Source organism: Ornithorhynchus anatinus, chromosome 2, assembly GCF_004115215.2.
Source record: "Ornithorhynchus anatinus isolate Pmale09 chromosome 2, mOrnAna1.pri.v4, whole genome shotgun sequence".
NCBI classification, from domain to species: domain Eukaryota; kingdom Metazoa; phylum Chordata; class Mammalia; order Monotremata; family Ornithorhynchidae; genus Ornithorhynchus; species Ornithorhynchus anatinus.
Window position 1 is genome coordinate 60,748,302 of NC_041729.1, and position 142,507 is coordinate 60,890,808.

The 142,507-nt window shown below is 48.5% G+C and overlaps 4 protein-coding genes across 7 annotated transcripts; 3 read left to right on the forward strand and 1 right to left on the reverse strand.

Annotated features, from left to right (window-relative positions):
• The first annotated feature begins 832 nt into the window (after positions 1 to 832).
• EEF2KMT (eukaryotic elongation factor 2 lysine methyltransferase) lies at positions 833 to 42,268 on the forward strand. Of its 2 annotated transcripts, XM_029058659.2 has the most exons (8): positions 842 to 1,007; positions 15,260 to 15,322; positions 27,400 to 27,480; positions 27,661 to 27,762; positions 30,073 to 30,206; positions 30,292 to 30,587; positions 33,600 to 33,749; positions 42,013 to 42,268. In XM_029058659.2, the coding sequence occupies exons 1-8, from the start codon at positions 876 to 878 to the stop codon at positions 42,111 to 42,113; spliced, it is 1,059 nt and encodes a 352-aa protein (XP_028914492.1). In that variant the 5' UTR covers positions 842 to 875; the 3' UTR covers positions 42,114 to 42,268. The 2 variants fall into 2 exon arrangements, with proteins under 2 accessions (XP_028914494.1, XP_028914492.1); XM_029058661.2 differs by lacking the exon at positions 33,600 to 33,749 and having other exon boundaries at positions 833 to 1,007.
• Positions 42,269 to 52,530: 10,262 nt separating this feature from the next.
• Positions 52,531 to 79,265, reverse strand: ALG1 (ALG1 chitobiosyldiphosphodolichol beta-mannosyltransferase). The gene is made up of 13 exons (XM_029057790.2): positions 79,031 to 79,265; positions 77,658 to 77,735; positions 77,461 to 77,564; positions 73,676 to 73,824; positions 72,945 to 73,034; positions 63,051 to 63,161; positions 62,216 to 62,337; positions 61,907 to 61,945; positions 59,766 to 59,825; positions 57,688 to 57,798; positions 56,893 to 57,007; positions 53,485 to 53,560; positions 52,531 to 53,216 (listed from the first exon to the last, which is right to left on the reverse strand). The coding sequence occupies exons 1-13, from the start codon at positions 79,236 to 79,238 to the stop codon at positions 53,085 to 53,087; spliced, it is 1,395 nt and encodes a 464-aa protein (XP_028913623.1). The 5' UTR covers positions 79,239 to 79,265; the 3' UTR covers positions 52,531 to 53,084.
• A 17,543-nt stretch (positions 79,266 to 96,808) lies between these two features.
• C2H16orf89 (chromosome 2 C16orf89 homolog) lies at positions 96,809 to 113,284 on the forward strand. Its single transcript, XM_001510466.5, has 8 exons — positions 96,809 to 97,030; positions 101,000 to 101,149; positions 102,145 to 102,295; positions 102,534 to 102,651; positions 108,615 to 108,750; positions 109,213 to 109,314; positions 110,913 to 110,999; positions 113,041 to 113,284. The coding sequence occupies exons 1-8, from the start codon at positions 96,853 to 96,855 to the stop codon at positions 113,187 to 113,189; spliced, it is 1,071 nt and encodes a 356-aa protein (XP_001510516.1). The 5' UTR covers positions 96,809 to 96,852; the 3' UTR covers positions 113,190 to 113,284.
• Positions 113,285 to 123,556: 10,272 nt separating this feature from the next.
• Positions 123,557 to 132,090, forward strand: NAGPA (N-acetylglucosamine-1-phosphodiester alpha-N-acetylglucosaminidase). 3 transcript variants are annotated; one of them, XM_029058464.1, is made up of 11 exons: positions 123,557 to 123,638; positions 124,864 to 125,337; positions 125,785 to 125,924; positions 126,078 to 126,186; positions 126,396 to 126,524; positions 127,028 to 127,236; positions 128,284 to 128,331; positions 128,937 to 129,065; positions 129,389 to 129,520; positions 129,641 to 129,692; positions 130,701 to 132,090. In XM_029058464.1, the coding sequence occupies exons 1-11, from the start codon at positions 123,559 to 123,561 to the stop codon at positions 130,933 to 130,935; spliced, it is 1,737 nt and encodes a 578-aa protein (XP_028914297.1). In that variant the 5' UTR covers positions 123,557 to 123,558; the 3' UTR covers positions 130,936 to 132,090. The 3 variants fall into 3 exon arrangements, with proteins under 3 accessions (XP_028914297.1, XP_028914299.1, XP_028914298.1); XM_029058466.1 differs by lacking the exon at positions 129,389 to 129,520; XM_029058465.1 differs by lacking the exon at positions 128,284 to 128,331.
• Positions 132,091 to 142,507: the final 10,417 nt, after the last annotated feature.

The window sequence follows — 142,507 nt, forward strand, 5'->3', positions numbered from 1 at the left end:
CTATGTGCAGAGCACTGTTCTAAACGCTGGGGGAGATACAGGGTCATCAGGTTGTCCCCGTGAGGCAATGAATGAATGAATGAATGAATGAATGAATGAATGAATGAATGAATGAAGCGACTTGCCCACAGTCAGCCAGCTGACAAGTGTCGGAAGCGGGATTCGAACCCGTGACCTGTGACTCCCCAGCCCCCGCTGCCGCTTAATAATCATGTTGGTATCTGTTAAGCGCTTACTATGTGCAGAGCACTGTTCTAAGCGCTGGGGGGACATCCAGGGTCATCAGGTTGTCCCCCGTTTGGCAATGAATGAATGAAGCGATTTGCTCAGTCAGCCAGCTGACAAGGGGCGGAGGCGGGATTCGAACCCGTGACCTGTGACTCCCCAGCCCCCGCTGCCCCTTAATAATCATGTTGGAATCTGTTAAGCGCTTACTATGTGCAGAGCACTGTTCTAAGCGCTGGGGGGACATCCAGGGTCATCAGGTTGTCCCCCGTTTGGCAACGAATGAATGAAGCGATTTGCCCAGTCAGCCAGCCGACAAGGGGCGGAGGCGGGATTTGAACACGTGACCTGTGACTCCCCAGCCCCCGCTGCCCCTTAATAATCATGTTGGTATCTGTTAAGCGCTTACTATGTGCAGAGCACTGTTCTAAGCGCTGGGGGGACATCCAGGGTCATCAGGTTGTCCCCCGTTTGGCAACGAATGAATGAAGAGATTTGCCCAGTCAGCCAGCCAGCCGACAAGGGGCGGAGGCGGGATTCGAACCCGTGACCTGTGACTCCCCAGCCCAGCCCCTCCTCGTGGCGCTGAGCTCCGCCCTGCTTCCCCTTCCCGTCCGTCCGCCCCAACCTAGCCCCGGCTCCCCGGCCCCATGGCGGCGGCGGAGGAGGAGAAGGAGGAGGAGAAGGAGACGGGGAGCGGGCGGAGCGGGAGCCCGGGGCTGGGCCGGAGTTTCGAGCGGCGCTTCCTGGCGGGCCGCAGGCTTCCTTCGTTCCCGTGGCCGGTCAGTCAGCCCGGGGGGCTCCTCCTACGCCCCCACAGATGAGGGCGGCGGGGAGGGAGGATGGGGGAGCAGGTCGGGGAGGGAGGATGGGGGAGCAGGTCGGAGAGCAGGCCTCCGTCCGTCCCTCAGCGCGGCTAGAGAAGCAGCGTGGCTCAGTGGCCAGAGCCCGAGTCACAAGGTCGTGGTTTCTCTTCTCGTCCCCTCTCCGCCAGCGCACAGGAGGGGCTTAAATGCCAGAGTGATAATCGCCGCGGAGGACACACTGAACGACTAACTGAACAACCACGCCACGGTCATCCCTCTAGATCGTCCCTTTAGACTCAAAACGCGTCCTCCAGACTGTAAGGTCTTTGGGTAAAAAGAAGAAGAAGAATGGTGGTGTCTGTTAAGGTCGTGTGCCAAAGCTCTGTTCTGAGCGCTGGGGCAGATACAGGGTCGGGAGGTTGTCCTTCATGGGGCTCAGTCTTCAACCCCATTTTCCAGCTGAGGTCACTGAGGCCCAGAGAAGTGAAGTGACTGGCCCAAACACTGACAGGATTTAGTCAAACGGGGACTATGGGGGCAGGGAGAGATGATAGTGGGCACTTTTTCATTCATTCGGTCACATTTATTGAGCAGAGCACTGTCCTAAGCGCTTGGGAGAGTAGCGTGGCTCAGTGGAAAGAGCTCGGGCTTAGGAGTCAGAAGGCATGGGTTCGAATCCCAGCTCTGCCACTTGTCAGCTGGGTGACTGTGGGCAAGTCACTTCACTTCTCTGGGCCTCGGTTACCTCATCTGTAAAATGGGGATTATCTGGGAGCCTCATGTAGGATAACCTGATTACCTTCTATCTACCCCACCGCTTAGAACAGTGCTCTGCACATAGTAAGCGCTTAATAATAATAATAATAATGTTGGTATTTGTTAAGCACTTACTATGTGCCGAGCACAGTTCTAAGCACTGGGGTAGATACAGGGGAATCAGGATGTCCCACATGAGGCTCACAGTCTTAATCCCCATTTTACAGATGAGGTAACTGAGGCACAAAGAATCTTCTCTCCCTTCCTTTCTTCCAGCCCCCATATTCACTGTTTCACTAAATCCTGTCAGTTTCTCCTCCACAGTTATTATTATGGCATTTGTTACACACCTACTGTGTGCGGGTGCTGAACACTTCCCACTGCCATCCCCCCTCCTTACCTCTCCATCCAAATACTGGGCCAGGCACTTATCATAGCCCGGCTTGACTACTGCCATCAGCCGTCTGATCTTCCTGCTTCCTGTAACTCCCTTTTCCAGCTGGTAGTTCACTACACTGAACTATTACTATCCTTACCTATATTTATAAACTATAAATATATATTATTATTTTTCTTTAAAAATGGTTTTGCCCACTCCTCCAAAACCTCCAAAGTTTGCCCAGCCATTTCAGCATCAAATGGAAATTCTGAACAATTGGCTTTAAGGTACTCATCACTCCTACTCAGCATGGCCTAGTGAGAAGAGCATGGGGCCTGGGAGTTAGGTCAATTATTACCATTATTATGGTATCTGTTAAACACGGTACTAAGCGCTGTGGTAGTTACAAGCGTGGCTTAGTGGAAAGAGCGTGGGCTTGGGAGTCAGAGGTCGTGGGTTCTGATCCCAGCTCTGCCACTTGGGCAAGCCACTTAACTTCTCTGTTGCCTCAGTTTCCTCATCTGTAAAATGGGGATTAAAAGTGTGAGCCCCAAGTGGGACAATCTGATTACTCTGCATCTACTCCAGTGCTTAGAACAGTGCTTGGCACATAGTAAGCGCTTAACAAATACTATAATTATTATTATTATTACTACAAGATATTGGTCTCGGTCTTGACAGAGGAATCAATCAGGCAGTTGTATTTGAGTGCTAACTGTTCAAAGCACTGTCCAGAGCTCTTGGGAGAGTACAGGACAACATAGGAAGAGATGAAAATGGAACATAGGGGTTGAAGAGAGAGTGGATAACAACCGTGGTCCCAGTTAAATGACTATGTGCTGCGTGCGCACTGTACTAAGCGAGGAAATACAAGATCATCAGGCCGGACATAGACCCTGACCTATAACAGGGCTCTCAGAAGGACAGAGGAAGGGAGACCAGGTATTGAAATCCACATTTTTCAGAGAAGGTAAGTGACTTGGAACCTGGCTACGCTATTCCCAGCTCTGCCGCTTGCCTGCTGCGTGACCTTGACCAAGTCACTTAACTTCTCTGTACCTCACTTTCCTCATTTGTAAAATGGAAATTAAATGCCTGTTCTACCTCTCTCTTAAACGCTGATCCCCATGTTGAGACAGGAACTATGTTCTGATTATCTTGCATTTCCCCCAGTACTTACTTACTGTGTGCCAAATAAATAAGTGTCAAGTACAGTGCTTGGGACATAGTAAGTGCTAAACAAATATTATTATTATTATTATTATTATTATTATTATTTCCTCAAAGCCTCTTTCTCTTCTCTCACTCTTCCAACATCATTCTCACACTCTTTCCCCTACCTGGAATTCCCAGCCCCTTCAGACTTCAGGTCTGCCCTTCAGCACTCTCTTGAAATTACACTTCTTCCAAGAAGTTTTCTCTAATTAATTTGTACTCTCCCCAGGTTTTATCCCCCCAGCTGCTACATCAGCATTTTTATGCTACCTGAGCACTTATGAACTCAGCCAGTGAATGTGGTATTTATTGAACATGCCTAGACTGTAAGCTTCCTCTAAACTGTATGTAAGCTCACTGTGGGCAGGGAATGTGTCTGTTTGTTGTTGTATTCTCCCAAGCTCTTAGTACAGTGCTGTTCATACAGTAAGCTCTAAATAAATATGATTGAATGAGCACTGTACTAAAAACTTGGGACAGTACAATAGACTTGGTAGAGACGATCCTTGCCTTCGAGAATCTTACAAGCAAGTATGAGGATAAGTACATAAATGCTTAGTGGGAAAGACTAAAGGCATGATGAGGCACTAGGCAGGGTAAACGGTGGAGCATTTATAGAAGCAGCATGGCTTAGTGGCAAGAGCACGGGCTTGGGAGTCAGAGGACATGGGCTCTAATCCCAGCTCTGCCACTTGTCTGCTGTGTGACCTTGGGCAAATCTTCTCTGGACCTCATTTACCTCATCTGTAAAATGGGGATTAAGACTGTGAGCCCCACGTGGGACAACATAATTACTCCAGCTCTTAGAACAGTGCTTGGCACAAAGTAAGTGCTTAACAAATACTATAATTATTATTAATTATTATTGTACCCTACTATTTAAGCATTAAATCAATCAAATCCATCAGAGGTATGTATAGAGCACTTACTATGTAATAATAATAATGATGATGATGGTATTTGTTAAGCACTTACTATGTGCAAAGTACTGTTCTAAGTGCTGGAGGGGGGATATAAGGGGATGAGGTTGTCCCGCGTGGGGCTCACAGTCTTAATCCCCATTTTACAGATGAGTAACTGAGGCACAGAGAAGTCAAGTGACTTACCCCAAGTCACACATCTGACAAGTGGAAGAGCTGGGATTAGAACCCATGACTTCTGACTCCCAAGCCTGTGTTCTTTCCACAGCCATGCTGCTTCTGAGCATGCTGCTGAGCCATGCATGTTGCTGTACAGGGCACCATACTGAGTAAGCATTTGGGAGAGTTGGCAGACATGTTCCATTGTATTAACATTATTAATATAAAGACTAATGTAAATACATTAATATAAATAAATATTTTGTTACATATAATTTATATTATATATATATAATGGTCATGGAGAATAGCCCCTGTTTCTTCTCTTAACAATACATTATTTTGGTGTCTGTCTCTTCCATTGAAATGTAAACTTCTTAAAGGCAGAGACCATGTCTACAACTCTTGTTGTGTTCTTCTCAGCCCTTACTTAGTACAGTACTCTACTGTGTGTAGAGGCTCAATTTTTGAGCTCAGTATTGATTGATCACTTTACCAATCCTTCACTGACGCACTAAAGGTTCACATAGAAGCAGAAGGGAGATGAGGAAAGTGGAGCACAGATAAATTAAGCGACTTGCCCAAAGCCATAAGGCAAGCAGGTGATGGAGGCAGGATTAGAACCCAGGTCCCTTGATTCCCAGGCCATTCTCCTTCCATCAGTCCTCACTGCTCTGCACTATGTCTTTTTCCATCTTATAAGTCACTGAAACAATCAGTAGCAGAATACAGTAGATTTGGTAGACACAGTCTCTGCCCTCAAGGAACTACATTTTAGAAGTGGAGACAGATACTAAATTAGTTTACTGATAGGAGAAAAGAGAAAAAGGGAATATATACATGAGTTAAAGCTGAACTAATAGGGTGTGTGTGATTTGTGTGTAAGTGCTAAGGGAGGCTTTGAGTTCATAAATTCTCAAGTGACAGTTGGGGGGGATATAACTGGGGAGAGTAGAAATTAATTAATTAGTGAAGGTGTCTTGGAGGAAAGGTATTTTCAGGAGAGCTTTGTTGTTGTTGTTTGAGTGATGTTGGGGAGAGCTGTGATCTGTCACACACAAAAGGGGAAGAAGTGCCAGACAGGAGGAATGGTGTAAACAGGAATTTTAGTTCTGGGAGAGATGAGACAGACTGAGGAGAATAACTCGGGAGAACCGAAGAGTGTTAGCTGGGGTAGAGTGGGAGAAGAGTGAATAGATAGAAAGGCAAGAGTTGAATGCATGGCACACACTAAGTGCTGAAGAAGCAGCATGACCTAGTAGATAGAGCACAGGCCTGGGAGTCAGAAGGACCTAAGTTCTAATACCGGTTCCACATCTGTCTGCTATGTGACCTTGGGCAAGTCACTTCACTTCCCTGGGCCTCAGTTTTCTCATCTGTAAAATGGGGATTAAGACTGTGAGCCCCATGGGGGACATGGACTGTGTCCAACCTGATTAACTTGTATCTACCCCAGCGAGTAGTAGTGTCTGGCAAATAGTAAGCACTTAACCAATACCACAGATGCTATTAGTATTCTGGAAATGATGTGGAGGTAAAGCCAACAAAATTTGGTGACAGACTCAGTATGGGGGTTGGAAGACAGTTAGTGGACACCTCATATGGGGGTGACGTGGGCACCAGTACTGAATTATGTTTTGGTGAGGCAAATTGATATCAGAATTAAGGAGCCTGGCCCCAGCTTTTAGCCCAGGGGCCGGTTCTCAGATCCGACTGGGTCTCGCTAGATCATAGGAAAAATGATTCTTGGTCTGTCTGTTAGATGTGAACAAAAGTAATAATGATGGTATTTGTTAAGCACTTAATATGTGCCAAACACTGTTCTAAGCGTTGGGGTAGTTTCAAGGAAAGCAGGTTGTCCCAAGTGAGGGTCACAGTCTTAATCCCCATTTTCCAGATGAGGTAACTGAGGCACAGAGAAGCTAAGTGACTTGCCCAGAGTCGCACAACTGACAAGGGGAGGATCCGGGATTAGAACCCATGACCTCTGACTCCCAAGCCCATGCTCTTTATACTAAGCCACGCTGCTTCTCAAAAACCCTGGGCCCCAGAGTCAATGTGGCATCCACTTCATAGACTAGATACTTTACTAGTTGGACATAATAAGCATTTCTTGTATGTGGATAGGAAACAACTCTACCAGCTGTTGCATTGTACTCTTCCAAGCACTTAGTACTGTGTGGCCTGTGAAACCCCCGCTCCATCATGGAGAAGCTTCCCTTCATCCTTGACCTGTTCCTGACTCAGTCACTCCTCTTTGCCATCACTGAAACCTGGTTTTCCCCAGACGACATGGTCTCCCCTGCTGTTCTCTCCAGAGGGGGCCTCATCTTCTCCCACTCCCCCAGACTCACTGGAAAAGGAGGAGGTGTTGGCTTCCTTCCTGGACCCCGATGACACTTTTGCCCTATTCTGCATCCTCCATCCCTTCCTTTCCCTTCCTTTGAAGCCCATATCATCCACCTCTACCACCCACTTCAGATTCTAGTAACTGGCATCTACCGTCCACCCAGGTCTCGCCTCCAACTTCTTTAACCATTTTGATTCCTTTCTCACATTCCTTTTCTCTTTCTCCATGCTCACATTGATCCTTGGGCACTTCAGTATCCACATAGAGGTTCCTGATGACCCTTCTGCTGCCCGCCTTCTATCACTCCTCAACTCCACTGACCTCCTCCTTCACCCAGCCTTGCCCACTCACCAACTTAGACACACACTTGATCTCATCAGCTATAACCACTGCACAATCTCTACCCTCACCAACTCTGAAATCCCTCTATCTGACCACAACCTCCTCACTTGCCTCCTCTCCCACATACCTGTTCCCTGTAAATCTGTGCTCTTCCCCCAGAGAGAGCTCCAATCTTTTAGCCCATCCAATTTTCTCAACTCATCATGCCCCATTTAGCCTCCATACCCAGACTACCCTCCATTGATGACCAAACAGATGCTCTCAACACCACTCTCTCTACTGAACTCAGCTCACTCATTCCCCTTTCCCTTCATTGATCTCGTACCACCAACCCACTGCCCTGGATCACCACCATAGTCCACCTCCTTCGCTTCTGTGCTCGAGCTGCAGAACACTGCTGGCGGAAATCTAAATATCAGCCAACTTGGACCACTTCAAGTTTATCCTTGCATGCTTTATCTCTGGCCTCTTCTGCCTGGCAAAATTATTTCTCCACCCTTATTGTCATCCGTGCCCACCGCCCTCACCAGTAGTTCCAGACATTTAACTCCCGCTTCAGACCCCTGTCCCCCAGCAGCTATTAATACAGTTAATACAGTCACTCATCCTATCCCGCCTGGATTACTGCTTCAGCCTCCTTGCTGACCTCCTAGCCTCCTGCCTCTCCCCATTCCAATCCATACTTCACTCTGCTGCCCAGATCATTTTTCTACAAAAACGTTCAGGACATGTCACCCTGCTACTCAAAAAAACTCTAGTGGTTGCCCATCCACCTCTGAATCCTCACCACAAACTCCTCACCATTGGCTTTAAAGTACTCCATCATCTTGCCTCCTCCTACCTCACCTTGCCTTGATACTCTCCTACTACCACCCAATCTGCATACTTCACTCCTTTAATGCTGACCTTCTCACTGAGCCTCAATCTCACTTGTCTCACCGCTAACCCCTTGCCCACCTCCTGTCTCTGGCCTGAAACGCCCTCCCTCCTTCAAAGCCTTATTGGAGGCACATCTACTCCAAGAGCCCTTCCCTGACCAAACCCCCTCTTTCCTCATCTCCCACTCCCTTCTGCATCACCCTGACATGCTCCCTTTGTTCTTCCCCTCCTCCCAGCCCCACAACACTTAGGTACATATCTGTAATTTATTTTAATGTTTGTCTCCCCGCTATTGACTGTAAACTCATTGTGGGCAGGGAATGTGTCTGTTTATTATTGTATTGTACTCTCCCAAACGCTTAGTAAAGTGCTCTGTACACAGTAAGCACTCAATAAATAATTTAATGAATGAGTGAAAGAATGCTCTGCATACAGCATGTGTGCTTTAAATGTTATTCATGGATTGACTGAAGAACATTTGAGAGGAATTTTGTATACTCGTAGTGGTGTTCCATTGTAATTGAAATAATTACATGTATAATTTTCAAAATATATCATAACCCTGTAAGACCATTTTCTTTATATTTTATTCATTTATTGAATGCACTGTACTGCTAATAATAATAATAATGGTATTTGTTAAGTGCTTACTCTGTGCCTGGCACTGTACTAAGTGCTGGAGTGGATATAAGCACAGTGGGTTGGACACAGTCCCTGTCCCATGTAGAGCTCACAGTCTCAATCCCCATTTTACAGATGAGTTAACTGAGGCACAGAGAAGTGAAGTGACTTGCCCAAAATCACACAGCAGACATGTGGCAATTCTGGGATTAGAACCCATGACCTTCTGACTCCCAGGCCCGTGCTCTAGCCACTACACCGTGCTGCTTCTCACTAGACATTTGGGAGTATCAAAAAGATTTATTAAAGATGGTTCTTGTTTCCAAGGAACTCATAGACAAGAGAGGAAAAAACAACTGTATTATCCATCAGCAGTAGCTCCAAAATTTGAAACAGGCATCTGAAGAGTATTCTTCAGATCAGACTGTATCTGCTCTTTTGTATATTGTATTTCCCTTAGTGCTTAATACACTGGTTGGTACATAGTAAGCACTTAACAAGGATCCCAGATATTCTGTTATTAACAGCATCTTGATGTCTCTGTCTTTTCTCCTTACCCTATTCCTCCCCAACTACAAGTCCAGTAAACAGGAAAATTCCAAGGTTCTCCATTCTGATAAAGGTTCTGCTTCCCCAACATTGCACTCCTGTGTTGGAACAGAGTGAGCTCTACTATGTTCTTGGGAGGGCACAATGGAAGAAGTGGACAGGGTTCCTGCCCTCAAAGAGCTTTTGGTTTATCAGGGGAGACAGACATCAGTTACAGCTAGGAGGAGAATAAAGAGTGAGTGTTTTGGTGCTGCAGAGATTTTGAAATGCACAAGAAGGGATAGTAAATGGGGAGTTGAAAAATTAATTAAGGAATGCCTCTTGGAAGAGATGTGATTTCAGAAGGAAATCACTGTTGCCGGGGAGAGCAGTGGTCTGTCAGATGTGGAAAAGGAGGGTTTTTTTCTTTTGGATTTTTTAAAATGGTATTTATTAAGTGCTTATTAAGTGCCAGGCACTGTTTTAAGTGCTGGGATAGATACAAGCTAATCAGGTTGGCCACAGGCCAAGTCCCACATGGGGCTCATAGTTTTAATCCCCATTTTACAGATGAGGTAATGAAGCCCAGAGAAATGAAGTGGTTTGCCTAAGGTCACGAAGCAGACAAGAGGCAGAGCCAGCATAGAACCCAGGTCCTTCTGACTCCTGGACCCTGGAAACAGCGTGGCTCAGTGGAAAGAGCCTGGGCTTGGGAGTCAGAGGCCAAGGGTTCGAATCCCAGCTCTGCCACTTGTCAGCTGTGTGACTGTGGGCAAGTCACTTCACTTCTCTGTGCCTCAGTTACCTCATCTGTAAAATGGAGATTAACTGTGAGCCTCACGTGGGACAACCTGATGACCCTGTATCTACCCCAGCGCTTAGAACAGTGCTCTGCACGTGGTAAGCGCTTAACAAATACCAACATCATTATTATTATTATCCAACCATTAAGTCACACTGTTTCTCAAGAGGCTGGCTGGAAGAGATGAAACCAGGCAATTGTGATTACCTTCGTTAGAGAGGAACTGGGTTGTACTGGGAGAAGAGAGGGCATAGGGTAATAATAATAATGTTGGTATTTGTTAAGCGCTTACTATGTTGTGCCGAGCAGTGTTCTAAGCGCTGGGGTAGATGTAATCAGGTTGTCCCACATGAGGCTTACAGTCTTAATCCCCATTTTACTGATTAGGTAACTGAGGCTCAGAGAAGTGAAGTGACACTGAGGCTCAGAGAAGGTCACACAGCAGACAAGTGGCAGAGGTGGGATTAGAACCCACGACCTCTGACTCTCAAGCCCAGGTTCTTTCCACCAAGCCATCTAGATCCTTGTGGGTGGGGATTGTGTCTGCCAGCTATAATGTACTCTCCCTAGCATTTAGGACAGTGTTCTGCACACAGTAAGTGCTCAATAAATACCATTGATTGATTGATTGATTACAGAAGCAGTGTGATTGGCTGGATAGAGCCCACTCCTGGGTTCTGATCCCAGCTCTGCCGGGCAAGTCAATTCACTTATCTGTGCCTCAGTAACCTCATCTGTAAAATGGGGATTAAGACTGTGAGTCCCATGTGGGATATGGACTGTGTCCAACCTGATTAGCTTGTATCTACCCCAGTACTTAGTTGAGTACCTGACACAGAGTATACACTTAACAAATACCATAAAAAAGTGGTGTTAAGCACTTACTGAGTACTAAGCACTTGTGTAGCTGAAAGATAAATGGGCCAGTACAGTTCCTGTCCTCATATAGAGCTCACAATCTCAGTAGGAGAGAGAAGTTATTGTGTGCCCATTTTTTAGATGAGAAAATTGAGGTACACAGAAGTTAAGTGATTTATCCAAAGTAGGATTTACTGAAGATGCAGAATCAGGATTAGAATTTAGGTCCTCTGACTCTCAGACTTGTGCTCTTTCCACTAAGTCTTGCTACTTTTCCTTGAGGGCAGGGGCCTGTCTGCTAACCCTATGGTTCTCTCCAAAGTGATTATTATTATTAATAATAATAATAATAATGGTATTTGTTAAGTGCTTACTATGTGCCAAGCACTGTTCTAAACACTGGGGTAGACAGAAGGTATTCAGGTTTTCCCACGTGGGGCTCACAGACTTAATCCTCATTTTATAGATGAGGTAACTGAGGCACAGAGAAGTTAAGTGACTTGCCCAAAGTCACACAGCTGATAAGTGGTGGAGCAGGGATTAGAACTCAGGATTAGATGACTCCCAAGTCCATGATCTTTCCACTAAACCAAGCTGCTTCTCACTTAGTATACTTAGCACTTACTAAGAATTTACTAACTTACTGATTACTTACTAAGTACTTAGTGGGGCTCTGCCCAGGAAACAGGCTCTCAGTAAATACTACAGATTGAGCGAGAGGCAGAGCTGTTGAATGGATGAGGGGGTATGAGGCACAAATGGGATCTCCATGGTTGCTCAGTGGGTGGTGACCCCTAGGGGATGGGCACCAAGGAGGAGACGTCATTAGTTTTATCCCCACACCTTAATGCCACAGAAACCGTCCTCTCAAAGGTCACCAATGATCTCCTTCTTGCCAAATCCAATGACCTCTACTCCATCCTAATCCTTCTCGACCGCTCAGCTGCCTTCAACACTGTTGCCTACCCTTCCTCCTGGAATCATTATCCATCCTCGGCTTCGCTGACATTGTCCTTTCCTGGTTCTCCTCTCTACCTGGTCATTCTCTGTCTCTTTTGCAGGCTTCTCCTCAGCCTCCCACCCCCTAACTGTGGGGGTCCCTCAGGGTTCAGTTATGGCTCCCCTTCTATTTTCTATCTACACCCATTCCCTTGGAGAGCTCATTAACTCCCATGGCTTCAGCTACCACCTCGATGCAGATGACACCCAAATCTACATTTCCAGCCCTGATCTCTCTCCCTCTCTGCAGTCTCACATTTCCTCCTGCCTTCAAGACATCTCTACTTGCTTGTTCTCCTGTTATCTCAAACTTAACAAGTCAAAAATAGAATTTCTTATCTTCCCACCCAAACCCTGTCCTCCTCCTCCTCCTCACTTTCCCATCTCTGTAGTTGACAACACCATCCTTCCTGTCTCACCAGCCCGTAACCTTGGCGTTATCCTTGACTCTTCTCTCTCATTCAACCCACATATTCAATCCATCACTAAATCCTGTCAGTCCCACCTTCACAATATCGCTAAAATCCTTTCCTCTCCATCATTTATTCAGTCATATTTATTAAGTCTTTACCTTGTGCAAAGAACTGTACTAAGTGCTTGAGAAAGAACAGTACAACAATAAACAGTGACAATCCCTGCTCACAACCAGCTCACAGTCTAGAGGGTATCCAAAGTGCTACCACGTTAATCCAAGTTCTTTATCCTCTCTCACCTTGATTATTGTAGCAGCCTCCTTGCTGACTGCCCTGCCTCGCAACGTGGCTCAGTGGAAAGAGCCCGGGCTTGGGAGTCAGAGATCATGGGTTCGAATTCCGGCTCTGCCACTTGTCAGCTGTGTGACTTGGGGCAAGTCACTTAACTTCTCTGTGCCTCACTTTCCTCATCTGTAAAATGGGGATGAAGACTGTGAGCCCCTCGTGGGACAACCTGATCACCTTATATCCCCCAGCGCTTAGAACAGTGCTTTGCACATAGTAAACACTTAACAAATACCAGTATTATTATTATCTTTCCCCACTCCAGTTCACTCTACTGCTTCGATCATTCTTCTACAAAAATGTTCCAGACAGTGTGTCATCTTGCTCCTCAAAAAACTCCAGTGGTTGCCCATCAGCCTCCGCCTCAAACAGACTTCTCACCATTGGCTTTAAAGCACTCAATCACCTTGCCCCCTCCTATCTCACCTCACTACTCTTACTAACCACCCATCCCGCACAATTCACTCCTCTAATGCTAACCTTCTACTCACTAGCTTGATTTCATTTATCTTGCTGCCGACCTCTCACCTACTTCCTCCCTCCTCATATCTGAAAGGCAATTACTTTCCCCCTTTCCAAGCTTTATTGAAAGCACATCTCCTCCAAGAGGCCTTCCCTGACTAAGCGCTCTTTTCCTCTTCTCCCACTCCCCTCTGCTTCACCTTGACTTGCTCCCTTTATTCATCCCCTCTCCCACCCCTACTAGTGTACATAGCTATAATTTATTTATTTATTTATGTATTCATTTATTTATTCATATTGTCCGCCTCCCCCTCTAGACTGAGCTCGCTGTGGGCAGGGGATGTGTCTGTTTACTGTTGTACTCTCCCAAGTGCTTAGTACAGTGCTCTGCACACAGTAAGTGCTCAATAAAAATAACTGAAGTGAATTGAATCTTGTGTGCAGAGAAGGCAGCCATAGCTGGCCTGCCGTTCTTCTCTGAGCTGCAAAGGAATCAGAGGGGAAGCTGAAATACTGCCTCTACATCTTCCCAACTGCTGGCAGGAGACATAGGAGGTGGGTGGGGAGGAGGAAAAGGATTCATTCATTCGGTCAGTCATATTAATAATAATAATGATGTTGGTATTTGTTAAGCGCTTACTGTGTGCAGAGCACTGTTCTAAGCACTGGGGTAGATACAGGGTGTTCAGGTTGTCCCACGTGGGGCTCACAGTTTTAATCCTCATTTTACAGATGAGGTAACTAAGGCACAGAGAAGTTAAGTGACTTGCCCACAGTCACACAGCTGACAAGTGGCAGAGCCGGGATTCGAACCCATGACCTCTGACTCCCAAGCCTGGGCTCTTTCCACTGAGCCACACTTGAGTGCTTGCTCTCTGCAGAGTACAGGTACTAAGCTCTTGGGGGAGTACAGTGCAACAGTAAACGAACACATTCCCTGCCCACAACAGGTTTACAGTTTTGGTGGGGGGAGGGCACGGGAAGACAGACATTAATCTAAATAAATAAATTACAGATATGTACATAAGTGCTGTGGGGCTGGGAGGGAGAATGAAAAAAGGAGCAAGTCAGGGCAACGTAGAGGGAGTGGGAGAAGAGAAGCAGCAGCAGTGAGAAGCAGCGTGGCTCAGTGGAAAGAGTTTGAATCCCAGCTCTGCCCCTTGTCAACTGTGTGACTGTGGGCAAGTCACTTAACTTCTCTGTGCCTCAGTGACATCATCTGTAAAATGGGGATTAAGACTGTGAGCCCCATGTGGGACAACCTGATTCCCCTGTGTCTACCCCAGCGCTTAGAACAGTGCTCTGCACATAGTAAGCTCTTAACAAATACCAACATTATTAGAAGAGGAAAGAGAGGGCTTTAGTCAGGGAAGTCCTCCTGGAGGAGATGTGCCTTCAGTAAGGATTTGAAGGAGGGGAGAGTTGGATTGTTGGATTGGAGGTGGGAGGGCGTCCCAGGCCTGAGGCAGGAGGGCGGCGAGGGGTCAGCAGCAACGTAGATGAGATTGAGGCACAGTGAGAAGGTTACCATTAGAGGAGCGAAGTGTGCGGGTTGGGTTATAGTAGGAGATTAGCAAGGTGAGGTAGGAGGAGGCTAGGTGATTGAGTGCTTTATAGCCAATGGTGAGGAATTTTTGTTTGATGCGGAGGTGGATGGGCAGTCACTTGCTTGTCCTCAGAGGGCTTTGGACCCAGGCCCGAAACCTTGTGAGAGTGAACCTCCTTTGCCCCGACTGGTCCCCCCAGGTGGTTGAAGAATTCTCTGGGGGTGGAGGGGGTGGCCAGGTGAAGCTCCTAGCTGCCCAGAGTAGAGGGAGACTGAGACAGGCAGAAAGCTCATCCTCTCAGGGCCTAGAGGCCTCAGAAAGGGCAGAAAACTCCACGACAGCAACAGTGAGGGGACCTCGACCTTCTTCCCCCTTTCCCTTTTCTGCTCTCTCCCTCTGCCCCGCTTCCCCGACCCCCACCCTTCTAACATACCTCCCAGATTTGCCTCCCCACACAGAGTTGTCAACGGGGAGGGATTTCTGTGGATTTGTTCCTCTTTTAAGCTATCCAAGTGGAGCCTCTGTAATTCCAGGAGCCAGTTTTCATAATATTTTTGATTTCCATTTCCTTTTGGCCCCAAATACTGTGAACCCTTGTTTTCCAAAGTACTGCTTCCTTTGACTTTCTCATCTTTTTTCTTTCTTTTAAATAGCACCTCGAAGAGAAATTAAAGAATTCATCCAATTCCATGCTGCTGCTGGATATTTTGCAGAAGGTAAATATTTAATTTGATGGCCAATCACTCTGAATCAAGACACAGAGTAGGTCCATTACCTGCAGTACAGTGCCTTACACTGTAGATGTTTAATAATAAAATTTAAGTGCTTACTATGTGCCAGAAGTTTTACTGACATTTACTGCCTACTAGTACCATGTATTCTGCATCGTTTAAAAGTGGAAATTGTAAGGGGTTTGTTTTCCTAGACAAGGTTATCAGAATATACCAAAATAGGCTATCAGTCAGTCAACAGTATTTATTGAACACTTCCTCCGTGCAGAGCACTGTACTAAACACTTGGATGGGAAAGCACAATACAATAGAGTTGGTTGCCATGTTCCTTGTCCACATGAAGTTTACAATCTAGAGGGGTGGGGACAGACATCAAAATAAATTATGAGTACATATATAAGTGCTGTGGAGCTGATGGTGGGGTAAATATCAACTGCTTAAGGGGTGCAGAATCAAGTGCATAAGCGTCGCAGAAGAGAGAGGGAATAGAGGAAATGAGGACTTTAGGGAATGCCCCTTGGAGGAGTTGTGATTTCAGTAAAGTTCTGAAAGTGGAGAGAGTGGTAGTCTGGCGTATATGAAAGAGGGAGGTCCAGGCCAGAGGGAGGATATGGGCAAGGGGTCAGTGGCGAGATAGACTAGGTCGAGGAATGATAGGTATGTTGGCATTAGAGGAGCAAAGTGTGCAAGTTGGATTTTAAGTAGGAAATCAGCAATGTAAGGTAGGAGGAGTAGAGCTGATTGAGTATTTTAAAGCCTATGGTAAGGAGTTTCTGTTTGATGTGGTGGTGTAAGCTCCCTCTAGACTGTAAACTCATTGTAATCAGGGAATGTGTTAACCCAAGTGCTTAGTATAGTGCTCTGCACATAAATGTGATTGGCTGGATGGGCAACCACTGGAAGTTCTTGAGACGTGGGGAGATGTGGACTAAATGTTTATTTAGAGAAATGACCCAGGCAGCAGAGTGAAATATGGACTAGACTGGAGAGATAAAGAAGGCAGGGAGGTCAGCAAGGAGGATGATGCAGAATATCTGGGGGTATAATAACTGCATGGATCAGTAAGGTAGCAGTTTGGATGGAAAGAAAGGGAGAATTTTTATGATGTTGTGAAGCTGGAACCATAGGATCTGGCGACAGATTGAATATGGGGGCTGAATGAGAGACATGAGTCGATAATGCCAGGCTTGTGAAACAGGGAGGATGCTGGTGCTGTCACAGTGATGGGAAAGTTGAGGGGAGTGCAGGGTTTGTGTGTGAGGTGAGGAGTCCTGCTCTGGACATGTTAAATTTGAAGCATCAGCGGGACATCCAAGTAGAGATGTCCTGAAGGCAGAAGGAAATGTGAGACTGCAAAGAAGGAGAAATATCAGGGTTGGAGTGGTAGATTTAGGAATCATCTGCATAAAGATGTTGAAGCCATGGAGCAAATTAATTGTCCAAGGGAGTCAGTGTAGGTGGAGAAGAGGAGGGGCCTAACTAAACCTTGATGGACCCTCACTCTCAGAGGGTGGGAGGCAGAGGAGAAGCCCCTAAAAGTGGCTGAGAATGAGTGGCCAGAGGGATAGGAAAAGAACGAGGAGAAGACAGTGTCACTGAAGCCAAGGTTGGATGTTTCCTTATCTTCTCTCCCAAACCCTTTCCTCTCCCTGATTTTCCCATCACTGTGGATGGCACTACTATCCTTCCTGTCTCACTTGCCCACAACCTCGGTGTCATCCTTGACTCTGCTCTCTCATTCACCCCAGACATCCAATCCGTCACCAAAAACTGCCAGTCTCACCTTCACAACATCGCCAAGATTCACTCTTTCTTCTCCATCCAAACCGCTACCTTGCTGGTACAATCTCTCATCTTATCCCGCCTGGATTACTGCATCAGCATCCTTTCTGATCTCCCATCCTCCCATCTCGCCCCACTTCAGTCTATATCTCACTCTGCTGCCCGGATTATCTTTCTACAGCAATGCTCTGGGCATGTCACTCCCCTCCTCAAAAATCTCCAGTGGTTGCTTATCAACCTTAGCATGAAGCAAAAACTCCTCACTAATGGCTTCAAACTCTCCATCACCTTGCCCCCTCCTACCTCACCTCCCTTCTCTCTTTCTACAGCCCAGACCACACACTCCATTCCTCTGCCACCGCTAACCTCCTCACTGTGCCTCGTTCTCGACCCCTGGCCCACCTCCTACCTCTGGCCTGGAATGCTCTCCCTTGTCACATCTGCCAAATTAGCTCTCTTCCCCCCCTTCAAAGCCCTACTGAGAGCTCACCTCCTTCAGGAGGCCTTCCTAGACTGAGCCCCCCGTTTCCTCTGCTCCTCCCCATCGCCCCCATTTCCTCCCTCTGGTCTACCCCCTTCCCAGTCCCACAGCACTTGTGTATATTTTTACTTATTTATTATTCTATTTATTTTATTAATGATGTGTATATATCTATAATTCTATTTATCTATTTTGATGCTATTGATGCCTGTCTATTTGTTTTGTTGTCTGTCTCCCCCTTCTAGACTGTGAGCCCATTGTTGGGTAGGGATTGTCTCTATCTGTTGCTGAATTGTACTTTCCAAGCGCTTAGTACAGTGCTCTGCACACAGTAAGTGCTCAAAAATATGATTGAATGAATGTTTCCAAGAGAAGGGGGTGGTCTTCACTGTCAAAGGCAGCTGAGAGGTCGAGGATGCAGTAGAGGCCATTGGATTTGGCAAGAAGGAGATAACTGGTGACCTTTGAGAGGGCAGTTTTGATGACCCTTTCCTCTCCATTCAAACTGCTCCCCCGTTAATACAGTCACTCAACCTATCCCGTCTGGATTACTGCATTAGCCTCTTTGCTGACCTACCAGCCTCCTGTCTCTCCCCACTCCAGTCCATACTTCACTCTGCTGCCTGGGTCATTTTTCTACAAAAACATTCAGGACATGTCTCCCCACTCCTTAGAAAACTCCAGTGGTTGCCCATCCATCTCCACATCAAACAAAAACTTCTCACCACTGGCTTTAAAACACTCCACCACCTTGCCCCCTTCTGTCTCACCTCGTTACTCTCCTATTACAACCCAGCCCACACACTTTGCTTCTCTAGTGCTAGCCTTCTCACAGTGTCTCGGTCTCGTCTATCTCACCCACCGACCACCCCCCAAGTCTCTGATTTGGAACGCCCTCCTTCCTCAAATCCAACAGACAATTACTCTCCCCTGCTTCAAAACCTTACTGAAGGCACATCTCCTCCAAGAGGGGTTCGCTGGCTAAGCACCCCCTTTCCTCTTCCTCCACTCCCTTCTGCCTTACCCTAACTTCTCCCTTTGTTCTCTCCCTCTCCTAACCGCAGAACTTATGTATATAGCTGTAATTTATTTATTTATATTAGTGTTTGTCTCCCCCACCTCTGTTTATTGTTGTATTGTACTCTCCCAAGCACTTAGTACAGCAGGTACTCAATAAATGCATTTGAATGAATGAATGGAGTGAAGGGGATAGAGCATGGGCCTGGAATTCAGAAGGACCTGGGTTCTAATCAGCGTGGCTCAGTGGAAAGACCATGGGCTTTGGAGTCAGGGCTCATGAGTTCGAATCCCAGATCTTCCACTTGTCGGCTGTGTGACTGTGGGCAAGTCACTTAACTTCTCTGTGCCTCAGTTCCCTCATCTGTAAAATGGGGATTAAGACTGTGAGCCCCACGTGGGACAACCTGATTCCCCTATGTCTACCCCAGCGCTTAGAACAGTGCTCGGCACATAGTAAGCGCTTAACAAATAGCAACATTATTAATCCCAGTTTTGCCATTTGTTGTGTGATGTTGGGCAAGTCGCTTCACGTTCCTGTGCCTCAGTTACCTCATCTGTAAAATGGGGATTAAGACTTTGAGCCCCATGTGGGACATGGACTGAGAGGAGTGGTAGGAGGGAGATGAGGTGATAACTGGAGGGAGCCCTGGGACAAGAGAGGTGGGTTTTAAAGTAGGGGAGGCATGAGGAGGTTTGGAAGGAGTCACTGGAGAGTGAACAGTTGAAGATGGTGGTCAAAGAGGGAAGAAAGGAGGGGGCAAGTGTTTTGATAAGTAAGGTTTGAAGGGATGAGGTGGTGTTGCCTTCAGGTCAAAGGTGCTGCTGCCCACTGTGAGGTTGCTGGTCAGAAGATTGTCTTGGCTGAGATCGACTTGGAAACAGCACCGGTGTTATCCAGGACCTGGGGAAAGTACACAAAGGCTCTGACACAACTTCAGCAAGGAGGATGATGCGGTAATCCAGGCGGGATAGGATGAGTGACTGTTATTAACATGGGAGCAGTTTGGATGGAGAGGAAAGAGCCATCAAAACTGCCCTGTCAAAGGTCATCAATGATCTCCTTCTTGCCATTCAGAGAAATGTTCTAGAGTCAAACAGACTTCTCTGGTGTCATGGTGCTTTCCTGCAAACATTGCCCTCTTCATTTCTGAGGGCAGGGGCAAGCTGGGAGTAAAGTATCAAGAGTGTGGGACTTTGATAGGGATAAGTGGGAGAGAATGAAAACTTGGTGGCGAGAAACAAAGCTGGAGGAGGAATCAAGGGAGGACAGATGGAAGAGGTAAGATAGAGAGGGCCTTATTGAGACTGTGGCTCTTTTGTTGGACTCAATTCCTACTCCCTTTGTTCACCCCTTACTCATCCCCACAGCACTTATGTACATATCCATCATTTATTTATATTAATGTCTGTCTCCCTGGCTAAACTGTAAGGTTATTGTGAGCAGGGATTGTTTCTACTGACTCTCTTATAATGTAGTCTCCCAAGCATGTAGTACAGTGCTCTGCACACAGTAAGCGCTCAGTAAATACAGTTAATTGATCAACTTCTTGAAGCCTTCTCCAAGGGCCTAGACAGTGCTGCTTTTCCTGGAAACATTATCCAACCTTGTCTTCACTGATTCTGTCCTCTCCTGGTTCTCTTTTTATCTTTCTTGCCATTCAATCTCAGTCTTCTTTGCGGGCTCCTCCTCTGCCTCCCACTCCCTAACCCTGGGAATCCCTCAAGGTTCAGTTCTGGATCCCCTTCTATTCTCCATCTATACCGACTCCCTTGGAGAACTCATTCACTGCCATGGCTTCAGCTATCACCGGTATGTGTACGACACCCAAATCTACATTTCCAGCTCTGATCCCTCTCTGTGTCTCCAGTCTCGCATCTCCTCCTGCCTTCAAGACATCTCTACTTGGATATCCTCCCATCACCTCAAACTTAACATTTCCAAACAGAGCTCCTTATCTTCCCACCTAATCCCTGTCGTCCCCCTGCCTTTCCCGTCACTGTAGACAGCACCACCATCCTTCCTGTCTCATAAGCCCATAACCTTACTGTTAATCTTGACTCCTGTCTCTCATTCAACCCACATATTCAATCCATCACTGAATCCTGTCAGTTCCACCTTCACAAGACAGCTAAAATCCACCCTTTCCTCTCCATCCAAACTGCGACTATGTTAATACAGTCACTCATCCTTTCCCGCTAGGATTAACGCACAGCCTCCTTGCTTACCTCCCAGCTCCCTGTCTCTCCCCACTCCAGTCCGTACTTCACTCTGCTGCCCAGATCATTTTTGTACAAAAACATTCAGGACATGTCACCCTGCTACTCAGAAAACTCCAGTCATTGCCCATCCACCTCTGCATCAAACAAAAACTCCTCACCATTGGATTTAAAGCACTCCACCACCTTCACCCCTCCTACCTCACGTCACTTCTCTCCTTCTACAACCCAGTCTGCACACTTTGCTTCTCTAGTGCTAATCTTCTCACTGTGCCTCCATCTTACCTCTCTCACCACCGACCCCTAGTCCACGTCCTGCCTCTGACCTGGAACGCCCTCCCTCCTCAAATCCAACAGTCACTCTCCCCACCTTCAAAGCCTTATTGAAGGCACATCTCCTCCAAGAGGCCTTCCCTGACTAAACCCCACCTTTCCTCATCTCCCACTCCCTTCTGTGTCTCAGTGACTTTCTCCCTTTGCTCTTCCCCCCCTCCCAGCCCCACAGCACTTATGTCCATACCTGTAATTTATTTATTTGTATTGATGTCTATCTCCCTGCCTCTAGATTTTAAGCTAGTTATGGGCAGGGAATGTGCCTGTTCATTGTTTATTGTACTCTCCCAAGCACTTAGTACAGTGCTCTGCACAAAGTAAGTGCTTGATAAATATGATTGAATGAATGCATAAATGCTGTATTCAGCATAGTCCCCCAGTGAATGAAGATACCTGACCCTCTGCCTTGCATGGCTCAGCGGAAAGAGCACGGATATAGGAGTCAGAAGTCATGGGTTCTAATCCGGGCTCTGCCACCTGTCAGCTGTGTGACTTTGAGCAAGTCACTTAACTTCTCGGTGCCTCAATTACCTCATCTGTAAAATGGGGATTAAGACTGTGAGCCTCATGTAGGACAACTTGATTACCCCTTATCTACCCCAGCACTTAGAATAATGCGTGGCACATAGCGCTTAACAAATACCAACATTATTATTTATTATTATCATCTCATCATCAACTTCCTCTTACTCCTCCTGGGCCATCGCTACCACTTAGCTTATCCCCACTGGATTTCCAGGCCAGAAGCTGCCTTTGCTCCTGGACCAAACACATTTAGGGGTGAAGTGATCCCTTTCATGCTTACTGCCCCTTTGCCCCCAGTGCCCAAGGTGCCCGGTTTAGAGATGGCTCTCACCTCCTGCCCTGATTGGCACCCAGCCCACCACATGCAGTAATCAGTATGTGGGTGCCCTGCCAAAGGGCTGTAATCGCTCCCTGCCCTGGCGTCCTTAAGAGTGAGCGCTTCCCTGCCAGGGGGCTACTAGTACTTGCTAGGGGCAGCAGTCGGTGGGTCATATTCAGGGAGTTGAAGTAACAGCTCACCCCCTGGATGCCAGGGAAGAGGACGGCTCACCCCCACGGGTGCCCTGCAATGGGGTGAGAGCAGCTCCAACTCACCCTTCTGCAGTCTGGAAACTGTTTCCTGCCAGCAGAGGCCAAGGAATGGCGCTGCCATCTTGGCTCCACCCCCAGCCTCCTTCCGGCTCCAAGGGGCGGCCCCAGTGACAGCTCCCTTTCCTGTCCATAGAGAGGAGAGGTGTCAATCAATCGTATTCACTGAGTACTTACTGTGCCTGATGCTCATTGCCCCCATCACCCCCCAGAGAGGGGGCCTACGACATTGCGAGCACGGTGTTTCCACAGAGCGCCACACACAGGGTGCTCTGCAGTCTGGAGAACCAGATAGCTGCCACCTTCCTCCATCCTTCTTCTCCAGCCCAGTCCCCATAGTCAATGGGTGAGTGGGGAGCGCTAGTCCCCTCCCAGGCCTTCTCCTCTGGCCCAGCCCATCTTGTCCAGCCCCCACAGCTGTCTCAGTGCTGGTGGACAGGGGTGAGGATGACATCCATCCAGGAAAAGGGCCAGTCTGCCAGTGAAACAAATAGATGCGGCACTGTTAAAAATAAACCACGTCCATATTTTTACCAAGGAAACTCTGTGGATACGCTACTAGAATGATTGCAGTTGTAGGTGGGGCATTCTGAGAGAGATGTGTCCATGGAGTCGCTATGGGTCATAAATGACGGGACAGCATGACAAGATAATCCCCATTTTCTAGATGAGGAACTTGAGGCACAGAGAAGTTGTGAATTGCTGAAGGTCACAGGGCAGGCAAGGAACAGAACGAACATTAGAATCAATCAATCAATTATTGAGCACTTACTGTGTGCAGAGCACTGTACTAAGCATTTGGAGAGTACAATACAACAATATAACATGCATTCCCTGCCCACAACGAGCTTACAGTTGCGGGGAGGGGGCGGGGGAGATAGCTCATTGTACTATTCCAAGTGTACAGTGCTCTACACACAGTAAGCACTCAAAAAATATGTTTGACTGACTTATGGATATATACATAAGTGCTATGGGGCTGAGGGAAGGATGAATGAATGGAGCAAATCAGGGTAACACTACAGGGAGTAGGAGAAGAGGAAATGAGGGCTTAGTCGGGAAGGTCTTTAGAAGGAGATGGGTCTTCAAATAAGGTTTTGAAGGTGGGGAGAATGATCATGTGTCAGAAAGGAAGAGGGAGGGCATTCCAGGTCAGACAAAACGTGGGTGAGAAGTTGGCAGTGAGGTAGACAAGATCGAGGTACAGTGAGTAGGTTGGCATTAGAGCAGTTAGGTAAGGATGGTGGGGGCAAATGGTCAAACTCATTTTCTGAAGAACAATTTTGGCCCCATTTCCTATACAATCAGAATACGTTTTTTCCTAAATGAGAGGGGATTCTGGAGCCTGCACACCCACACTAAATTATACTGTGGCCTTATAGTTTAGGGCAAAGAGCAATTACACAAGTCCCATAAAGATAACAGTCCGTGTTTAGCTTGCTTAACTTGTATCTACCCCAGCACTTAGAACAATGTTTGTTTTTTGGCATTTGTTATGTGCTTACTATGTGTCAAACACTGTTCTAAGCACTGGAGTAGATACAGGTTCATCAGGTTGAATACAGTCCCTATCCTACGTGGGGCTCACAGTCTAAGTAGGAGAGAGAAGGATTTAATCCCCATTTTGCAGTTGAGAAAACTGAGGCACAGAGACGTGAAGTGACTTGCCCAAGATCACCCAACAAACAGTTGGTAGATCTGGGGATTAGAATAATAATCCAGATCCTCTGACTTCCAGGCCCATGCCCTTTCCACGAGGCCACACTGCTTCTCAAAGTGTATGACACATTTTAAGTGCTTAAATATCATCATTATTATTATTATTGTGGTGGCTCTGCCTGAAAGCCACCAAAATACACAAAGGATTTATTTTTGTCACAAGTAGAACCCAGGTCCTCTGACGCCCAGTCCCATGTTCTTTCTACTAGGCTGTGCGGCTTATCTATTTGTTGTGGGGAGAAAGGGAGGAAAACTCAGGGGTTGGGGAGTATAAGATGGAGAGGGTCAGAGAGTTGAGATGGGACGGGGTTGCCCGATAGCAACACTGCCCATAGAAACCTGGGCCACAAGGGTTCAATAGGGTCATAAAAGAGGTGGATGTTGTCAGGTTGAATCCAATGTGCCAAAAACTGAAGGAGGGTGTGAATTTGGTGGGTGTAAAGTATAGTTAGTGCCGTTTGTTAAAAGTCGAAAAATGCAGTCGAGAACTGCTGTAATGCAGGTTTTGTATTTTACTTTGAAAATAGGGACCTATGTCAACAGTTTTCACGTGGGAACCTGCTCAAAGTAAACCCAGTGTCAGGCTTCACATTTTAGAAACTGCATATTTATGAACCACCCTAATGAAGTGATGATGATGATATTTATTAAGCACTTACTATGTGTCAAGCACTGTTCCAAGCCTAATGAACTGATGATGATATTTATTAAGCACTTACCATATGTCAAGCACTGTTCTAAACACCGGGACAAATACAAGTTAATCAGGTTGGATAACTTCCCTATGCCACATGGGGCTCAAAGTCTTAATCCCTATTTTACTGATGAGGTAACTGAGACACAGAGAAATTAAGTGTTTTACCCGAAGACACACAGCAGACAAGTGGTAGAGTGGGGATTAGGACCCAGGTCCTTCTGATTCCCAAGCCCGTGCTCTATTCACTAGGACATGCAGCTTCTCTAAGTGAGCCTCATTAGCCAGATAGCATCAGAAGAATTTGCTACCAGTCCTCTTTATGCTGTTCATTCCACAAAAACTGGAAACTGTTAGATAGGCTAACATTAGGTAGTGTACATACTTTTTTTTTCCTTAATCAGTGATATTTATTGAGTGCTTACAATATGCAGAATGCTGTACTAAGCATTTGGGAGAATGCAGTACAACAGAGCTGGTAGACACGTTTCCTTCCTCCAATGAGCTTGCAGTCTAGAAACAGTGCTTCCTCATTCTCTTGCCATTGACCACTGCTGCTGAGGACTGTGGGTGGTTCTGCGTTGCTCTCCTCACCCCGGGGCCTGGCTGCCTGATCTCAGGGAAAGGCCCTTGGAACCTCTGGAGAACTCATTTGCTCTTGCAGTTTCAACTGCCATCTCCAACTCTGTTCTCTCCTTCTCTGAGTCTTGTATTTCCTCCTGCCTTCAGGACATCTCTACCTGGATGTCCTGCCAACACCTCAGGTTTAACGTGTGCAAAACAGAACACCTCATCTTCCCACTGTCCTCCCCCTGAATTTCCCATCACTGTAGACAACACCATCCTCCCTGTCTCACAGACCTGTAAGGCTGAAGATCATTCAGCCTTCATATTCAGTCTGGCAATTAGACCTGTACAACACTACTAAAGTCCTACCTTTGTTCTCCATCCAAACCTCTACCGCATTGATCCAAGCACATATCCTATCCCACCTTGATTACTGTATCAACTTCTTTGTTGACCAGCCTCCTGTCTCCCCATTCCAGTCCATTCTGATGCCCAGATAATTTTTCTGCTAAGACTGAGCCCCTTATCTTCCCTCCCAAACCCTGTCCTCTCCCTGACTTTCGCGTCACTGGGCACAAACCTGCAACCTTGGTGTCATCCTTGACTCTGCTCTCTCATACATCCAGTCCGTCACCAAAACCTGCCGGCCTCAGCTTCACAACATCGCCAAGATCCACCCTTTCCTCTCTGTCCAAATTGCTACCACGTTAGTACAGTCTCTCATCATATCCCAAGTGGATTACTGCATCAGCATCCTTTCTGATCTCCCAACCTCCTGTCTCTCCCCGCTTCAGTCTATACTTCACTCTGCTGCCTGGATTATCTTTCTACAGAAATGTTATGGGCATGTCACTCCCCTCCTCAAAAGTCTCCAGTGGTTGCCTATCAACCTCCATATCCAGTAAAATTTCCTCACTATTGGCTTCAAAGCTCTGCATTACCTTGCCCCCTCCTACCTCTCCTCCCTTCTCTCTTTCTACATCCCAGCCTGTACACTCTGCTCCGCTGGTGCTAATCTTCTCACTGTGCCTTGGTCTTGCCTGTCTTGCCACCAACCCCTGGCCCATGTCCTACCTCTGGCCTGGAACACTGTCCCTCCTCAAATCCTCCAAACAATCACTCTTCCCCCCTTCAGAGCCCTACCAAAGGTGTACCTCCTACAAGAGGCCTTCCCAGACTAAGCCCCCTTTTCCTCAGCTCCCCCTCCCTTCTGCATCACCTTGATTCGCTCCCTTTGCTCTCCCCGCCTCATAGCACTTATGCATATATGTGTCTATCTATATTTCTATTTATTTATAGTGATGCCTGTTTACTTATATAGATGTCTGTCTCCCCCACCTCTAGACTATGAGCCTGTTGTGGGCAGGGATTGTCTCTCTTAATTGCTTTATTGTACTTTCCAAGAGCTTAGTACAGTGCTCTGCATACGTAAATATGATTGAATGAATGAATAAATGCCTGGCAGCTCACATGGTCAGATCACTGGTAGGAAGAGCAGGTACCATCTGGGGTCACAGCATAGACTCTGTGAGAGACCCCAGCAGCAGCCGGCACCATGGAACCTGTCCCCATTTGGTAAGCCGTCGTCGAGTATGCTACTTACTCTTGAGTAAGTAGGGGGTGGAAGGATCTTTTCCAGTTTGTTGTGAAAATCCGGGGAGTTGCAGTGGACCTAGTGGATACAGCATGGGCCTAGGTGTCAGAAGGACCTGGGTTCTAATCCCAGCTCCACCACTTGTCTACTGTGTGGCCTTGGGCAAATCACTTCTCTATGCTTCAGTTACCTCATCTGAAAAATGGTGATTAAGACTGTGAGTCTCATGTTGGACAGAGACTTTGTCCAACCTGATTAGCTTGTATCTATTCCAGTACTTAGAACAGTGTTTGACACAGAGTAAGCACTTAAAAAACACCATAATTACTATTATTAGGACTTGAGTATAACCATGTGTATCGCCCATCTGAGTTTGCCAAGTTAGAAGTCACAACTCCTTCAATTTCAGTTCTGGAATGGAAGAGTCCCCGTGTTTCTTACAGGTGTACACATCGCCTCAAAATTTGATGTGAAGTTTGGTCAGAGTCAAAGAAGGATTGGAGGGATTGATTACTTAATATTTTATCATCATATTGTTACAGACCGTCCTCCATCCTCTGTGTGTGAAGCATCCCCCTTCAGCAAAGTATGCCCGCTGCTTCCTCTCTGAACTCATTAGGAAGGTAAGTGATTGCCCCAGTTGGAGCCAGCAGGCTAACCTCCAGGTAAATAAAGAGAACGCTCCTGGCACTTGCCCTTGCAATGACTGGCAATCAAGAGTTTGCCAGACAGAATTTCCTAATTCAGTGCCCCAGTTTCGGCTGAAGGTCTAAATATCAACTCTGTCTATCCCCCAAACACAGCATGAATCTGCCAACACAGAACCCTTGGATGAGCTGTATGAGGCACTGGCAAAGGTTCTAGCTGCCGAAGACTCAGCCCATTGCCACCGGAGCTATTTGCTGGTAAGCTCATTTGGGGCAGGGAATGTGTCTGCTATTTCTGTTGTATTGTATTCTTCCAAGTGCTTAGTGCCCTGCTCTGCACATAGTAAGCGCTCAATAAATAATATAATCTCCTGCCCCCTAGGACAATCTGTGACCCTCCCGCATCCTTTAACTCATGCTTGTTTTTGTTGGATTTAATTTATTGACTGATGAGATGGCACCACCATCCTTCCTGTCTCACAAGCCTATAAAGTTGGCATTAACCTTGACTCGTCTCTCTCATTCACCCCACATATTCAATCCATCACTAAATCCTGTTGGCCCCATCTTCACAACATCGCTAAAATCCACCTTTTCCTCTCCATCCAAACTGCTACCACATTAATACAATCACTCAAGGGGCAATAACTGGAGGGGGATGAGGGGTCAAGGGAGGGGTTTTTTAGGATGGGGGAGACATGGGGATGTTTGAAGGCAGAAGGAAAGAAGCCATTGGAGAGTGAGTGGTTGAAGATGGAAGTTAAGGAGGGGAGGAGGGAAGGGGCGAGAGTTTTTATAAGGTGGAAAGGAATGGGGTCTGATGCGCATGTGGAAGTGGTGGCACTTGAGAGGAGGGAGGAGATCTCTGAAGATACTGCTGGGAAAGTAGAGGGGGGAATCGAGAGTAGTGGGGTTGGAGGATGGGGAGAGGTGATTTGGGGGAGCTCAGACCTGATGTTGTTAATTTTCCTAATGAAGTAGGTGGCCAGATCATTGGGGGCGAAGAATGGGGGAGTGGGAGGAACAGGGGGCCTGAGGAGGGAGATAAATGTCGAGGAGGGAGTTAAATGTCCAGAATAACTGACAAAGGTGATGGGCATGAGTGTCAATCAGGGAAGAGAAATAATTTTTCTGGGCAGAGGAGAGGTCAGAGTAAGGCAAGAAAGGACAAACTTAAAGCGGAAAAGTTTGGCCTGGTGTTTAGAGTTCCACCAGTAGCGTTCAGTGGCTCGAGCACAAGAGTGAAGGAGGTGGACTGTGGAAGATCCAGGACCGTGGGTTAGTGGTGCAAGAGTGATGAAGGGATAGGGGAAGAAGTGAGTTGAGAGCATCCATTTGGTCATCAAGAGTGGGTAGAATGGGTATGGAGGCTAGGTGGGGTGTGATGTGCTGAGAGAGTTGGATGGGGTCAAGAGAGCGGAGGTCTCTGTGGGGGAATAGTACAGATTTATGGGGAGGAGGAGTGTGAGACAAGAGGCAGATGAGAAGGTTGTGGTCAGAGAGAGGGATTTCAGAGTTGGTGAGGGTGGAGATTGTGCAGCTGTTAGAGATCATGAGATCAAGGGTGTGTCCAAATTGGTGAGTGGGTGAGGTGGGGTGGAGCAGGAGGTTGGAGCAAGGAGTGATAGAAGGTGGGTGACAGAGGAGTCATCGGGTACCTCTACGTAGATGTTGAAGTCTCCAAGGATCAAAGCGAGCATGGAAAAAGAAAGAAGGAACGTGAGAAAGGGGTCAAAATGGTCAAAGAAGTTGGAGGTGGGGCCAGGGGGGTGGTAGATGACAGCTATAAGAATCTGTAGGGGGTGGTAGAGGCGGATAATATGGATGTCAGAGAAGGAGAAGAAAAGGAAAGGGGGAGGAGGGACGGTGCGAAAGCGGCACTGGGGCGTGAGAAGGAAGCCAACACCTCCTTATTTCCCAGTGAGTCTGGGGGAGTGGGAGAAGAAAAGGCCTTCACTGGAGAGAGCAGCAGGAGAGACCATGTCACAGGGGTGAGCCAGGTTTCAGTGATGGCGAGGAGAAGGAGAAAATGGGACAGGAACAGGTCAAGAATGAAGGGGAGTTTACCCATGATCGAGCAGGGGTTCCATAGGCTACACTTGGCAGCAGCTATGGATGGAGGAGAGAGGGAAGGGCTCGGGGTGGGGAGAGTTTGGATGGGAATGAGTTGGCGGGAGTTGGGGATGGGAGAGGAGTATGAAGGGTGGCGCTGGGACAGGAGGAAAGGGATGAGGCGGGAGGGAGGGGCGGGAAGGCGTTGGATAGAGGGGTTTGGCAGGGACCTGCACAGGGAGAGGGAGACAAGGGGTGGCACTGGTACAGAGGGATTCCAGGGAAGGGGCAGGGAGAAGAGGAGGGGGCAGAGCAAGGGGAGGGGAGGAGATGGGTGGGAAAAGGGATGGGGGAGGTGAGGACTGGGTTGGGCAGGCAGGAGTGGGGGAATTGAAAGGTCATGGTGCTCAGGAATTCTTGGGAAAGAGCTTCAGGGCTGGGATTCTGGGGAGCCTTTTTTAAAGGGGGTAATTTTCCTTTGGTGCTACAGCTGCTACTTTCTCTTCCTTGGTCCAGCCCTCCGGAGACTCAGTCACTCTCTGTGAGAGCACAGCCATCATTTCCCAAGGAACTACAGGCCTAGTCACATGGGATGCTGCTCTCTACCTTGCAGAATGGGCCATAGAGAACCCAACCGTCTTCAGGAACAGGTAGTGGGTGTTGGGCTCAAATGAGCCGGGGATGGGTAGAAGTGGTGACCAACACTGAGTTTTTCCCCCTCTCTTAAATGTCCAGGACCATCTTGGAACTTGGCAGTGGAGTCGGTCTCACAGGTCTTGCCATCTGCAAGACGTGTGGTCCTGAAGCCTATGTTTTTAGTGACTGTCACAGTCACGTCCTCCAGCAGCTCCAGAGAAACATAGGCCTAAATGGCTTCCTGGAAGAGCCAGACAGCTCGATCCCGTCACCATCCCCCAGCTCGGAGGCCCTCAGCTCCCGGAGGCCCAGAGTGGCTGCCGTTGAGCTGGACTGGGCTCTGGTGACTCCAGAACAACTCAATGCCTTCCAGCCGGATGTCGTCGTGGCAGCAGGTACCACATCGTGCTCATTGGAGGGCCAGAGCAGGGGTTGAAGAAGGCAGGAGAGGGCATCTACTGGTTGGAAAGCTGCGTGGTCTAATGGAAAGAGCCCGAGCCTGGGAGTCAGAGGACCTCTGTTCTAATCCCAGCTCTGTCACTTAATAATTATGATATTTGTTAAGCTATGTGCCAAGCATTGTTCTAAGTGCTGGGGCAGATACAAGGTAATCAAATTGTCCCACATGGGGCTCACAGTCTTAATCCCCATTTTACAGATGAGGTAACTGAGGCACAGAGAAGTTAAGTGACTTGCCTAAAGCCACACAGCTGATAAATGGTGGAGCCGAGATTGGAACCCACATTCTCTGACTCCCAAGCCCGTGCTCCTTCCACTAAGCCACGCTGCTTCTCCAACTAACGACTTGTCAGTTGGGTGACAATGAGCAAGTTACTTCAGTTCTCTGAGCCTCAGGTTCCTCGTCCATGAAATGGGGATTAAATCCTATGCCTTCCTAGATTGTGAGCTCCATGAGGGACAGGGACTGTATCTCATCTGATTGTCTTGTATATACCCCAGTATTTAGTACAGTGCTTGACACACATTAAGCACTTAACAGGGACTACTATTATTGTTATTATTATAATTGAGAAGCAATTGAGAAGCAGCATGGCTCAGCGGAAAGAGCACGGGCTTTGGAGTCAGAGGTCATGGGTTTGAATCCCAGCTCGGCCACTTGTCAGCTGTGTAACTTTGGGCAAGTCACTTAACTTCTCGGTGCCTCAGTTACCTCATCTGTAAAATGGGGATGAAGACTGTGAGCCCCATGTGGGACAACCTGATTCCCCTGTGTCTACCCCAGCGATTAGAACAGTGCTTGGCACATAGTAGGCGCTTAACAAATACCAACATTATTATTATTATTAATTGTTGAGTAGCTGCAGGATAGGAAGTGGTGCTCCAAGCCTTAGGAAGGACACTTCAGAAAAAAGTCATGGTCCCTGCCCTTGAAGAACAGTAGACGAGGCAAACAGTTGAATGTAAAATCAACACAAAGAAGTGAGTTTAGGGAAGGGGGTGGGTCACATATTGTTCTAGGGGGCAAGAGATTGTATGAGGTGATTTGGGAAGCAGGTGGGCCTCTGAGCTATAATGTAAGGAAGGTGAGAGGGATAGGGTGGTAGAGAGGGGGCCAGGGTGATTAGCTCATAGATCTGAGACTGTTTGGGCAAACAAAGACTCAGTGGAGGTTGGAGGTGAAGACCCAGGGGAGGAACATTTGCCTGGAAGGGAGAAACCAGGTTGAGGGGGAATGAGCTGTGAGAACAGACAAGTTGATTGGAAAGTGTTTAGTAGAGTGGAGTCCTTCTACCAGAGCCTAGAGGAACCAGGTCAGGTTCCAAACCGCATGACCACCCAGAAAGGACATCACTGTGGCCAGCAATTCTGCTGACAGTGCGCTGTCCGTTCCTCCCCTTCTCAGTTATGTCGAAGGCATGACAGCTGCTGGAATTCCCTATGCATATTGGCAGCTTTGCTTCTTAAGCCCAATCTTCCTTGATGTCCTCATAGGATGAGGGTGAACAGACTCTCCTTTGGATCAGTGGCCTTTAGTGATTGCCTGCTGTGTACAGCACTAGACTAAGCACTCGGGGGAGAGGTCAGTAGAGTTGGAAGACCTGCCCTTAGGAAACTTCAGTCTAGCAGAAGAGATAGACATCAAAATGATATACAGATGGATGAGAAAGAAAACGTGGTTGTCGATGAGTATGGGCTTAAGTATGATTGAATCAGCAGGATCTTTGCCTCTGAGCAAAGTGCAGCCCTAGGGAAGAACTGCATCCAGGGACTTGTTTCATAGCTGATAGGATCCACTACAGGCTGATGATAATGTGTCCCCACCTCGTCCATCTCTGCCCCCTCCGCTGAGACTAGAAAAGCCAAACTCAAGGCAAAAGGAGAACTTCTCTATCTCTTGGTCCGCATTCGTCTTCCAGCTCCTGCCCCTTTATTCATTCATTCATTCATTCAATAGTATTTATTGAGTGCTTACTATGTGCAGAGCACTGTACTAAGTGCTTGGAATGTACAAATAGGTAACAGATAGAGACAGTCCCTGCCCTTTGACAGGCTTACAGTCTAATCGGGGGAGATGGACAGATAAGAGCAATAGCATTAAATAGAATCTAGGGGATGAATGTCTCATTAAAACAATAACAAATAAATAGAATTAAGGCGATGTACATTTCATTAACAAAATAAATAGGGTAATGAAAATATATACAATTGAGTAGACAAGTACAGTGCTGAGGGGATGGGAAGGGATGGGGGAGGAGCAGAGGGAAATGGGGGGAAAAGAGGGCTTAACTGAGGAGAGGTGAAGGAGGGCGGGTAGAGGGAGTAGAGGGAAAAGGGGAGCTCAGTCTGGGAAGGACTCTTGGAGGAGGTGAGCTTTAAGTAGAGTTTTGAAGAGGGGAAGAGAATTAGTTTGGCGGAGGTGAGGAGGGAGGGCATTCCAGGACCGCGGGAGGACGTGGCCCAGGGGTCAATGGTGGGATAGGTGAGAACGGGGGACAGTGAGGAGGTGGGCAGCAGAGGAGCAGAGCTGGCGGGTGGGCAGTGGAAAGAGAAAAGGGAGGAGAGGTAGGAGGGGGCAAGGTGATGGAGAGCCTTTGGGTGATAAATTGCCACTGACAAGAAAGCAAATGAAAAATTCGCCCATTGTATCATGAAAAAGCTAGGGATAAAAATTGAGATTTACTTTATGATGTATCTTCTACATCGGCCAAGAGGCAAAATATTGATTTTCCAAAGATCACCACTTAGTGCTTAGGATTTTTCTCTGATTTCAACTGTGCCCCATATCACGCTGAAAGTTAGGAATTTGCTCCCAAGTTTGCCCTTTTACCTGCCTAATGAAGTGTGAAATGACTGTAACTGCTGGGTTCCTCCGGCCCTGGCCTCTCTACCGAGGGTTCCCAGGCCCTACCTGTAAGTCATGCGCTTTATCGGGCTTTCGGTTGTAGATGTCCTGTATGACCCGGAGGTCATCCTCTGCCTCGTTGGTGTGCTGCAGAAACTATCCACTTGTAGGACAGACCAGAGCCCTCCAGAAGTGTACGTCGCCTACACCGTGCGGAACCCACAGACATGTCAGCTCTTTCAAACGGAGCTCGGTGAGTGTGACCCGGCTCTCCGTGCATCAGCAGAGAAGAGACAAGGGGGCAGTTACCTCTGGGTCTCCCTCCCCACACACATACTCACCCACCCACCCTCACAAAACCCTCCAGAGGCTGTCTGTTTCCCTCTGGAGCAAGCGGAAACTCCCTACTATTGGCTTCAAAGCTCTTCACAAGCTTCCTCCATCTTACACATTGACTGTCTTTACCCACTAGTCAATTAGTCAATTAAAAAAGTATTTCTTGCATACCTACAGTGTGCAGAGCACTGTATTATTACTAAGCCCTGAGGAAAGTGTAACAGAATTAATAGACACAATCTCTGTTCTCAAGGAGTGCGCGGTCTAGCAAGGGACAGTGAGGAGGAAGTAATAGAGAATAAAGATCTGTACAGAAGTGCTTCAGGAGTTAAAACAACTCACAAGTGGAAATGGCATTTGGACTCCTCAAAGGGCACTCAATGCGTCTCCCAAACTTTCCATCTAAACTGTGCAACCCTCCTCCCATAGCACCGAAGTTAAGCTCTTTTAAACACTATGAAACAGCTGTTTCAGGGGTAAATGAGAGATTCCAGGGTTTGAAAACTACTGAAATAGTATGTGGCTTTGGGCAGTCCCACTGGGGAAATTCAAGAAGGCTGAGGAAAACCAAGTGAATTTCAAGGAGCCAGCCTGGTCTGGCATTTAATGATCATCAGCTCATCAGCTTGTTTGTTGCTGGTGGTGACTGTGTCTCTGAGGGTGAGTGTTCATGAAAACAGAGCCCACTCCAGTCCATATGTCACTCTGTCACCCAGATCGCTTTTTTTAAAATAAGTTCAGTCCATATCTCCCCACTCCTCAGTTTCCTCAACTGTAAAATGGGAATTCAATACCTGTTCCGCCTCCTATTTAGACTGTGAGCCTCATGCAGGACAAGGACTGTGTCTGACTTTACCTGTACGTACTCCAGGGCTTAGAGTGTTTGACACATAGTAAAGGCTTAACCAATGCCATCAAAATAAATAAATATTATTGATTGATTAACATTGTTTTCTGCTCCCTTACCATTTGGGGGTGAGCATTAAAAATTATAACAATTATGGGATTTAAGTGCTATGTGCCAAACACTGTTTTAAGCTGCGGGGTTATTATTATTATCAGTGCCGTTGAGTCATTTCCGATTCATTCATTCATTCAATAGTATTTATTGAGCGCTTACTATATGCAGAACACTGTACTAAGTGCTTGGAATGTACAAATCGGTAACAGAGACAGTCCCTGCCTTTTGATGGGCTTACAGTCTAATCGGGGGAGACAGACAGACAAGAACAATAGCAATAAATGGAATCAAGGGGATGAACATCTCATTAAAACAATAGCAAATAAATAGAATCAAGGCGATGTACATTTCATTAACAAAATAAATAGGGTAATGGAAATATATACAGTTGAGCAGATGAGTATAGTGCTGAGGGGATGGGAAGGGAGAGGGGGAGGAGCAGAGGGAAATGGGGGGAAAAGAGGGTTAAGCTGCGGAGAGGTGAAGGGGGGTAGTAGAGGGAGAAGGGGAGCTCAGTCTGGGAAGGCCTCTTGGAGGAGGTGAGCTATAAGTAGGGTTTTGAAGAGGGGAAGAGAATTAGTTTGGCGGACGTGAGGAGGGAGTGCATTCCAGGAACGTGGGAGGGCGTGGCCCAGGGGTCGACGACGGTGGGATAGGCGGGACAGCGAGGAGGTGAGCAGCAGAGGAGTGGAGCATGCGGGGTGGGCAGTGGAAAGAGAGAAGGGAGGAGAGGTAGGAGGGGGCAAGGTGACGGAGAGCCTTGAAGCCTAGAGTGAGAAGTTTTTGTTTTGCGCAGAGGTTGATAGCAACCACTGGAGGTTTTTAAGAACGGGAGTGACATGCCCAGAGCGTTTCTGCAGGAAGATGAGCGGGCAGCAGAGTGAAGAATAGACTGGAGTGAGGAGAGAGAGGAGGAAGGGAGATCAGAGAGCAGGATGACACAGTAATCTAGCCGGGATATTACGAGAGCCCGTTAACAGTAAGGTAGCCGTTTGGGTGGAGAGGAAAGGGCGGATCTTGGCTATAGTATAAAGGTGAGACCGGCAGGTTTTGGTGACAGATCGGATGTGTGGGGTGAACGAGAGAGCCGAGTCAAAGATGACACCGAGGTTGTGGGCCCGAGAGACGGGAATAATAATAATAATAATGTTGTATTTGTTAAGCGCTTACTATGTGCCGAGCACTGTTCTAAGCGCTGGGGTAGACACAGGGGAATCACAGTCTTAATCCCCATTTTACAGATGAAGTAACTGAGTCACCGAGCAGTTAAGTGACTTGCCCACAGTCACACAGCTGACAAGTGGCAGAGCTGGGATTCGAACTCATGACCTCTGATTCCAAAGCCCCTGCTCTTTCCACAGGAAGGATGTTGTATCATCCATGGTGATAGGGAAGTCAGGGAGAGGACAGGGCTTGGGAGGGAAGATGAGGAGCTCAGTTTTGATCATGTTGAGTTTTAGGTGGCGGGCAGACATCCAGGTAGAGACGTCTTGGAGGCAGGAGGAGATACAAGCCTGAAGGGAGGGGGAGAGGACAGGGGGAGAGATGTAGATCTGTGTGTCATCTGCATAGAGATGATAGTTGAAGCCGTGAGAGCGAATGAGGGCACCGAGGGAGTGAGTGGGGGGAGGGGGAGGAACAGGGGGCCTAAGGGGAGATTTAAAGGTCCGGAATAATTGGCGAGGGTGATGGGCATGGGTGTCAATGAGGGAGGAGAAGAAGTTTTGCCTGGTGGAGGAGAGGGCAGAGTTAAGGCAGAAAAGGATAAATTTGAAATGTATGAGTCGGCTTGGTGCTTGAACTTTGGCCAGCAGCGCTCGGCAGCTCGAGCATAGGAGCGTAGGAGGCGGACAGAGGCAGTGGCCCAGGGCTGTGGGTTAGTGGAACGAGAGCAGCGGAGGGAAAGGGGGGCGAGAGAGTTGAGATGAGTAGAGAGGGTGGAGTTGAGCGCAGTGACCTGATCATCGAGAGTGGGAAGAGAGGACGGGGGGCAAGGTGGGGAGAGATGCTTTTGGAGAGATGGATGGGATCAAGAGAGCGGAGGGCTCTGTGGGGGAGTAGCAAAGATTTGCAGGGGGAGGGAGTGTGAGAAATGAGGCAGGTGAGAAGGTTATGGTCAGAGAGAGGGATTTCAGAGTTGGTGAGGGAGGAGATAGTGCAGAGGTAGGAGATGACAAGATGGAGGGTGTGACAGAGTCCGTGCGTGGGCGAGGTATGGTAGAGCAGGAGGTCAGCAGAGTCGAGGAGCAATAGCAGGTGGGCGTCAGAGGAGTCACTGGGTACATCCATGTGGACGTTGAAGTCTCTGAGGATCAGAGTGGGCAGAGAGAAGGAGAGAAGGAAGGTGAGAAAAGGGTCTAGGTGGTTGAAGAAGTCGGAGGTGGGACCGGGAGGACGGTAGATGACAGCGACAAGTATCTGGAGGGGGTGGTAGAGGCGAATGATATGGGCTTCGAAGGAGGAGAAGGGGGGTGGGTGGGAGGAGGGATAGTGCAGAAGCGGCAACGGGGTGAGAGGAGAAAGCTGACGCCTCCTCCTCTTCCGGTGAGTCTGGGGGAGTGGGAGAAAGAGAGGCCTCTGCTGGAGAGAGCAGCGGCGGAGACCGTGTTATCAGGAGTGAGCCAGGTTTTCGTAAGAGCGAGGAGCAGGAGAGAGCGGGAAAGGAAAAGGTCATGGGTGAAAAGTAGTTTACCTGTAATGGAGTGGGGTTTCCAGAGGCCACACTTGAAAGTAGCTATGGGTGCAAGTCGGGGAGAAGGGGAGGAGTGGGGGGAGGGGAGGGGAGGTTTTGGATGGGAACGAGGTGGCGGGGCCCTGGATGGGGAAAGGGGGAGGAGGGGTGGCGGTGGGACAGGAGGACTGGGATGGGGCGTGGGTGGGGAAGAGGGAAGGGGGGAGGACGGGAGGAGGGGTTTTGGTGGGGAGGAGCGTAGGTGGAGGGGGAAGAGGGGTGGCACTGGTAAACTGGGGTTCTAGGGCAGAGGAGGGGAGGGGAGAGGAGGCAGAGGAGAGAGCGGGAAAGAGCTGGGTGAGAGAAGGGAAGGGGAAGGAGAGGATTGGGAGGGGCAGGAGGGAGGAGGGGGTGTGGAAGGACATGGTGAGGCCAGGGAGGTAGGTGGCAGCACTGACAACAATTAATGATAACATGCGAAATCGGTAATATAGTAATATGATACAATAGAATAATATTAATAAGTGGGTGATGACCAGGGTCGGAGGTCGACTTGACTAAGGGTCAACCTGATAAAAATCGAAGTCAAAAGGCTAGCGGCAAGGAGAGTCCCGGGGCTCATGTCCAAATGTCTATGAGGCTGCTGCGGGAGCCCTGAGGATGTCCGGGGTGGGTTGCGGACGTAGGCGGCAGCTAAGGTAGGGTAACACGGTAAGAACAAGGACGTCGTCGCCCGGGGTGGGGAGATGAATCACCTCATGGGGGAAGAGGGAGTGAGGGCTTCCCAAAATGGCCGCTTTGGGCGGAGTGGGGGAAAGGCGGTTGGGGAGCACAGTGTCCCCGGGCCCGAGCAGGGGGACACAGTGTCCCCAGAGCCAAGCAGGGGAGCACAATATCCCCAGGGGAGCACAGTGTCCCCAGGTCCGAGTAGGGGAGCACAGTGTCCCCAGGGCCCCAGATTCATAGCGACTCTATGGGTATATTTTCTCCAGAACGTTCTGTCTTCTAACATAATCCATAACCTTGTTAACGGTTCTTTCGTTATCGTTGTTATGGTTTCTATCCATGTTTTCCCTGGACTTTTCCTAGCATTAGTGTCTTCTCCAGAGAATTACTCCTCCTGAATTTGTGTCCAAAATATGCTAATCTAAGTCGAGTCATTTGACCTCCCAAAGACCACTTTGGTTTAATTTGCTCCAAAATCTGTGTGTTTTTCAGGCAGTCCATGGTATTTGCAAAAGCCTTCTCCAGCACCACATTTCAAAAGAATCGATGTTCTTTCTACCCTGTTTTTTCATTGTCCAGCTTTCAGATCCATATATTGTCACTGGAAACCTCATAGAATTGACCATTTGTATTTTTGTGGCAACTGTTAAATCAGCATGTTTCATGACTTTTTCCAGGCTCTTCATTGCAAATCTTCCTAAAATTAATCTTCGGTGTATTTCTTGACTACTAGTTCCTTTATTATTATTGATCCCCGGAGAGAAAAGTTGTCAACTATTTCAATCTTCTCTCCATCCACTACAGATGTGTTAAAACTTCCAGTTGTAATGATCATTGTTTTCTTGACATTCTAATGTAGGCCCATCTTTTTGCTCTCTGTTCCTTACCTGTAAATATTAAACCCTTCAAATCTTCTACACTTTATACTAATATGGTAGTATCATCAGCATAACCAAGGTTGTTTATATTCTTTCCTCCAATCTTCACTCCCTGTCGCCTTCATCCAATCCAGTTTCTCTCATGTTGTATTTAGTGTAATACCTGGGGTATATACAAGATAATCAAGTCCAGATACATTGACTGTGTTTTATTGGCCTCCTAGATCAAGTAAGAAGGGAGAAGAGGTATTGAGTCTAGATGGCAAACTTGTTGTAGACAGGGAACGGAAATAGCAACTCTGTTGTATTGTGCTCTTCCAAGGGCTTAGTACCACTGATGATTGAATCCCCATTTTATAGATGAGGAAACAGACACAAGAGTTTAAGTGACTTGCTCAAAGTCACACACTGGGCAGGTGGTAGAACCAGGATTAGAATCCAGGCCCTCTGACTCCTATGTCTATGTTCTTTCCAATAGGCCACACTACTTCTCAATTAGTGGTATTTATTGAGTGCTTAGTCTATGCAGAGCACTAGGGAAAGTACAGTCTGACTTGGTACATTTGTTCCCTGCCTACAAGGAGCTTTCAGTGGGATAATTTTTTCTTCTTTTCTTTTTTAATGGTATTTTTTAAGTGCTTACTATGTTTCAAGCACTGTTCTATGTCCTGGGATAGCTACATATCAATCAAGTTAGACACAAGTTAGACTGGGGCATACAGTCTAAATAGATATTTAATCCCCATTTTAAAGTTGAGGAAATTGAGGCACAAAGGAGTGAAGTGACGTGCCCAAGGTCACACAGCAAGCAATTGGCTGAGCTGGGGTTAGAACCCAGGTTCTTTGACTCCCCAAGTCCATTCTCTTTCCACCTGGCCACACATTTAAACAAAATAACACTAAAATAAATTATGGTTGTGTATATAACTGCTGTGTGGGGTTGAGAGTGGGGTGACTATGAAGCATTTAAAGAGTTCAGATCCAAGTGACACAAAAGGGAAAACAAGGAGGGGAAATGAAGGCTTAGTTGGGGAAGACCTCTTGAAAGAGATGTGAATTTCGGACTTAGGTGGTGGAGAGAGCAGTGGTCTGTTGAATGAATACCATGGGGGAGAGAGTTTGCACTTTTTTTCAGTGGGTGGGGTGTTAAGCACTTACTATATGCCAGGCACTGTAGATACAAGCTCATCAAGTTGGACACAGTGCACGTCTTAATCCCTTTTTACAGATGAGGTAACTGAGGCCCAGAGAAGTGAAGTGTCTGCTGTCCATGTTCACCCAGCAGACAAGTAGTGGAGATGACATTAGAACCCAGATCCTTCTGACTCGCAGACCGGGGCTCTATCCACTAGGCAACACTGCTTCTCAAGAAGCTTGCACAGAGGAACGCGATGGACCAGCTGGAAGGGCTGCAGGGATCCTGCAGGGTTGGCCCCGGAGGTCTAATCTAGCCTGGAAGGCCCCACCAGGGCCCAGAACTTCACTAGGGGCGTGGCCAGGGTGGAATGATCCGGGGATGGTGGAATTCCAGCATGGTCCAGTGGAAAGAGCTTGGGCCTGGGAGTCAGAGGACATGGGTTCCTATTCTGGCTCTGCCACCGGTCTGATCTGTGACTTAAGGGCAACTCACTTCCTTCTCTGGGCCTCAATTCCCTCACCTGTAAAATGGCAAGTAAGACTGTGAGCCGCATGTGGGACATGGACTGTGTCCAACCCAATTATCTTGTATCTACTCCAGCGCTTAGTCCAGTGCCTGGCACATAATATGCACTTAACATATACCATAAAAAAACAAAATTCCAGGCCCTGCTGCATTGCCAGGGACGAGGGAGCACCTACATCTGTGGAGGGTGGCACCAGGCCAGAGTCTGCCTCGGGCTGCGCTTGCAGTGGGGCAGCTCTGCAGGATGCAGGGAAGGCAGGTGCAAAATTATTGACTGGTTGAAGAAGAGACAGGACAAAGGGACAAGTAGATAAGTCAGGGCCAGACTCCCAGCTCTGAGGGCTTAAGCACTGGGAGAGTAGAGGAAAGGGAAGACAAACATTCCTTGCCCACATGGAAACTTAATGGAAGAGCTAAATGTAATGGGAATAAATTGGCAGCTCTGAAATTTGAACCCATTCCCCCAAAAAGAGATTTGCCAAAGCTCCAGCCTCTTTGCTAAGGCACCCCCGTCCATGCCAGCTATCCTAGGAAGCAGCCTGGGGAAGACTCATTACTGGGGTCGTAGGCGCCCAGCACAGCCGCCTGACCTAGCTCATACAGGAGCTGTAGGGGCACAGCCCCTAGCAGTGGGCCCAGTGCAGACCCCTAGGACAGCAGTTTCCAGTTAGAGCCCTGAGCTGAAGCTCCCCAACCCCCACTCAGCCCCTCAGCACATAGGTCCATCTCCATAATGTATTCATTTATATTATTAAAGCCTGCTTCCCTATCTAGGCTGTGAGCTCCTTGTGGGCAGGGAACATGTCTACCTACTGTATTGTACTCTCTCAAGTGCTTAGTTCAGTACTCTGCACACAGTAAGCTCACAATAAATACCACTGATCAAGTTAGGCAGCCTTGGGTTCACCTAATGTTGTAGTTGTAGTTTGGCATAAATCATTTGGACTCCCCTTGTGTCTCTGCCCTTCCCCCCGGCAGGAGTATGAGGATAAATAGGCTATCTAGGAAGTGTTTTGAGATCTCAGTAGTGAGAGAGTGAAGTAAACCTCAGGGGGTATTAGTACAGAATATATCGTTATGGGCAGGAATCACGTCTGCTAGTTCTGTTGTATTGTACTCACCCAAGCATTTAGTACAGTGCTCTGCACATAGTAAACAATAAATACCTTTGATTGATTGATATTCGAACTGTGTATCCCATCCAGTGGAGGGAGCACTTGTTCAGGGAATCCTCTCCAACATGCCCCAGCACTAAAACATGTTTTCTGTTTCTTTTTCTAGATAAAGCTGGGATTGGATGGCAGGCAATCCCCAATCACAAGCAAACCTTGTTTCCTTATGAACAACATTCTCAGATGGGAATTCTAAAATTATTTCTGTAAACCCTAAATATTTCAGAACTGAGCAGGGATTGATTATTATGGGATAAATTTTGGAAAGCTGATGGAGAAAACAAGTAGTGTGCATTGGGAAGTAGCATGGCCTGGTGGACAGAGCAGGGGCCTGGGATTCAGAGGACCTGGCTTCTAATCCCGGCTCTGCCACTTACCTGCTGGATGACCTTGGGCAAAGCACTTCACTTCTCTGTGCCTCAGTTTCCTCATCTGTAAAAATGGGGTTCACTACTTGTTCTCTCTCCTACTTTGACTGTGAGCCTTATGAGGGACAGGGACTTTGTCCGACCTGAATATTTTGAATCTACCCCAGAGCTTACTACAGTGTTTGACACATAGTAAAAGTTTAATAAATGCCACTGTCATTATGATAATTATTACTGTGTGTAGTACGGTTAGTTCCCCGTATGGCGGGGAAAAAGGAAACAAAACGTCAGAATATTGTGGTGAAAAATGTGAGTAGTAAAATGTGAGTAATAATTCACAAGCAGAAAACTGCAGTAGTCTTGAATGACACATACAATCTCTACTTTCTTTCCATCTCTCAAATTGGGTAAATCACTTGTATTTCTGGAATGTTTACTATGAGCAGAGCAGTAGATTAAGCACCTGGGAGAGTAAAATACAACATAGTTGGAAAACACATTCCCTGCCGACAGCCAGTTTATGGACTACAAGGTGATCCAGGCAGGAGAACTGCTGTTGGCAGTAGGGAAGCAACACTAAATGAAGTGAGAACTGAGCAAGATGATTCCACCATCTCTATCAGGAAGGTCAAAACTGTGATCACAGAAGACCATGAAGTGGAGTGCCTTTGGAAGATAGAAAACAGCAACTCCTCCTTGCGCATTCAGTTTTCAAGACAGAAGTTGTGTCAGCTGAACCGATGGAGACCTCTTTGTGAGGAATGTGCAAAATCTTGGCCTGAAACCATCCAGGAACCTTGGAAATGCCCAGGCCTACCCCAAACGTGACATCAGAGATGGGGAGACCTGAGTTTGGAGTGAAACCAGGAAGGAGGGGTGTTTGGGGGAAGGGACAGTGCCCCTCAACTCCACTGTGAAGACTGAGAGCCCACCTGGCTGGGGTGTCCATGGTGTGAGATGGCCACTCTCCGACATCTCCATCTTTGGTGAACAGCTATGTCTCAGACCCCTTGATGTGTCTGTTCGTTCTTTGGGAACCTGCCCTGAGGCAGGGGGTTAGACCCCTGGGGGAAATTCTCTCAGAGGGTCCCTGCTACATTGCTGTCCACAGCACTGACAATGGCTAAAAATGGAACACATGATTCAGTAACCTTTAACTAGCGTCATTCCATTGTTTGATCAGTGATCGAATTCACATCCAAAAGGCTTAATAGGAGCCAGTGTGGCCTAATAGAGAGGACTTGGGGAGCTCTAATCCCAGCTCTGACACTGGGTAAATCACTTAACATCTCTTACACCTCATCTATGAAATGAGGATAAAACATTCCTTTGGTAAACATTCACTTACATAGTTTCAGCTGCTATCTCTAGGCAGGCATAGTTATCAGTTATAACTACTGAGCACTCACTGTGTGCAGAACACTGTATTAAGTATTTGGGAGAGTGCAATAAAGCTGAGTTGGTAGACACATTCCCTGCCCACAGTGAGCTTATAGTCAGTCTAGTGGGGAAGCCGTCTCAAATCTAGGAGGGACTTTTCATCCCTCCTGTAATCCTGCATCTCCCCCTGAATATCCCACCAGTACCTAATAATAATAATAATATGTGTTAAGCGCTTACTATGTGCAAGGCACTATACTAAGCGCTGGGGTTGATGTAAGCCAGTCGGGTGGACACAGTCCCTGTCCCACGTGGGCTTCACAGACTCAATCCCCATTGTACAGATGCGGTCACTGAGGCCCAGAGAAGTGAGAAGTGAATTGACCTGCCCAAGCAGACAAGAGGCGGAACCGGGAATAGAGTCTTTGACCTAGAACCTCACACTCAATACATCAAAAACCACCTAATCTTCCCCTCTTGATCCATCTCCTCCTAAATTTCCCTTCTTTTGATAACACTATCATTCTTCCCATTACAGAAACCTGCAACATCAACGTCAGCCTGGACTCCTCCTGCCAGGAACTCACACTCATATAAAAACACAACTAATCTCCCCCTCTAGACCCTTCTCTTCCTCCTTACTTTCTCATCTGTGTTGATAACACTACCATCCTTTCCGTCACAGAAGCCTTCATTCTCAGTGTCCTCTTGTACTCAGTGCTATTTTTCAATTCACATATTCAATCTATTGCCAAATCCTGCCAGTTCTTCCTGCACAACATCTCCTGGATTTGATCTTTTTTCTCTCTTCACACTTCTACCACCTTGGTACAAGCTATGGTCATACTCGGCTTGACTTTTGCATCAGCCTGCTTGTTTTGGCCTCTCCCCACTGTACACTACTCACGCGATGATGGATTATCTCTTTGGAGTGTTGCTCAACAGCACACATTTCTCAGCTGGTTTCCTATTTCCCCCTGAGTCAACCAAAAACTCCATGCATTAGATTCAGAGTTCTCAACCAGCAGACCTCACTTTACATCTGCTCTCTTCACTCATTGCACCCCTGCTCACTCCTGAACTCCCCAAAGTCACCCCTCCCCCTCTGCCTCCCCTTGCACCCCTTTTCCCTACTTTCCCTTCTTTCCCTGCAGTATCCTCAGAGGAGATCTCCTCCATCCTCGCAAGTGCCACCCCCTCCACCTGTGCTTCGGACCCCATTCCCGCTCACCTTATAAAAACCATCGCCCCTTCCCTCCTCCCCTCCTTAACTTCTATCTTTAACCACTCACTCTCCAATGGCTTCTTCCCCTCTGTCTTCAAACATGCCCATGTCTCCCCCATCCTAAAAAAACCCTCTCGACCCCACTTCCCCTTCTAATTATCGCCCTATCTCCTTACTACCCTTCCTTTCCAAGCTCCTAGAACGAGTTGTCTACACCCACTACCTAGAATTCCTTAACTCCAATTCTCTCCTGGACCCCCTCCAATCTAGCTTCCGTTCCCTCCACTCTACCGAGACTGCTTTCTCAAAGGTCACCCATGACCTCCTTCTTGCCAAATTCAATGGCTCCTACTCTATCCTAATCCTCTTCAACCTCTCAGCTGCCTTTGACACTATAGATCATCCCCTTCTCCTCCACACCTTATCTCACCTTGGCTTCACGGACTCCGTCCTCTCCTGGTTCTCTTATCTTTCTGACCGTTTATTCTCGGTCTCCTTTGCAGGCTTCTCCTCCCCTCTCCCATCCTCTAACTGTTGGAGTTCCTCAAGGGTCAGTTCTTGGCCCTCTTCTGTTCTCCATATACACTCACTCCCTCGGTGAACTCATTCGCTCTCACGGCTTCAACTATCATCTCTATGCAGATGACACACAAATCTACATCTCCTCCCCTGTTCTCTTCCCCTCCCTTCAGGCTCGTATCTCCTTCTGCCTCCAAGACGTCTCTACCTGGATGTCTGCCCGCCACCTAAAACTTAACATGAGCAAAACTGAGCTTCTCATCTTCCCTCCCAAGCCCTGTCCTCTTCCTGACTTCCCTATCACTGTAGATGGTACGACCATCCTTCCCGTCTCTCAAGCCCACAACCTTGGTGTCATCCTTGACTTGGCTCTCTCATTCAACCTACACATCCAATCCGTCACCAAGACCTGCCAGTCTCACTTTTATAATATCGCCAAGATCTACCCTTTCCACGCCACCCAAACGGCTATCTTACTGGTACAGGCTCTAATAATATCCCAGCTGGATTACTGTGTCAGCCTTCTCTCTGATCTCCCTTCCTCCTGTCTCTCTCCGCTCCAGTCTATTCTTCATTCCGCTGCCCAGCTCATCTTCCTGCAGAAACGCTCTGGGCATGTCACTCCCCTTATTAAAAACCTCCAGTGGTTGCCTATCAACCTCCTCACAAAACAAAAACTTCTCACTCTAGCCTTCAAGGCTCTCCATCACCTTGCCCCCTCCTACCTCTCCTCCCTTCTCTCTTTCTACTGCCCACCCTGTAGGCTCCGCTCCTCTGCCACCCACCTCTTCACCGTCCCCCATTCTCACCTATCCCGCCATCGACCCCTGGCCCTCGTCCTCCCACTGTTCTGAAATGCCCTCCCCCCTCACCTCCGCCAAACTAATTCTCTTCCCCTCTTCAAAACCCTACTGAGAGCTCACGTCCTCCAAGAGGCCTTCCCAGACTGAGCTTCCCCTTTTCCCTCTGCTGCCTCTCTGCCCCCCCTTTCACCTCCCCTCAGCTAAGCCCCTTATTCCCCCCCTTTCCCTCTGCTCCTCCCCCCTCCCTTCCCCTCTCCTCAGCACTGTGCTCATCTCCTCAGTTGTATATATTTTTATTACCTTATTTATTTTTGTTAATGAGATGTACATCCCCTTGATTCCATTTATTGCTATTGTTTTTGTCTGTCTCCCCCGATTAGACTGTAAGCCCTTAATGGGCAGGGATTGTCTCTGTTGCTGAATTGTACTTTCCAAGTGCTTAGTACAGTGCTCTGCACATAGTAAGCGCTCAATAAATACTATTGAATGATTGAACTCCTCAAGCTAACTTCCTAAATGCTCTTGCCTCTCATGCCTTCATCCTCTCACCCACACTGATCTCCCAGCCAGGATTCCCCACTCCTAACCTTCAGTGACCTCCTAATATCCCCCTTCCTATACCAAACCTTCCTCACTTCCTAGGACCCTAAATTGTACAAACCCACAAGTAGTACATTAAGTACCAATAATTGTGGTATTTGTTAAGCGCCTACTACATGCCAAGTACTGTTCTAAGCACTGGGGTAGATACAGGGTGATCAGGTTGTACCACATGGGGCTCACAGTCTTATTCCCCATTTTACAGATGAGGTGACTGAGAGAAGTTAAGGGACTTGCCCAAGGTCACACAACAGACAAGAGGCAGAGGTGGAACTAGAACCCAAATCCTTCTGACTTCCAAGCCTGTGCTCTTGCTACTAAGTCACACTGCTTCAATTACTTCGAGTATGCTATTTGTGAACACTTTTTTCATATCTTTCTCCATTAAAAAGTTAGCTCCTTATGGGCAGGGAATGTGTCACCTGTTTATTCTCTACTTCACAAATGTTTAGTACAGAGCACTGGAGCCAGAAAATTCTCAATACTACTAGTACAATGTGTTGTATTGTACTCTCCCAAGCGCTTAGTACAGTGCTCTGCACACAGTAAGCGCTCAATAAATACGATTGAATTTTACAACTACTACTACCTGATCTCTCAGTGTCTGACAGTGAGCCCAATGTGGGTTAGCCTATATCTACCCTAGTGCTTAGCACAGTGCCTGAAACAATACTTATAGCATAATGATTATCATTATTATCATTGGCATGTGTTTTTGATGGAGCAAGTGTTTTTGAAATTTGGATGCCATAGCTGAGGATACAGAAGGTTGAAAAAAAGTTACTTTTTGTTCTTGATATTGTTAATTGTTAAGCACTATATGCCAGGCACTAAACTAAGCACTAGGGTAGATAACAAGCTAATTAGCTTGGACGCGGTCCATGTCTTACATGGGGCTCACAGTCTCGATCTCACAGTTTAGTATCGTAGATACTTAACATCTATCCCACCAAACCGCCAAGTTAGGATTCATGAAATTGGATTATTTGCTGGGCACTAATATCTGGTTCTCAAGTTCACTCATTCATTCATATTTATTAAGTGCTTACTGTGTGCAGATCACTGTACTAAGAACTTAGGAAAGTACAATACAACAACAAACAGTGACATTCCCTGTCCACAGTGAACTAACCATCTAGAAAGGGAGGGAGAGACATCAATACAAATAAATAAAATTACAGATAGATACTATAGAAGTGCTAGTAATAGTGTGGGGAGATGCGAGATTTATTCAGGGAAGACTTACTGCAGAAGAGATTTGAAAATGAGAGAGGAGTGGTTGGCTGGATGAGAAGGGATGGGATGGTTCCATTAGGAAGGAGGATCTGAGCAAGAGGTTGATGGCAAGACATGAGATCAAGGCACATTGAGTAGGCTGATTTTAGAGGAGCAAAGTATGAGGGAAGTAGAGGCAAAGTGGTATGGCATAGCGGATAGATCAAGGCCTAGGAGTCAGAAGGTCATGGATTCTAATCCTGCTCTGGCCACTTGTCTACTATGTGACCTTGGACAAGTTACTTCCTATGCCTCAGTTACCTCATCTGTAAAATAGGGAGACTGAGCCCCACATGGAACAAGGGATTGTATCCAACCCAATTTGCCTCTATCCACCCCAGGGTTTAGAACAGTGCCTGGCACAAAGTAAGCGCTTAACAAATACCATAATTATTATTATCAGGAGAGGAGTGAGGATCGGAAGGAAGGAGAGAGCTGAATGACTGCCTTAAATCCAACGATGAGGGGGCTTCTATTTGAAGTAGAAGCGGATGGACAACCATCGAAGGTTTCTGAATGGGGAGATGTGCACAGTATTTTTTTTAGAAAAATGATCTGGGGAGCAAAGTATGGATTAGAGGAAGGGGAAACAGGAGGCAGGGAAATCAGAGAGGCTGCTGTTGCAGCAATTGAGATATGACAAGGGCTTGGACCAGCATAGAGGGCAGCTTGAATGAAGGGGGAAAAGATTATGGGCATGTGAAGGATTTAGTGACTGAATAGGGGAGTTTAGAGAGTGGAGTCAAGGATAAGGTTGTAGGATTGAGGGATGTGAAGGGTAGTGGAAGTGTCAACAGTGATGGAAAGATTAGGAGATCTGAGGGGACAGATGAGTTCAGTTTTTAATGTATAAATTCTTTGTATTATAAAACATTTATATTAAAGTCTGTCTCTCCCTCTATACTGTAACCTCATCGTGGGCAGGGAACTGTCTGTTGTGCTCTCCCAAGAGCTTAGTTTAGTGCTGTGATCCCAGTAAGCGCTCAAAAACTACCATCAATTGATTGGTTGATCATCTTGAGCTTGAGGTGCCAGTGGGACCACCACAGAGATGTTTTGGAGGCAGGAGAAGATACGAGCTGGCAGGAAGGAGAGAAGTTCGGAGCTTGTGAGATGGAGGCGTAGGCGGTAGTTGCACCTATAAGAGTGGCTGAGTAGTGAGGGATTATAGACTGGGAATAAAAGGAGATCCAGAACTAAACCTTGAGTCACCTTCAGCAGTGTGGCCTGCTGGATAGAGCATGGGTCTAGGAGTCAGAAAGACCTGGGTTCTGATTCTTGCTCCACCGCTTGCCTTGTGACCTGGGGTGAGTCACTTTACTTCTCTGTCCCTCAGTTACCTCATATGTAAAATGGGGATTAAAACCAGGAGCCCTAGGCAGGACTATGTCCAACCAGACAACTTTGTATCTTCCCCAGCACTTAGTGCCTGGCACATAGTAAGAGCTTAACAAATACCATTAAAAAAAAACAAACCTTTGTTACTATACTGCATTTAATAGTGATGTTACTTTGAATTTCTTGTAACCGGAGTACTTTAAAAGTAAAAATGCCTTTTACACTACTTTCACTATACTTCCACCCAGAAATTCTGTCCTTGGCAATCCACACATTAAGGAAAACTCATAATTATGGTGTTTTAATAAATTTCCTATCTGCCAAACCATTGTTATTCCTGACCCAAACAAGAGTCATATTCTAAGAGGGGGAGCGAGCAAATATTTAATCCCATTTTACAAAGGAGGAAACTGGAGTTTAGTGAGGTTAAGTGACTTGCCCAAAGTCACAAGGAGAGCAGCAGCAAAACTGGGATTGGAACTGATCTCCAGTCTCCCAGTGCCATGGTCTCTTCAGTAATCCGTGACGCTTCCCCCAGGCCCTTGGGGAGAGCTGCAGAACTCACCCCCTTGTTGGATGACACAACCACAGATGTGACTACTTCCCACCTCACACCATGCTGGATGCGGACAGCTGCACATTGTCCAGAGAATGTCCCCCCAGTTCTGCCACCATGTTCTAACCAAGAAGTGTAGTGAAAACAAGTCTGGCAAAACTGAGTGGATGTAGGGTGCATTTTAAAAAATTAACCACTTTGAATTCCATCCAGTGTGACGAAGGTCACAAATTTCCTCTGTCCTATAAACCTTGGATTTCTACCAACCCCCGTTTTATCACCCTCAAAAGCCTCCTTGTAGCTGAGAAGGGTAAGCTGCAAAGCCCCAAAAGTTAATTTTTAAAGAACATTTACCTCTTGTGTTCTCTTGCATTCAAGAGAGATCAGGTCAAACATATGGGGTACCCTCAGTGGCTTCATAATTTCCACTCATGCAGAGGATCTATTAAATATCTTTGTTGGTTTTTTTTTAAAAAAAATCAATGATGGATGTTTTCATTTTTCTACACCAACAACCAAAATAACTGAGTTTGGTTAGCAGTTAGTCTTCAGCAGGCTGATGTGTAGCATTCCATATTACTAAATTACATTTGAGTAGACCATCAACTAGGTATGTTAACGCAAAAGGATTCTTTACCCAGGACTGGACCCTAAAACAAGGATGAAATTGATGACATCTTCTTCAGACAGTGTGGTGCTTGTGCCTCCTGTTGGGATTAGTTGTGGTATTTGTTAAGTACTTGCTCTGGGTCAAGCCCTATTCTAAGCATTAGGAAAGGTACAAGAGGTTAGATTCAGTCCCTGTCCCACCTGGGGCTCATAAATGAAATGAAGGAGAACAGGTATTGAATCCCAATTTTAGAGATGAGGGAAAAGGCCAGAGAAATTATATGACTTGTCCAAGGACATACAGAAGGCATGTGGGCAGAGCTGGAATTAGAACCCAAGTCCTTCTTATTCCTAAACCCGTGCTCTATCCAGTGGGCCACGCTGCTAAAGTTGACTCTAGGTTTAGTACGGGATCCTCTTCTATTCCCAGTCTATAATCCTCTCCTCATCCACCCTTACAGGTGTAACTACCACCTCTACCTTAACTTTCACAACAAAAACTCACCACTGGCTTTAAAGCACTCAATCACTTTGCCCCCCTCCTACCTCACCTCACTACGCTCCAGCTGTAACCCAAATACTTTGTTCCTCTAATGCTAACCTTCTCAATGTACCTCAATCTCGTCTATCTTGCTGCCAACCTCTCACCCACAGCCTACCTCTGGCCTGGAAAGCCCTTCCTCCTCCTACCAGACAGATAATAGCTCTCCCCCACCTCAAAGGCTTATTAAAGGCATATCTCCTCTAAGAAATCTTCCCTAATCCCTCCTCTCCACTTCTCCCACTCCCTTCTGCGTTGCCCTGCCTTGCTCCCTTCATTTATCCTCCTGCCCATCCCCATAGCACACAAGTACATATCTATTATTTATGTATATTAATGTCTGCCTCCCCCTCTAAACTGTGAGCTAGTTGTGGGCAGGGAATGTGTCTGTTATTGTACTATACTCTCCCAAGCGCTTAATATAGTACTTTGCACACAGTAAACACTCAATAAATACAATCGAATGAATATATAAATAAAAGACAACATAAACGTACATTGGGCCCCAACAAGTTGAGTGACAAAGTGGACTAGTTGAGGTCAACGTGGTGGGAGGGGGCCGCCACCAGCACCTGTGCAGCTTTTGCTGTGATCAGCCAGAGCCGAGGGGCACAGCAGCCCAGCAGGTCAATGGGATTGATGAAAAAAAGACACCTCAAACATGCAGTGGTACCCCATCCACACAGCAGCAGACTGTTGAATGTCTCCTCTGTGCCCAGCACCACGCTGGGTGAATACTTACAAACACATCTGTAATTTATTTATATCAATGTATTTCTCCCCTTCCAGACTGTAAGCTTGGCTGTGAGTGGGGAATGTGTCTGTTGCATTGTACTCTCCCAAGCACTTAGTACAATGCTCTGTACACAGTAAGTTCTCAATACATACAAGTGACTGACCATGTGACCTTTGACCACCCATATATCTTCAGAACTAGAAATGACCAGTTAAAATATGTTAGTGAACATGCTAAATTTAATAATAATAACAATAATAATAATGTTGGTATTTGTTAAGCGTTTACTATGTGCCTACTGGGGTAGGTACAAGGTAATCAGATTGTCCCACATGAGGCTCACAGGCTTAATCCCCATTTTACAGATGAGGGAACTGAGGCACTGAGAAATTGTGACTTGCCCAAAGTCACACAGTGGACAAGTGGTGGGGCCGGGATTAGAACCCATTACTTCAGACTCTAAGCCCGGGCTCTTTCCACTGAGCCACGCGGAATTTGACCTAACAGGAGAATTCTTTAACATTATCCAGAACTTGCCCTTTAGCATCATCATTATCACCTAGTATTTACTGAGCACTTACTGTGTCCAGAGCATTAAGCACTTGGGAGAGTACAACACAACAAAAGTTGGTAGACAAGTTCCCTGCTCACAATGAACTTGGAATATACAATTCAGCAACAGATTGAGCCAGTCCCTGCCCAATAATGGGCTCACAGTCTGAAAAGGGGAAACAGGCAGCAAAGCTAAACAGAACAAAACAAAACATCATCATTATCCTATTCAGAAAATGAATAACCTACTCCCCAAAATGATTGACATAAAACAGGTCAGTTCTCACATCCTGTGACTGCAGACTCCTAAGACAAGTGCTGTTGGTGACTGAGTCTCCCATGTGCCTAGAGGCCAAGCTTCAAGTCTGGGGTTTCCTGACCAAGAACCTGCCCAGAGGAATTGATTTCAGAAGCGGTGGCTCGTGTGGCACCACCGGTATTCTCTCTTCCCTCCCAGTCCCATTCCCACCCCCAACCCTGGGATCGGGTGTGCTCGGGGCACTTCTCCAACTCCCAAGGAGCCCAGAGGTGTCGTTGAGGGCAAAGTCCGGCCAGGGGGTGAGCCAATGTCCTCGGATCAGATCCATTTGGCGTGGTACCCTCCGGGGCTCGGGCATCAGACTGAGTCTTCAGGTGCCAGTTTTTCATCTCCACACAAATGGCACTGGGGAGGAAACAGTCAAAATTCGTGAAGTAAAGGGAGCACCGTTTGCTCCCAGCTCTCATCCCAGCGTAACTGCTTGGACAACCGCAGGTTTGTCCTAAACAGGTGAAGTTTGCCAGCAGGATTAGGATATCCCGAGAAGAGCATCTACAAGGGAAATTGAAGATAGAGATCATGAAGGAAACAGACTGCTCTTGACCTATTTCTCTCTCCCCACCCCCTCTACTTCCTCCCCCGCTCCCAGGAAGGGATACAGAAAGACTAGGGAAGACTAGAATATCCTCTAGAGTACAAACAGGGAAATGGGGGTTACATCACCCACCCTTGGGGCACTTTCGGTGAGTGAAGATTGACAAGTGGCTATAGATTTCCACAGAAGCCCGCACAGAACCCGTCTGCTTGCAAACCCCCCTACCTTTAGCTGAGCTGTTAGTTCCTCAGAATCCTTAAAGATCAGGCCATTTTCTTCATGTTTCACAAGCTCATGTAGGCTAGGAAGAAAAATGAGGGCCAAGTAAGACAGCAACCCGAAAGGAAAGAGGCGGACTCACCTAAGAGGAAAGGCTGGCTGCCACCCTCCTGGAGCCAGCTTGGTAAGACAACTAACTCATGCCTCTTCTTCTGTCCCTCCACTTCCAGGAAACAGTGGCAAGGTAAAACTCACCTAATTCTAAGTGACAAAAAGTCCCTCTCCACTGCATATAGCTAGGTGTTAAAGAAGCATTGTTCATACCTGAACGTACAACATACCGATTACCCTGGCTGCCCAAAGCAGCAGATCCTGGCCCAGCCAGAATTTTGGATTTAGCTCTTAGCACATGAAAGGCATCTGGGTATTTGATGCAAAATTTATTATCTGTTCCCAAAGGTTTTCTGAGCACACTTGTCCTAGGTGATATAACTTCTGGTGGTTCCACTCTATGGCATCCCAATCCCCATGCCTCTGATTTTATACACCCACAAAACATACCGCTAACATGCAACCCTGGATCACCTTCACATTACACTTCCTCCGCTCCCGTGCCCGAGCTGAGGAATGCTGTTGGCAGAAATCCAGACAGTTCTCTGACCTTGTACACCTTAATTCTTATCTGCTTCAATTGGGCCCTCTCCTCTGCCCAGTAACAATTCTTGTCCTTCCTAAGTTACTCCCAAATTGGCCCCGCTAGCTCTTTCAGACATTTAATTCCTTTCTCAAATCTCCTGTACCTCTTGTCTCCCTGCTTCCACCATCCCTTTCCCCTAATGACCTGGCTACATACTTCATTACCAAAATTGAAACCATCAGGAGTGATCTCCCTAAAATCTCCGCTGCTCCTCTCCAATACCCCAGCTCCTCCTCCCTCTTCGACTCTCCCTATATTCCCTGCAGTAACGCAAAGTAAGATCTCTCGCCTCCTCTCTAAATCTACCCCCTCCACTTTTGCTCCTGACCCCATCCTTTCATACCTTTTAAAACACACTCCCCCTCCCTCCTTCCCTCCTTGACTGCCTTAGTCAACTATTCGCTTTCCAAAGGCTTCTTCTCCACAGTTTTCAAACATGCTTACATATCCCGTCCTAAAAAAATAATCCGTTAACCCCAAGGCTCCTTCCATTATCATGCCATCTCCCTCCTAGCCTTGCCCTCCAAACTCCTTGAGTGAGTTGTTAACATTTCCTGTCATCCAATTCTCTCCTTAATCCCCCTCCAATCTGGCTTCTGCCCCCTTCACTTCAAGGAAACAGCCCTCTCTAAGATAACGAGTGACCTACTTGCCAAATCTGATAGCCTCTACTCTAACCTAATCCTCCTAGACTTCTCAGCTGCCTTCAACATAGCAGCCTTCTCCTTGAAATTATCCAATCTTGGCTTCTCTGACACTGTTCTCTCTTGATTCTCCTCCCATCTCTGTTTCTTCTCAGTTTTTTTTGCTGGAGGCTCCTTTACCTCCCACCTTCTGGCAGTGGTGTTTCCTCATGGCTCAGTTTTAGGTGCCCTTCTATTGTCCATCTATATCCATTGCCTTGGAGAACTCATTCACTCCCCTGGCATCAACTACCATTGCTATGCAGATGATTCCCAATGCTGATCTCTCTCTCTTTCCCTTCAATCTCGCATCTTCTCTTGCCCTCAGGGCACCTCTAACTGGATTTCCCAACACCTCAAACTAAACATATCCAAAACTGAACTCCTTATCTTTCCAGCCAACCTCTGTCCTCCCCCATCCTTCCTATCACCGTAGACAGTATCACTATCCTATCTCATAAACCCATAATCTTGGCGTTGTCCTCGACTCATCTTTCTCATTCCACCCACACATTCAATCTGTCACCAAATTCTGTCAGTTCTAAATTCACATCATTCCTAAAATCTGCCCATTCCTCTCCATCCAAACTGCTACCATGTTGAGCCAAGCACTTATCCTAATTTGCCTTGAATACTGACTGCATCTGCCTCCTCGCTAACCTCCCTGTCTCCTGTTCTGTCTCTCCCCACTCCAGTCCATTCATTCAATCTTATTTATTGAATGCTTAACTGTGTGCAGAGCACTGTACTAAGCACTTAGAAAGTACAACTCAGCAACAAAGAGAGACAATCCCTGCCCACAGTGGGCTCACAGTCTAGACAGGGGCATCAAAACAAGTAAACAGGTATCAATAGCATCAGTATAAATAGAATTATAGTTATATACACATCAAAACAAGTAGACATTAATATGAATAAATAGAATTATAGATATGTAGATACATACACAAGTGCTGTGAGCCAAGGAGGGGTGGTAGAGCAAAGGGAGTGAGTCGGGAAGATGGGGAGGGGAGGGGGAGCTAAGGAAAAGAGGGGCTTAGTCTGGGAAGGCCTCCTGAAGGACTTTGAAGGGGGGAAGTGTGATTGGCAGATTTGAGGAGGGAGGGCATTCCAGGCCAGAGGTGAATGTGGGCCAGGGGCCGACGGCGGGATGAGCGAGAATGAGGAACAGTGAGAAGGTTAACACCAGAGGAGCCAAGTGTATGGGCCAGGATGTAGAAGGAGAGAAGGGAGGTGAGGTAGGAGGGGACAAGGTGATGGAGAACCTTGAAGCCAATAGTGAAAGTTTGTGCTTGATAGAGAGGTTGACAGGCATCCACTGGAGATTTCTGAGGAGGGGGGTGACTTCATTCTGCGGCCCGGATCACTTTTCTACAAAAATGTTCAGTCCAGGATTCTCCACACCTCAAGAACCTCCAATGGCTGCCCATCCACTTCTGTATCAAACAGAAACTCCTTACCATCGGCTTTAAAGCCCTCAAACAGCTTGCTCCATTCAAACTCACCTCACTGATCTCTTACGACAGTCCAGAGAAAACACTTCACTCCTCTAGCGCCAATTTTCTCACTGTGCCCTGATCTCATCTCTCTTGCCGCCCACCCCTTTCCCATTAATCTGGAACTCCCTCCCTGTTCATATATATATTCCAGACCACCACTCTCCCCACCTTCAAAGCATTATTAAGGTCACATCTTCTCCAAGAGGACTTCACCGATTAAGCCCTCTTTCCCCCGGCTCCCTGTCCCTTCGTCTATGCCCTTGGATCTGTGACATTTGGGCATTTGATATTTGTCCAAACTTCAACCCCGCAGCACTTATGTACCTATCTTTAAATTATATATTATAAATTATGTATTTATATTCATGATGTCTCCCTACCTAGACTGTAAAGTCACTGTGGGCAGGGAATGTGTTAACTCTGTTGTACTGTACTCTCCCAAGTGCTTAGTACAGTGATCTGCACAAAATAAGCACTCAGTAGATACCACTGATTGACTGATGGACACACGTGTTCTAAAATTACCGATTCCTACCATTGGAAGTGCACGGCGCAGACAGGTAAACAGCAGCCAAACATATCCACCACTTTCATGGGCAGATCCAAACCACTGGAGGATTTGTGAAGACAAACTCCCAGATCTGCCGATCCTAGCAATTGCAAAGGAGAGGAAATGGCTCAGAATGAGATTCGGCATAGCCTGTCAAGACAGGTCCTTCAAGGGGCCTTGCTGACTACGCCTCCCAGGTCAGGTAGCCCAAGCAGCCCAGACTCAGGACAGTGCTCAGTCCAATGTTCTGCACATAGTGAGCCCTCAATAAAAACCTCTGGTTGATTGACAGTTGGTAAGTCTTTCCAGCCTTGGCTCTAAAATATCCCCGATATCACTGTTGGGCACACAGGTCTCCCCTAGGCTGCCAGATCAGCCAAGAGCAAATGTCCCACCAAGCCCACAGTTCCTGTGTAGCCCTTGGGGAGCTGAGCTATTTGTTCTGCACCCAGGCCTGAACATGAGCCCCTCAGCCTAAGCTGAGGAAAGATGAGCTGAAGGAGGAAAAGAGACAAATCCCCCCAGAGGATGGAAGTTAGAAAGAGCGGCTCCCTACCGTAGTTCCAGCTGCCGGCTTCCAGGGAGCGAGAACAAGCACCCGTAATCATTCCTTCTCTCCTTTAGCCTTGGATCCCACCCAGCCCATCCATACACCTGGAGCCCATCCTCTCAGTCACACCCAATTTCTAACAGTGCTGTGCCCACAGTAAGAGCTCAGTAAACATCACTGGTGGATCCACTTCCTGCTTCATGCTAAAAGGCTGGCGTTATCTTGCTTACCCAGGAGCAGGGGGTAATCCTCAGCTTCCAGCCACGGCATGCAGATCTGTACGTTTTTGAGGCTCAGCTGACTGATGATGTGGCTGTAATGGTCCTTGAGAGGCCCTTTGCCTTAGAAGGGGAAAACAGACAGGCAGCGTGACCCTCACTGACGGATGGTTCCTGTTCCTGGATTACGCTGACAAAAGGCAAAGACCCAAGCAGCCCCCACGTAGCAAACCAGCAGGCCGGCCTCACCCCCAGCCTAGGTCCAGCCCGAGGCACAGACCACTCCAGGCCAGTCCCTCGGGGGTCCAGTAGAAGGAACCTGAAATGGTACTGACTAGATCCCTAGGTAAGTGTCAGGTAAAACTATGCAAGGGTACTTCACCCCAAAATAAAACCTATTCCCACACCCAAAACACATTTTTCTTCTCTCCCTAGACCTCCCAGACTTCTTCATAAAGTACCTCCTTTCCCTCCTGCACACAGTGAGCCAGCCTAGGTGGGACAGGGACAGTGTCTGATTTTTATTTTTTTTGGAATGGTATTTGTTATGCACTTACTATGTGCCAGGCACTGTACTGAGTACTAGGGTAGACACAAGCTAATCAGGTTGGACACAGTCCATGTCACAAATGGGGGTTCATAATCTTAGGGGAAGCAGACTGGCATAGTGGCTAGAGCCCAGGCCTGAGAGTCAGAAGGTGATGGGTTCTAATCCCAGCTCTGTCACTTGTCTGCTGTGTGGCCTTGGGCAAGTCACTTCACTGAACCTCAGTTCCCTCATCTGTAAAATGGGGATCAAGATTGTGAGCCCCATGTGGGACAGGGATTGGTTCTACCCCGATTTGTTTGTATCCACCCCAGTGCTTAGTACAGTGTGTGGCACACAGTAAGCGCTTAATGCCACCTCTGCCACTTGTGTGCTGTGTGACCTTGGGCAAGTCACTTCACTTACCTCAGTTACCTCATCTGTAAAATGGGGATTAAGACTGTAAGCCCCACAAGGAACAACCTCATTACCTTGTATCTACCCCAGCGCTTAAAACAGAGCTTGGCACATAGTAAGCACTCAACAAATACCATAATAATAATTAATAATAATAATAATAATAAATACCATTTTAAAATCTTAATTCCCATTTTACAGGTGAGATAACGGAGGCACAAAAAAATTAACCAACTGGCCCAAGGTCACACAGCAGACAAGGGGTGGAGCCGGGATTAGAACCCAGGTCCCACTCCCAGGGCTGTGCTCTATCCACTACGCTACACCGCTTCAATTCTATTGTATCCACCCCAAAACTCAGAATAGTGTTTGGCACTTAACAAGCACTTAAATGCCACCATTTTTACTAGATCACCAAATCATAAAACCAGACCTCTTAGTTCCTCTGTCTTCAATGCAGGGGAGGACAACCTGGTTCCCACAGTTCTAAAACTTTATTCTCCAATCCACAGCCAAGGCCCCTAAACCCTACAACTCTCTCGTGGTTCCCATAACCTCCGTAGTGTCCCGCTGGAGTTTCAGATCCAACACATACACACCTCTCCCTCCTCCCCTCACCCCCCTGCAACCCAGAATAAAAGCTATCATGTATTTTCTTCCTGCCTAGCTGGGATACAAAGCTAAAATTTTAAACTGTCTCATGTTTGGACAAAGATTGTCCTCAATCTCATTATTTTGTAATCTGCCTCAATGCTTAGTACGAAGCTTGGCACAGATTTAAGCACTTAACACCATACTTATTACAATTATCATCTTGTAGAAATGTCAAATATTCACCAACAGTGGCAGACAGTAAAGAGCAGCCCAGTAAGCCCTCGTAACAATGTGAGGGCTCACTCCTTTAGCGTCCAGACCAGCAATCCACCAGAAAGGGGACCTGCCCCAGATCAGTCCGCCGGGCAAGCTGGTCATATTCCATGGGACAAGGCAGGCCTTCGGGAAATGGCTACCCACTCAACCCCAAGGCCGGCATCTCTCAGCAGCACCCACACTGACGGTGCAGAGTTCCGTCCCTGCCTTTCCTCTGGGCACCCAGACCTGTCTCCTGACCCATCACCTCCCCAGAAAGACTGGAAGCATGTTGTACCTGTTATCACACACACCAGAGATGGGAGGCTCACTCCTTCACTGCTCAACTGATCAAATCCTGCAAGCCAAGCAAGAAACTGAGTTACAAACTGCCCGTGAGAAAGACGGAGGAGAAGAGGCCAGGAGGGGAGAAAAATCTCTGGGACCCAGCTCTTCCTGCCTGCCTTCCTCCCTTATCTCTGTTCCACCTCCAGTATGACTGGGAGCTCAGGGATTCAGATGGGAAGCAAAAACTATCCATGCCTTGGGGGCTGTGAAGGTAGGGGTGAGGAAAAAAATACTTCCCGGGAGAGAAACACACTGGGAGGCCCAGGAAGATGTAGAGAGAACAGGTGAGACAGCCTAGCTGAGGAAATCAACCCGGCAACAGGAGAATAAAAATGGCTGTCCCTTCCAGAAAAGGCATCATGGCCAGCTCTTATCTGACATCCCCACCCCAGCCCTCAAAGCTTAGCAGAATCAAAAGAAAGCAAAACCAGGGTTTTTAGTTTATTGCTTCAATGCTAGAGAGTGGGAGGACCAGAGCCCAGAAGCAGCTTGACCTAAAATTCAACACGTCCAAGACTGAGCTCCTTATCTTCCCTCCCAAACTCTATCCTCTCCCTGACTTCCCCGTCACTGTGGATGGCACTACCATCCTTCCCATCTCACAAGCCCGCAACCTTGGTGTCGTCCTTCACTCTCATTCACCCCACACATCCAATCCGGCACCAAAACCTGCCAGCCTCACCTTCATAACATCGCCAAGATCTGCCCTTTCCTCTCTGTCCAAACTGCAACCACACTACTACAGTCTCTCATTATAACACAACTGGATTACTGCATCAGCATCCTTTCTGATCTCCCAACCTCTTGTCTCTCCCCGCTTCAGTCTATACTTCACTCTGCTGCCCGGATTATCTTTCTACAGAAACGCTCTGGGCACATCACTCCCCTCCTCAAAAACCTCCAGTGGTTGCTTTTCAACCTTTGCATGAAGCAAAAATTCCACACTATTGGCTTCAAAGCTCTCCATCACCTTGCCCCCTCCTATCTCACCTCCCTTCTCTCCTTCTACAGCACACCTCGCTCACTCCGCTCCTGTCGCTAACCTCCTCACTGTGCCTCATTCTCACCTATTCCACCGTTGACCCCTGGCCCACGTCCTACCGCTGACCTGGAATGACCTCCCTCCTCACATCCGCCAAACTAACTCTCTTCCCCTCTTCAAAACCCTACTGAGAGCTCCCCTCCTCTAGGAGGCCTTCACAGATTGAGCCTTCCCTTTCCCTCTGCTCCTCCTCCCCTCATCGCCCCTACTCTCTCCCTCTGCTCTACCCCTCCCCTCCCCACAGCACTTGTATATGTTTGTACATATTCATTACTCTATTTTATTAATGATGTGTATATATCTATGATTCTATTTATCTATTTTGATGTTATTGATGCCTGTCTACTTGTTTTGTTGTCTGTCTCCCCCTTCTAAACTGTGAGCCTGTGGTTGGGTAGGGACTGTCTCTATCTGTTGCTGAATTGTACTTTCCAAGCGCTTAGCACAGTGCTCTGTACACAGTAAGCACTCAATAAATACAATTGAATGAATGAATGAACCTCTTGAGCATTAAACTCATCCAGGTTAGGGGGCTGAAGCAGGCTGGCCTAAGGGAAAGAGCATGGACCTGGAACCTGGGTTCTAATCCCAGCTCTGCCACTTGTCAGCTGTGTGACTGTGGGCAAGTCACAACTTCTCCGTGCCAAAGTTACAACTTCTCTGTGCCTCAGTTACCTCATCTGTAAAATGGGGATTAACTGTGAGCCTCACCTGATTACCCTGTATCTACCCCAGTGCTTAGAACAGTGCTCTGCACATAGTAAGCTCTTAACACATACCAACATTTATTTATTTTTTATATTATTTTTAATCCTTCCTCCACCACTTGCCTACCAAATACCATTAAAGAAAAAACACACACACACACCCCACACCCACACACACCCCATCCTGTCCAGGAACACAGAAGGCTGCATTATACCCATCCAAGAAAACAAGAGTGAACAAGTAGGCAGGGGTCTCTCTCCAACACTGCCTTCCTCTCCCTCCCTATCCCTCTCCTTCATCTCTGGTAACCAGGACATCACTAACCAATGCAGGTCACTTACTTTCCAGTGCTTTGAGGAGGATGGAAAAATCTTCATCCTCTGAAAGAAGAAACCCAGCATGACTCATTTATGTCCCCACGGCCCCGCCTCCCCCCGTACATTTCAGTCACCTTCCTCTCACCCCCCAGCCCAGTGGCCAGGAAGAGACTGGACGCTCCCTGATGCCCCACTGACCCTTCTGCTACAAATGTGCTCTAAGGAAAGCTCAGAAAGCAGCAGAAATGAACCCTCGACCGTCCATCCATCCGTCCAGCCTCTCCAGGACCCTGCCCTGCTCCCATAGCACCCAACTGGGAGGGATCTTGAGACCTGTCCAGCTCGTGCTGCTGACCAACAGGGCCGGCCGCCCCTCCAGGTGGCTCACGCTCCCACTGCGGGTGTCTCGCTCGGTGAAGGCAGATCTCTGGATGGCTGGCTCCAGGGGCGCCCCGCTGCATAGGTAGGGACATGGGCACCGTGAACACCAGGTAGGCTTGACCTCGTGGGCCCTGGGCTGACCAGAGGGTCACCTGGCAGGAACAACCTAGGGGACCACTGAGAGAACCTGCTCCATCATCCTCATTCTTGGGAGACAATGTCGGGGAGAAGCTAACCAGCCCACACTGGCAAATTTGGGGCCCCGCCGACAGGTCGGATGGTCTCCCCGGGCTTGGGGCCCACTTGGCTCCTCAGCATCTGTGGAGACCAGAGGAGGGTGCACAGGATGCTGTTCCTGCTCTTTACCTCGGCACCTCTCTAGGAAGTAGCCCTACCCAGCCCCTATCAAATATGACTGCCCCAACTATCCCAGCAGCCCCAAGCAAGTGAATATCCAGAAAACCACCACCAAGTTGATTCCCTCCCCAGAGCTCCTCCAATCTCATTTACCCTCCAACCCCCTAAAAGGAGCATGCATGAAGACTTCCAAACTCAGAGAGATTGGGATGAGGGAACAGGGACGAGGGTCTCCTGACTCTTGGTCCAGCAACTTTCCTGCCCAGAAGAGATGGATCCCATGTTGAGGCTGAAGGGGGCAGAACGGTCAGGGGAGGTCACGGGGTAGAGAGAGATTCTTCCTCTAGGTAAAAGGGACCCAGGAGCCGGGCACACCCAGCAGCCCCAGAGGGAGAGACTGAACTTGGGATCCGGGACCCGGGAGACACACCGTGCTCTGAACGGGGCGTGAGTGAGGCCCAGTTTCATGTAGAGCTCATGCTGTAATTCCAGGGGTGTCTCCTTAAAGAAAGAGGCTGGCCTGTCATAAACTGTCACCGCCCTGCAATAACAGAAAGGAGGAGGCTCATCAGCCACAGATTTCAAACAATCCAATCAATCATATTTATTAAGCATTTATTGTGTACAGAACACTGGACTATGCGGTTGGGAGAATACAGTTTAATAGAGTTAGAACAGTTTGCGGGGAGAGAAGGAGAGGGAGATCATCTCTAGTCACTGTACAATCTCCACCCTCACCAACTCTGAAATTCCACTGTCGGACCACAACCTGTCTAAACATGTCTAAAACTGAGCTCCTTATCTTCCCGCCCAAACCCTGTCCTCTCCCTGACTTCCTCGTCACTGTGGACGGCACGACCATCCTTCCTGTCTCACAGGCCTGCAACCTTGGTGTCATCCTTGACTCTGCTCTCTCCTTCACCCCACACATCCAATCCGTCACCAACACCTGCCGGTCTCACCTTTACAATATCGCTAAGATCCGCCCTTTCCTCTCCATCCAAACTGCTATCATGCTGGTACAATCTCTCATAATATCCTGACTGGATTATTGTGTCAACCTCCTCTCTGATCTCCCTTCCTCCTGTCTCTCCCCATGCCAGTCTATTCTTCATTCTGTTTCCCAGATCATCTTCCTACAGAAATGGTCTGGGCATGTCACTTCCCTCCTCAAAAACCTCCAGTGGTTGCCTATCAACCTCGGCACGAAAGAAGAACTTCTCACTCTGGGCTTCAAAGCTCTCCATTACCTTGCCCCCTCCTACCTCATCTCCCTTCTCTCTTCTACTGCCTACCCCGTACACTCCGCTCCTCTGCCGCTCACCTCCTCATGGTCCCCAGATCCCGCCTATCCCGACATCAACCCCTGGTCATCCTACTGCTATCCTGGAATGCTCTCCCTCTTCATATCCGCCAAACTCTCTTCCCCTCTTCAAAGCCCTACTGAGAGCTCACCTCCTCCAGGAGGCCTTCCCAGACTGAGCCCCCCCTTTCCCTCTGCTCCCCCTCCTCCCTCCCACCCTCTATTCTTCCCCCTTCCCCTCAGCACTGTGCTCATTTGTATATATTATTTATTACCCTATTTATTTTGTTAATAAGGTGTATATCTCCTAGATTCTGTTTACCTTGATGATGTTGCCTTGTTTTTGTTTTGTTCTGTTTTGCTTTGCTGTCTCCCCCGTTTAGACTGTGAGCCCGTCATTGGGCAGGGATTGTCTCTGTGGCTGAATTGTACATTCCAAGCACTTAGTACAGTGCTGTGCACATAGTGAGTGCTCAATAAATACGATTGAATGAACCTCCCCCCGTCTTTTCTCCCACATACCCACTCCCCGCAAATCTGTCCTGTTCCCTCCAATCTTTTGACCACCTCCAACTTTCTTTTCCAATTAGTCTCCATACCCAACCTACCTTCTCTTGACATCCACATCCACCCATTCCACTGAATGGAATGCTCCCCTGACCCTCCACCAATCTCATTCCCACCCACTCTCAGCCCCGGGACACCTCTACAGAATGCTTCCTCCACATCTGTGCTCAAGCTGAGGATTTCCACTAGCAGCGCTCCGCAGCTTGAGCACAGATGTGGACAAAGTGAGGCCAGGCAGACTTCATCTATCTCAAGTTCATCCTCACCCATTTTAATTCTGCTATCTCTGCCCAACAGCAATATTCTCCATCCATATCTACTCCCATGAGCAGTGCCTGCTAAAGCCATTTAAGACTTTCCTCCCTCAAACCCCCCAACCCCTGCTCGTAACGACCTTGCCAGCTGGCCTCCCAGCTTCCTGTCATCTTGCAGCTGACCTACGTGGTTGATCTCCCAGTTTCATGCCTCTCCCCACTCCTGTCAATATTTCTCTCCTGCCCAGATCATTTTTCTAAAAAAAATTCAGTTCACATTTCTCCACTCCTTAAGAATCTCCAGTGGTTGCAACGCTGCATCAAACTGAAACTTCTAACCATTGGCTTAATGGCAATCAGCTCTCCCCCGCCTACCTTACCTCACTGTCTTATTAGAATCCAACCCGCACACTTCACTCACACCAATCTATTCACTGTACCTCAATCTCAGGTGTCTCGCCATTAATCCTTTGCCCATGCTTTCCCCTAACTAGGAATTCCCTCCCACTTTGTATCCCTAAAACATCCCCTGCTCCTCTCCAATCCCTCCCTCCTCCTGCCCCTTCTTTGACTCTCCCATCTTTCCCAGGGTACCTCAAGAGGCAAAATCGCCTGCCCTCCTCTCAAAATCTACTCTGCCTACCTGTACCTCTGACCCCATCTCTTCACATCTCATCAAAATACTTGTCCTGTCTCTTCTTCCCTCCCTGACCACCATCTCAACTGTTCACTTTCCAGTTGCTTCTTTCCCACTGCTTTCAAACATACCCAAATATCCCCCATTCAACAAAAACCCATCAATCAATCATATTTATGAGCACTTACTGTACACAAGTCACTGTACTAAGCACTTGGGAGAGCACAACATATCAGACACATCTTGACCCCACCGCTCCCTCCATCCCTCCACCACCCATCTCCCCCCGACTATTCCTATCCAACTCCTGGAATGAGTTGACGATGCCTGCTACCTCCATTTCCACTTGTCCAATTCTCTCTGTCCCACCCCAATCTGGCTTCTGGCCCCCACACTTCACAGAAATTGCCTAAGGTCACCAAGGTCAACTTTCTTGCCAAATCCAATGGCCTCAACTCCATCCTAATCCTCCTCAAACTTTCAGTTGCTTTTGACATTGTGGACCATCTCCTTCTCATAGAAATTTTATCCAGCCTTGGCTTCACTAAAACTGCCCTCTCCAGGTTCCCCTCCTAACACTCGGGCTGTTCATTCTCAGTCTCTTTCACAGGTTTCTCCTCTGCCTCCTGGCCCCTAAATGTGAGAGTCCCTCAAAACTTCAGTTCTGGGTCTCTTTCTATTCTCCATCTTCACCCACTCCCCTGTGAACTCATTTTCTCCAACGGCTTCAACTATGATGCTACCTTTCCAGCCCTGACTTTTCTCCTTCTCCACAGTCTCGTGTTTCCTTCTGCCTTCAGGAAACCTCTACCTGGATGTCTCACTGACACCTCAAACTTAAAATGTCCAAAACAGAGTTCACCTTCCCACCCAAACCCTGCCTCTGACTGACTTTTCTATCACTGTAGAGAGGACCTCCCCCTTCTGACTCACATGCCCATAACCTTGGCATTACCCACCTCATCTCTTTCATCCAACTCACATATTCAATGTCATAAAAACCTTCACAATGTCATGCCCTTTCCTCTCCCTCCAAACTGCTAGTACACTGATCCAAGCATTTATATTCCATTTTCACTACTGCACTGACGTCCTTGATTACCTCTCTGCTTCCTGTCTCTCCTCACTCCTGCCCAAAGTTCACTCTGCTGCCCAGTTCATTTTCCTAAAAAAAGTTTAGTCCATGTTTTCCCATTGTTCAAGAACCTCCAGTGGTTGCCCATCCACCTCCTCACACAACAGAAATTCTTTATCTCTGGTTTTAAAGCACTCAATCAGCCTGTTTCTCTTATCTCACTGATTCCTACTGCAACCCACTTCACTCCTCTAACACCAACCTACTGTCCTTAACTCATTCTCATCTATCTCGCTGCCAACCCTTTGCCCAGATCCTCCCTCTGGCCTGGAACTTCATAACCGGCAGACCACCACTCTCGCCATCTTCAAAGGCTTATTAAAATCACATCTCCTCCAAGAGGCTTTCCCCAACTAAACCCTCATTTCCCCTATTTCCTCTCCCTTCTGAATTACCCTCACATTTGGGTCTGTAACCTTTAAGCACTTGATATTCGCCTAATAGCACTTACATACAGATCTGTAATTTATTTTAATGCCTGTCGCCCCCTCGACTGAATCAACCACCACATGGACTCGGGAGCTCTACTTCCTTGCAGTGGATCCTTGGACCGCCCAGCCCCCTTTCCCGGCTAGCTCTTTGGCAGCTTGTTGGCCGCCGATCACCAACCCATCCACGCCGGGACCGCCTCTCCTGGGAGCTGAGCCTTGTGACCGCCCGGACCCTTGGAGCCATTACCACGTGGGCTCGGCATCTCTGCTCACCTTGGGCGGAGTCTTGGATCGCCTGGCCCCTATTCCTGACAAGCCCTTCGCCTGCCGCTCGCCAACTGATCCGCGCCGCCACCGCCTCCCCCGGGGAGCTGTGCCCTGGACCGCCCGAGCCCGCACCCGCCTCATCCTTTCGCAACCTGGACCTCCGCACTCCCACTCAAGGACTCCGACACTAAGGATCTTCCCCTCCCGCCCCTCCCCGCCCCCACACACCCCCAGCCACCAGTTCCCATTCTGTCCCCCTGCTCGGCCCTGGGGACATTGTGTCTCCCTGCTCGGGCCCGGGGACGTTGTGCTCCCCAACTGCCCCCCCGACCCCACTCCGCTTGAAGCGGCCATTTTGGTAAGCCCTCACCCCCCTTCGCCCGTGAGGTGATTGTTCTCCCCCACCCCAGGCGACGATGTCCTTGTTCTCACCATGTTACCTTACCTTAGCCGCCACCTATGCCCGCAACCCACCCCGGACAACCTTAGGGCCCCCGCTGCCACCTCAGAGACATTTGGTCATGAGCTCCGGGACTCTCCTGGCCGCTGGCCTTTTGACTTTGAGTTTGATCAGGTCGACCTTTAGGCAAGCCGACCCCCGACCCTGGTCATCGCCCGCTTATTAACACTATTTTATTGTATCATACTGTATCATGTTACTATATTACCAATTTCGCTTATTGTTTATTGTTGTCAATGCTACCACACACCTCTCTGGCCTCACCATATCCCTCCACCGCCCCACCTCCTGCCCCTTCCAATCCTCCCCTTCCCCTTCCCCTCTCTCGCCGAGCTCTTTCCCGCTCTCTACTCTGCCTCCTCCCCGCCTCCTCTCCCCTGCCCTAGAACCCCACTTTACCAGCGCCACCCCTCTTCCCCCTCCCCCTACTCTCCCCTGCACCAAACCCCCTCCTCACACCCTCCCCCATTCCCTCTTACCCACCCACGCCCTATCCCAGTCCTCCTGTCCCATGGCCACCCCTCCTCACCCTCTCCCCATCCAGGGCCCCACCACCTCGTTCCCATCCAAACCTTCCCCTCCCCCCGCTCTCCCCCCTTGCACCCATAGCTACTTTCAAGTGTGGCCTCTGGAACCCCCACTCCATTACAGGTAAACTACCTTTCATCCATGACCTTTTCCTTTCCCGCTCTCTCCTCCTCCTCGCTCCTTCGGAAACTTGGCTCACTCCCAAAGACACGGTCTCCGCCGCTGCTCTCTCCAGCGGCGGGCTCTCCTCCCACTCCCCCAGACTCACCAGAAGGGGAGGAGGCGTCGGCTTCCTCCTCTCACCCCGTTGCCACTTCCGCACTATCCCTCCTCCCCCCTCCCTCTCCTTCCCCTCCTTCGAAGCCCATATCATTCGCCTCTACCACCCCCTCCAGATACTTGTTGCTCTCATCTACCGCCCTGGTCCCACCTCTGACTTCTTCAACCACCTTGACCCCTTTCTCACCTTCATTCTCTCCTTCTCTCTGCCCACTCTGATCCTTGGAGACTTCAACAACCACATGGATGTACCCGATGACACCTCTGCCGCCCACCTGCTATCCCTCCTCAACTCTGCCAACCTCCTGCTCCACCGTACCGCGCCCACTCACCAACTCGGTCACACCCTCGATCTCGTCATCTCCTACCGCTGCACTATCTCCTCCCTCACCAACTCTGAAATCCCTCTCTCTGACCATAACCTTCTCACCTGCCTCATCTCTCACACTCCCTCCCCCTGCAAATCTTTGCTACTCCCCCACAGAGCCCTCCGCTCTCTTGATCCCATCCATCTCTCCAAAAGCAGCTCTCCCCACCTTGCCCCCGGTCCTCTCTTCCCATTCTCGATAATCAGGTCTCCGCTCTCAACTCCACCTTCTCTACTCATTTCAACTCTCTCGCCCCCCTTTCCCTCCGCTGCTCTCGCTCCACTAACCCACAGCCCTGGATCACCTCCTCTGTCCGCCTCCTACGCCCCTATGCTCGAGCTGCTGAGCGCTGCTGGCGAAAGTCCAAGCACCAGGCCAACCTCACACACTTCAAATTTATCCTTTCCTGCCTTAACTCTGCCCTCTCCTCCGCCAGGCAAAACTTCTTCTCCTGCCTCATCGACACCCATGCCCATCACCCCCGCCAATTGTTCCAGACCTTTAATTCTCTTCTTAGGCCCCCTGTTCCTCCCCCTCCCCCATCTCTCACCCCCAATGATCTGGCCACCTACTTCATCACAAAAATCAACACAATCAGGTCTGAGCTCCCCAAAGTCACCCCTCACCCTCTTGCCTCCCCCCCCAACCTCTCCCCTACTTTCCCATCCTTCCCTGCAGTATCCTCAGAGGAGATCTCCTCCCTCCTCGCAAATGCCTCCCTCTCCACCTGTTCCTCGGACCCCATTCCCGCTCGCCTTATAAAAACCATCGCCTCTGCCCGCCTCCCCTCCTTAACTTCTATCTTTAACCACTCACTCTCCAATGGCTCTTTCCCCTCTGCCTTCAAACATGCCCATGTAACCCCATCCTAAAAAAACCCTCTCTCGACCCCACTTACCCTTCCAGTTATCGCCCTATCTCCCTACTACCCTTCCTTTCCAAAATCCTAGAACGAGCTAGACGACTCATTCTAGAATTCCCTAACTCCCATTCTCTCCTGGACCCCTCCAATCTACCGAAACTGCTCTCGCTAAGGTCACCCATGACCTCCTTCTTGCCAAATCCAATGGCTCCTACTCCATTCTAATCCTCCTTGATCTCTCAGCTGCCTTTGACACTGTCGACCATCCCCTTCTCCTCCACACTTTATCTCACCTTGGCTTCACGGACTCTGTCCTCTCCTGGTTCTCCTCTTATCCCTCTGGCCAGTCATTCTCGGTCTCCTTCGCGGACTCCTCCTCCCCCTCCCATCCTCTAACTGTTGGAGATCCTCAAGGGTCAGTTCTTGGCCCTCTTCTGTTCTCCATATATACTACCTCCCTCGGTGAACTCATTCTCTCTCACGGCTTCAACTATCATCTCTATGCAGATGACACACAGATCTACATCTCTGCCTCTGTCCTCTCCCCCTCCCTTCAGGCTCGCATCTCCTCCTACCTCCAGGACGTCTCCACCTGGATGTCTGCCCGCCACCTAAAACTCAACATGACCAAAACTGAGCTCCTCATCTTCCCTCCCAAGCCCTGTCCTCTTCCTGACTTCCCTATCACTGTGAATGATACGACCATCCTTCCCGTCTCTCGGGCCCGCAACCTCGGTGTCATCTTTGACTCGGCTCTCTCGTTCACCCCACACATCTGATCCGTCACCAAAACCTGCCGGTCTCACCTTTATAATATCGCCAAGATCCGCCCTTTCCTCTCCACCCAAACGACTATCTTACTGCTACAGGCTCTCATAATATCCCGGCTAGATTACTATGTCAGCCTGCTCTCTGATCTCCCTTCCTCCTCTCTCACCCTGCTCCAGTCTATTCTTCACTCCACTGCCCGGCTCACCTTCCTGCAGAAACACTCTGGGCATGTCACTCCCCTTATTAAAAACCTCCAGTGGTTGCCTATCAACCTCCACACGAAACAAAAACTTCTCACTCTAGGCTTCAAGGCTCCCCATCACCTTGCTCCCTCCTACTTCTCCTCCCTTCTCTCTTTCTACTGCCCACCCCTCAGGCATCGCTCCTCTGCCGCCCACCTCCTCAACATCCCCTATTCTCGCCTATCCCGCTGTCGACCCCTGGCCCCGTCCTGGAATGCCCTCCCTCCTCACCTCCGCCAAACTAATTCTCTTCCCCTCTTCAAATCCCTACTGAAAGCTCATCTCCTCCAAGAGGCCTTCCCAGACTAAGCTCCCCCCTTTTCCCTCTGCTCCCTCTAGCCCCCCTCACCTCTCTGCAGCTAAACCCTCTTCTCCCCCCTGCCTCTGCTCCTCCCCCTCTCCTGTCCCATCCCCTAAGCACTGTACTCGTCCGCTCAACTGTATATATCTTCATCACCCTATTTATTTTGTTTAATGAGATGTACATCACCCTGATTCTATTTATTTGCCATTATTTTAATGAGATGTTCTTCCCCTTTATTGCCATTGTTCTTGTCTGTCTGTCTCCCCCGATTAGACTGTAAGCCCATCAAATGGCAAAGACTCTATCTGTTGCTGACTTGGTACATTCCAAGTGCTTAGTAGAGTGCTCTGCACATAGTAAGGGCTCAATAAATACTATTGAATGAACTCCTTTTGGGCAAGGACCTACCAACTCTACCCACCAACCAATCAACCCACCAACTCTAGACCCACCAACTCTTTTGTATTGTACTCCCCAAGCACTTAGTATGGTGTTCTGCACTCAGTAAGTACTCAACAAGTACCATCAATTGATATTAGCAGACCACTCTTCCCACCTTTAAAGTCCTCCTAAAATCACATCTCTTCCAAGAGGTCTTCCCTAAGCCATTTTCCCCTATCCACCCTCCCCTCTGCATTGACTGTGTACTTGGCTGTGTACCCCTTAAGCATTTTGAAACTCATCCCAGCCCCACAGCACATGTGTGGGTGTCCTTATGCTCTATTTCCACAAATCATCATTTATTTTAATGTCTGTCTCCCTTTGTACACTGTACGCTCCTTGGGGAAATCATCATCCCTATCAACTCTGTTGTATTGTATTCTCCCAAATGCTCAATACAGTACTCTGCACATAGTAGACGTTCAATAAATACCATTGGTTGATTGACAGTGAGGCAGGAGACGGGGCAGGGAGACGATGAGGGCAATGGGGACTCTCTCACTCCCTTTTCCCTCCTCAGAGCAGGGAGAGAGGCTGAAATTTCTTAGAGAAGCTCGACAAGGCAATTTAGGCTAAAACATTATACTATTCCATCCCATCCCAACCAGAGTTCAGTGAAATCCAGGGTTCAGACCCCAGTAACTTCTTCTTCTTATGGTATTTGTTAAATGCTTACTATGTGCCATGCTCTGTACTAAGTGCTAGGGTAGCTACAAGCTAATCATGTTGGACACATGGGGCTCACAGTTTTCATCCCCATTTTACAGATGAGGTAACTGAGGCACAGAGAAGTGAAGTGACTTGCCCAAGGTCACACAGCATTCAAGTGGCAGCCCATGCTCCATCCACTAGGCCACACTGTTGGAGCACCAGACCAGAGGTGAGTCCAGACCATCCTGGCTAAGCCTGCCTCACTTCTGCATTACCACCAGGCCTGCGCACGTGGACAGCCGGGCCAGTGGGAAGCTAAACTTGGTCATCGAAGTTTAAAATATATTGCCTGCACACTGGGAGGGGCACCCCCAACCTGAATTCTCCAAATGGGGTTCACTAAGCAACTTGGGACTAGACTACAATTTTTACTCCTCAGTAGGTTCCCCAAGCACTTAGTACATGGCTATGGACAGCTATAAACAGATTTACTACTGACAATTGATAATAACACCTCCACATTTCAGGACACTATCTGAAACCAGTCAGACCTTGCCAGATCCAACGACAGTCATCCCTTGCTGCCGGATTAGCCAGGCCTGGGCTACCTAAGGCTTTACGTTGCCCAGAGCGGGTGCCCAACATTGTTCGTTGATGACAACGAAGGCACAACTGGAAGCAATAGAATGTGGGGAAGACCAAACTCTCCCCATAGGTATTACTAGCAAACCTCTCCCCAACACAGCTGACCAAACTGATTGCACGTTCGAAAAAGCCAACTACGGGGTACCGATCCCCCAGACCTCCCTTACCACCGGACATACCTGATGTTGCAGCTCCTCGCCAGGTCTTCCCTCATCGCATTGGTCACACATAAGTTCAGGTCTGACAAACGCCCAAACAGTTTTTCGTACCTGGGAGAGATCAATCCATCAATCAATCCTGTTATTTATTGAGGGCTTAATGGAGGCAGAGCTCTGTACTAAGCTCTTGGGAGAGTATAATATATTAGGATTGGTAAACATTTTCCCTGCCCATAAGGAGCTTCAGCTTAGAAGGAGGAGCTAACGGTCTCAACAAAAACGTCAGACTCTGTTCTACTGTACTCTTCCAAGTGCCTAGTACAGTGCTCTGCACATAGTAAGCACTCGATAAATACTGCTGCTTGGCAGATCAGGCCATTTGGACCTTAACTGGGTGTGCTGCTGGAGCTATCCACTTCAAGTCTCTTACCTCACCAGGGCTATAACCAGACTCTAGATCCCAGAAGAACCTCTGCTCTGATCATGTAGTGTAAGAGTGAGCCCTGCCTAAAGACCTTCTGTAGCCCAAGAAAGGCGCTCTCCTCTCTCTCCCGACTATTTTGTCTCCCCGACCATTAAGAGACTAGACAGCAAAGCTTCGACTCCAGGAGACAGCCAAGCTGGTTCTCTTGGCCAGGTTCACTCACTTAACCTTCTCTAGTGATCCCTGGCCTGCAGCGTCTTCAGGGACCAGTTTGGCAACTCTCTCTGGCTGCTTCCTGCCCCTGAGGTGTGCACGCAGCAGCTCGTACCACATGGCCAGCTGGACGATGGGGTGTCTGGGTCCATGCGTCAAGCCCAGGATGGTGTAGCCATAATTGTGCCAGTCTATGGCCAGCTTGCTTCCACGCAGGCAGCACACTGCCCAGGTGACGGCGATGCTGGGCAAGCCAGGGGGATTCTAGGAAAGAAAGACAATTAATAATGTTGGTATTTGTTAAGCGCTTACTATGTGCCGAGCACTGTTCTAAGCGCTGGGGTAGACACAGGGGAATCAGGTTGTCCCACATGGGGCTCAGTCTTAATCCTCATTTTACAGATGAGGTAACTGAGGCACAGAGAAGTGACTTGCCCAAAGTCACACAGCTGACAAGTGGCCGAGCCGGGATTCGAACCCATGATCTCTGACTCCAAAGCCCATGCTCTTTCCACTGAGCCATGCTGTTTCTCTAACAATTCTCTAACATGACTAACAATTGTTAGTCATGAACAGGTGAGGGTGCAGGGTGAAAGTTGGAGAAGCCACATGGCCTAAGGAGCCCAGGCCTGGGACTTAGAGGATCTGGGCTCTAATCCCAGTTCCGCCACTTGCTTCCTATGTGACCCTGGGAAAGACGCTTAACTTCTCTATGCCTGAGTTTCCTCATCTGTAGAATAGGAATTCAATACCTGTTCTCCCTCCTACTTAGAGTGTGAACTCTAGTTGGGACAGAGATTGGGTCCAACCTGAATACCTCATATCTACCCCAGTAATTAGTACAGTGCTTGGCATACAATAAGCACTTAATCATAATAATAATCATAATAGTGGTATTTATTATTATAATCACTCTGTCACTCTGAGGGCCAGAGCCTGGGTGACACATGCCTCCCTATCCATTAGTAAAGACACCGGAGATACGGAAACAAACTGTCCCTTCTTCATCCATCCCGGCCAGGTCTAATGCGAAAGATGATCTGGAACTGCCCTATGTGCCCACAAATACCCAGGCCCACCACTGGCCTCCATGCCTTGGACAATGTGGACTTCAAAGGGAGGCCCAGGGCGAAAGCCCCCAAGAGAAAGGCCCCTGGCCCCAGGGCTTTGCCCAGTGACCCCATCAAACACTTCTCTATCCCTGAAATGGACAGATCAATCAATCAATGCTACTTACTGAGCACTTACTTTAAGCAGGGTGCTTGACTAAGTACTTGAAAAGGTACAATAGAGTAGGTAGACACAATCCCTGCCCTCAAAAAGTTTACATTCTAGCAGAGGAGACAGACAGAATATATTTCATTTAGGAAAAGGAACCGAAGATGAAGTTATACACAAAGATGCTGTGGGGGGTGGGATGAGTACCTCTAAGAGTGCCCATGTCTCCCCTACCACTCTTACATAAATATAATATTTACATTTATGTTAATGTCTGTTGCCCCCTCTAGACTGTGTGTTGTGGGCAGGGAATGTGCCAGTTTATTGTTGTACTGTACTCTCCCCTGGGCTTAGTACAGTGCTCTGCACACAGTAAGCACTCAATAAATACAACTGACTGACTAGACACTGTAAACTGCTCAGTAAAAACTACTGATGAGAGCAATAGCTATTTTAAAACAACAGTAAGGCACAGCCCAGGACTCCTAAATACCATTGGTAACTGCAGCAGAGTGACAGAACACAACTAGACTGGAAACTTGCTTTTTTTTTCTTTTATGGTATTTGTTAAGCACTTACTCTGTGCCAAGCACCGTGATAAGCTCTGGGATAGACGCAAGATAATCAGGTTGGATGCCCTCCTGTCACCTCAAACTTAACATTTCTAAAACAGATCTCCTTATCATCCCACCCAAAACCTGTCCTCCCCTGACTTTCTCATCACTGCAGATGGCACCACCATCCCTCCTATCCCTCAAGCTCATAACCTTGGCACTACTCTTGACTCCTCTCTCTCTCACTCAACCCACATATTCAATCCATCACTAAATCCTGTATCAGCCTCCTTGCTGACCTCCCTACCTCCTGTCTCTCCCAACACTAATCCACACTTCACTCTGCTGCCTGGATCATTTTTCTACAGAAATATTCAGGACGTTTCCCTTCTCCTCAAGGTGGCTGCCCATCCACCTCAGTAACAAACAGAAACTCCTCACCACTGGCTTTAAATCACTCAATCACCTTGCCCCCACCTACCTCTCCTCGCTACTCTCCTACTACAACCGAACCCACACACTTCGCTCCTCTAATGCCAACCTATCACTTAAGTGCTCCCTCTGGCCTGGAATGTCCTCCCTCCTCAAATCCAACAATTACTCTCCCCTCTTTCAAAGCCTTATAGAAGGCAGATTTCCTCCAAGATGCCTTCCCTAAGTCTTCTTTTAGTTTTTTTCAAATCCCTTCTGCTCCGCCCTGACTTGCTCTTTTTATTCATCCCCCTGCCCAGCCCCTCAGCACTTAAGTGCATAGCTGTAATTTATTTATTTATACTGTCTGTCTCCCTCTCTGGACTGTAAGTTCCTTGTGGGCAGGGAATGTCTGTTAAATTGTTATACTGTACTCCCCCAATCACTCAGTACAGTGCTTTGCACATAGTAAGGGCTCAGTAAATATGAATGATGATGATGATGATGATGATGATGTTGGTATTTGTTAAGCACTTACTATGTGCAGAGCACTGTTCTAAGCGCTGGGGGAGACACGGGGGAATCAGGTTGTCCCACATGGGGCTCACAGTCTTAATCCCCATTTTACAGATGAGGTAACTGAGGCCCAGAGAAGTTAAGTGACTTGCCCACAGTCACACAGCTGACAAGTGGCAGAGCTGGGATTTGAACTCATGACCTCTGACTCCAAAGCCCAGGCTCTTTCCACTGAGCCATGCTGCTTCTCACTAAATGAATGACAGACTGGCACACTCCATCTCCCATAGGGGGCTCACAGTCTTTATCCCCATTTTACAGATGAAGTAACTGAGGTACCGAGAAGTGAAGTGACTTGTCTAAGGTAATAGAGCAAACAAGTGGCAGAGCTGGCATCACAATAGAGGTCCTTCTGACTCTCAAGTCTGTTCTTTATCCACTAGGCCACACCGCTTCATCTGTTCTATTGGTGGGCAGGGAACGTTGCTATCAACTCTGTTGCAAGATACTCTCCCCAGGGCTTGGTACACTAATCTACACAACATAATAATAATAATAATGTTGGTATTTAAGCACTTACTATGTGCAGAGCACTGTTCTAAGCACTGGGGTAGATTCAGGGTAATCAGGTTGTCCCACTTGGGGCTCACAGTCTTAATCCCCATTTTACAGATGAGGTAACTGAGGCACAGAGAAGTGAAGTAACTTGCCCACAGTCACACAGCTGACTGGTGGCAGAACCGGGATTCAAGTACTTAATAAATACCACTAATTGATTGAACTGTTAATAATGTTATTTGTTAGGCGCTTACTATGTGCAGAGCACTGTTCTAAGCGCTGGGGTAGATACAGGGTAATCAGGTTGTCCCACATGGGGCTCACAGTTAATCCCCATTTTACAGATGAGGGAACTGAGGCCCAGAGAAGTGAAGTGACTTGCCCACAGTCACACAGCCGACAAGTGGCAGAGCTGGGATTTGAACTCATGACCTCCGACTCCCAAGTCCGGGCTCTTTCCACTGAGCCACGCTGCTTCTCGACTGTTCTCCCCGTAATGAGACTGCGAGCCCCACATCGGACGGGGACTATGTCCAACCTGATCATTTTGTACCTACCCCAGTGCTCAGTGCCTGCCACACAGCATGGACTCAACAAACACCCTTATCATCACCAATAACTGGGGGCATTGGTCAACACGCACCTGGAGGAAAATGTAAACAGCAGGATCTGTCTTCAGGAGGGCCCACAGAAGCTGCAGGGCTTGAAGAGCGACTTTGACGGCATACTGAAGGATCTGGGGCCCAGCTGCGAATTGGAAAAGAACTTGATTAGAATGGGGGGTGGGGGGGGCAGAGGATATTGTGCCCGCACTACGGCTCAGTGCTGCGGCAGCCTCACCTGGGAGCCTCTTGACCTCCGCCAGAGGCACAATCCTAATTCTCTCACAGTGTAAGAGAGCATCGTGGGGCTTGGAACCTGAAACGAGAGGAATGCGAAGGTCAGGGGGTCCCACGCGAGGTGGGCGCCTAGTGGAAGGAGCAGGGGTCTGGGAACCAGAGGACCCAGGTTCTAATCCAGGCTCTGCTTCTTACCTCCTATGTGACCCTGGGCAAATCACTTCACTTCTCTGTCGTTCGGGTCCCTCATCTGCTAAATGGGGATTCAATACTGGATCTCCCTCCTTATTCATTCAATCATATTTATTGAAGGCTTACTGTGTGCAGAGCACTGTACTAAGCACTTAGGAGAGTACACTATAACAATAAACACACTCCCTGACTACAACAAATTTATAGTCTAGAGGGGGAGATAGACATTAATGTAAATAAATAAATTACAGCTATGGACCTAAATAATAATAATAATGTTGGTATTTGTTAAGCGCTTACTCTGTGCAGAGCACCGTTCTAAGTGCTGGGCTACATACAGGGTAATACAAGCACATAGTTAGCGCTTAACAAATACCAACATCATTATTATTATTATTCATCCCCATTTTCCAAATGAGGTAACTGAGGCCCAGAGAAGTGAATTGCCTGGCCCAGTCACCCAGCTGACAAGTGGCAGAGCCGGAATTCGAACCCACGACCTCTGTCTCCCAAGCCCGAGCTCTTTAATAATAATAATGCTGGTATTTGTTAAGCCCTTCCTATGTGCCGAGCACTGTTCTAAGCGCTGGGGTAGATCCAGGGTAATCAGGTTATCCCACATGATGGCTCTCAGTCTTCATCCCCATTTTACATCATCTGTAAAATGAGAAATCTGGGAAATCTGTAAAATCTGGGAACTGAGGCCCGGAGAAGTGAAGCGACTGGCCCACAGTCACCCAGCTGACAAGTGGCAGAGCCGGAATTCGCACCCACGACCTCTGTCTCCCAAGCCCGAGCTCTTTAATAATAATAATGCTGGTATTTGTTAAGCCCTTCCTATGTGCCGAGCACTGTTCTAAGCGCTGGGGTAGATCCAGGGTAATCAGGTTGTCCCATATGATGGCTCCCAGTCTTCATCCCCATTTTCCAGAGGAGGGAACTGTGGCCCAGGGAAGTGAAGGGACTGGCCCACAGTCACCCAGCTGACAAGTGGCAGAGCCTGGATTCGCACCCACGACCTCTGTCTCCCAAGCCCGGGCTCTTTCCACTGAGCCCCGCTGCTATCTACGCCGGCGCTTAGTCCAGTGGTTGGCGACTAGCGCAGGGCTTGTTATCCATCGCCTCAGGCCCGGCCCCGGCGGCGCGCGCGCGCTCCCGCCCCCGCCGGCCGCGCGCGCTCACCCCGGAAGCCGAGCAGGGTAACGGCGAAGCCGCGCTTGGCCAGGGCCAGCGCGTGATACTGCATCCGGGGGCTGCGGCCCACGTCCCCCAGCACCACCACGCACACGTGCCGGGGCCGCCGCCCCCGCCGCACGAGCACGAGCAGCAGCAGGACCAGCCCCCCGCCGCCGCCCGCCAGCGCGAACCAGGCCGCGCCGGCCTCCGCCATCTTGGGAGGCGGCCTCACCTGCTCCCGCCCCCCAACCCGGGCGGCGCGCGCATGCGCACTGCCCCCCTCGCCCAGGGGGCGCGCGCACGCGCACTGCCCCTTCCCTCGCCCAGGCGGCTCGCGCATGCGCACTGCGCACCGCCCCTCACTCGTCCAGGCGGCGCGCGCATGCGCACCGCCCCCTCCCTCGCCCAGACGGCTCGCGCATGCGCACTGCCCCCCTCCCCGGAGTGGCGGGGAGTGGGGGGCGGACGGGAAAGGGCGGGTTCGAATCCCGCCCCGCCGCTTATTAATAATAATAATAATGTTGGTATTTGTTAAGCGCTTACTATGTGCCGAGCACTGTTCTAAGCGCTGGGGTAGACATAGTCATCTGGGTGACTGTGGCCCAGTCGCTTCACTGCTCGGTGCCTCAGTCACCTCATCGGGAAAATGGGCATTCATTCATTCATTCATTCAATAGTATGTATTGAGCGCTTACTCTGTGCAGAGCACTGTACTAAAGCGCTTGGAATGAACAAGTCGGCAACGGATAGAGACAGTCCCTGCCGTTTGACGGGCTTACAGTCTAATCGGGGGAGACAGACAGACGAGAACAATGGCAATAAATAGAGTCAAGGGGAAGAACATCTTGCCTGGGACCCTCCCGTGGGACAACCTGAGGACCCTGTCTTTCCCCCAGCGCTTAGAACAGTGCTCTGCACATAGTAAGCGCTTAACAGATACCAACATGATTATTAGTACTACAGGGTCGTCAGGTTATGAGGTGTCCACCCCCCTTCATTCTATTTAGCGTGATAATGTTGTCCTGTTTTTGTTTCGTTCTGTTTGGCTCTGCCGTCTGTCTCCCCCGATTAGACTGTGAGCCCGTCATCGGGCAGGGCTGGTCTCTATCTGTTGCCGAATTGGACATTCCAAGCGCTTAGTACAGTGCTTTGCACATAGTAAGCGCTTAACAAATACCAACATTATTATTATTATTGTTCCGTTCTGTTTGGCTCTGCTGTCTCCCCCGATTAGACTGTGAGCCTGTCATCTGTTGCCGAATTGGACTTTTCAAGCGCCTAATACAGGGCTCTGCACATAGTAAGCGCTCAATAAAGAAGCAGCGTGGTTCAATGGAAAGAGCCCGGGCTTGGGAGCCAGAGGCCATGGGTTCGAAACCCGCCTCTGCCAACTGTCAGCTGTGTGACTGGGGGCAAGTCACTTCACTTCTCTGGGCCTCAGTTACCTCATCTGTAAAATGGGGATTAACTGTGAGCCTCACGTGGGACAACCTGATTACCCTGTATCTCCCCCAGCGCTTAGAACAGTGCTCTGCACCTAGTAAGCGCTTAACAAATACCAACATTATTATTATTATTGTTCCGTTTTGTTTGGCTCTGCTGTCTGTCTCCCCTGATTAGACTGTGAGTCCCTCATCGGGCAGGGATGGTCGCTATCTGTTGCCAAATTGGACATTTCAAGCACCTAATACAGGGCTCTGCACATAGTAAGCGCTCAATAAAAAAGCAGCGTGGCTCAGTGGAAAGAGCCCGGGCTTGGGAGCCAGAGGTCATGGGTTCGAATCCCGGCTCTGCCAACTGTCAGCTGTGTGACTGTGGGCAAATAACTTCACTTCTCTGGGCCTCAGTTACCTCATCTGGAAAATGGGGATTAACTGTGAGCCTCAAGTGGGACAACCTGATTACCCTGTATCTCCCCCAGCACTTAGAACAGTGCTCTGCACATAGTAAGCGCTTAACAAATACCAACATTATTATTATTATTGTTATTGTTATTATTAATAAATACTAGTGAATGAATGAATCAGGTTGGACACAGCCCATGTCCCCCGTGGGGCTCACAGTCTTAATCCCCATTTTACAGAGCAGGGAACTGAGGCAGCAAAGGGAAGCGAAGCGACTTGCACCAGAGTCACGCCGCGAACAAGTGGCGGGGGTGGGATTAGAACCCAGGGCCTTCTGACTCCCAGGCCCGGGCTGTATCCATGGGTTCACATTGCTTCCTGACAACTGCTTCCTACAGGTCCCATCAGGAAAGCCACCGGCAGGGAGTCCTGGCTCTCAGCACAGTCACCTTCTGCAACGAAACAACTCAATCCGTCATTGCTACTTATGGAGCGCTTAGTATGCGCAGAACACTGTACTAAACCCTTCAGAGATTACAATTCATTCATTCATTCAATAGTATTTATTGAGCGCTTACTATGTGCAGAGCACTGTACTAAGCGCTTGGAATGAACAATTCGGCAACAGATAGAGACAGTCCCTGCCGTTTGACGGGCTTACGGTCTAATCGGGGGAGACAGACAAGAACAATGGCAATAAATAGAGTTAAGGGGAAGAACATCTCGTAAAAACAATGGCAACTAAATAGAATCAAGGCGATGTACAGTTCATTAACAAAATAAATAGGGTAATGAAAATATATACAGTTGAGCAGATGAGTACAGTCCTGAGGGGATGGGAAGAGAGAGGGGGAGGAGCAGAGGGAAATGGGAAAAGAGGGTTAAGCTGCGGAGAGGTGAAGGGGGGGTGGTAGAGGGAGAAGAGGAGCTCAGTCTGGGGAGGCCTCTTGGAGGAGGTGAGCTTTAAGTAGGGTTTTGAAGAGGGGAAGAGAATCAGTTTGGCGGAGGTGAGGAGGGAGGGCGTTCCAGGACCGCGGGAGGACGTGGCCCGGGGGTCGACGGCGGGATAGGCGAGACCGAGGGACGGTGAGGAGGTGGGCGGCAGAGGAGCGGAGCGTGCGGGGTGGGCGGTAGAAAGAGAGAAGGGAGGAGAGGTAGGAAGGGGCAAGGTGATGTAGGGCCTTGAATCAATGCCACAGAATTAGCCACAGAGACTCACTCGAAAACGAGAGGCTTTTGGTCATATGGTGTTCGAATCCCTTCCCTTTCTCCCTCCCCAAAAGAAACATTGATTGACCATCTGGTGTCCCCTTCATTGGTGGACCCATCTGCTACTTGACTGCCGACTGGACCCTGCCCTTCCTCTGTTTGGCCCCCTGAGCCAAAGAAACTTCTGCTTTTTTTATGATATCTGTTAGAGAAGCAGCGTGGCTCAGTGGAAAGAGCCCAGATTTGGGAGTCAGAGATCGTGGGTTCTCATCCCGATTCTGCCACTTGTCTGCTATGTGACCTTGGGCAAGTCACTTCACTTCTATGAGCCTCAGTGACCTCATCTGTAAAATGGGGTTTAAGACTGCGAGCCCCAGGAGACAACCTCATGACCTTGTATCTACCCCAGTGCTTAGAACAGTGCTTGGAACAGTCTCCCTTCCTCCTCTCTCTCCCCACTCCAGTCTATTCTTCACTCCGCTGCCCAGCTCATCTTCCTGCAGAAACGCTCTGAGCATGTCACTCCCCTGCTTAACAAATAGCAATATTATTATTATTATTTTTAATAAGCACTTACTATTTGCCAAGCACTGTAGTAATGTTGGGGTATACACAAGCTAATTAGTTTGGACACAATCATTCATTCACTCATTCAGTCTTATAAATATGCACTAAACTAAGCACTTGGGAAAGTACAGTATTAACAATAAATAGACACATCCCCCCGCAACAGTGATTTCACAGTCCCTGCCCCACAAGGGGCTGCCAGTCTTTACTCTTTGTCAGACAATGTATTAAGTGCTGGGATAGATACAAAATAATCCGGCTGGACACAGTCCATATCCCACATGGGGCTCACATTCTTAATCCTCATTTTACAGATGAGGTAACTGAAACACAGATAAGTGAAGTGACTTGGCCAAAGTCACACAACAGACAAGTGGTGGAGTTGGGGTGAGAACCCAGATCCTTCTGCTTGGTGTCAGCTCCCCCCAGTTCCGGATTGGCCCATCTGCCTGTTGAGTGCTCACCCAACCCCCTCCTCTGATTGGCCCCCTGTGCCAGAAACACAACTGCTTTTTTTAAATGGTATTTGTTAAGCATTTACTATATGCCAGGCACTATAGTAAGTGTTAGGGTAGATACAAGCTTGGACACAGTCCATGGCCCATAGGGGGCTCACAGTCTTAATCCCCATTTTACAGATGAGGTGACTGACACAGAGCAGTGAAGTGACTTGCCCAAGGTCACCCAGCAGACAAGGGGGGGAGCCAGGCTTAGAACCCAATTCCCCTTCCAGTTATCGCCCTATCTCCCTACTACCCTTCCTTTCCAAGATCCTAGAACGAGTCGTCTATACTCGTTGCTTAGAATTCCTTAACTCCCATTTTCTCCTGGAGCCCCTCCAATCTGGCTTCCATCCCCTCCACTCTACCAAGACTGCTCTCTCTAACCTCCTTCTTGCCAAATCCAATGGCTCCTAATCTATTCTAATCCTCCTTGATTTCTCAGCTGCATTTGACACTGTCCACCATCCCCTTCTCCTCCATACCTTATCTCATGTTGGCTTCACGGACTCCGTCCTCTCCTGGTTCTCCTCTTATCTCTCTGGCCGGTCACTCTCGATCTCCTTCGCAAGCTCCTCCTCCCCCTCCCATCCTCTAACTGTTGGGGTTCCTCAAGGGTCAGTTCTTGGCCCTCTTCTGTTCTCCATATACACTCCCTCGGTGAACTCATTCGCTATCACGGCTTCAACTATCATCTCTAGGCAGATGACACACAGATCTACATCTCTGCCCCTGTCCTCTCCCCCTCCCTTCAGGCTCGTATCTCCTCCTGCCTCCAAGACGTCTCCACCTGGATGTCTGCCCGCCACCTAAAACTCAACATGACCAAAACTGAGCTCCTCATCTTCCCTCCCAAGCCCTGTCCTCTTCCTGACTTCCCTATCACTGTGAATGATACGACCATCCTTCCCGTCTCTCGGGCCCGCAACCTCGGTGTCATCTTTGACTCGGCTCTCTCGTTCACCCCACACATCTGATCCGTCACCAAAACCTGCCGGTCTCACCTTTATAATATCGCCAAGATCCGCCCTTTCCTCTCCACCCAAACGACTATCTTACTGCTACAGGCTCTCATAATATCCCGGCTAGATTACTATGTCAGCCTGCTCTCTGATCTCCCTTCCTCCTCTCTCACCCCGCTCCAGTCTATTCTTCACTCCACTGCCCAGCTCATCTTCCTGCAGAAACGCTCGGGGCATGTCACTCCCCTTCTTAAAAATCTCCAGTGGTTGCCTATCGACCTCCGCACAAAACAAAAACTTCTCACTCTAGGCTTCAAGGCTCTCCATCACCTTGCCCCCTCCTAACTCTCCTCCCTTCTCTCTTTCCACTGCCCACCCCGCACGCTCCACTCCTCTGCCACCCACCTCCTCACCATCCCCCGTTCTTGCCTATCCCGCCGTCGACCTCTGGGCCACATCCACCCGTGGTCCTGGAATGCCCTCCCTCCTCCCCTCTGCCAAACTAATTCTCTTCCCCTCTTCAAAACCCTACTTAAAGCTCACCTCCTCCAAGAGTCCTTCCCAGACTGAGCTCCTTTTTCCCTCTACTCCCTCTACCCCCCCCCCCCCTTCACCTATCCTCAGTTAAGCCCTCTTTTCCCTCCTTTCCCTCTGCTCCTCCCCCTCTCCTTTCCCATCCCCTCAGCACTGTACTCGTCCGCTCAACTGTATATATCTTCATTACCCTATTTATTTTGTTAATGAGATGTTCATCCCCTTGATCCTATTTACTGCTATTGTTCTTGTCTGTCTGTCTCCCCCAATTAGACTGTAAGCCCGTCAATGGGCAGGGATTGTCTCTATCTGTTGCCGAATTGTACATTCCAAGCGCTTAGTACAGTGCTCTGCACATAGTAAGTGTTCAATAAATACTATTGAATGAATGAGTGAGAATTTCTGAAGCGCTCTACTCTATTAGTAGAGTAGATTGGCAAGTACCTGGAACCATATTGTTCCAGCCTTAGAGCCAGAGAAAGAGCTGGCCTAGAGAATCTTCCTGAAGAAGTGGCAGGGGATTGGGAAGTGACTCTGTCCCATTGGGAGGCAGTGACCTCCAGCAGAGCCTGCTACCGTTCCTCCAAGACCAGCCAGGATTCAGGCAGAAACCAGGGGCCCCAGACTCCAATGCTAGGGGCAGGGCCTGACAAGCAGCATGACCTAGTGAATAGAGCATGCGCCTGGGAGTCAGAAGGACCTGGGTTCTAATCCTGACTCTGCCATGTGTTGGCTGTGTGACCTTGGGCAAGTCACTTAACTTCTCTGTGCCTCAGTTAACTCTTCTGTAAAATGGGGAACAGGACTGTGAGTCCCATGTGGGACAGGGACTGTGTCCAACCTGATAAGCTTGTATCTACCCGTTGCTTAGTACAGTACCTGGTACATAGTAAGCACTGGTAAGCACTGGTAACAAATACTATTTAAAAAAAAACTGTCTTGGAGATGGGAGGGCCACAGCAAGGCACCCTTAGGTTTGGGTAGGAGGAGCAAAGAGTGCAAGCTAGGTTATAGCAGGAGAGTGTTGGGAGTAGGTAAAAGGGAAATAGCCAGAGTGCCATGAACCTAGTGGTTGGAAGTTTTTGTTTTATGTGAAAAGGAATGGGCGGGCTTTGGAAATTTTGGAGAGAAATCCAATGCTCCGATTAGTATTGCAGGGGTGGCCATTTATTCGCCTAATAGGAAACAGTCTGTTTTTCAGAAACGTGTCATTTGTCCAATACGGGAGTGGCACCGGGTGCCTTTTATCACTACTATCTATAGTTTAAGCACTCAGCCTCCCTCGGCCATGGCTCGGAAGAGACACTTGTGTTCTAAAGGACATGAGGGGAGCGCAAAGACTCTGGAGCGAGAGAGAGAGAGAGAGAGAGAGAGTGTGTGTGTGTGTGTATGTTGGGGCGAGGGAGTGGATGGGAAAGTAGGGGACTCACCCAAAGAAGCAATCTAGGTTTAGGAAGAATTGGGATGGGCAGAAAATGGGTCTGCTAATTCTCTTGATTCATTCTTTGCCAAGCACTTAGTACAATGCAGATAGTAAGTGCTCAATAAATTACCATTGACTGCTGAAAAATGGCGTGAATAATGTGGTTTCATTGCATGTGCACGTGACATACTACTTGTGACCATCCCATGTAACTGTTGAAGGCCATCAGTGGCCATCTGACTGGTCGCTGCCATTGCACCACCACCATCTCACCACGACTGCCTCGCTCATCACCATCTCACATCCTGTAATGAGGTCTAATTTCAATGAACGAACAGAAGAAAGCACCCCAGTCTTTCTGCATTTCTCAACCAGGGCCTCCCTCCACACTAAACCTCAGCTGGGCCCAAGAGATCAATTTATTGGATGAAATCTTTCTATTTTGAAGCCAGCAGCGGAGTCACTCGGTGCTCCACAGTTGGTCTTGGGGCTGAGCTCCATGGCTATAGCCTAAGTCTTTTGGCTCCTGTATGGAAGAACTGTATGGAAGAACTGTATGCAAATCAGGGGCTGTATGGAAGAACTGTATGCAAATCAGGGCGAACTAATGTCCACCTAAGATGGACTCCATTTTGTGGACATCCTTGAAAAATGAGCTGCTAGGCTAGAGCTGAGTCCAATTCCAGCTATTGACCAGGCTCTCCAAATGGTAGCCCTTGATATTTTGAAAACACACAGCTCTCACTGAAGACTGACTGTAATACAGCAGAGCCAAACAGCAAGTGTAATTGAAACATTGTTATGCCAACAACCAAGGGAGGCCTGGAGACTAGAAACTTTATTTTTGTCCTTAACTCCATCCAGATGACAGGAGATGAGTCTCTTTAGGTAGGTGTGTCCTTTAGTTGGTTCTCAGCGGTTGTGTAGGACAGCTCAAATTACTGCCAGAAAATAAACTTAGGTTTTTTGAGGCATGGGTTGTGTTCTTTTATTGAGTCAATTGAGCTACTCTTTTTTTAGTAGCAGGATTCTAGCAGAATTAGCACATCTCTCTCCTGCTTTTAAAATCTACCCTCTCTGACTCTGACCCCATCCCTTCTTATCTTCTCAAAATCCTGTTCTTTCTTCCCTGACCTCCATCTTTCTTCCACCACATTTCTCAGATGGTTTCTTCCCCTCTACCTTTAATCAAACCTTAGCTTTAAAATTCCCTTTCTGGATCACACCGCAACATTCAGCTATCTCCCCATCTCCCTCCTCCCCTTCCTGTCCAAACTCCTCAAATGTGGTTTTTTACACCCGCTGCCTCCCCTTCTTCTCCCCACAACTCCCTTCTCGACCCTCTACAATCCAGGTTCTTCTCCTTTCTCTCCTCTGAGCCAGCTGCTTCCAAGGTCTCCAGTGACCTCTATTTGGCCAAATCTCATGGACTCTGCTTGATCCTAATCCTCTTCCACCTCTTGGCTGCCTTAGACATTTGTAGACTATTCCCTTCTCCTGGAAATTTCATCTAATCTTGGTTTTATTGATTGTTCTCTCCCGATTCTTCAATTACCTCTTTGGCGGCTCCTTTTCCCTTTTGTTAGCTGGCTCTTCCTCTTCTTTCCACCCCTTACTCGTGAGGAGTCTCTCAAAGCTCTTCTGGGCCCCTTTTCTTACTTTATCCTCCTTCATGCACTCCCATGGCTTCAACTATCTCCTCTAGGCAGATGACCTGCACTTACCTCAATTGCCCTGACCTCTCTACTTCTCTGCACTCTCATATTCTGCTCCTCCCCCTCTCCCTTCCCCTCCCCTCAGCACTATGCTCATTTGTATATGTTTTTATTACCCTATTTATTTTGTTAATGAGGTGTACATCCCCTTGATTCTATTTATCGTGATTAAGTTGCCTTGTTTTTTGTCCGTCTGTCTCCACCGATTAGACTGTAAGCCCATCAATGGGCAGGGATTGTCTCTATCTGTTGCCAAATTGTACATTCCAAGCACTTAGTACAGTGCTCTGCACATAGTAAGCGCTCAATAAATACTATTGAATGTATGAATGAATATTTCCTTCTGCCTCCGGGACATCTCTACTTGGATGTCCCTCTGTCACCTCAAGTTCTCTCCACTGAGACTGCTGTCTTCAAGGTCACCAGTGATCTCTAGCTGGCCAAATCTAACAGGCTCTACTTGATCCTAAACCTGTTCAGTCCTCTTGGCTGCCTGCAAAATTTCCTTCTGCCTCCAGGACATTTCTACTTGGGTAGTCTGGTGTCATCTCAAGTCCTATGCCCAAAACTAAATTCATCTTTCCTCTTAAGTATTCTCCTCCATCTAACATTCCAGTCACAGTTGACAACACCACCATCCTTTCCATCTCTGAAGCCCACACCTTTGGCATTATTCTTGACTCTTTCCTATCTTTCCACCCTAAATTCAGTCTGTCACCAAATCATGTCAGTTTTTCCTTCCACAACATTCCCAGAACCTTCCCTTTCTTTCAAGAAGCAGCATGGCCTAATGGATAGAGCACAGGCCTGGGAGTCAGCAGGATCTAGGTCTAGTTCCAGCTCTGTCACTCATCTGCTGTGTGACCTTGGGCAAGTCACTTCACTTCTCTGCGCCACAGTTCCCTCATCTGTAAAATGTGGATTAAGACTGTGAACCCCATTTGGGGCATGGACTGTGTCCAATCTGATTAGATCGTATCTATCCCAGCACTTAGTACAGTACCTGGCAAATAGTAAATGCTTAAGAAATACCATAAAAAATAGCCACCATTCTGGTCATATCCTTGCTTTACTACTGCATTAGCCTCCTCACTGATCTTCCTGCCTCCTGTCTCTCCCCGCTCCAGTCCACACAGCGCCCCGCTGTCCAGTTCCTTTTTCTAAAGTCATTTGAAATGTCTCCCCAGTTCTTAAATGCCTCAAATACTTACTCATTCCTTTCCTCTTCCTGACCATTTGCTTTGAAGCCCTCAATCAGCTCTCTCCCTCCTGCTCCCTCTCTTCTCCCACTATAACTATGTTCCTCTAAAGCTCCTGCATGCAGTGTGTCTAGTTTTTCCTCTCCCACCACCAATCTCCTGTTCACATCCTTTCCGCAGCCTGGAGCTCCTTGCCCCTTCATTCAATCATATTTGTTAAGCTTACTGTGTGCAAAGCACTGTATTAAGTGCTTCATATCTGGTAGTCCACAACTCTCCCTATCTTCAAAAGCCCTTCTGAAATCACATTTCCTCCAGATGGTGTTCTCCGACTGCTTTTGAATCTCCCTAGTTTATATGTCTTCCCCGCATGGCACTTCCAAGCTTCCAAGGCATGTATAAATATCAAACAACCACATCACCTATACATGAATGTATGTTACACACCCCATTGCTTAAGTGGTAATTCGTACACTCTTTTCTTCTTCCTCTTTTCCTTCTTCCTCCTATCTGTGATCTACTTCAGTGTCTGTCTCACCTGCTAAATTGTAACCTCCTAAGGTCAGGGATCATATGTACTAATAGTTAACCTCTCCCAAATGCTTAGTACATTCTTCTGCACACAGTAAGTACTCAACATACTCAACCAATTTGATTGGATGATTTTTCATCGTTCGCCTTGATGTTCTCCAAAAAAAAAAAACCTCTTCTCTTCCTGTACCTCACACTCTTGACACGTTCATCCACAACCCGCAAGGAGATGGAATTTAGGAGGAGCACATGGCTTCTGTGAGGTCCAAACCTAGTTGAGGAGCTCATATTCTCCAAGCTAAGAGTTAAAACTTGGGCTACGTGTAATAGTACAACGAGGCAAGAATTCCAATCACTCTAAACTCATCCTCTAGATTATAAACTCATTGTGAGCAGGGAATGTGTCTGCTAATTCTGTCGTACCCTCCCAAGCACTTAGTACAGTGCCCTGCACTCAGTAAGGGCTCAATAAATACCATTGTTTGATTTATTGATTGACACATCTGCTTGTTAAGTGCCAGACATGCCCTTTCCTTTGGTTAGTGCCTGATCTAGGGACATATCTGCTTGTTGAGTGCTCCTTCCTCTGACTGGTCATTTTGTGACAAGGACACATATGATTGTTAAGTGCTTACCCCACCCCACCCCTATTGGTCCCAAGGGGGGAGGTCTTCCATGGCTGAACCAGGGAGAGGGCTGGGAAAAGCGGTGGTGAAGGAGGCGGTGGTGGTTTGTGTATGGATCCTCCGCACTTTCCATCTCTCCAACAGTTTATTAGTCCATCTCTCCATCTCCTTGATCTGTGCGGTCGCTCAAATCCTCCCAAGGGAATGAGGGGGGTATTGACCATCAGCCAGCCAGCTGTGTCTCTCTGTCTCTCTAGATCTTTCTGTCTCTCTGTCTCCATCTCTGTTTCTCCCTCTGTCTTCTTTTGTCTCTCTGCCTCTCTTTTCCTCCCTCCCCACCCACCCCCCTGCCAGGTTGGGGGGTGGAAGAGGACCCTCAGTGCTCAGCGCCTCCTGCCCCAGCCACTCCCATGGGCCTCCAAACAAGGACCAAACAAGAAAGAGAGAACAAGGGACCCAGCCCAGCTCAGACGCTTCTTGCCACCTTCAGCTGCCCCCCTCTCAGGGAAATGGTCTGGCAGGGGACTCTGTGGGTGAAGCCAGGGAGCAGGTTGGAGGGGGTCAGGCGGTCAGTCTTCTCCACAGCTGGAGTGGAAGGTAATTTCCCCTTGGTGCAGTGCATAGAGGTTCTACTGCGCAGAGAGATATTGATCATTTTCAATCATTTGTTGACTTCTTTCAATTGTCACTGAATGACATGTTTATGACAGCTAATCAACTGAAAACTCACATTCTTGAAAGGAAGGAAGTGATTTCCAGATGGTGTAGAATTTCAAATAACAGCCGAGAAAAATCACGCTTTGAAGAAGCAAAATAATTAAATATTGGGGTGGAGGGAATCATTTGTTTGGGTAATTATAGTATCATAATTGGGTAATTATAGTATTTACTAAGCACCTATTATAAGCTAAATGCTCTAATAGATTGCAGACTAGACTGTAATCTCATTGTGGACAGGGAACATGTCAATCAACTCTGTTGTATTGCACTCCCCAAGTCCTTAGTAAGTTCTCAATAAATACCATTGCTGATGATGAGTAGATAGAAGATAATCATATTGGACCCAATCTCCATCCCACAGGGGGTCTGCAAATTAAGAGGCAATAATCCCCATTGTATAATTGAGGAAATAGAAGCCTAGAAAAGTTTCACGCATTGGAACATGTGGACCTGGGACTACAACCCAGGTGCCCTGACTTCCTAGCTCATGCTCTTTCTCCAGGAATTCAAAAGCAAAAACTCTGGCAAAAGGGACATCCAAAACCTTTAATCAGTTAAACAAGAACCATTGTGAAAAGCTCAAGTTACAAAATCAACTGACTAAACAAAACTAAGTAAAAATGTGGACTCCAGATGATGTTAGCTTACTCTGCCCCTCTCCCCACACCTTCCCTACAACTCCCTTAATAGTGTTGGTATTTGTTAAGCGCTTACTATGTGCAGAGCACTGTTCTAAACGCTGGGGGAGATACAGGGTAATCAGGTCATCCCACGTGAGGCTCACAATTAATCCCCATTTTACAGATGAGGTAACTGAGGCACAGAGAAGTTAAGTGACTTGCCCACAGTCACACAGCTGACAAGTGGCAGAGCCGGGAGTCGAAATCATGACCTCTGACTCCGAAGCCCAGGCTCTTTCCACTGAGCCATGCTGCTTCCCTGCCTCCCTTCAGCCCTAGCTGGGCCAAACTGAGGGGTGGTGGCATGTAGAGGTGGAGTGAACAAGTGTAGAACCCAGGTGTCCAGCTCGGGGAAAGTGGGGGTAACTGGGTGATAGGAGGAGCAAAGAGAGCAGTGGCATATAAGCCCATTTCACAAAAATATCTCCCTGTCCAGGGGTGGAGTATCAGGACTCTGCTGTCTGTCTAAAGGTAAAAGTCTCGTTGCCTCCCTCGACATGACCCCACCACCTCCTCACTAGTGGGTCACTGTCAAACCAAAGTGGGCTTAAAAAGAGGAATAAATGTGATATTTATTAAGTGCTAGCTGTGTGCTAAGCACTGGGGTAGGTATAAAATAATCAGATCAGACATAGTTCCTGTCCCCATAGGGCTCACCATCTAAGTAGGGGGCAGAACAGTTACTGAGTGCCTATTTTACAGATGAGATATTGAGGACCAGAGAAGTGAAGTGATTTGCAGCAGGTAAGTGGCAGAAACAGAATTCAAACCCAGATCCTTTGGCTCTCACTCTTTCCACTAGGCCACTCTGCTTTTCATTTTCCTTCCAAAACCCATGACTTTCCCATCCCCATTGACACCACCACCATCATCCCTGCCTCCAAGCCTACCACCTTGACATCATCCTTGATTCATGTCTGTCTTTCAGCCCACACATTCAGTCAATCACCAAATCCTGCTAGTTCTACCTAGATAACATGTCCAGAATACACTCTTTCCTCTCATCCAAACTGCCACCCCTCTGGTCCAAGCACTGGTCATATCCCTGCTCAACTCCTGCATCAGCCTCCTTGCTGACCTCCCCACTGCCAGCCTCTCCCCTGTCCGGTCCATATTTCACTCTGCTGCCCAGGTCTCTTTCTAAAAAATTGTTTTGCTCATCTCTGCACTCCTCAAAACCAGCCAATCCTTCTATCAAGCAGACACTTCTCACCATCAGCTTTAAGTCCCTCACATCAGCTCTCCCCCTACTTCGTCAATCTCACTCCTCTCCCACTTCAACCCAGCCTGCACAGGTTGTTCCTCTAACACCAACCTACTCACTCTGCCTTCCTCACTGTTGTCTCTCTCACTTATGATAACCTGCTTATGCTCTCCCTTCTGCCTGGAACTCCCTCCCCATTTATGTGACAGGCCACAACACTTCACATCTTCAAAGCCCTACTAAAATCTCATCTCCTCCTGGAACTCTTCCCTGAACAATCTCTCAGGTCCCCAGTTTATACACTTGATTCCTCACCCCACAAGCCCTAAGCATTCACCTGACCCCTCTCCCCACAGTACTTTTGTTTGGATCTTTTAATTCGGTTGCTGCCCCTACCTGTAATTTATTTTAGTGTCTGTCTCCCCTGCTAGACTGTAAGCTTCTCGAGGGCAGGGTCATGCATACTAATTATACTGTACAGTGTTCTGCACAAAGTAGGCACTCAATAAATATGATTAATGAATACTGTACTCTCCCAAGCTGTTAGTTCAGTGCTCTGCACAGAGTAAACGCTCAAAAAAAATCTGATTACTCCTCCTCCTCCTATCACTAGGCCACATGAAGCCCCCAGTAAATCAATCAAATGGTTAAGTAGTCCGATGTGAAGATCATTTTTAAGAGCACTTTTTGAGATCACCCTTGCACTTGAATTTTCACCCTTTATTCACCCCTCCCTCAGCCCCACAGCACTTAGGCACATATCCATAATTTATTTATTCATATTATTGTCCGTCTTCCCTTCCAGACTGCAAGCTCGCTGCGTGTAGGGATGGTGTCTACCAACTCTGTCATATTGTGATATTGTACTCTCCCAAGCACTTAGTGCAGTTCTCTGCATACAGTAAGCATTGTAGAAATATGGTTGATTGACTAAGTCAGCTCAATTGTAGTAGCTTTTATACTCCAGATGAAGCTCTCTCCCAGACCCAAGGGGCCCTCATCCTGGCCTGTGAATGAGCCAGGTAGAAAGGAGGGAGGGATCATTCATTGCAAGGCTCATATCAAGGACTGGGTGGAACAGAAGGAAATAGGAACAGCACTGTGACCAGTTCCCACACCTATTGCAACCTTCTGACACAGCACAACAGAGCATTCCCTACCCACCAGTCAACAACTCCAGGACCCAACCAGAACACACCCACGATTGGCTCCTGATCACTGGCAGGCCATCCAGGGCCAGCCTACATCTCTTCCTGTGATGGGCCTTTAGGCTTGGACTCCATCTTCTATAGCCAAACTGCCATTTGCTCAAGGTAAGCACATCACGTACCCTGTCCCCCATCATTGTGCCCCCTGCCCAGATGTCTGCCTTATCGGGGAGCCTAGCCTGTTTGTCTCAGGACAGGATGGGGCTATTCCTCCCTTATCGAGATCTTGAGGCAGGATAGGGCTGTTCCTCCCAGGTTTATCAGTTCGGAAGCAGGAAGAGGTCTTCGCCCACCTGGACTCAATAATTAGGAAAGTAGGGCAGAGCTAAGGTGGGGGTCATCTGGAGTGAAAAATTACTGAGTTCTGCCAGACACTTCTATATAAATCAGCAGTGAGGAACAGCACTCTGTAGAGGGATGAGACCTCTGTCAGCTAGTCTAATGCCCTCCCCTAACCCAGAGGGTGTGATGCCCGCTCTTCTATGGCACCGCTAATAAGATGGGGAGCCTGGTTGGTTGGAGTTTTCTTGTAAGTAGACCCCACTTTTGAGGGGTCTGCATTTGTGCTGAATACACTTTTGACCCAGGTAAGTCTAAGTAAGCTCCGGAGGTGAGTCACACCATAATGTGTTGGACCTAGGCAAGGCCGAAGGCTCAGGCCATGTTGTAATTAATTTTGCTAAATGCGTTGGACCTAGGTGAGAATCCAGCCGTTAGGCCATGTTGCAATGAATTTTACTAGTATACTAGGTGATTTGGGGGGAGACTGCTTTTTGGGCCCTGGCTGTTTCTATCTTTCTGTGATTTTGCTTTGGCCTGGGTGTGAGTGGGACCAAATAAAGGAATCAGGATTCTTATTTTAATCACATTTTGGCTCATCCTGACTGGCTCCCAGCTCAGACCGGCAGGCCTTAGAGGGATCCCAGGTCTTATCGACCATTGACATCTTCCCACGTAGACCCAATAGCACAATCTTTGACCTGTGGTGGTGAAGGTGGTCACTGTTGGGTCTTAACACTGTATGCTGAAGCAGAGATGTATGTTGTGTTACATATATTGCATGACATAATGTAATGGCATTTTAGGGATACACTAAAAAATTTCTTTGTGGAAACCCAGGGAATCTAGAGCATCTAGCCGGTGGGATCCCTGACCCCCTCCTTTGCCCTAGAATTTCTGTGTTCCCCTCAACTCCCCTTCCAGGTCCCTATTAACACAGATCTGCTTCCAAGATGCGAGCCTCATCTGGAGTCGAGGTGGAGGAAGATCAGACATTAGGAAAACAAATAGCAGGCTTGGAACTGAAGAGAAGCAGCGTGGTCTAGTGGATAGAATCTGGGTCCGGGAGTCAGAAGGACCTGGGTTCTAATTCTGGCTCCACCACTTGTCTGCCGTGTGACCCTGGGCAAGTCACTTCACTTCTCTCTGCCTCAGTTACCTCATCTACAAAATGGAGTTGAAGACTGTGAGCCCCATATGAGACAAGGACTGTGTTTAACCTGATAAGCTTGTATCCACCCCAGCACTTAGTACAGTGTCTGGCACACAGTAAGTGCTTAAAAAATACCATAAAAAACCAACAAAAAAAGGTTTGATCAGTACCAGATAAAGGATGAGGCCGCTAAAAATGGACAAAAGGCCATATGACAAAGGTCCAGGAAGTCCAGGACAACCTCGTAGATGGAAACAGGGACAGAAGAGCAGGAGGGAGGGTGACAGCCTCAATGGGACCCATGTGTTAACCAAATCCAACCTGCCTAGTTCTTCTTATATCAAAGTACAATGAGAGGCCTAATTGGAAGCGAGTTGGATCCAAATAACTGGTACTAAATGACAGGTGAACTAGACTTTTCTTACTACTATTCAATTTTCAATTTTGTATAAGGGTGGCACACGGGGGCAAGCCCGGAGGGAAGCTTGTTGTGGACAGGGAACATGTCTACCAACTTTGTCATACTGTACTTTCCCAAGCAGTCAGTACAGTACTCTGCACATAGCAAACACTCAATCCAATCAGTTATCCTACCCCGCCTTGATTACTGTATTAACCGCCTTGCTGACTTCCCTGTCTTCTGTCTTTCCCCACTCCAGTCCATACTTCACTCTGCTGCCCATATCATTTTTCTACAAAAATGTTCAGGCCATGTTCTCCTCAAGAACCTCCAGTGGCTGCCCATCCACCTCCGCAACAAACAAAAACTCCTGATTCCGGCTTTAAAGCACTCTATCACCTTGCCCCCTCCTACCTCACCTTGCCACTCCCTTACTACATCCCAGCCTGCACACTTTTCTGATCTAATGCAAACCTCACTGTACCTTGATCTCATCTATCTCGCCACCAATCCCTAGCCCACGTCCTACCTCTGGCCTGCAACGCCCTCCTCCTCATAATCAACAGTTACTCCCCCCGCTTCAAAGCCTTATTGAAGGCACATCTCCTCCAAGAGGTCTTCCCTGACTAAGCCCTCCTTTCCTCTTCTCCCACAGCCTTCTGCATCACCTTGACTGGCTCCCTTTTTCACATCACCCCCTCCCAGCCCCACAATACATATACATTTCTGTAATTTATTTATTTATATCTGTCTCCCCCTCTTGACTGTAAGCTCGTTGTGGACAGGGAATGTGTCCATTTATTGTTGTATTGTACTCGCACAAATATTAGTAAAATGCTCCGCCCACAGTAAGCGCTCCATAAATACGATCGAATGAATGAATAAATACGTCTGACTGACTGATTGATTGAAGTTCTGCTCAGGGCACCTGAGTCCTCAACTGAGCCCTGGCTCATATATTTGTCAGTCAAAAGGCATATTTCTGGCTCCTCCTTTTGGCCAGTGAGAAGGCAAGAGGGAGGGGAATGCAGGAGCTACTATGACTCACTTCACGGAAGGAAGGACAGAAGAGCCATGGCTGTTTTAGGTTTGCTGCTCCTACTACTCCTATTTCTTCAGCAGCCAGAATGGATAGAGAGCAAGGATGACAGGGCTGTGATCCTTTCTGCCATGGAGAAAGCAACTGTCTTCATGAAGAAAAGACACAGGGAGCTCAACCTGGATGGAGTGTTGGGCTTTCGGATATTAGAAGGTATTTCTTCCTGTTCAACCAACTCACAGTCTGGTTGGGAATTGGAGTGGTTTCAGACTTTGGAGAGACTGTTTCTTTGAGATTAGGAGGGTACCAAATCCTATCTGACAGCTTGAATATTCTTTAAGCCTGAGGAGGGATGTGGGACTTAGTAGTGTGAACTTACTGCTCTCTAGCTTTGAGAGCATTATAGGAGGGATGTGGGTCTTGGGAGTGTGAATTTACTGCTTTCTAGTTTTGAGAGCATTATAGGAATTTAGGTTTTTCCAAAGATCCTCCGAAAGCACTGAATTTTAGCCCCTTCCTGTCAATTCAGGATTGGGGAGATTGGGAAGGAGGAAGGGGTTGGAGAGTTGGGAAGGAGCAAGGGTCTGGGGAAGGAAGGAAAGGGTTGGATAGTTGGGAAGGAAAAAGGGGTGGGGAAAGGAAGAGGGGGTCTGATTCAAATGAGAGTACCTCAAGGACTGCCAAGGACCCCAGGGGCAAATGGTTCCTGACGAAAAAGTGGATTTTCATTCTGGCCCCCGGCAAACCCTGTGCCATTCCCCCTCACCCTACCCTTCTCCTTCCCCCCGCCTCCCCAAACCTCAGGGCTCTGGTTTTGAGGGGCTGAGAAAAGGGCTAAGTATTTGTTCAGCTTTTGAAGAGAATGCTGAGCATGTTGGAGAATTGCCAAGCTAAACAGAAACAGTACTACCCTTAAGAAGCTCAAGGCTGCCCTTCCCCACAAGAGCACCACTACCCCTAAGGGTGAAAATTCCCCCATTGTGGTCTGGTCTGGTCCCCAGCCATTTCCAGGAGGTTATAATAATAACAAGACCATTTTTAAGCCCATATTATGTGCCTAAGCACTGAGCGTAGCACTGAAGTAAGAAGGAGGAAATCAGATCAGACACAGAACTGGGGCCCAATCTCTCTCCCACTGGGTAATTGGAGTTGTGCCCTTAATCTCATTCTTTATAGTAAGACTTCCTGGGGCAGGACCCTTCTTATATTCCAGAAAGTCCCAGGTAGACGCCAACCCCACTTCTCTCATTTCCCCTTCCTTCCCAGAACAGGTTTGTAGACAGTCCTCAGGTCAGAAGGACAGATTGGCACCCCGGAAATGGCCCATCACAGGCCACAGCCAGGAGCTGTAAAGTGACTAGTGGAAACTGAGGAAGGAAAAGCCTCATGGAACTTTCTAGAAATCAGTCTCTGTATTTCCTTCAACTGCTGAACCATTCCTCGGGAGTGTGGGAGGTGGAGGAGTTTCGGAGATCCATTCCTAGTTGCCACAAGTTACAAGGCCCAGGCCTTGAGCACTGGGCCTAACAAGTCCCAGAGAAGCAGCGTGGCTCACTGGAAAGAGCCGGGGCTTTGGAGTCAGAGGTCATGGGTTCAAACCCCGGCTCTGCCACTTGTCAGCTGTGTGACTTTGGGCGAGTCACTTAACTTCTCGGTGCCTCAGTTCCCTCATCTGTAAAATGGGGATGAAGACTGTGAGCCCCATGTGGGACAACCTGATTCCCCTGTGTCTACCCCAGCGCTTAGAACAGTGCTCGGCACATAGTAAGCGCTTAACAAATACCAACATTATTAAGTCCTGGACTGGCATCTGAGAAGCCTCTTTGACTTTTGGAGAGTCCAGCTTAATGCAACTCTCCACATGCATCCTCTAGGTCCTGCCTTTAGATGGTAGTTCCCAGATGGTGGTAGGGCTTTAGGACAGCACCTCATTTTCACGGTATCGAGGGGAGAGAGAGGCCCTCACTCAGATGTCTTTCTCTATGACTAGAAGGGGTTTCCCACCAGTCCCTGAATTTAGTGTGGGTGGACCATTAACTCACTGATTTTTCCATCTGGAGAAAAAAATTGCAACATTTCTGGAAACGGGGCCTTAGCTCCTCAGGACTCCTGCAGTGGGCCCTATTCTCTCCTTGACAGTCACAAGTAAGCTTGGTTTGGGTTCCTGTTTATATATGCTAGCCTCAGCTCTGACACTAGTATTTCTACTGTCCAGACACACCATTTGTGTTTAAGTGCTCACTATGTGCTGCCAGGCACTGTAACAATAATAATCATAATTGTGGTATTTGTTAAGTGCTTACTATGTGCTAGACACTGTACTAAGTGCTGTGGTAGATGCAAGATGCAGCATGGTGTAGTGGATAGAGCACGGGCCTGGGAGTCAGAAGGTCTTGTGTTCTAATCTCGGCTCCGCCACTTGTCTGCTGTGTGACCTTGAACATGTCACTTCTCTGTGCCTCAGTTATCTCATCTGTAAAATGGGAATTGAGACTGTGAGTTCCACATGGGACAAGGACTGTGTCCAACTCGATTTACTTGTATCCACCCCGGCGTTTAGTACAGTGCCTTGCACAGAGTAAGCCCTTTACAAATACCGTAATTATTATTTATTATTATTATTCAGATAACCAGGTTGGACACAGTCCCTATCTTACATGGGGTTCATATTTTTAATCCCCATTTTACAGATGAGGTAACTGAGGATCAGAGAAGAGAAGTGACTTGCCCAAGTTCACACAGCAGCTAAGTGGTAGAGCTGGGATTACAACCTAGGTCCTTCTGAATCCCAGGCCCGTGCTCTATCCACTGCGTCATACTGCTTCCCCAGCATGGTGTACTAGACCACACTGCTTCTCTACTTCTCAAGAGGTTCTCATGATCAATCAGTGGTATTTATCACGTGCTTTCTTGGTGCAGAGCACGATGCTAAGAACTTGAGAGAATACAATATAACACAGTTGGTACACATGTTCACTCCCCAACAAGAGCTCACAGTCTTGTCACATTAAAGTCTCTCACCCAAGACCACACCCTTCCTCATGACTTTGTGTTGACCTGAGCAAGTGCCAGTATCACTTGGGAAACAGAGTGGGAGATGGATTATCCACCAGACCCTAGCATTCCCCATCTTTAGGGGCCTCTTGAAAACCCATTTCATCCATTGAGGCAATCCCCAATTAAGCTTCACTTCCCAGGTGAGCCCCATCCAACAGCTCTCCATAGCTCTTAAATTTGAACACCTCAACGCTTACGCATCTTCTAGTCTTAGATTAATTGACACTTATCTATTTATCCTTCTATTCTTTTGTTATCAGCAGCTGTGGCATTTTATGAATGACCTATGTCTTCCTGCCTCCCCCATTAGACAGTAAGCTCCTTGACAGTAGGTGCTCACTGAAGATGATGGATTGACTGACTGACTAGCCCTGGGTCTATCACAGTCTGGGGTGGTGTTCTTCTTCCTACTTGGACTGTGAGCCCCATGTGGGACAGGGACAATCCCACCTGATTGACTTGTAGCTATCCCAAGCACTTATAACACTTCTAGACACATAGTAAGCTCTTACCATAAGGGAAGCCATGTGGCCTAGTGGAAAGAATAGAGTTGTCTGGGAGTCAGAAGGCCTTTGTTCTAATTCCAGTTCTGCCACTTGTCTGCTGAGTGAACTTGGTCAAATCACTTCATTTTCCTGTGTTTCAATTCCCTCATCTATAAAATGGGGATTCAATAGCTGTTCTCCCTCCTATTTAGACTGTGAGCCCCATGTGGGGCCTGATCATCTTTTCTCTACCCCAGTGCTCTTCATAGTGCCTGGCGCATAGTAAGCACTTAACAAATACCAGAATTATTACTACTATAAAAAAGACATCCATTTTCTCTCTCTCTCTCTCTCTCTCTCTGTCTCGGTTTCTCTCTGTCTCTGCCTCTGTCTCTCTCCCCTCTCTTTCTCATTTATGCACACTCCTCTCCAGCCAAGCACTTACATGTCAATGCTGTGGGGGGAACGCTGGAAATAGCTAGTGGAGAGAGCAGAAGCTCTTCTTGAGGAAACCCAAGAATCAGCCAGAGAGAGAAACCGAGCAACCAGGAGTGGTCAGAGCTCTTGGTTCTGAACCAAACCATAGGGGGAGGTGAGCCAGCAAACAGGCCATTCATAGTGCCATGGTGCTCTTCCCCAGCTCAGCTGAAAGGTGTCGAAGACAAGTGGGACCTGAACCCCGCCATGCAGTCTCTGAAACTACGAACAGAGAAGATCAGTACCAAACTGTCATCACTCATCACCTCGGCCATTTACTTCCTGGAACTGCAGGACTCCAACTACTTAAAAAGTAAGGTAGGGGGCCACTCGGGGCAGGGAAGGCTGAGCTCACCGGATGATGTCATCAAAGCCCGTTGATTCGTCTCGCAGTGAAACAGTGATATCTAAAGTCGGACCCCAGATCTGGAAATTCTTCTCCCCCCAACCTCCCCTTCGCACCAAACAGTCAAGCCCCCAGAGCTGAGTAAGATGAGCACCAAAGCCGAGATGAGCATCGTGGCTGCCGGGCCTAGTGCTCTGCCCTGGAAGAGGATGAGGGCGAGCACAAATTTTCCCGGCCCTAGTCTCCAGGGTTGTGGGAGGCAGAGGGTGCTTTTTGGCAAGGTTTGACACTGAGGAAACCACAGACTCAAACAGCCCTCCATCCTGCCCAAGGACCTGGGATTCATTCATTCATTTATTCAATCATATTTGTTGAGTGCTTACTGTGTGCAGAGCACTGAATTAAGCACTTGGAAAGTACAATTCTGCAATTGGGGAGTGAGGGAGGGAAACGGACTCAAAGGGCTCTCAGTTGAAATGAAGATAATAATAATAACAATTGTGATATTTGCTAAGAGCTTACTATGTGCCAAGCACTGTTCTAAGCACTGGGGAAGATGCCAGGTAATCAGGTTGTCCCATATGGGGCTCACACTTTTAATCCCCATTTTGCAGATGAGGTAACTGAGGCACAGAGAAGTGAAGTGACTTGCTCAAGGTCACCCGGCAGACAAGTGGCGGAGCTGGGATTAGAACCCATGTCCTCTGACTCTCAAGCCAGGGCTCTTTCCACTAAACCACCCCACTTCTCTTAACAAGATTCTCTTGTCTCTCTTGACAAGATACAGCCCCAACTGCAAACATCATTCACTCACTGTTGGCCAAGAGATGCTCCTCCAAGAGGCTTATGAGGCTCCAGATGCTCAGGGAGCTGAGAACTCTTGGCAACCCTGAAGCAGGGGCTGAACAAGGTGACCCTTTGCCTTTCTGTCACTGGCCAATTCTACCCTTCCGCTTTGTCAGAATTCAATCAGACTCTCCAGTCGGGGTTTTGGAAGCTCTCTCACTCTTGGGATCACACGAATATCACCACGGTGGACAACTACTTGAAGAAGTCAGACTCTTTTTCAGAGGAGCTGAGTGATTCGTGCATGTCTTTTTTGCTGGGAACGTGGTGAGTGTGATTGTCTTTTCCTCCCTTGCTGGTCATGGCAAGGCTAAGTGCCCTGCCCTGACATGCCTTGCCCCATCCCACCTTGACCATCTCTTCTATTCTAGCCCTTCTGACATGATTTCATTTCCATACACCCTTTCTTGCTTTTGCTCTGCCTTGAGGGACCAGGCCACCAGTTTGTTCCGTTCCCATCCATGGTTTTTCCTCCCATAACTACCCTGAAATATCTGCTCCCCAGGCAGGAGGATGGCAAGCCCTGCATCGTCACTGACACTTGCAGGGACCTTATGACCCAACCTGGCACCCAGGGCTATATGTTGTCTCACCAGCTCCTCTACTTTATGTTGGCTGAAATGGTGAGTATTAAATCCAGGGCCTTGGAATTTCCTTGGGGGCCTGGTGGGTGGGACCAGCTAGGAGGAATACAAGTGGGTGGATCTGGAAACTTAATGCTCACAGAACAGGCTGGCAATTCACACTCCCTGTGGCTGCACAACCATTTGTTCCCCCATTTACTTTCCACGTTTTCAGTGCATGTCACTTCACCCTGATCCACTCCCCTCTCTCATCTCATTCATTCAATAGTATTTACTGAGCGCTTACTATGTGCAGAGCACTGCACTAAGCACTTGGAATGTACAATTCGGCAACAGATAAAGACAATCCCTGCCCAATAACAGGCTCACAGAATCGGGGGAGACAGACAGCACAGCAAAACAGAATGAAACAAAAACAAGACAACATAATCACGATAAATAGAATCAAGGGGATGTACACCTCATTAATGAAATAAATAGGGTAATAAATAATATATACAAATGGGCACAGTGCTGAGGGGAGGAGCAGAGGGTGGGGTGGGAAGAGGAGGGGGAGCAGGAGGAAAGGGGGCTCAGCCGAGGGGAAGTGAAGGGGGAAGGGGAAGAGCAGAGGGTGGAGGGGGAGGAGAGGGAAAAGGGGGGAGCTCAGTCTGGGAAGACCTCTTGGAGGAGGTGAACTCTCAGAAGGGCTTTAAGAGAGGAAGAGAGTTAGTTTGGCGGACGTGAGGAGGGAGGGCATTCCAGGACAGAAGAAGGACATGGGCCAGGGGTCGACAGCAAGATAGGCGTGAACGGGGGACCGTGAAGAGGTGAGCGGCAGAGGAGTGGAGTGTACAGGGTGGGCAGTAGAAAGAGAGAAGGGAGGTGAGGTAGGAGGGGGCAAGGTGATGGAGAGCTTTGAAGCCGAGAGTGAGGAGTTTATTTCGTGCGGAGGTTGATAGGCAACCCCAATTCCCTTCACAGCTTGAGGCTTAAATATATTGCAAACTTTTCTGAAATCACATCTCATCCAGGAGGCCTTCCTTGATTGATCTTTCACCTTCCTATCCTATATCTCCTTCCAAACAATACTTCAGCACCCTCACATCAGCCAATCAATCAGTGGTATTTATTAACCACTTATTGTGGGCAGGGCTCTGTACTAGTGATTAGAGCTCAGGCCTGAGAGTCAGAAGGTCATGGGTTCTAATTCTGCCCCTGCCATTTGTCTGCTGTGTGACCTTGGGCAAGTCAGTTGTCTTCTCTGTCCCTCAGTTATCTCATCTGTAAAATGGGGGTTGAGACTGTGAGCCCCACATGGGACAGGGACTGTATCCAACTCAATTTGCTTGTATCCACCTTAGCGCTTACTAAGTGCCTACAAAGTGCTAAAAACATCATCTTTATTATTATTATTACTACAACACGAGTTGGTAGATATATTCCCTGCCCATGATGAGCTGACAGTTTAGACATTAATATAAATAAATAATTTATGGGTGTGTACATAAGAGCTGTGGGGCTGAGGGTGGGGTGAAAACCCAACGCTCACTGAGTACAGATTCAAGTGCATAGAAGCCACGGAGGGGAGAGGGAGCCAGGGAAAACAGGGTTTAATCAGAGAAGGATCTTGGAGGAGATGTGATTTTAATAAGGCTTTGAAGGCGGGGAGAGAGGTGGTCTGGCATACATGGACAGGGAGGGAGTTTCAGGCTAGAGGGAGGACATGGGAAAGGGTCATCAGTAAGACAGACAAGATCAGGGCACAGTGAGTAAATGGACCTTAGAGGAGTGAAATGTGCGGGCTGGGCTGTAGTAGGAAATCAGTGAGGTCAGTTAGGAGGAGGGGAGCTAATTTAATGCTTTAAAGCCAATGATATGGTGTTTCTGTTTGACTGGAGGTTCTTGAGGAGTGGGGAGATGTGGACTGAACAGTTTTTTAGGAAAATGACCCAGGCAGCAGAGTGAAGTATAGACTGGAGTGAGGCGGGGATTTCAGTGAGGCAGCAGATTCAGTAGTCAAGGCAAGATAGGATAAGTGCTTGGATACTCACCACCCTCCCACCCCCTCAACTCATCACTGCACTTATGTGCACATCTTTACACTTTATCACATCCTCCTATCTGTAATCTATCAGAGTGTCTGTCTCCCATGCTGGATTGTAACTCCTTGAGAACAAAGATCTTGTCTCCAAATCCTTCAGTATTCTCCCAAGTACTGAGTGCTCTGCACAGAGTAGGCCCTCAATAATACTGCTCATTAATTGACTGATTGACTGATTAGTCCTTGGTCCCTCTCTGTCTGGATCAGGTACCAAGCCTTGAGTTGGAGTTCTCAGTCAGCTCCCCAGTTCATTTGAGCCTTTGACTCCATTTCCCATCCATAGGACCTGGTCATGGGAAGAGAGGGAAGGAGTCCCTGAACTTCTTTCCTCAGACTTTTCTAAAACCTTACTAGCTTTAGCTATTTAACTTTGGCTTTACTGACGCTGTCCTCTCCTGGTCTCCTCCTTTCTTGGGCTCTTTCTCTGGCTCCTCCTCTGTACCCTACCTCATAACTGTGGGAATCCCTCCAGATTCAGTTCTTGTTCCCCTTCTACTCTCCACCTATACCCTCTCACTTGGAGAACCCATTGGTCCCACCACTTCAGCTACCGTTGCTATGCAGATGATTTCCAAATCTCCCTCTCCAGCCCTGAACTTTCTCCTTCCCTCCAGTCTCACATGTCCCTCAGTTGCATTTATTTAGCACTTAAAGTGTGTAGAGCATTGTACTGAGTGCTTAGGAGAGTTATAACAGAGTTGGTGGACACATTCCTGTCCACAACAAGCTTACAGTCTAGAGGGGGTACGCATTTCCTCCCGCCTTCAGTACATCTCCACTTGGATAACACTCCAACACCTCAAATTTAATGTGACCAAAACGGGACTCCTCACCTTCCCACCTAAACCCTGTCATCCACTCACGGACTTTCCCATCACTGCAGACAGAACTAACATCCTCCCTCTCTCACAAGTCCGTAACCTTGACATTATCCTCAACTCATCTCTCTTAATCCACCCACATAGTCAGTTTTCCACTAAATCCTATCAGTTCTACCTTCACATCTCTAGAATCCACCCCTTCTCTCTATCCAAGTGGCTACCACACTGATCCAAACATTTATCCCTCAGTGACTACCCTCCTCACTGGCCTCCCTACCTCTTGTCTCTCTCCTCTCCAATCCATATTTAATTCTGCTCCCTGCATCATTTTTCTAAAAAGACATTCAGTCCACATCTTCCCATTCCTCAGAAACCTCCACTGGTTGCCAGTCCATCTCCACATCAAACAGAAACTCCTCACCTTTGGCATTAAGGCATGCAATCAGCGGCCTCCCATCCCGGCTCCTTCTCTCCCCCAGCCTTAAGGGTCTCTCACTACAACTCAGCCTACACGCTTTGCTCTTTTAATGTCAATCTACTTACTGAACCTCAACCTTGTCTTTTTCAACACCCATCCTTTGTACATGTCTACCCTCTGACCTGGAACTTCCTCCCTCTTTATATCTGCCATACCACACTCTCATTTCTTTAAAAACTCTCCTAAAAATCATTCCTCCTCCAAGAAACCTTCCCTGATTAAACCCTCATTTCCCCTATTTTCTCTCCCTTCTGTGTCACCTATGCACTTATGGCAATTCCCCTTAAACATTTTGATAATCTCCCCACAGCATTTATGTACATAACTCTATGTTCTGCCATTTCCCCTCTCTGTAATTAATTTTAGTGAATTACACACAGTAAGGAGGATCAGTGTGGCCTAGTGGAAAGAACATGAGATTGGGAGTCATGTGACCAGGGTTCTAATTTGGGCTCCTCTAGTTGCCTGCTGTGTGATCTTGGACAAGTCAGTTACCTTCCCTGTGCCTTACTTTTCTCATCTGTAAAATGGGGATTCAATGCCTGTTCTTCCTCCTATTAGACTCTTAGTCCCATGTGGGGCAGGGACTGTGTCTTTCCTGATCAACTTGTATATACCCTAGCACTTACAACAGTATTTGACATATATTTAGCACTTAACACCTCTCTCGGGACCTCACTATGGGAGGGAGAGTCGAGCAGAGGCAAACCCATTCCATTCCTAGCTTGGCCAGTGGCTAGCGATTGGGAGTCAATATGCTACAAGACAAAACTCACCTGTGCTGGGCAGCAGAGACATGGGAGAGAGCTGAGGGTGGAGACTCAAGGTTACTGAGTAGAAGGAGGCAATAGTAAACCACTTTGGGATTTTTACCAAGAAAACTCTAGGGATACATTACTAGAACGATTGCAGATGGAGGTGGGGTGTTCCGGAAGAGATGTGTTCTTGGATTTGCTATGGGTCAGAGATGCTCGACAGCATAAGACAAGAAAAGCACTGAACAAATGCCAAATAGCCCCTATGGATGCACTTGGATTTGCATCCTTAATTACATCAGCCTCAGCCCTACAGAATTTACGTAAACATATGTAATTTATTGATATTATGGCCTCCTCACTAATAATAATAGTATTTGTTGAGCACTTACTATGTGCCAAGAACTGCTCTAAGCACTAGGGGGTACACAAAGTTATCAGGTCAGATATGGTCCCTATCCCACCTGGGGCTCACAATCTAGGTAGGAGGGAGTAGGATTTAATTCCCATTTTACAGATGAGGAAACCGAGGAACAGAAAATAATAATAATGATAATAATGATGGTGTTTGTTAAGAGCTTACTATGTGCCAGCCACTGTACTAAGCGCTGGGGTGGATACAAGTAAATCCAGTTAGGCACATAGTGCTCACAGTCTCAATCCCCATTTTACAGATGAGGTAATGGAGGCACAGAGAAGTGAAGTGACTTGCTCAAGGTCACATGGCAGACAGGTGGTGGAGTTGGGATTAGAATCCATGGCCTTCTGACTCCCAGGCCCGTGCTCTACCCACTATGCCATGATTAACTTGCCCAAAGTCACACAGCAGATGAGTGGTGGAGCTGGGATTAGAACCTAGGTTCTTCTGACTCCTAGGCCCATGCTACTAAGCCACATTCTTTCCCTTTTCTAGACTGGAAACTCTATGGATACACTACCAGAACGATTGCAGATGAAGGTGGGGTGTTCTGGGAGAGAGGTGTTCATGGAGTAGTTATAGGCTGGAAATGACTCGACTGCATAAGACAAGACAAAGCTCCCTGTGGGCAGGGAATGTGTCTACCAACTCTATCAACTCTGAGAAGCAGTGTGGCTTAGTGGATAGAACATGGGCCTGGGAGTCAGAAGGTGATGGGTTCTAATTCTGGCTCTGCCATATGTCTGCTGTGTGACCTTCACTTCTCTAGGCCTCAATTACATCATCTGTAAAACGGGGATGAAGAGTGTGAGCCCTGTGTGGGATAGGAACTGTGCCCAACCTGATTATCTTGTATCTATCCCAGCACTTAGAACAGTGCTTGGTACATAGTAAGTGTTTAACAAGTCCCATAATTATTATATATCGTACTCTCCCAAGCACAAAGTACAGTGCATTCAATAAAGATGATTGATAAATTGACTGATTGAACTTCCATAACGATAACAACAACAATAATAATAATTGATTGATTGCCTGACCCTCCAGTGGAGTTATGTGAGCTTGTCTGTTAGCTAAGGGTCACTCTCCAAACCTTGTTGGGAAGAACCTTGGAAACTCATGTGAGAAGAAGGGACGGAAGCTCTTCTTTGGTAACATATGGAAAGAAGCAGTGGAGAGTTGGTGTCATCTCAGTGTGGCTCACAGAGGTGGCCCCTCATTATTTCCAGAAAAGGGAGCGAGCTATTTACTTGGAACGGTGGCAGGACTGAAGTTAGGAAGCCCAAACACAAATTACAAATTGGGAGACGTCTTGCTGGACGCGTCCTGGCAAAAGGACTTATTCAAACTCAGTGACAACGTATATGCAGGCTTTCCTTGTAACAACTCCGAATTACTCCTCTCCCTAGAGGCTAAAGTATGCATTTCCTGGTTTTCTTATCCCTAGAAAGGCTGCTCAGATGACCTGTTCCTCAGTGGCCAATATTACAAGAACAATTTATGTGCAAACATGATGAAAGTGAACTTGGCTATTGAAAATGCTGGATTCCAGGTTCCTGATCGTGATCTCTTCATGGAAAATAGTATGAAACCATCTCTTTGTCTCCAGAAAAGTCTACATCACCTGTTTCAGGTCCCATGCACGTGTGCCTACATACACCTTCTTTATGGCCCAGCCTTCTTTACTTGACCAGGCTCCTCAAAATACTTATCAATCCTTAGAAATTGAGAGCCTTCCGGGTATGGGATAGAATTAATACTCTGAGTTAAAATTTCTACAGGGTCCTTCCTCAAATATAAATGCCCAAAACACGCATTCATCAGTAATCCAAAACTCATTTTGAGTTAAATGAGGCAGAACCCAGAAGCCCCACACTGCTCTACTCAGCCCAGTCCACCCTAGGGATTCTGGAGGTCAAGCTCTCGAGTCTCTGACCAGGGAGGCTGCCAAAGGTAGAAGGAGGGGTGGGGAAAGAGAAGGAGAATCACAAGGTTTGTACAAGGCATTGGGAAACAAGCTAATCTGCTCTGTACTTGTCCTTCAGTTATGTTTTGTGGTATCTGTGGCTTCTCCGATTTCTACAAGCCCCACTGGCTAGAGATCATCCTCACCTGGCAGAGACCGGAAGGATGCTTCGGGAAACCCCGTGAGTAAAGCTTCCATCACTGGCAGCAGGTGAGGTGGAGCTGCCCCCTGCGGAGGACACAGAGGGAAGAAGAACTCCCTTCATGTCCCTGAAGACAAACCTAAGTCTGGGGGATGAAGCTAGCTGTGGAATTTGAGGAATGTGATGGGCAATAGAAGAACATTCCAAACCATGGGGAAGGATGCAGAGAGGTGGGAGAAGAGAGAGACCTCAGCAGATTACTAAGAAGTTAGAGAGTAGCTTGCTGAGAAAGAATTCCATGGGAAGGAATCAGGAACTACTGAATCTCTAGTGAAAATTTGGGTGAGGAATTGGGAAGGTCACTCAAGCAAGGCCCAGGTAGAGAAAATGGAGGAAGAAAACTTTAGAGCTTGCTAGAAGTTGCTAGAATGACCCCCTTCCTGAGGACAGGTTAATTTAATTAAGCACCAGGAATGTCTCCACCCAACCAAATAAAGGGTAGGATTAGAAAAAGAGCATGGGGCTAGTTAATTGGAGGAAGAACCCCTCCACCATTTTGAATTGAGATTTGGGAAACAATTTCAGAGGGACAGGTTGCAAGAGAAAGGTTCTCCATTTTGGGACCAAGAGTTAGGTTTCCAGAGGAACCAGGTTCCTAACCCTGAGAAGTAGCATGGTACATGGAAAGACCACAGGCCTGGGAGTCAAAGGATCTGGGTTCTAATTTGATACTGCCACTTACCCTCTGTGTGACCTTGATCAAGTCACTTAATTTCTCTCGGCTTCAGTTCCCTCATCTGCAAAATGGGGATTCAGTGCCTATTCTCCCTCTTACTTAGACTGTGAGCCCATGTGGGACTTGATTATCTTGTATCTCCCCCAGCGTTCAGTTCAGGGCTTGGTGGATAGTAAACACTTAACACATACCTCAGTCATTACCCCCGAGTGGGAGAAACGATTGTTTGGATTGGCAGCAGTTCAACCCTGGCATCCAGAAAGCCTGAAGGGAGGATCTGGATGGGGTACAGAAAAACTTCGGAGGCCCAGAGAGAAGAGAGGGGGAATGTGCACCAGGACAATCCCAGGAAACTGGAAAGGGGAAGTGTTAGAGGAAAGGGAAAGGTGTTTGGGATCCAAATTCTGTTCTCTCTTTTACCTAAGGAACTTGTTAAATGTCCTTCCAATTTATTGATGAAAAAAAACCACTTAGTGCTTTGGGTCTGCCTTTGGTGGGCAAAGACAGCTTGTAGCTGGGGAGACACCTTTTGTGGGGAGCTAAGGGCAAGAGGGAGATAAGACACCTTTGAGCTTCCTGGAACCACAATTGGGAGTGGGGAGCACTGCCATGACTGGAACCAAATGACTCTCTTGCTCTTTGAGGGTGTTGATTTGAGAGACTAAGGGTGGTGGAAACTATCAAGAAGGAGTGCAGCAGTGGGGTTCATGGTAGGAAACTGGATTCTTGTCCATCCCTGGAGGGAGAAACCCAAAGGCTTTAGGGTCCTTTGGACATTATAGGATGTCCCGGGCCTTCTAAGTAGCTCTAAGGGCTATTTGGACAGGATGAAGGGCTAAGGAGACCCTGGGATGTCCCAGGAATTTTTCTTTAATTACACTTCCCTATTTCCTCTCATCAGATATGAATTCAAGTCCAATAACCACAGTTGGTCGGAATGAACAGCAATTTTTAAGAAGAGTTAAGAGACGAGATAAAGGATTTGCAGGTAAAAGCAGTGAAAATACATAGCGTTCCCAGTATATATGGAAGATACATCAATCAGTGGTATTTACTGAGCATTTATGGTGTGCAGAACACTGTACTAAACTCTTACATATGCATGGGAAACTGCAGCCACAGAAAATTGAGGACTGAAAGCGGCTTTCCCTCAGGATCAGGTCCTGCACGCTACTGTTCTTTAGTTCCATGACCTCTCTCCCCATCCCTCTGCTAGAATGACCCACTTCTTGAGGCCAGGTTAAGTACCAGGAATTTATTAGGTGCCTCCACCTAGAATCCAGTCAAATAAAAGGAAGGATTAGGAAACGAGGATGGAGCTAGTTAACTGGGGGGAAGAACCTTCTCTGCCATTTTGAATTGAGATTTGGGAGGCAATCTGGAAGGAACGAGAGGTTGAAGGCTATTGTCCTTGAGTTCCATGACCTCTCCCCCATCCCTCTGTTCGCCACACCCCTTTTCTCTCTCTTGCCACCATCCCAAACCTCCCATCCTCAGCATCACACCCCATGGGCTCACTCCCATCCAATCCATCCCCAACTCTTGTGCCAGCCTCTCTCCTACCTCTGTGCTCACCACAATCCCCTCTGAAAACTTCTATTGTATATTTCCAAGTGTTTAGTATAATGTTCTCACATTGTAGGTACTCAATACTGAAAAGGATAATGATCTCAGAAATAATGGACCTGGCAGTCAGAAAGACCCAGGTTCTAAACTTGTCTCTATCACTTGTCTGCTGTATGATCTCAGGCAAGTCACTTAGCTTCTCTGGGCCGCAGTTATCTCAGCCATAAAATGGGAATTAAAACTGTGAGCCCTATGGGGGACATGGACTGTATCTAACCTGATGTACCCCAGCACTTAGTTCAGTGTCTGGCGCATAGTAAGTGCTTAGCATATACCATGAAAAAAATAATCTATTATTGACAATCAACAATAATAATGTTTGTAAATTATCCTGGGCTTTTATTGCTCAACCTATTCAGGCCAGGGGCCTGCTCTTAGGCCATTGTCTTGCCAACAGATGAACAGAAGAAGCAGAAAGAGGGGAAATTCAATTTTGTTACTCTAGAAAAAGATTTTGTAGGTTGTGTTGAACTATTGTGAGACTTTGCAATTAGCTATTTTAGCTATATAAGCAGGTATTAAGTATTCACTTGGTGCGGTGCATTGTGCTAAGAACTTGGGAAGTACAAACAAAAGAAGGGACATGCTCCCTGCCCACATGGAGTTTACATGCTGACTGTTGGATTTCATTTATATAAACTACCCTAGCCATCACTTCCAAGGGTAAATGTGAGCTGACTGGACAGATGCCTCTCCTCAATTGTCAATTGTCAATTGTCAAGAAGCCATATGTGACATTCAGGTCTCCCAGAAAAGCCTATTCCCAGAAAAGCCGTGCAGTGTGGTCTAGTGGAAAGATAATGGGGCTGGAAGTTAGAGGAACCTGGGTTCTAATGCTGGCTCCACCACGTGTCTGCCATGTGACCTTGGGCAAATCACTTCACTTCTCTGGGCCTCAATTACCTCATCTGTAAAATGGGGATTAAGACTGCGAGCCCCATGTGGGATATGGTCTTTGTCCAATCTGATTATCTTGCATCTACCCCAGTACAGGGCCTGACATATAGTAAGTGCTTAACAAATACCATTAAAAAATATTCAGGGCAGTTCTTCCCATCTGACTGATGGGAACAGAAGTCAATTGGGTGGTTGAAATGCAATGAGCACAGCTCCTTTTGGCAGAGAAACAGAACTGGAAATTAGGTGGCTTGGGTTCTTTTTATGCTTGCTCTAATCCTGATGCACTCACCATCTATTTGAGGGGGCCAGCCCCAAACCCTCAGTAAAAGGGCAGGGGAAAATCATGAGCCCCTGCTTCTCTCACAAGGTGATGTCCAAGCAATGAATGAGATAACGTGTGCACACTGCAAGGTTGGGCAATCCTAGTTTAATCCAAGGGATTGTTAAATGTCCTGCCAGGACACCTGGTAGGCAGCCGCCTTAACAGATTCTCTTCTTCTCAGATGGCTGTTCCTCCCACAACACAGCTGTGGCAGTTGGGGCCTTGGGGGGCTTCCTCTACCACCTTGCGGACCCCTCACATGCTGGCACTGAGCCCAGCGAGAGCTTCACACCGAGCGGACAGCAACTGAAGAGAAGCAGCACAGCCTAGTAAGAAACAGCGTGAACTATTTGAAGGAGCCCGGGCCTGGGAGTCAGAGGATCTGGGTTCTGATCCCTGCTCAGCCACTTATCCATTGAATGACCTTGGGCAAATCATTTTACCTCTCTGGGCCTCAGTTTCCTTATCTGTTAAATAGCAGTTCAACACCTATTCTCCTGCCTACTTAGACTGCAAGCCCTGTGTGGAACAGGGACTGTATCTGACCTGATTATCTTGTATCCACCCCAGTGCTTAGCATAGTGATTGCTCATAATAAGCACTTAACACATATAATAATAATAGTGTGACTGCTGGCCACTCTCATTGAAACTATCTTTCCCGAGGATCCTTAATTTTCCCACACAAAGAATTAAGATTAGGAAAGTGATTAGAAAAGTGACAAAGTGAGAAGTGTGGCCTAGTGGATAGAGCATGGGCCTGGGAGTCAGGAGAACCTGGGTTCTAATCCTGGCTCTGACACTTGTCTGCTGTGTGACCTTGGGAACTTCTCTGGGCCTCAGTTACCTCATCTATAAAATGGGGATTGCTGTGAGCCTAGTGTGGAACATGGACTGTGTTCAACCTGATTAGTATGTATCTACCTAACTTCTTAAGCACTTAAGCACCTTTAAAAAACCCTCAGTAAACAGATCAGTAAAGAATCTTACTTTTGGAAATATGGGTTCCAGCAAAAGGTTTATACAATAAGCACTCAATAAATACAATTGAATGAATAAATTAGCAAAGTTAGAGGAAATTCTGCCTCTACTAAATAATCAACAGAGTTCATTCTGGAAAGTCATTCCCCACCCATCCAGTTGGAACGTCTTACTTTCATGTCAGGAAATCCTGAGACCTTCAACCAATTAATCGATCAATCAGTCAGTGGTATTTATTGAGTGTTTAATGGGTGCAGAGCACAGGAGGACTAAGCACTTGTTTGGGCTACTGCTTCCCAGACTCCTGCACAAGATCCACACAGCCAAGAGAAGAGAGTCCCTGGCCAGGATTGCCAATGTAACAGCCTACTTTCAGTTTCAATCAATCAATCAATGGCATTTATTGATCATTTACTTTGTGCAGGGCACTGTACTAAGCACTTGGGAGAGTTCAATACAACAGAGTTGGTAAACACATTCCCTGGGAATGGGGAATGAAGTCACAGGACAGTCCTCAAAAGCCACCTGAACATGAGAGCCCCAGGCAGTCCCCAAGATGATCAATGCCCCTTTGAGGTCCATATCTCATGTTCAGTTATGTCTGATTATTTACACTGCTCACTAACAAAAAAAATGTTTCTTAAGTTGATTTACAAAGTCTAGATTTTCTGAATTATACATTGTGCTCTCTTTATGGCCCCTTGTGTCCAATCAAAATGCCTTTTAATCATTCTTTGTAGCTAGGTGGCTCTCTGCTGTAGTAATTTGAGTAGTCATTTCTTTCATTACTGTCCTCAGCCTCATAGAAGTCCTTTTCAAAATTAATAAAGTTAGAATTGAAATGAATTAAGAACTTCGGTGTGTGCGCGCTATTTCCCACAGTAGAAGGTTTCAGCTCTGGAGGCTCAGTGGAAAGAGCCCAGGCTTGGGAGTCAGAGGTCATGGGTTCTAATCCTGGCTCCGCTGCTTGCCAGCTGTGTGACTTTGGGCAAGTCACTTAACTTCTCTGGGCCTCAGTTACCTCATCTGTAAAATGGGGATTAAAACTGTGAGCCCTACGTGGGACAACCGGATCACCTTGTATCCCCCCCAGCGCTTAGAACAGTGCTTTGCATATAGTAAGCACTTAAATACCACCATTATTATTATTATTGAACAGCAACAGAAGGCCTCGAACCTGAGGGAAATTGCCTTTTAGACAACCCTAGACAACGATAGCAACAGGAACAAAACTGACTGAGGTTCAGGTTCCATGACGAGGATGAGGATGGTTTGTGGAGGAATGAGTAAATCTGTTCAAGAAGCCATATGTGACATTCAGGTCTCCCAGCCGTGCGAAAGGTTGAACACTACTCCCACCTACAGTCCTTCAGGGTGATTTGAATCAATTGTACTTTTTGAGCACTTACATCTGTGCAGAGCACTGGACCTAGGAAAGAACAGTTGGTAGACATGTTCCCTTCCTACGAGGAGTTTACAGTATAAAGTGGGAGACGAATAGTAATATCAGTAAGTAGACTATGGATATATACATTAGTGCTGTGTATGTGGGGCGGGGGGGCGGGTGGTGAATAAAGGGCACAAATTCAAGTGCAAGGGTGACACAGAATGGAATGGGAGAAAAGGAAATGAGGGCCTAGTTGGGGAAGGCCTCTTGGAGATGCGATTTAATACGGCTTTTTTAGGTGTGAAGAGTTATAGTCTGTCAGATGTGAAGAGGGAGGGAGTTTTGGGCTAGAGACAGGATGTGGGCAAGGGGTCAGAAACAAGATAGACCTAATCGATGTACAGGTTGGTGTTAGAGGAGCAAGGTGAGCAAGCTGATTGTAGTGAGAAATCAGCAAGGTAAGATAGTGCAGGGAACATGTCTACCAACTTTGTTATATTGTACTCTCCTGATCCTTTGGTACAGTGCTCTGCACACAGTAAGTGCTCAATAAATACAATTGATTGATTGGTATGAGGGGGAAGTTGATTGAGTGCTTTAAAGCCAATGGTAAGGAGTTTCTGTTTGACATGGAGGGGGAGGAGCAATCACTAGGGGTTCTTGAGGAGTGGGGAGACAGGGACTGAATGGTTTTTTAGAAAATGATCCAGGCAGCAAAATGAAATATGAATGGACTGGAATGGGACCATCACCATGGCCGTTGAAGGGGGTGGGGCTTGGAAATTGGAACCACACTCTGTCCAAAGTCCTCCCAAAGAGGACTTCTTGATTTTTCTCTGAATGCAGCTTAGAAGGTACACTATCTGGGGAGCAGAATTCAGGAATGGCCTTGAGCTTGAATTTCCCAATGAAGGTCTTTGGTTGTGTATAGGGTAGGGTTCCCCTGGTAGCCACATTATGGCATTATTAATGTTATTAGATCTTCTTTTCCTTTTTTTATACCCTAACTTCTTCCATAACATGTGTTTTGTATGCATTTTAAGTAGAGCGGTGTGAGGGAATAAGGAAAGTTTTCCCAGCAGCATGGGGAAATTTGCCTAGAATAATAATAATAAATAATAATGTTGGTATTTGTTAAGCACTTACTATGTGCAGAGCACTGTTCTAAGCACTGGGGTAGATACAGGGTAATCAGGTTGTCCCATGTGAGGCTCACAGTCTTAATCCCCATTTTACAGATGAGGTCACTGAGGCACAGAGAAGTTCAGTGACTTGCCCACAGTCACACAGCTGACAAGTGGCAGATCTGGGATTCAAACCCATGACTTCTGACTCCCAAGCCCGTGCTCTTTCCACTGAGCCACGCTGCTTCCAGAATGCAACTCAATGCTGGAACAAGCAGTTAAGAAGCAGCATGGCCTGGTCAAAAGAGCAAGGCCTGGGAGTCAGAAGGCCTGGGTTCTCATCCTGACCTCTGCCAATTGCTTTTTTGTGTGACCTTGAGTAGGTCACTTAACTTCTCTGTACCTCAGTTTCCCCAACTGTAAAATGGGGATTAAATGTCTATTACCCCTCCTACTTAAACTGTGAGTCCCCCGTGTGAGACAGGGACTATGTTCAAACCTGATTAATTTGTATCTACTCCAGTGCCTAGAACAGTGTTTGACAGAACAGTGTTTGACACAGAGTGAGTGCTTAACATATACTATAACAATAATAATAGTAATGCAGCATTATTGGAGAATAATGGAGAAGCAGCATGGTATAGTGGATAGAGCATGGGTTTGGGAGTCAGATGGTCATGGATTCTAATCCCACCTCCACTGCTTGTCTGCTGTGTGACCTTGGACAAGTCACTTCACTTTCTGGGCCTCAGTTACCTCATCTGGAAAATGAGGATTGAGACTGGGAGCCCCATGTGGAACAGGGATTGTGAGCCCCACGTGGGACAGGGACTGTGATTTGCTTCTATCCACCCCAGGGCTTAATACAGTACCTGGCACATAGTAAGTACTTAACAAATACCACAGTTATTATTATTAATGCATGTGGCACCAATCAAGATTTACGACAACATGAGTTTTCTTGAATGCAGGGACTGTTGAGAAAGTAATCCCACATTATAGGAATACTGAGTGTACTTGTGATGAATGTTGCCTTTGCTGCCCTGGGAACCACACACACACACACACACTCACCCCACCCCCAGCCCTCCAGCCACCCCCTGCACTTTCTTAAGCGGCAAGGTTCAGAAGACTGATTGAAAATGGAAATCTTAGGATCCGCAGTTAAGATGCATCAATTTATCTGTTGGTTTTCCCAGTCCCAAGTCCCAACATGTGGTCAATTTGCTCCTCCTGCTTCTTACTGAGCAGACCAGCAAGAATTTGCAAACTAGATTCCAGAGTTGGATCCGCCAAAGAATCTGAAGCTGACCCTAGGAAGTCATCTAGTCCATTCCTCAACCTTAAGGTGTGCTCTCACTAACATCATACCAGAAAGAATGGAATTCATCCCATTTTCAAAGACTTCCAGAGAAGATTCCATGGCTTCCCTTTCTAGCTCAGTCCAGTGCCCAATAACTCTTGGAAGTTCTTTCTGTGTCTAGCTTAAATCAAGCAAAGGTATTTATTGAGCGCTTACTGTGAGCAGAGCTCTGTATTAAGCACTTGGGAGAGTGCAATACAACAGAGTTGGTAGACACATTCTCTTCTCACACCAAGCTTGTAAGTCTAGCGGGATCTCTCTTGCTGCAGATGGAGAGCAGCTGCCTGTCTTTAAAATTTGAAAACTGTTATCGTCTAATGAATTTGAGGATTGTTAAATCATCTCTCAACCTTCTCCTTTCCCACTTATTCTTTCGGGTCGTCAACTCTTTAATCATGTTTGTGGTCAATCTTCAATCCTCTCATATTCTCCTTAAGATATTTGATATTTAATTTACGATGGAACAGGCACAAAGTTAAAATCAATATAAAAACAGTAGGCAAAATTCCCATTTCTCTTTACTGATCCTAACGAAATCTGCCCTATTAGTCCACCACGGAGAGGGAAGAGGGTACTTCTTCAAGTATGTCCTTTTTGTCACCAGTCAGCAAAGAAAGGTTGCTAAGCCTTAAGCACAGGCCAGGGAGTCAGAAAGACCTGTGTTCTAATGTCAACTCTCCCACTTGTCTGCTGCATGACCTTGAGCAAGTCACTTCACTTCTCTATGCCTATTGCCTCATCTGTAAAAAGGGGATTAAGACTGTGGGAACCGGACTGTGTCTAACCTGATTATTTTGTATCTACTCCCTAGTTGGGCACATAGTAAGGGCTTAACAAATACCATTTAAAAAAAAAGCCTTTGGAGGAGGATGGAAAGACAGATCTTTCATAAGAGGCTGCATCTTTAGGCATGTCCCCTAATGAACAGCCCCTGCGCGGGGGTGCTGATTCTTTAGTTCTAATCTACTCTTGACTTGTAAGGACTTCCAGTTTAGATTTTAACTTTGCAGAAGCTGAATTTTTAATATTCTTAAGCTCCACAGCCCCTGCTGCAATTCTACTTTTTCAGAGAAGAAAAAAACCAAAAAACCCGACCCCATCGATGACTTCAGAGTTCAGTTATTGCCCGTAATGGGCCCTTCTTTTATTAATGGTATTTGTTAAGTGCTTACTATGTGCCAGGCACTCTACTAAACACTGGGGTAGTACAAACTAATCGGGTTGTCCCCGTCTCATGTAGGATTGAAAGTCAATCCCCATTTTACAGAAGAAGTGGTTGAGGCACAGAGAAGTCAAGTGACTTGCTCAAGGTCACACAGCAGACAAGTGACCTTTAGTATTGTTAGAATGCCTGGAGTCCAAACCCTGGGGGCTTTTTGGGGGCCCTTCAGGTTGGCAGCAGGGCACAGAGGCAAGACTGGAGGGATTAAGAGAAGACAAAACGAGGAAATTCAGCCTGATGATGAGGAGATTATTCAGCTCTTTGGGATATCTGGGGTAGCATTCAAGTATGTCGCTCCAAAACAGCACTTTTGCCTGCATGTGGCAATCTCTGCCAGATTAATTTAGGCCAAAGGTTGTTTGCCCTGGATAAATTTCCTTTCCCCCCAAATTCCTGCACTTTATTTGCCCCACCCTCAGCCTTATAGCACTTATGTACACATTCATAATTTATGTATTTATATTAGTGGCTGCCTCACCCTCTAGACTATAAGATCCTTGTGGGCAGGGAATGTAGTCTCCCAAGCCTTTAGGACAATGTTATGCATACAGTAAGTGTTTGATAAATACTATTGATTGATTTTCACAAACTCACTATTTCACTGCCTCTTGAGTTTCTTGTTTTCCTTAGGAACTAATGGGTTAAAACAAACCCCCTCTCTCCCTCCCCCCACCACACGCACGTGTGCGTAAACACCCCCACCCCACCCTGCCCCACACACACCACACCCCCATCCTGAAAAACTCACATGAAACTCATACAAATTTTTCACCCTGGGCTTGCAAACTTGAGCTGGACTAGAAGGGAAGAACAGATAATACTACTAATGTTGAATAAGGACACCAGTGTTAAGTGGAATTTCAGCTGCATCAAAAGTCCCATTCTGTCCTTTCAAAACTTGGATTAGATTAGTCACTAGAGCATGATCCAGCGTCATGCTACAACCTTAAGCTCCTCTATCTGAAAAATGACACTTCGAAGAGAAGTTTTGCTGTACTGTTTCTGTGACTGGGCAGGGAACACATCCCAACTCTGTTATATTGTTTCACATTTAGCACGGCACCCTGCACACAGTGAGTGCTCAATAAATATGATTGATTGACTGTTGAGGTCAGTCCGCCACAGGGACCACAGCAAAGTGGAAATAGGGATTGCTAACTTCCAGCCTTCCAGGTGAACCCCAGCTTCTCCAAGGGGTCCCTTCAGGGCCTAGCATGGGCTCTGGGGGTTCCTTCCAGTCTCCTAGTGCCCTTCTCCTGGCCCAAGTCCGCTCTGGTAAATGATTGCACCCCTGCTGTGGTCACCAGGTGAGTGACTGGCATCCCAGCATGGCGTAGTGGATAGAGCACAGGACTGGGAGTCAGAGGCTGTGGGTTCTAATCCCCGTTCTGCCACTTGTCTATGTGACCTTGGACAAGTCACTTCACTTCTCGGTGCCTCAGTTTCCTCCTCTGTAAAACGGGGATTGAGACTGAGAGCCCCGTGTGGGACAGGGACTATGTCCAACCCAATTTGCTTGTAATAATAATAATAATAATAATAATAATAATAATGTTGGTATTTGTTAAGCGCTTACTATGTGCAGAGCACTGTTCTAAGCGCTGGGGTAGATACAGGGTAATCAGGTTGTCCCACATGGTGCTTAGTACAGTGTGTGGCACATAGTAAGTGCTTAACGAATACCAGAATTATTATTATTATCGCATGCAAGAGGGCCTTCTCCCTGTGAAAAGTCCAGATAAGTCAGTTGTTTTCTTAGAAGCAGTGTGACCCAATGGAAAGAGCTGGAGCTTGGGAGTCAGAGGACCTGGGATCTAATCCTGGCTCTGTCAATTGCCTGCTGTAAGACCTTAGGCAAGTCATTTAACGTTTCTGTGTCTCAGTTTCCTCATCTGTAAAATGGGGATGTTCTCCCTCCTAGACTGCGAGCCCCATGTTGGACAAGGATAGGGTCCAATCTGATTAACTTGCCTCTACCTCAAAGCTTAGTATAGTGCTTGAAACATAAGTGCTTAAAAAATACCATAACTGTTATTATTATTTTTCTGTTCTAGAAACTTTCAAGCCTTTCTCCCTTATTGTGTTCAGGACTAGGCTCTCAGAGGATCCCACTCACAAATCCTGAGTTTTAAGAAACGACCTGAATCAGTAACCACCAAGAAGTCTGATAAACAAGATCACATTAAACCATCATAAGTAGGGTTCGAGAGATTCCCTCAGATTTATGACACAGGTGCTCATCAGAGAAGCAGCATGACTCCGTGGAAAGAGCATGGGCTTGGGAGTCAGAGGTCATGGGTTCTAATCCCGGCTCTGCCACTTGTCAGCTCTGTGACTTTGGGTGAGTCACTTAACTTCTTTGTGATTCAGTTCCCTCATCTATAAAATGGGGATTAAGACTGTGACCCCCCCCAGCCCCATGTGGGTCAACATGATTACCTTGTATGCCTCCCCCCAACACTTAGAACAGTGCTTGACCCATAGTAAGCACTTAACGAATACTATCGTTATCATTATTATTATTACAAAGATCATAAGAGACCAAAGGTTCTGGCCACTTCTCTGGCCCTTGTCGGTCCTAGATGATCTTCACCAGCCCAGACAATTTGTACTATCACTTAACCGTCATTTTACCGGTGTCCACAATGGGATCTCAAGCTGAAGGAAGGAGACAGCAGGTGGCAGTGGGGAACTGCCTTTTTATTTTTTTTTTGATCATATTTGGTAAGTGCTTACTATGACAGCCACGCTCAAGAGAAAGGCTCTGGGCATGTCACTCCCCTCCTCAAAAACCTCCAGTGGTTGCCTATCAACCTCCTCTCCAAACAAAAACTCCTCACTCTAGGCTTCAAGGCTCTCCATCACCTCGCCCCTTCCTACCTCTCCTCCCTTCTCTCTTTCTACTGCCCACCCCGCACATTCTGTTCCTCTGCCACCCACCTCTTCACCGTCCCTTGGTCTCGCCGATCCTGCCATCGACCCCTGGGCCACATCCTCCCGCGGTCCTGGAACGCCCTCCCTCCTCACCTCCGCCAAACTCACTCTCTTCCCCTCTTCAAAACCCTACTGAGAGCTCACCTCCTCCAGGAGGCCTTCCCAGAGTGAGCTTCCCCATTTCCCTCTGCTCCTCTTCCCCTCCCCATTCTCCCTACTCCCTCCCTCCGCTCTACCCCTTCTCCTCCCCACAGCGCTTGTGTATATTTGTATATTTCTCTATTTTATTAATGACGCATGTATATATATATATATATATCTGTGATTCTCTTTATCTATTTGGATGGTATTGATGCCTGACTACTTGTTTTGTTTTACTGCCTGTCCCCCCCCTCCCCTTTTAGACTGTGAGCCCCGTCGTTGGGCAGGGATGGTCTTTACCTGTTGCCGATTTGTCCAATCCAAGCGCTTAGGGCAGTGCTGTGCCCACAGTAGGCGCTCAATAAGTACGATCGAATGAGCGTGGCTCAGTGGAAAGAGCCCGGGCTTGGGAGTCCGAGGTCACGGGTTCGAATCCCGACTCCACCACTTGTCAGCCGGGTGACTGTGAGCCAGTCGCTTCACTTCTCTGGGCCTCAGCGACCTCATCTGGAAAATGGGGATGGAGACGGGGAGCCCCAGGTGGGACAACCTGATTCCCCGGTGTCCACCCCAGCGCTTAGAACAGTGCTCTGCACAGAGTAAGCGCTGAACACAGCGTGGCTCAGTGGAAAGAGCCCGGGCTTGGGAGTCAGAGGTCATGGGTTCGAATCCCGGCTCGGCCACTTGTCAGCTGGGTGACTGTGGGCGTCACTTCACTTCTCTGGGCCTCAGTTCCCTCATCTGTCAAATGGGGATGAAGACTGGGAGCCCCACGTGGGACAACCTGATTCCCCTGTGTCTCCCCCAGCGCTTTAGAACAGTGCTCTGCACAGAGTAAGCGCTTAACAAATACCAACATTATTATTATTAACACACGCCCACATTATTAACGAACGGCCGCAGGCTGCGGGGGTTGGGGACGGTGCCTGGGGCCCCCGGGGCGGAGGCAGGACGGCGGCGGGGGGGGCGCCTACTAATTAATGAATGTTGGTATTTGTTAAGCGCTTACTATGTGCCGAGCACTGTTCTAAGGGCTGGGGTAGACATAGGGGAATCAGGTTGTCCCACGTGGGGCTCACAGTCTTCATCCCCATTTTACAGATGAGGGAACTGAGGCACCGAGAAGCTAAGTGACTCGCCCACAGTCACACAGCCGACAAGTGGCAGAGCCGGGATTCGAACTCAGGAGCCCTGACTCCAAAGCCCGTGCTCTTTCCACTGAGCCACGCTGCTTCTCTTGTCTACTACATAGACAACACTGCGCTACGCGCCCCACAGAGCGACCCGCCCGTCAGAGGGGAGCGGCGGCGGCTCCGCCTCGGGGGAGGGGGGAGGAGGAGCAGCTGGCGGAAGTGACGTCAGCCGGGCAGGCGGCAGCCCGCCTCTGGCTTCAGGCCTTCGCTCTCGCGAGACTTAGAGCCGGGAGGGCGGGGGAGGGAGGTCGGTTGGTCGCGCGCTCCCCCCCTCCCCCGGCCCCTTCCCCGGGCGTCACGTGCGCGTCGGTCACGTGACCCGGAGGCACCGCCCCCCCCCCCCCCCCCGCTGGAGATGGCGGCCGCCTCCGTCGCCTTGCTGCTGAGCTGCTTCTTGGCGGCGGGCGGCGGGTTCGGATTCCGGCCCCGCGGAGGGTGAGTGCGGCTCCCCTCGGACTCAGCTCCGCACCGTCAGCCCGGGGCCGTGGGAAGCAGCCGGGCCGGGGAGCCCGAGGTCGTGGGTTCGAATCCCGCCTCTGCCGCTTGTCAGCTCGGGGGGACACCGTGGGCGAGGGCATTTCACCTCTCTGGGCCTCAGTGACCTCATCTGGAAAATGGGGGTGAAGACTGGGAGCCTCCCGTGGGACCACCTCATTCCCCCGCCTCCCCCCAGCGCTTAGAACAGTGCTCCGCACACAGCGCCTAACATACCCACGTTATTATTATTATTATTATTATGATGTCCGGGCTCCCGGCCGGTCCCTCTCCGCACTTTTCATGCATTCATTCATTCACTAGGATTTATTTGACATTACCCGATTTATTTCGTCAATGCAATGTACATCGCTTTGATTCTATTTAGTTGCCATGGTTTTTACGAGATGTTCTTCCCCTTGACTCTATTTATTGCCATTGTTCTTGTCTGTCTGTCTCCCCCGATTAGACCTTAAGCCCGTCAGACGGCAGGGATTGTCTCTATCTGTTGCCGACTTGTTCATTCCAAGCGCTTAGTACAGTGCTCTGCACATAGTAAGCGCTCAATAAATACTATTGAATGAATGAATGAATTCTATTTAGTTGCCATTGTTTTTACGAGATGTTCTTCCCCTTGACTCTATTTATTGCCATTGTTCTCGTCTGTCCATCTCCCCCGATTAGACTGTAAGCCCGTCCAACGGCAGGGACTGTCTCTATCTGTTCCCGACTTGTTCATTCCAAGCGCTCTGCACAGAGTAAGCGCTCAATAAATACTATGGAATGAATGAATCAATATTGAGCGCTTACTGTGTGCAGAGCGCTGGACTGAGCGCTTGGAATGAGCAAGTCGGCAAGAGATAGAATCGGTCCCTGGGGTTTGACGGGCTCCCGGTCTAATCAGTGCTCCGCACGGAGTAACTGCTTAACAAATGCCAACATCATTATCCCAGCTCTGCCACCTGTCAGCTGTGGGACTGTGTGCAAGTCACTTCACTTCTCTGGGCCTTAGTTCCCTCATCTGTAAAATGGGGCTTAAGACGGTGAGCCCCACGTGGGACAACCTGATTTTCCCCTGGGTCTACCCCAGCGCTTAGAACAGCGCTCGGCACACAGTAAGCGCTTAACAAATACTAACATTCTTCTTCTTCTTCGCACCTCACCCGGCCCCCTCCCCGTCCCGCAGAGCCTCCCTGGACGACGACCTGCTCCTGCCTTACCCTCGGGCGCGGCCCCGGGAGCCCAGGGACTGTCGGCCCGTCCGCAACGGGAGTCGTCCCCACGAGACCTGGCCGCCGGGTCCCCCCGACTCCGCCGCCCACGGCCTGGTGGTCCACAGTTTCGTCTCCTACTTCCCCGCCGTGGAGAATGGGTGGAAGCGGGCGGTGTCCGGACATTTGACGGTGGCGACTGCGCCGCTGCGGAGCTTCTCGGTGTTGGAGCCCGGGGGTCCCGGGGGCTGCGCCGCCGGCCGCCGCCGGCCCGTGGAGGACACGGCCCGGGCCGCTGGCTGCCTCGTCGCCCAAAACGGAGGCTTCTTCCGCATGGAGACGGGCGAGTGTCTGGGGAACTTGGTGAGCGACGGGCGGCGCGTTGGCGACGCGGGGGGGCTGCAGAACGCGCAGTTCGGGATCCGCCGGGACGGGACCTTGGTCACCGGGTGAGGACGCGGGGAGCCGGGGCGGGCCGGGGACAGCGCGGGCCAAGCAACGAGGCAACTGGAGTGGGGAGGACCGGCCGGGGCCTAGATCCTGCTGCCCCTCCCCTCCCACGTCCGCCCGCGCCCCAACACCGAGAGGGCGGGTGGAGCTGCCCCGAGGACCCCCGCCGCCCCCTCCTAATAATGTTAAGCGCTGACTATGTGCCAAGCACTGTTCTAAGCGCTGGGGGAGATACAGGGTCATCAGGTTGTCCCACGTGAGGCTCCCAGTCTTAATCCCCATTTTACAGATGAGGGAACTGAGGCACAGAGAAGTGGACTTGCCCCCTCCTGCCTCCCCGAGGGCGGGGAGGGGGGGAACGGACCCGAGTCGGTGGGGGGGGGGGTCCAAGGCCGGGAGGGGGCATCGCCGGCCCTGGCGTGGCATCGCGGGGACCCGTGTTCCAGATATTTGACGGAGGAGGAGGTGCTGGACGAGGAGAATCCGTTTGTGCAGCTGGTGAGCGGGGTGGTGTGGCTGCTGCGGGCCGGACGCAGCTATGTCAACGAAAGTCAGGAGTTGGAGTGTGACAAGACCCAGGAGACGGGTAGGGGCCCGGAGGGGGTAGAAGCCGGCTCCACCCGCCTGAGCCAAACTCTGGGTGGCGAGGGAGGACGGGAGTGGGGAGAAGGGAGGGACGGAACGACCTCTCGAGGAGTCCTCCACCCCCCACGCACACGCCGATCCTCTCCTCTCCCAGGGACGTTTTCCAAGTTTGTAAACGTGGTGTCAGCCAGGACAGCCCTGGGACACGACAAGGAGGGGCGGTTGGTGCTGTTCCACGCGGATGGGCAGACGGACCGCAGGGGGTGAGTGGAAGGGCCGGAAGGCAGGGGCCCGGCTACTGCAGTTGCACAGCCCCCGGGCGAGACCCTGGCCCCGTGGCCGTCTAGGGGAATCTCTGAACGGGGCAGCCCCTCTCCAAGAAAGAGGAAGATCCTCGAGGGTCACCGCTCCTAGCATCTCCCTGGGCCAGGGGTTTCCTGCTCCTGACCACGGTCGTCCCCTCTTGATGCAGCATTAACCTGTGGGAGATGGCCGAGTTCCTGAAGGAGCAGGGAGTGGTGAATGCCATCAACCTGGACGGAGGAGGGTCAGCCACGTTTGTTGTCAATGGGACCCTGGCCAGCTACCCGTCCGATCACTGGTCAGTAGGGATGAATGGGAGACCCTATGATTTTTCCGGGTGGCCACCGGTGGCAGGCCCCAAGATCCCCCACGCCCATCCCCGACGGTGTCGGCCTTTTGCTCCCCAGGGTTATCGGGGCCCAGGAGGTGATGGTGCCCACAGACAAACCCAGGTCCACCCTGCTCCAAGGTTCCTGACTGGAGGTGACAGCTCCTTTCAGAGGGCAGGTGGTCGCCTCCGGGCCAGAGGGTGGGTGATGGCCAGGGGACGGGATTTCAGGATGGATCTGGCCTGGGCTGTCTTCCTCAAGTGAGGAAGCAGCAGCCTGGCCGGCCTTGGCCTCAGTCGGTCAATCGGTCTGGTATTCATTGAGCGCTTACTGTGTGCAGGGCACTGTACTAAGCACTTGGGCGAATACAGTGCAGCAGGATTATCGGACACGTTCCCTGCCCGTAACGAGTTTACGGTCTACAGGCCTCGGTCTTATCCTCTGGCCTCTCCTCGTGATGTTTCCTCTTCAGCCGAGAGAACGGCATGTGGCGCTGCCCCCGCTCTGTCTCCACCGTGGTGTGCCTGCACGAGCCCCGCTGCGAGCCACCCGACTGCAGCGGCCATGGGAACTGCATCCAGGGCACCTGCCACTGCACCGGGGCCTTCTGGAGCGGCCCCAGCTGCAACGTGCTGGACTGTGGCCCCTCCAACTGCAGCCTGCACGGGCTGTGCAGTGACAGTAAGAGGATGGTTCAGGGAGGTGGGGTGAGGAGACAGGGAGGAGGTGTCGAGGGTGGGAGTGGCCAAGGCGAGTGTCCTCTCGCAGAAGCACCGGGGTCCTTCCTACTGTCCTTGGACTCAGCCTGGACCAGCAGAGGGGCCCCAGAGGCCAAGAACTCAGTGTTAGCCTTATATCCGTCCATAGTGGGAGAGCCTGGGCCTGGGGGTCAGAAGGAACTGGCTTCTAATCCTAGATCTGCCACTTGCCCAATCTGTGACCTTGGGCAAGTCATTTCATTTCTCTGTACCTCAGTTTCCTCATCTTCAAAATGGAATTCCTGTTCCTCCTACTTAGACCATGAGCCCATTTTTGTCTTGTATAATAATAATGTTGGTATTTGTTAAGCGCTTACTATGTGCAGAGCACTGTTCTAAGCGCTGGGGTGGATACAGGGGAGTCAGGTTGTCCCACGTGGGGCTCACAGTCTTAATCCCCATTTTACAGATGAGGGAACTGAGGCACAGAGAAGTGAAGTGACTTGCCCACAGTCACACAGCTGACAAGTGGCAGAGCTGGGATTCGAACTCATGAGCTCTGACTCCAAAGCCCGTGCTCTTTCCACTGAGCCACGCTGCTTCTTATATCTAGGACCAGCCCTTAGGACAGTGCTTGTCACATAGTAAGTGCTCAACAAATGCCATAGTTATCATTATATGGCCCTCCCTACAGCTGCTGGGCACCAGGGCAGCCGGTGGTGGAGGCACCTGTGGCCTGGGACAGACCACGTGCCAGTCAGTCCTGCAGTTGGTCTCCCTCAGCCAGTGCCTCAGTGCGAGGAAAAATCCAGGCCCTGAATCCCAGAGCCCGTTGGGAGCTGAGGGTCAGACAGTCATGTTAATTGAGCGCTTACTGTGGGCAGAGCACTGTACCAAGGACTTGAGAGAATACAGTACAACAATATCACAGTCACATTCCCTTCCCACAGTGGGTTTACAGTCTAGACGGTCTGGCCGGCCTTTCGAGGCTTGCAGATTCTTGGCACTTATCTCCCTCTCGTTTCTACAGCTGGCTGTCTCTGTGACGCAGGTTGGATGGGCAGTAACTGCAGCGAAGGTAACAGCCGCTACATGGTTCCCTGCTGCTCAGCACACTTCCACCCCAGGCAGCCTGGCTGCTGGGGAGAGGAGGTGATGCCGATGACCTTGGGTAGCCCCCTCGGCCAACACAGTGACTTTCCCTGATGATTCAAAGTCCCTGGGGGCAAGGGGTGAGGGGCACTGGCCCTCTTCCCTGCGAGCAGGGAGGAATGGGGGCCGAAGCTGCTGTATCCGGTCTGTCTATACTGAGAAGCAGACTGGCCTAATGGATAGACCACGGGCCTGGGAGTCAGAAGGACCTGCATTCTAATTCCAGCTCTGCCTCTTGTCTGCTGTGTGACCTTGAGCAAGTCACTTCCCTTCTCTGGGCCTCAGTTACTTCACCTGTAAATTGGAGATTAAGACTGTGAGCCCCATGTGGGACAGGGACTGTGTCCAACCCAATTTGCTTGTACCCACCGCAGTGGTTAGTACAGCACCTGGTACATAGTAAGTGCCTAACAAGTACCCCAGTTATTAGTATTATAATTATAATAATTGTTGTGATTATCATCATCCCATCTCTGAAGGGGAGGAGTGAGCTAGGGGTTGGCACCAATCTAGAGCACCCTCTTCCCACAGCCTGCGTCCCTGGCTTCTTCGGGAATGGCTGCACCCAGCAGTGTCGGTGTCAGAATGGAGCCACGTGCGACCCCGTGCATGGGACCTGTGCCTGCCCCGCTGGCTTCCACGGAGACATCTGCACCCAGAGTGAGGGACAACTGGGGCCCAGGATGGGAGGAGGTGGTAGCCGAGAATCGCTGCCCGGGGGGTGTTCTCCTTATCTCTGCCTCTGCCCCACGGGCTGCCGTAGACATTTTCCTGGGGAGGCTGGGGCGTGGGTCCAGGGGAGAGGAGATACAACTGCTCATTCAACCCCCTTTGGCACCAGAGTCCTGTCCCACTGCTCAGGCTGGAGAAGCAACCTGAGGGTGGGGGTCGGGGGGACAGAAGGAGTTGGAGCCCAAGATCAGCCTCTTGTGGGGGAAGCTTTCCTACCTCCTCCTTCACCTCCTGCCTGCCCCCCTCGCCAGCATGTCCCCTGGGCTGGTATGGTCCCAACTGCCAGCAGCAGTGTGAGTGTGAGAACACGTGTCCCTGTGATCCAGAGACCGGCAGCTGCAACCTTACTCAGTCTTCCGCTGTCCACGAGGTGCTTTCAAGAGGTACAGGCCGCTTCGGGGTTCCTCTGCAGGAGGGGGAGGAGAGAGGGCCCTGGGCCTGGGGCACTCCCTCAGTGCACATGCGTGCATGATCACCTGTGCATGTGTCTGACTGTCTTGCAGCTGGTCAGTGTCTGGCTCCCTCCCTGAGGAGAGATGACCCTCACATCACTGAGTAAGTTTCCTGGGGCCTGAGCACAAAATGGGGCAGGGGCAGGAAAAGGGCAAGAAGTCTAAAGCTGGAGCATAATCCGCCCCTCTATCCCATAATGTACTGTATTCTGGCCAGTACCTGAGGTTCTGTGGGCAAGTGGACCTGGCACACCACTCCTCAAGCCCTCCCCGCTCATCTGCACCCCAAGCCCACAGGCTCCCCCTGCGGAGGGCCATAGTAGAGGAACTGGGGCGGCCAACCGTCTATTTCTTTGGACGGGCCATAAAAATGAGCTGAAATCGGCCATACCCCTAAAACTAGTAAACGTATTTCTAGGTCTGTAAATAGTGGACATCAGGGAGAAGTCGGGGGTGCTAGAGCCTCTGTGCGTGGGGAAGTTCTCACCCAGTCTTCCTGCCAGGCAGATTCTCTCCACTGAATGAGCGCGCCTACCTCCCTCTGCTGCTGTTGGCTCCTCCAGCACAGGAGAGTAGCTGTCACCCTCCTCCCACCAGATGCAGAGTCTGGGGCGCTCCCCCAGGCAGGACAGGAGCCTGTGGGCCCTGAATGGGGAGAGGGCAGTCTCCTTCCTCAGCACAGCTTCAGAGAAGGAGGGTGGCATCAGTGGGCGTGAGAGACAAGAAACTCCGGGAATTGCCTCAACTGTGGGGGTTGGTAATGCGCCTGGGCCTTGAGCTGCTGCCTGGCGGAGGGGCCAGGGCGACTGCTGCTGGCTCCTGGCCCGGGGGAGGAGGCCCTGGACACAGAAGCACATCCACCAGGCGTGGGAGTCGGAGGGAGGTGCCTGTGTCAGCGCTGCCCACACTGTGGCCCCGTAAACTGAGGGCTTTCCATCACACTGCTAGAGCCTGCTGTGGGCAAGGGCAAATCGCAGTGCGCTTCCCTTCACCTCCCACCCAGAGGAGGCCGCCCGGCATTGGCCAGGAAGGGAGAGGAGGCGGCTGGGAGAAGGGATAGGAGTGGGCGGGGCAAGGGGCCATCCTCACCAACGGCTCCCTCCACCCACAGGGCTGCCTGGCTCTCCCTCACGGTGGCTCTGGCCCTACTCCTGGCGATCAGTGCTGCGGTCAATGTCAAGCTGGCTCTAGGCCCCAGAACCACCCTGATGCGGCGCCTGGATAGGCAATACACGTACGTGCCCCTGCAGGAAACCAACGGAGAACTTCCGCCACCACCGCCAGAGAAGGAGCAGTCGGGAGAAACGCAGGAATCCAGTCAGCCTGAGATGGTGGCTCTGCTTTAGGGTCATGTGGAGCCGGTCACCTGTCACCCAGGTGGCTTTCGGGCTGCCTCAAAGGGGTTCCGGGGAAGGCAGGGACCCAGCCCAGGTACAGCTCCGCTGCCCGGGCCCGTTTTGGAGGGGCTGTGCGTTCATCCCTCAGCCTTCTGGGAGCGCTCACACACATGCAAACACGCACACCCATTTCCCCCCTGGCCCAGTCTGCCTGGAGCAGTCTCTCACACGCACACATGCACACACAAACACACACGCACACACACTTCCCTCTCCCCGCAGTCTGCCAGGAGCGCACATGCGTAGACATGCACACACCCGCACCCTAATCTGCCTGGAGTTCACACATATCCTTTCTTCCCCCACCCCAGTCTGCCAGGAGCACACTCACACTCATACACCCACACACCACCCCGACTCGCCTCTCTCTCCCTCACTAGTCTGCCAGGAGCACGCGCACACTCATGCACACACATACCCACACCCCAGTCTGCCTGGAGTTCACACACATCCCCTTATCCCCCTTACCCTCCCCCAGTCTCCCAGAGCGTGCGCGCACACACACACATGCCCCACCCTGCCTCACCTCCTTCTCCCCTCCTAGACAGGAGCGCGCACACGTGCTTGCATTCACACATCCACACCGCTATCAGCCTGGCGTTCACATACATCCACTCTTCCCCCTTGCCCTTCCCCAGTCTGCCAGAAGCGCACATACACACACACACACATTCCCATGGAATAAAAGCTCCCCCAACAAGCCTTAGCCTACCTGGGCTGGAGCATTGGCAGGCCTCCATATCTTCAGGATCAGGGGGCCCCAAGCCCAAAAAGAAAGGGAAGGAACCCTCCAGCTTCAGCCCCAGCCGGGTTCTGGAACCCCCGTGCTCAGGTCCTGGGCGGTGCCCTATCATGGGATCAGGTGAGGGTCTCCGCCATCTTCTAGTTTGCGCTGGACCAGGACTCGGAGGGTGAGGCTGGGGCTCCCTGCAGCTCCCTTCTGGGAGACCTCACCCTTTTGTGCTGAGTCCAGACCTCTGGAGGCGTTGCCTCCTTCAAAGCCAAAGGGATGAATTGGTGGTTCTGCTATGTTTACAGTACAGTCTATTTTGTTACCTTTTGGGAAGGTATTTCTGAAATTTGAATAAATTAATTTCCCAAATGCTCATTGGTCCCTTGGTGTAAGTACCACCATCAGCCTCGGCTGAATGAGCCTCAACCGTTAGCCCTCTCCCTCTTGATCGTCAGGGAGAAGCTAATACCTGACTGAGCTGTATACTAGATGGGCTCATTTGCCTCTCCAGTGCCACGGAAGAGTAAAAATGTAGAAATGTGAGTGTAAAAGTGGGATGGCTGGTCCAGTGGGCCCCCCCCCCACACACTCAAAGGGGAGGGGAAGTCAGGAGAGTCACTCCATGGTACCCCTCTCTAAGACTTCCCTGAGCCAATCAGAGGGAAGGACTGGGGAGGAAGAAGGGGCCAGCTAGATCAAGGAGAAGACCTTCGGCCATCTCGGAAAGAGAGATTGCAAGCTGTGTGCCTGGAAGAGAAGGACATGGGGAGTTCTTGCTGTACCCTGGATGGACACAGGCAGCAGGGGCATGGGAAAGAGTTATAGGCAGGTGACCGAATGCTCAAAACGATCGAAGACAATGGTAGACTCAGGTTTTTACTGCATAGAAGAAGGCAGCGGTAAGCTGCTTCCGTCTATACCAAGAAAACTACGGATACACATACCAGAACGACATTGTGACAGAAGATGGGGTGTTCTGAAGAGGATGTGCTCATGGAGTCGCTATGGGTTGGAAACAACAGCATTTAACGTATGTGCTGTGGTGTTGAGGGTGGAGTGAATAAAGGGTATAAATCCAAATGCAAGGGTGATGCAGAAGGAAGGAATAGGGGAAATAAGGGCTTAGCCAGGGAAAGCCTTTTGGAGAAGATGTGATTTTAAATGACTTTTAAAGGTCAGGCATGTGGTATTCTGTCAAATATGAAAAGGGAGGAAGTTCAGTCATATTTATTGAGTGTTTACCATGTGCAAAGCACTGTACTAAGTGCTTCTAGGTTAAAGGCAGGATGTGGGTGAGGGGTCAGTGGAGATACAGGGAGAAGGTTAGTGTTGGAGGAGTGAAGTGAGCATGCTGGGTTGTAGTAGGAAATCAGAGAGGTAAAAGGGGGCAAGATGATCGAGTGCTTTAAAGTCAATGGTAAGAAGGTTCTGTTTGATGTGGCTACCCCTGGAGGTTCTTGAGGAGTGGGAACACATGGACTGAATGGTCCTGTAGAAGAATGATCCGTCCAGCAGAGCGAAGCATGGACTGGAGTGGGGAGAGACAGGCTGATTCAGTAGACAAGGTGGGATAGGTTAAGTGATTGGAGAGTTTGGATGGATAGGAATGAGCAGATTTTTAGCAGTGTGGTGAAGGCAGAACCAACAGGATTTGGTGACAGATTGAATATGTGAGTTGAAAGAGATAAGTCAAGGATAATGTTCATTAAGTGCTCCTGCTGCTACTATCAGGGAAGTAGCGTGGCTTAGTGGAAGGAGTATGGGCCTGGGAGTCAGAGGACCTTGGTCCTAATCCTGGCTCTACCACTTGCCTGATGCATGACCCTGGGCAAGTCACTTAACTTCTCTGTGCCTTGGTTTCCTCAACTGTAAAATGAGAAGAAATTACCTATTCTCCTTCCTACTTAGACTGTGAGCCCCATGTGGGGCAGGGACTGCCCAATCTGATTAACGTGTGTCCACCCCAGCACTTAGAATAGTTTTTGACACATAATAAGCATTTAAGAAATACCATAATTATAATTATTACTATTGCATCTATTACTACTACTGTTATTCCTATGATTGCTGCAGAGATTGATCTCATGATCCCCAGTCCCTGCACTCCCTGCAGCCTTGCTGAGAGGATCATTTCCATGCTGCCCCCAAATCCTGCTACAGGTCCCTCCTGCACAGCCTCTCCTGGGTACGCTACCTTCCGCCTCCCTCCTTCCTCCTACTTCTTCCTTCCTCTCCATGCCAACTCCTATCCATGCCACCTGCTCTAGGACAAGAACTTGCTATGCACAAGCTCTGTGCTCTTTCCCAGCCCCAGCTCCCCCTTCCTCTGCTGTGTCCCCCCCCCCCCAGCTCCCCCTTCCTTGCCTCTTGATCCTCCCTGTGAAGTCTGGTCTCTGCCTGTGCTGCTCTCCCTCTGTCCTGCTCCCCACCTGCCCCCTGCCCCCTAGTAACAAGATTCCTTTGGGTTCTCCCCCTTGGAATAGCCTTTCCCTCTCTGGCCTTTCCCAGGGCTCTCCCTGGATGTGGAGATTGGAGCAATAGATCCTGGCCTTGAGGGACACAATGAAGGGGAGGGGAGAGGCGGGAGAGGAGAGGGATGGGTTGGGCCTGAGGTCTTGGAGTTCCATGGAGCCTGGGTCATCTGCTCTTTCTAGCCCCCTCCCTCATCTTGGAGGTGGGGGTGGGTGCAAGACCCTTTTCCCCCACCCCCACCATGGGACCATTTAAAAAGAAATGGTCTCTTCCAGACAGCCTGGCCATCTTCTTTCTCTGCCCGGGCCCCTAGGGTCCACAGGGTGGCCATCAGTGATGTTATCAAGTCAGGGGGCAGGAGGTTCTGCCTGTCAACTACAGCATAGGGGTGGGACTTGACAGGCAGTGGTGAGCAGCAGCAGGCAGGACTGGCAAGCGGTGGCCAGAGGAATGGAGAGATCAGACCGAGTCAGGACACCTGGGATTAGGGAGGGCAGGGAGAGAGGCAGAAAGGTCAGGGAGATGGTCCAGTGTCCGGCCCTGTTGATGCCCTTCCTTTTTGGGGGATTTGCCTCCCCTGTTCTCCCAGAATTGAAGGTGTTTGTGGGTGCGGGGTGAATGGAGCCCAGGGGAATCTCTTTCCTAGGTTGGGGAGAGGGATCACAGCATGCCCCAGGCTTGACTCCTGGTGGAGACGGTTTCTCATACAGACACACTCTGGTCCTCAGGCTCATGGGTATGGTGTGAGAGCATCCATGGGTGTCAGCCACTCATGGCAGCAGCAGTAGACTCAGGGCTGGTACCTCAGGCCAAGCCTGTGATATGGACACTGTGGAAGGGGACATGGGTCTGGAAAAGCGGGGTACAGATGGGAGAGAGGGAAGGGAAAGTGAGGCAGAGACAAGTTGGGAGTCAGGACTTCATGCTCTCAGAGACTGGCCACTTGGCTGCATCTAAACTTTAACCTCCTTGATGGCAGCCCAACTGTGTTGCACTCTCCCAAGCTTTTAATAATAAGTATAGTGTTCTACACTCAGTAAGTGCTCAATAAGGACCACTGATTGACTGACCTATTGCCCTGGGACTCCCTGGAGCAGATGGTAAGGGCCTGCAGCTGCTTAGCTTTCCTTGTCACTCTTCAGCCTCACCCTGTCCCTGCCTGGCCCTGACCTCCCTACTCTGGAAACTGGACACTGGAAAGCCAGTCTCTCGCCTTCATTATTTTTTTAATGGTATTTAAGCCCTTACTACATGCTAGGCACTGTATTAAGTGGTTGGGTAGATTTAAACTAATCAGATTGGACAAAGCCCTTGCCCTACATGGGGCTCATAGTCTTAATACTCATTTTTCAGATGAGGGAACCGAGATCCAAGCAAATGAAGTGGCTTGCCCAGGATCACACAGCAGACACATGATGGAGTTGGGATTAGAACCCAATCCTTCAGACTCCAGGGACTAGGGCTGGGACAATGGGATCGGGTTAGGGCTAGGCCTGGATTTAGCATTAGAGTTAGTGTTAGAGTTTAAACTAAGGCTAGAACTTGGCCTAGAGCGAGGGTTGTAATTAGGGATTCAATTATGGTTAAGGTTAGGCTTTCGCTAGTCCTAGGGGTAGGGTTGGGGTTACGGTTAAAGTTATGGTTCGAGTTAGAGCAGTCTGTTGCCCTTGAGAGAGTTTCAGGGTGAGTGGCATAATAGGGAATGGAAGAATCTACCCACAGATTCCCAGACAAGCTTCTGCAGTCCTGGGAATTTGGGTTTGGGTTAGTGTTAGAATTAGGGTTAAAGTCAGTGTTAGGTGGGGGGTTAGAGTTACAGTTAGTGGTAGACCTAGGTTTAGGATTAGGGCTAGGGTTTGGTTAGGTCTAGGGTTAAGACTAGGGCTAAGGATGGCCTAAGACTACAGTTAACATTATGATTAGGATTATGGGTAGGGTTTAGGAGAGAACAAGTGTTAGTTAAGTTTCAGGCTAGGGTTAGAGTTCGGGTTAGGGTTATTAGAGTTATGGTGAGGGTTAGAGTTACATTTAGAGTGAGGGTTAAGGTTAAGGTTGGGCTAAAGCTATGGTTAGGATTAATAATAATTCTAGTATTTGTTAGGCGCTTACTTTGTGCCAAGCACTGTTCTAAGCTGTGGGGTGGATACAAGCAAATCGGGTTGGACACAGTCCCATGTGGGGCTCACAGTCTTAATCACCATTTTACTGATGAGGAAACTGAGGCACAGAGAAGTAAAGTGACTTACCCAGAGTCATAAAGCAGATAAAAGACAGAGCAGGGGTAAGAATCCACAACTTTCTGACTCCCAAGCCTGTGCTCTAGCCACTACGCCAAGTATTAGATTTAGTACTAGGGCTAGGGCAATGAGTAAGGGATAGGGTTAAGTTTATGCTTAAGGTTAGGGTTAGAGATAGGGCTAGAACTGGCCTAGGAATAGGGTTAGGGTGAGGGTTAGGGCTAGAGTTAGGGTCAGGGTTGAGGCCAGGACAGGCCTAGTAATAGGGTTAGGGTTAGATATTGGGCTAGACTTAGGGCTAGTGTTTATGTTGGGGTTGGGGTTAGGGTTAGGGCTAGGGATAGGCCTAGGGCTAGTGTTATGCTTAGCATTATAGATCGGGTTAGGGTTAGGTTTAGGGTTAGGGCTCAGATTAGGGTTAAGGTTAATTGTAGGCTTGGGCTAGAGCTATCTTCAGGTTTATGATTAGAGATAGGTTTGGGATTAGGGTTAGGTTAGGAATAGAGTTCAGTTTAGGTTTAGGTCCTTTGCATGTTAAATTGATCTTTTGGTTCAAACGGTCTTTAATAAAAAAATTCCTTTATGTTAAGGGCTAAAACAATACAAGCTCTGTCTGCTGTCTCTAGCCTGGCTAATTGTGCTAGAAGCAGATGAATGTTTGTCACTCTGTGTTATACATATGTAAAAGAAAAAGTCATTCACTCATTCAATAGTATTTATTGAGTGCTTACTATGTGCAGAGCACTGTATTAAGTGCTTGGAATGTATAATTCAGCAACAGATAGAGACAATCCCTGCTCATTGACAGGCTTACAGTCTAATCAGGGGAGACAGACAAAAAATAAGACAACTTAATCACGATAAATAGAATCAAGGGGATGTACACCTCATTAACAAAATAAATAGTGTAATAAAATATATACAAATGAGCACAGTGTTGAGGGAAGGGAAACGGGGAGGAGCAGAGGGAAAGGGGGCTTAGCTGAGGGGAGTTGAAGGGGGGACAGAGCAGAGGGAAAAGGGGAAGCTCAGTTCTGGGAAGGCCTCTTGGAGGAGGTGAGCCCTCAGTAGGGCTTTGAAGAGCGGAAGAAAGTTAGTTTGGCAGAGGTGAGAAGGGAGGGCATTCCAGGACAGCGGGAGGATGTGGCCCAGGGGTTGACGGTGGGATAGGCGAGAACTGGGGACGGTGAGGAGGTGAGCGGCAGAGGAGCGGAGCCCATGGGGTGGGCAGTAGAAAGAGAGAAGGGAGGAGAGGTAGGAGGGGGTAAAGTGATGGAGACCCTTGAAGCCTACAGTGAGAAGTTTTTGTTTCGTGCGGAGGTTGATAGGCAACCACTGGAGGTTTTTAAGAAGGAGAGTGACATGCCCAGAGCGTTTCTGCAAGAAGATGATCCAGGCAGCGGAATGAAGAATAGACTGGAGCGGGAAGAGACAGGAGGAAGGGAGATCAGAGAGAAGGCTGACACAGTAATCCAGTTGGGATATTATGAGAGCCTGTACCAGTAAGATAGCCGTTTGGATGGAGAGGAAAGGGCAGATCTTGGTGATATTGTAAAGGTGAGACCGGCAGGCCTTGGTGACGGATTGGATGTGTTAGGTGAATGAGAGAGCTGAGTCAAGGATGACACCAAGATTGCGGGCTTGAGAGACGTGAATGAAGGATGGTTGTACCATCCACAGTGATAGGGAAGTCAGGAAGAGGACAGGGCTTGTGAAGGAAGATAAGCAGCTCAGTTTTGGACATGTTGAGTTTTAGGAGGCGGGCAGACAACCAAGTAGAGACGTCCTGGAGGCAAGAGGAGATACGAGTCTGAAGAGAGGGGGAGAGAACAGGGGCGGAGATGTAGATTTGTGTGGCATCTGCATAGAGATGATAGTTGAAGCAGTGGGAGCGAATGAGTTCATCAAGGGAGTGAGTGTAGATGGAGAACAGAAGAGGGCCAAGAACTGACCCTTGAGGAACCCCTACAGTTGGAGGATGGGAGGGGGAGGGGGAGCCTGCGAAGGAGACCGAGAATGAATGGCCAGAAAGATAAGAGAACCAGGAGAGGACAGAGTCCGTGAAGCAAAGGTGAGATAAGGTGTGGAGGAGAAGGGGATGGTATACAGTGTCAAAGGCAGCTGAGAGGTCGAGGAGGAGTAGGATAGAATAGGAGCCATTGGATTTGGCAAGAAGAAGGTCATGGGTGACCTTTGAGAGAGCAGTCTCGGTAGAATGGAGGGAATGGAAGCCGGATTGGAGGGGGTCCAGGAGAGAGTTGAAGTTGAGGGATTCAAGGCAGCAAGTGTAGATGACTCGTTCTAGGAGTTTGGAAAGGAAGGGTAGGAGAGAGGTAGGGCGATAATTGGAAGGGGAAGTGGGGTCGAGAGAGGGTTTTTTTACGATGGGGGAGACATGGGCAGAGGGGAAGAAACCATTGGAGAGTGAGCCATTAAAGATAGAAGTTAAGGAGGGGAGGAGGGATGGGGTGATGTTTTTTATAAGGTGAGTGGGAATGGGGTCCGAAGCACAGGGTGGAGGGGGTGGCACTTGCGAGGAGGGAGATCTCCTCTGAGGATACAGCAGGGAAGGATGGGAAAGTAGGGGAGAGGATTGGGATGCCGGGGGAGGCAGAAGGAGGTGGGGTGACTTTGGTGAGCTCAAACATGATTGTTAATTTTAGTGATGAAGTAGGTGGCCAGATTGTTGGGGGGGAGGGGTGGGGGAGGGGGAGGAACAGGGGGCCTGAGGAGAGAATTAAAGGTCCAGAACAATTGGTGGGGGTGATGGGCAAAGTCCTGGATGTTTACTTTGGTTTTGCAATTGTGTTTATTTTCAAGGGACTGAAGAAGGTTTAGGCATCATCCCAAGGATTTGGAGAGTAACAAAAAGATAATAGAAATAATTGTTAAATTGTTATGAAGCTTTTTAAGAATAATTTCTAAAATAATTAACAATAATTGTTAAATTTTGGAAAGAGCTGTCACTTCAAACTTTTAATTGTATCTGCCTCTGAGAGAGCTTGTTTCCAATCTGAGCCATTATGTGAAAAGGACAGGCATATGATCCCAGCAGAGCACCTGGTATAGAGAATTTGGGCACGAGCATCTGGATAAAGATGGGAACTTCAAGACCATAAGAGCATTTGCCTTTGGTGTATTATTTTATATAATTGTTGTGATGATATTTATTGCCAAATTAAGGAACAATTAGGAAACTCCTATTGCAGGGAGGTTTGATGGTACAGACGTATTCCAAGAGGCCTTCCCAGACTGAGCTACCCCTTTTTCCCTCTGCTCCTCCCCCTTCCCCCTTCACCTCCCCTCAGCTAAGCCCTCTTTCCCTCTGCTCCTCCCCCTCTCCTTTCCCCTCCCCTCAGCACTGTGCTCATTTGAATATATTATTTATTACCCTATTTATTTTGTTAATGAGGTGTACATCCCCGTGATTCTATTCATCATCATAATGTTGTCTTGTTTCTGTTTCTTTCTGTTTTGCTTGGCCGTCTGTCTCCCCCGATTAGACTGTGAGCCTATCACTGGGCAGGGATTGTCTCTATCTGTTGCCGAATTGTACATTCCAAGCACTTAGTACAGTGCTCTGCACATAGTAAGCACTCAATAAATACTATTGAATGAATCATCCTCTATTAATTTGCATTAAGGCAATTTGTATGCATGTGACACAATTACCTGCCGAAATCATGTATCTTGATATGAAAATCCCCCGTCAAACTAACCCTCAGTGTGTGAGTGAGTGTTGTTGCCCCACGGGATCTAGGGATGGAATGTGGTGAGTAAGAGTGAATCCATCTTGTAATGCAGAAGTCATTTCATAAGAGACTGTTTGACCCAGTGAACAACAATATCAAAGGAGGAATTTGATGAGAAACTGAACTGAATTGTTGAGGAATGTGAGGAGGAACTGAATTGCTGAGAAGTGTGAGGAGGAACTGAATTGTCTTACTGTCAGGCAGGAGAAAAACTGCCGATGCTTCTTGCAAAAGATCAGGATGGGCTTCGGGGAGGAGGAGTAGCCACCCCCTGCCCCCAGGTTTCCCCGGGAAAGGGCTTGAGACAGCAGGCAATCGGAATGGCGAATCAGGCCCCCCGCTGCGACCCCCACCCCCACAAAAAAAAAAAAACAACTGCTTTGAGTGGATTAAAAGGGGAAAGAACCAGCCCCTAGGAGGTGGCAAAACCATCTAAGAAATGCACTGAGACACCTACAGCGACTGCCAAAACTCACCTAAGACTTGAGTCAGGACGATGTGCTGTGGGCGGCTGGATTCCTTGAACTCCTCCAACATGGGACCATCTGCAGGAACTTGAGGAAACCAGTTAGATGGGGGGGGATGGGGGCGTGGAGGGGGAGGAGGTGTGTGTGTGTGTGTGTGTGCATGCGCATGCGTGCGAGCATGTGTACGCATTTACCCATCTTAATTAGACTAAACATGGAATAAATATGTTTACAGTGGTGTTTTAGTTTCACAGAATGCCTGGTCTAAGAAATTCCTGGTTGGTACGTTTAAGATCTGTCTCAGACATACTGGATGAGTTAGGCTACTCCCAACCTTTGAGGTCAATTAGGATAAGGAATTTTCCCAGCTCAGGAGGATGGGCTGGTTTCAAACTCATAAAGAAGGACCTGGGGCTTTCCTGGCTCAGGTGAAGAGACTGATTTGGAATCTATAGAGCAGGGCCTGGGGCTCATGAAATATAAATGGTGACAAAGATAGCTTTCATTCAGGACTTGAGCTCCTGAAAAGATCTCATTCGGAGCTCATGACCTAAGCCTAGCCTTAAGCTTACCAGTAACCATAACCCTATCCTACCTCTACCCATAGCTCTAGTGCCAACTCTAACCCAAACCCTAAACCTACCCCTAACTCTAACCACAACTCCAATCTAGCCCTAGGACTAGTGTTAGCCATAACTCTAAACCTAATGCTAATCCTAACCCTAACCCTGATCTAGCCCAAGGACTAGTGCTAGCCCTGATTCTAACCTTAACCCAAAACCTAACCCTATTTCTAGCCCTGTCCTGAACCCTAACCCTATCCTTAAATTTAACCCAATCCAATCCCTATCCAATCCAATCCAATCCCTATGCCTATCTCTAACCCAACCCTAAAGCTATAACTAACCCTAACACTAGCCTTAGGATTAAGGCTAACCATAACCCTAATCCTAAACCAAAACCTAGTCCTAGCTCTAACTCTAACCTTAACCCTAAATCTAACCCTAACCACAACTCTAACCCTAACTGTAGCCCTAACTTTAATTCTTGCCCTTACCTTAGCCCAAACACTAAGCCTACCTAAAACTCTAACCCCAAATTTAAATCTAACCCTAAACCTAGCTCTATGTTTGGATTTAATGCAAAACCTAACCCAAAATCTCACAGTAGTCCTAACCTATCCCTAAGTCTAACCCTCACCCATACTCTAAATAAGAGGGGCTTGGAAAGCAGGTCTGGGGACCCATGTTCATGGGTTCTTCCAGCCCCCAAAATAACATTCACTATCCCAGGACAATGAATTGCATTAATCCTAAACCTAGTCCTAACCCTAATCCTAAACCTAAACCTTACCCTAATCCAGTCCTAGGTCTAGCGCTAGCACAAACCCTAAATCTAATTCTAATCTAGCCCACAACTCTAACCCTTTGCTTAACCCTAACCTTATCCCTAACCCCAACCCTATCTCTAACTATAACCCTAACCCTCACCCTAGCCCCAACACTTACCCTAACCCTAAGTCTATCCCTAACTCTAACCTTAACCCTAATGCTACGCTTAGACTTACACTTAGACCTAGACCAAACCCTAACCTTAAACCTAGCCTTAGCTGTAATCCTTACAGGAGTCCTATCGCTAACTGTAAATCTAGCCCCAGTTATAACACTGACCCTAAACCTGACCTTAACTCTAACCTTGATCTCAACCCTCACCCTAAAACTAACCCTAAATCAAATCTTCAACCTAAATCTAGACAACCCTAGATCTAGCCATAGTCCTAACCCTAAATCTAACCATAACCATAACCATAGCATTAACACTAGCCTCACACCTAACCTGAACTGTAATCCTAATTCTAAC

Bases quoted from the DNA above. Each gene is read 5' to 3' on its own strand.
- EEF2KMT (XM_029058659.2), top strand. From the start codon at position 876: ATGGCGGCGGCGGAGGAGGAGAAGGAGGAGGAGAAGGAGACGGGGAGC. The intron at 1,008-15,259 runs GTCAGTCAGCCC...TCTTTTAAATAG, and splicing joins TTCCTTCGTTCCCGTGGCCG to CACCTCGAAGAGAAATTAAA. The intron at 27,481-27,660 runs GTAAGTGATTGC...CCCCAAACACAG, and splicing joins TCTCTGAACTCATTAGGAAG to CATGAATCTGCCAACACAGA.
- ALG1 (XM_029057790.2), bottom strand. From the start codon at position 79,238: ATGGCGGAGGCCGGCGCGGCCTGGTTCGCGCTGGCGGGCGGCGGCGGG. The intron at 62,338-63,050 runs GTGTGTCTCCCG...CTACCTATGCAG, and splicing joins CACGCCCCGTTCAGAGCACG to CGGGGCGCCCCTGGAGCCAG. The intron at 59,826-61,906 runs GTAAGTGACCTG...CTTGGCTTGCAG, and splicing joins CCTCCTCAAAGCACTGGAAA to GATTTGATCAGTTGAGCAGT.
- C2H16orf89 (XM_001510466.5), top strand. From the start codon at position 96,853: ATGGCTGTTTTAGGTTTGCTGCTCCTACTACTCCTATTTCTTCAGCAG. The intron at 102,652-108,614 runs GTGAGTATTAAA...TCTTATCCCTAG, and splicing joins ACTTTATGTTGGCTGAAATG to AAAGGCTGCTCAGATGACCT. The intron at 108,751-109,212 runs GTATGAAACCAT...CTTGTCCTTCAG, and splicing joins TGATCTCTTCATGGAAAATA to TTATGTTTTGTGGTATCTGT.
- NAGPA (XM_029058464.1), top strand. From the start codon at position 123,559: ATGGCGGCCGCCTCCGTCGCCTTGCTGCTGAGCTGCTTCTTGGCGGCG. The intron at 126,525-127,027 runs GTCAGTAGGGAT...TTTCCTCTTCAG, and splicing joins AGCTACCCGTCCGATCACTG to CCGAGAGAACGGCATGTGGC. The intron at 129,521-129,640 runs GTACAGGCCGCT...ACTGTCTTGCAG, and splicing joins CCACGAGGTGCTTTCAAGAG to CTGGTCAGTGTCTGGCTCCC.